Here is a 144,179-nt window from a genome sequence, read left to right as displayed (position 1 = left end):
AACTTTCTCTAGCTAATATCAACATGGGAGCAGCATAATCAATTAAGGACCTAACATAGGCTATGTACATCATTCTCACGATTCTCACATTTGCACCATAGTTGGGATTGTAGCCAGCAACAGCTTTGAGAGCATTTAGCCTAGCTTTACATTTCTTGTTTAGTTGTGGTATAGTGGATTTGTTAAAGGGTACATCTACACCAAGATATCTGTAAGTTTTAACGTAGCTAATGATTTCACCCTGCAAATAGATGGGTGGGGGATGTCGTTTGCTTGTTAATATCTTAGTTTTAGAGGAAGATATTATGAGGCCTAGTCGATTACAAATTGCTTGAACTTCATTAAGAATGGTATTCATCTTCTTATGCCCTGTTGTATGGATCATGATATCATCAGCATAGCTTATAGCTATATGTTTAGGTGAGGCAGGTAGAGCATTTAGGAGAGCATTAATCAGAATATTAAATAGCATGGGACTAAGAACTCCTCCCTGCGGTGTACCTAAAGACATTTCTTTAGAATCACTTCTGAAGCCTTGGTAAAGGACAGAGGATACTCTATTTGACAGGTATCCTATTATCCAGCAGAGTAAGCTACCACCAATATTCATTTTGGCTAGTTCATGTAGTATAACGGTTCTGTTCGCAATATCAAATGCAGATTTTAGATCAAGAAAAGTGGTAAAACTAGTAGAGGTGTGTGCAGTGAGAAAGGTGGAAATACAGTTCTGCACACTTTTACCTTTCATGAATCCATAGAGGTAGGGGGAAAGTTGATGTCTGATTCTGTAGTACAGTCTGTTAAGCATCATTCTTTCAAAAGTTTTACAAAGACAACTAGTTAAGGAGATCGGCCTAAATGTATCAGGCTGTTGGGGCTTAGGGATAGGCACAATGAGACTATTGGTTCAGGAAGTAGGAAGAACGCCCTCAATGTAACTGAGATTATACAGTGCCAACAAAGGGTTATCAGGCACGTGCCTTAGAGTTCTGAGAATATCATAGGTTATACCATCCTCTCCAGGAGCAGTTGATCGACCTTTGGTTAATGCATTATCTAATTCATATTCGGTAAAGAGGCAATCACTCTCATCAATATTTTGGCTCATAAAATTAATCAGTTTCAACATTTCTTCAGAAGTACTCTCTAAATTTTTTCTAATATGAGATGGAAGGCTTTCATGCCTGGATGTTTTGGACCAGTCATTTATGAGGTCATTTGCTTTTTCAAGAGGAAAGGGATGAGCAACATTGCCAGTCTTTTTCCTGGTTATTTTATTTATACCTTTCCAAGCCAAACTCAAAGGGGTGGACCTATTTAATCCACTAACAAACTGTTCCCATTCCTGTTGCCTAAGTTCTTCCTTTCTATTCCTTGCATTTGTTAGTGCAGCTTGGAACGTTCTGAGCAGGTCTGGGGTTCTACATTCACGGTATGCTTTACCAATCCTCCTAGCTGCATGTGTTAGATTGCGCAGCTGTGGATCATTATAGTATTTACATTGGTTTTTATTGTTATTTATAGTGGAGGGTTTTTGTTTCCTATTCCTGCCCACTTGATCTGTGAGAACACGCAAGGCAGGTGAAATTGCCGACCTAGAAAATGTACAGAGAACTTTCATGGCGCGCGTAACGGAGATAAAACACCTCAATTATTGGGAGCGCTTGAGGTTCCTAAACCTGTATTCCCTGGAACGCAGGAGGGAGAGATACATGATTATATACACCTGGAAAATCCTAGAGGGACTAGTACCGAACTTGCACACGAAAATCACTCATTACGAAAGCAAAAGACTTGGCAGACGATGCACCATCCCCCCAATGAAAAGCAGGGGTGTCACTAGCACGTTAAGAGACCATACAATAAGTGTCAGGGGCCCGAGACTGTTCAACGGCCTCTCAGCACACATAAGGGGGATTACCAACAGACCCCTGGCAGTCTTCAAGCTGGCACTGGACAAGCACCTAAAGTCAGTTCCGGATCAGCCGGGCTGTGGCTCGTATGTTGGTTTGCGTGCAGCCAGCAGCAACAGCCTGGTTGATCAGGCTCTGATCCACCAGGAGGCCTGGTCTCAGACCGGGCCGCGGGGGCGTTGACCCCCGGAACTCTCTCCATTTAATCCAGGTAATAGTGGTAATTAAATCATCATTAAATTTTTGTGTGCCAATGGGCTCATAATTCTTATACCATTGATCCAAGTGGTTAATAAAGTTGTCTCTGTGTTCTGGTTTGAGAATAAGTTTCCTCCTTCTGTATTTAGCTCCTTGATTGCTGGAGATGTGATCAAGATTGACAGTTGTTAGTCTTGGGAAGTGATCAGATAGAAGATCATCAACTATGACAGAGTCATGCATCGTATATGATGTATTAAATCCAAGACACAGATCTAGAATGCCACCATATATGTGAGTAGGCTCAGTAGTGCCCACAATTCGAACATTATCATGCTCATTTAGCAATCTCACTAGTTTAGTTCCATTGGTGTTTGTTATAGACCCACCAATATTCTTATGTCTGGCATTAAAATCTCCAAGAATGATGGTAGGTTCACTATTGATGCGATCTGGTAAAGCATCAGGTCGAAGCTGGTTCGCTGGGGCATAGAGATTAAAAATGTTTATGGAAAAATCGCCTGCATATACTTTGACACCATGATACTGCATGTTAACTCGACTCTGCAAGGAAAGGAGTGAATGTGGCAAGCTCTTTCTGACATACATCACACAACAGTTGGTTGACCTTAGGTTATAAGCTGCATATCCAGGCAAGTTTGGTGGAGGTGCTCCATCTTTCAATCTACATTCCTGCAAACAGATGATATCAATATTCTTGGTTGCACTAATATGATGTAAGTCAGGCAACCGCTTCCTGATGGAAGCAATGTTCCATGAAAAGATTTGTAATGTATCCATTGTAGTGAGTTATTACAATCTCTTGCTCATAAGATGGTAAAACTATTATGCTTTGACTACAGTGTGCAGATACTTAAGAGCAAATAGCATAGTTTGTACGTCTTTATCTTCAGGACCTTTATTTTTAAGCATTTTTCGGCATTTTGGCAGCCAGTGATAAGGCAAGTCTTGAAGGCAAGAGTTATGGGCTTCTTTCTCACAAATTGCTGGAAGCTGAACGGAGATTGCTGCACTTTGGACATCATCACCATTCTCAAGAGCATCATCCTGATTACATATATTTATAAAACTTGTCAGGATCTGTTCAAGATGCTCAATTTTTTTCTGGAAAGTTGTTATAATATGAGGAAGGTCTAACGAATCCAATGCCTCTCCGGAGGATGGCACTTCTGGGTTAGTGCTTTCTTTAACACCTATCACCTTAACAGGTACCATGGTTACATTAGTGTTCTCTGTTTCATCATTCATTGCAGGTAGGTCCTGTGCATCTAACTCATCTCCAATTTCCAGGGAGGTTACCTGTGTGGTGTCCGTCTCACTGTTGTAGTTGTGTGTATTGGGAGAAATGACAAACTCATCCCCATATTCAGGTGTAGCCATAGGTATCTGTAGTGGCAGACCAGTAGTTCCATATGTGCTAGCAGGGATGGCTAGCTCCTCCACAGCTGGTGTGTGTGATGGCATTCTGGTATCACCAGAATCCTTTGCAGTGAGGTGGGGTTCTTGCACACTTTGCAGAGGTTCAGTCTCAGATCTGGCTGTGGTAGACTGGATGGCCCCATCCTCAGTTACCATTAAAGGACTGTTATCAGGTTTACATCGAAGGTTGTTTGGGTTCTGGCTGCAGTCCTTGTGGGAGACTGTAACCCCAACTTCTTTACAGTTAATACACTTAAATTTTCGGCTGTCAGGGCCTACTGTGCATTCTCTAGTGGAATGTTTCCCAGCACACTTACCACACCAAGAATGTAGTATTCCACAGTCTACTGCAACATGGCCATAGTGCTGGCATTTGTAACACCTACGTTTAGGGGGTAGGTACACTTCGATGTTTAGGAAACGTAAACCATGCACCCAGATATTCCGGGGGAGGGGCACAGGACCTACCCAACTGGCAATAATTTGGGATTTTCCTTTAAGTCTTTTAGGCTTGATGATATGCTCACTTAGAGTCAGATGGGATGGGTCCATGCAGAGAGGGTATCCAAAGATTATGATACTGACCCATTTTTTAAAGTGGTGAGTGTCTGATGGAGGTCGGAGCAGCTTAATATCCCCATAAGGTGTACTAAGTAGATCATTAATCAGCTCTTTATTCTGTTCCACAAACACAAAGTTGTGTGTGTTTTTCCTAAATTGGATCCTTGAGTTAGGATGCTTGTTTACAGCTTCCATTAGCCATGCACACTTAGCAGGCAGCGGGGTGTTGTCAGGGAAGTTCAGCTTAACACATTCTTCCTTTGAAGAAAGACTTCTTGCAGCCTCTGTGCACCAAGGACGTTTAGTATCACATTGTGTACGAGTCAAGTGAGTCTGACTACGTCGACGCTGTAGCCCTTTCTCGCTTTTTCTCTTTTGTTTACTTTTAAAGGTCTGGAAGCTATCTTCATTTCCATCACCTGCAGAAATAGGTTCCTCTATGACAGTTGCCATGTTTGCCAGTGATGATATCTGGTGTAAGACTCACAACACAAGAATTCCTCGCTTATCTTTCCCTTATAGCTTATGCAAGAGCAAATATTCACTACAAAGTCAGAAGTCCAAAATAGATCACAAGACACAAGTGCTCAAGTTCAATGAACACCTCCAACCATACTCAACCCAGACCACCACCACTCAATACGACACACACCCCACCAAAAACACACTCAGAGACCTCTTGTATGTGTGGTAATAATATGGTACATGTAATGATATAATGGATGGTACAGGAGGCCTGGTCACAGACCGAGCCGCGGGGGCGCCGACCCCCGGAACTCTCTCCAGGTAAACTCCAGGTAAACAGGCGAGGTCTTACACCTTATCACAAATTACAAAGATGAAAAGAGAGAGAGAGAGAGAGAGAGAGAGAGAGAGAGAGACAAAGTAGGTAATATTGAGCATAAAATTAGAATTCTGACATACATCACACTAGGTAATGTTACAATGACAATGAGATAAATTACTCTGGTCGACTTCCTTCCTCCATCCTGGGTAACTCACACGTTACTATGTTATACATGTATGCAAGCATAAGTGTGCAGCTGTAGATAGATGAACCAGTACCTAAACAATCTCACTTACACACGCGTTACTATGTATGACAAGTGTTACCAAGTACACCAAGTGTATACTTTATCACTTAGAATACACTTTTGTTGATGTAAATATAGGTGAGAGTGGTACACCGCTGGTCGTAATAAACACACTGAACTTCTCAAGGTCACACACTAGGCCCAGCTTCTGGAGTTACCAGCGTTTTAATGTGTTTATTATGTGTCAGTGCGTGTCTGCAGTCATTAAATTGGTGTATCAGAAGTTAAACACTACAATCCAGTTGATCAAACAGTCTAAAACAATTTACACAATGTATAACTAGAAGTATAATGATTGCAAATTGTTACTATTACAATTTCAACTAGGCGCCAGACCCACTAGATGAGATGGCAAGGAACATAGATGTTAACAGGCTGACTCTTGCTTAACACAGTTGAAAGGTAACCGAATTACTCAAGAGAGAAAATATTCATGAAGCTGAACATTATGCAGCAGTAAGCTTGTTCACAGTAAAAATACAAAGCATAAGTTACACACTCACACCACAGATGAACACTGCAATTTGAAATATTACTGGGAATTTAGCAGTAAAGTTTCAGTCTGAACGAGAAAATGTATTAGAAAACACAACAATGACACTAGGACAAGCAACTTAACTATGTAACCGTATTTAATAGTTCAGTTACACTGAGCAGAGCATGTATTACACTGATTTATCAAATGCAAGGAGTCACTACACTGAAGTACACTCTGAGCCTTTTAAAGTCTTAATACAGGCTTACAAATGACAATTAACTGTTGGGGAAAGCAGCACTTAACACTTCTAGCACACGTATGACAGATGAATGTTCACTGTGTACAAGCCAATCACCACAAGCTTACTATGTTTATAAGTGAACCTCTGGCATGTCCCACTCAAAATGTCAGCACTGCAATGCTCGTCAAATTGTTCTCAAGCCACTACAGGAAACACTGGTATGCCAGCAGCACTGCAGAACGTATACAGACATGCTGGGCCCTAGGACAGATAACTGCAGGCTGCCTTAGCCCGTTCTGGCTAGCTTCTAGTGCCACCCTCAAGCTTGCTTGACTGTGCTCGCCAAGCCCGCGCCAACCACCCGGACACCTGCTTGCAGCAGGCAGGCAGGCACACAGGGGACACTCGCAAGATGAGCGGAGTGCGGCACAGAGGACACAGGCACTCAAGCACCCATGTGGTCTGGCTAAAACCGCCTCTAGACCACAAGCAAATAGAGGCGAACGGCTGAGTTCCAAATCGAGGAAGGAGAAGGGACAATATGGGTGTAGTGGCCTGCAGGTCGCAGTGCAATTTTCAAGGTCATTCACTGGGCCCACAGTCGTCTCGAGAGTTACCAACCCTGTACTACTTGTTAATGGTACGACCGGAACACTGTAGAACGTTCACAAAGGCATTCTGGGATTCAGAACAGATGTAGCCTTGGCCTTCACTGGCTGGCTTGGAGCGCTGTTTGGCCTGGATCAGCTAAACTCGCCCTTATCCCATATGTAGATAATGGCGACGAGTTAAGGGATACCGGTGAATAGGAAAGTCGAGGAAGGGACATTCACCTCACTAGACACACGCAGTATGGGTGTAAGTGGCATGCGGGTCTTATAGTGCCATTTTCAAGGTCACCCAGCAGGCCAGACATTCCTCACTCATTTTAAGCCTACGTAGGTACTGATGGTAGCACAATGTCCTAAGTCAGCGTAATCCACTCATGCAAATAGTTACAACAAATCTGCAGCACTTGCGGAACTCACATATTCGAGTACCAGCGGGGCAGCAAAATACACCTCTACACTGCACGTCGTTGATAGAGGCGAACGGCTGAGTTTAAAGGAGGAGAGCTGGGGACACAGGAGAACAGCAGGGGCAACTGAGCACGCACATTCGCCTCTCTTCACATAGTCAATATGGGCGAAAGTCTCAGGCAGGTGATGCAGTGCCTCGCTCAAGGTCACAGGCTGAGGCAGACTTCTCAAGAGTTACCACACACTGCAATACTCGTAGAGATTTTTACTCCAAACTTGCAGAACTTCTAGCACACGTGTCTTGGAGTGAAAGACGAATTTTCAGTGTGTGGACACCTGGGTTACCAACTCACATAGGACTGCACACTCGTCGTTATTCCTCAGGTTGGTAAAGCGATGAGTTGTGAGCATTTTGAGTGGCACGAGTAGCAGTAGACTAGCAAAATTCGCCACTACACTCCATGTTGATAGAGGCGAAAGGCTGAGGTCAAATGAAAGGCAGAGGGGAAGCAGAGGCCTGTGAGGGCCTTTGCAAAAAGGAAAACTATTTCCAGTGTTTGACCAGGTATATCCTTAGTCACAGCTCGCACATAAGAGTTCTCACAACACTGAAGCTGTCTTCCAACAGTAGGAGTTTTAATGATGACTTATCAGTTGGGAGAAATGGGTAGGCCTGTGAATTAGTAGGCCCAGATCCCCAGCACACGTCTACTCCCCTCAACCACTCAGCCGAGACTGCTCTGTCAACGACGTGCAGTGTAGAGGTGTATTTTGCTGCCCCGCTGGTACTCGAATATGTGAGTTCCGCAAGTGCTGCAGATTTGTTGTAACTATTTGCATGAGTGGATTACGCTGACTTAGGACATTGTGCTACCATCAGTACCTACGTAGGCTTAAAATGAGTGAGGAATGTCTGGCCTGCTGGGTGACCTTGAAAATGGCACTCTAAGACCCGCATGCCACTTACACCCATATTGCGTGTGTCTAGTGAGGTGAATGTCCCTTCCTTGACTTTCCTATTCACCAGTATCCCTTAACTTGTCGCCATTATCTACATATAGGATAAGGGCGAGTTTAGCTGATCCAGGCCAAACAGTGCTCAAAGCCAGCCAGTGAAGGCCAAGGCTACATCTGTTCTGAATCCCAGAATGCCTTTGTGAACGTTCTACAGTGTTCTGGCCGTACCTTCGGTGTTGTGAGAACTAGTTCTTATGTAGTGAAAATTTGTGTCATTCCAAGACACGTGTGCTAGATGTGTTAAGTGCTGCGGGTTTGGAGTTAACAAGTAGTACAGGGTTGGTAACTCTCGAGACGACTGTGGGCCCAGTGAATGACCTTGAAAATTGCACTGCGACCTACAGGCCACTACACCCATATTGCCTGTGTCTAGCGAGGTGAATATCCCTTCCTTGTCCCTTCTCCTTCCTCGATTTGGAACTCAGCCGTTCGCCTCTATTTGCTTGTGGTCTAGAGGCTATTTTTTTTTTCCAGACCACATGGGTGCTTGAGTGCCCGTGTCCTCTGTGCCGCACTCCGCTCATCTTGCGAGTGTCTCCTGTGTGCCTGCCTGCCTGCTGCAAGCAGGTGTCCGGGTGGTTGGCGCGGGCTTGGCGAGCACAGTCAAGCAAGCTTGAGGGCAGCACTAAAAGCTAGCCAGAACAAGCTAAGGCAGCCTGCAGTTATAGCTGTCCTAGGGCCCAGCATGTCTGTGTATACGTTCTGCAGTGCTGCTGGCATACCAGTGTTTCCTGTAGTGGCTTGAGAACAATTTGACGAGCATTGCAGTGCTGACATTTTGAGTGGGACATGCCAGAGGTTCACTTATAAACATAGTAAGCTTGTGGTGATTGGCTTGTACACAGTGAACATTCATCTGTCATATGTGTGCTAGAAGTGTTAAGTGCTGCTTTCCCCAACAGTTAATTGTCATTTGTAAGCCTGTATTAAGACTTTAAAAGGCTCAGAGTGTACTTGAGTGTAGTGACTCCTTACATTTGATAAATCAGTGTAATACATGCTCTGCTCAGTGTAACTGAACTATTAAATGCGGTTACATAATTAAATTGCTTGTCCTAGTGTCATTGTTGTGTTTTCTAATACATTTTCTCGTTCAGACTGAAACTTTACTGCTAAATTCCCAGTAATATTTCAAATTGCAGTGTTCATCTGTGGTTGAGAGTGTAACTTATGCTTTGTATTTTTACTGTGAACAAGCTTACTGCTGCATAATGTTCTGTTTCATGAATACTTTCTTACTTGAGTAATTCGGTTACCTTTCAACTGTGTTAAGCAAGAGTCAGCCTGTTAACGTCTATGTTCCTTGCCATCTCATCTAGTGGGTCTAGCGCCTAGTTAAAATTGTAATAGTAACAATTTGCAATCATTATACTTCTAGTTATACATTGTGTAAATTGTTTTAGACTATTTGATCAACTGGATTGTAGTGTTTAACTTCTGATACACCAATTTAATGACTGCAGACACGCACTGACACATAATAAACACATTAAAACGCTGGTACCTCTCCAGAAGCTAGGCCTAGTGTGTGACCTTGAGAAGTTGAGTGTGTTTATTACGACCAGCGGTGTACCACTCTCACCTATATTTACATCAACAAAAGTGTATTCTAAGTGATAAAGTGTACACTTGGTGTACTTGGTAACACTTGTCATACACAGTAACGCGTGTGTAAGTGAGATTGTTTAGGTACTGGTTCATCTATCTACAGCTGCACACTTATGCTTGCATACATGTATAACATAGTAATGTGTGAGTTACTCAGGATGGATCAAGGAAGTCAACCAGAGTGATTTATCTCATTGTCATTGTAACATTACCTAGTTTTTTTTTTTTTTTTTTTTTTTTTTAGTTTTTTTTTTTTTTTTTATTTTTTTTTTTTTTTTAGTAATTCTGTTTACAATCTATGGATGGGGTAAGAGGTTGTCTCCAGCGTTCATTGTGATGTCTGCTATATTATTATTTCAGTGGCGTACATTAGGTGGCAGTAGCCTGAACTATCTCAAGTGGAAGTTATCATTTGAACCTCATGTTTAATGTGATGTATGTCAGAATTCTAATTTTATGCTCAATATTACTTACTTTCTCTCTCTCTCTCTCTCTCTGTTCATCTTTGTAATTTGTGATATGGTGTAAGACCTCGCCTGTACCATCCATTATATCATTATATGTACCATATTATTAACACACATACAAGAGGTCTCTGATTGTGTTTTTGGTGGTGTGTGTGTCGTATTGAGTGGTGGTGGTCTGGGTTGAGTATGGTTGGAGGTGTTCATTGAACTTGAGCACTTGTGTCTTGTGATCTATTTTGGACTTCTGACTTTGTAGTGAATATTTGCTCTTGCATAAGCTATAAGGGAAAGATAAGCGAGGAATTCTTGTGTTGTGAGTCTTACACCAGATATCATCACTGGCAACTGTCATAGAGGAAACTATTTCTGCAGGTGATGGAAATGATGATAGCTTCCAGACCTTTAAAAGTAAACAAAAGAGAAAAAGTGAGAAAGGGCTAGAGCGTCGACGTAGTAAGACTCACTTGACTCGTACACAGTGTGATACTAAACGTCCTTGGTGCACAGAGGCTGCAAGAAGTCTTTCTTCAAAGGAAGAATGTGTTAAGCTGAACTTCCCTGACAACACCCCGCTGCCTGCTAAGTGTGCATGGCTAATGGAAGCTGTAAACAAGCATCCTAACTCAAGGATCCAATTTAGGAAAAACACACACAACTTTGTGTTTGTGGAACAGAATAAAGAGCTGATCAATGATCTACTTAGTACACCTTATGGGGATATTAAGCTGCTCCGACCTCAATCAGACACTCACCACTTTAAAAAATGGGTCAGTATCATAATCTTTGGATACCCTCTCTGCATGAACCCATCCCATCTGACTCTAAGTGAGCATATCATCAAGCCTAAACGACTTAAAGGAAAATCCCAAATTATTGCCAGTTGGGTGGGTCCTGTGCCCCTCCCCCGGAATATCTGGGTGCATGGCTTACATTTCCTAAACATCGAAGTGTACCTACCCCCTAAACGTAGGTGTTACAAATGCCAGCACTATGGCCATGTTGCAGTAGACTGTGGAATACTACATTCTTGGTGTGGTAAGTGTGCTGGGAAACATTCCACTGGAGTATGCACAGTAGGCCCTGACAGCCAAAAATTTAAGTGTATTAACTGTAAAGAAGTTGGGGTTACAGTTTCCCACAAGGACTGCAGTCAGAACCCAAACAACCTTCGAGGTAAACCTGATAACAGTCCTTTAATGGTAACTGAGGATGGGGCCATCCAGTCTACCACAGCCAGATCTGAGACTGAACCTCTGCAAAGTGTGCAAGAACCCCACCTCACTGCAAACAATTCTGGTGATACCAGAATGCCATCACACACACCAGCTGTGGAGTAGCTAGCCATCCCTGCTAGCACATATGGAACTACTGGTCTGCCACTACAGATACCTATGGCTACACCTGAATATGGGGATGAGTTTGTCATTTCTCCCAATACACACAACTACAACAGTGAGACGGACACCACACAGGTAACCTCCCTGGAAATTGGAGATGAGTCAGATGAACAGGACCTATCTGCAATGAATGATGAAACAGAGAACACTAATGTAATCATGGTACCTGTTAAGATGATAGGTGTTAAAGGAAGCACTAACCCAGAAGTTCCATCCTCCGGAGAGGCATTGGATCCGCCTGACCTTCCTCATATTATAACAAATTTCCAGAAAAAAATTGAGCATCTTGAACAGATCCTGACAAGTTTAATAAATATATGTAATCAGGATGATGCTCTTGAGCATGGTGATGATGTCAAAAGTGCAGCAATCTCCATTCAGCTTCCAGCAATTTGTGAGAAAGAAGCCCATAACTCTTGCCTTCAAAACTTGCCTCATAACTGGCTGCCAAAATGCCGAAAAATGCTTAAAAATAAAGGTTCTGAAGATAAAGATGTACAAACTATGCTATTTGCTCTTAAGTGTCTGCACACTGCAGTGAAAGCATAATAGTTTTACCATCTTATGAGCAAGAGATTGTAATAACTCACTACAATGGATACATTACAAATCTTTTCATGGAACATTGCTTCCATCAGGAAGCGGTTGCCTGACTTACATCATATTAGTGCAACCAAGAATATTGATGTCATCTGTTTGCAGGAATGTAGATTGAAAGATGGAGCACCTCCACCAAACTTGCCTGGATATGCAGCTTATAACCTAAGGCCAACCAACTGTTGTGTGATGTATGTCAGAAAGAACTTGCTACATTCACTCCTTTCCTTGCAGAGTCGAGTTAACATGCAGTATCATGGTGTCAAAGTATATGCAGGCGATTTTTCCATAAACATTTTTAATCTCTATGCCCCAGCGAACCAGCTTCGACCTGATGCTTTACCAGATCGCATCAATAGTGAACCTACCATCATTCTTGGAGATTTTAATGCCAGACATAAGAATATTGGTGGGTCTATTACAAACACCAATGGAACTAAACTAGTGAGATTGCTGAATGAGCATGATAATGCTCGAATTGTGGGCACTACTGAGCCTACTCACATATATGGTGGCATACTAGATCTGTGTCTTGGATTTAATACATCATATACGATGCATGACTCTGTCATAGTTGATGATCTTCTATCTGATCACTTCCCAAGACTAACAACTGTCTATCTTGATCACATCTCCAGCAATCAAGGAGCTAAATACAGAAGGAGGAAACTTATTCTCAAACCAGAAAACAGAGACAACTTTATTAACCACTTGGATCAATGGTATAAGAATTACGAGCCCACTGGCACACAAAAATTTACTGATGATTTAATTACCACTATTGAGAGTGTTCTCACAGATCAAGTGGGCAGGAATAGGAAACAAAGACCCTCCACTATAAATAACACTAAAAACCAATGTAAATGCTATAATGATCCACAGCTGCGCAATCTAACACATGCAGCTAGGAGGATTGGTAAAGCATACCGTGAATGTAGAACCCCAGACCTGCTCAGAACGTTCCAAGCTGCACTAACAAATGCAAGGAATAGAAAGGAAGAACTTAGGCAACAGGAATGGGAACAGTTTGTTAGTGGATTAAATAGGTCCACCCCTTTGAGTTTGGCTTGGAAAGGTATAAATAAAATAACCAGGAAAATGACTGGCAACGTTGCTCATCCCTTTCCTCTTGAAAAAGCAAATGATCTCATAAATGACTGGTCCAAAACATCCAGGCATGAAAGCCTTCCATCTCATATTAGAAAAAATTTAGAGAGTACTTCTGAAGAAATGTTGAAACTGATTAATTTTACGAGCCAAAATATTGATGAGAGTGATTGCCTCTTTACCGAGTATGAATTAGATAATGCATTAACCAAAGGTCGATCAACTGCTCCTGGAGAGGATGGTATAACCTATGATATTCTCAGAACTCTAAGGCACGTGCCTGATAACCCTTTGTTGGCACTGTATAATCTCAGTTACATTGAGGGCGTTCTTCCTACTTCCTGGACCAATAGTCTCATTGTGCCTATCCCTAAGCCCCAACAGCCTGATGCATTTAGGCCGATCTTCTTAACTAGTTGTCTTTGCAAAACTTTTGAAAGAATGATGCTTAACAGACTGTACTACAGAATCAGACATCAACTTTCCCCCTACCTCTATGGGTTCATGAAAGGTAAAAGTGTGCAGAACTGTATTTCCACCTTTCTCACTGCACACACCTCTACTAGTTTTACCACTTTTCTTGATCTAAAATCTGCATTTAATATTGCAAACAGAACCGTTATACTACATGAACTAGCCAAAATGAATATTGGTGGTAACTTACTCTGCTGGATAATAGGATACCTGTCAAATAGAGTATCCTCTGTCCTTTACCAAGGCTTCAGAAGTGATTCTAAAGAAATGTCTTTAGGTACACCGCAGGGAGGAGTTCTTAGTCCCATGCTATTTAATATTCTGATTAATGCTCTCCTAAATGCTCTACCTGCCTCACCTAAACATATAGCTATAAGCTATGCTGATGATATCATGATCCATACAACAGGGCATAAGAAGATGAATACCATTCTTAATGAAGTTTAAGCAATTTGTAATCGACTAGGCCTCATAATATCTTTCTCTAAAACAAAGATATTAACGAGCAAACGACATCCCCCACCCATCTATTTTGCAGGGTGAAATCATTAGCTACGTTAAAACTTACAGATATCTTGGTGTTGATGTACCCTTTAACAAATCCACTATACCACAACTAAACAAGAAATGTAAAGCTAGGCTAAATGCTCTCAAAGCTGTTGCTGGCTACAATCCCAACTATGGTGCTAATGTGAGAATCGTGAGAATGATGTACATAGCCTATGTTAGGTCCTTAATTGATTATGCTGCTCCCATGTTGATATTAGCTAGAGAAAGTTCCCTCCGACCCTTGGAGTTAATGCAAAATGAAGCTCTCAGGACTATTCTTGGCTGTCCCAGATCTACAAAAGTTCTTAACATGAGGAAGGAGCTTGGTATTTCTAGTATCAGTGATAGGATTGTTGAAATTAACACTGTACTCGTTATTAGAATGTTGAGAAACGAACCAGACACTGTCACAGTGAATCTTACCAAGTGTCTAGAGGTAAATACACACAGATCTAAATGGATTGTGAAAACGTGCAATTGCATTAAGTTTTATAACCTGCATGAACTGTATCACTGTAGGCAACAAGAGCATTTCACCCCTCCATGGAAGATGTGTTCATTTAATATCACATACCTACAAGTCCCTCCCAAGAAGCTCATTGCTAGTAATCCCTTCCTTAAATCTCTTGTTAGAGCAACTGCTCAAGAAGAAATTTTTCGCCTAGCTGGTAGTAATAAGTTATCACAAGTTATATACACTGATGGATCTAAACAGGAGTCTTCTGGTAGGGCTGCATCTGCTCTTGTTGCCACCTCCCTAGTTAAGAACGATAATAAATTTGTTGAGTTAGTGTAGTGATACTGGTCCTGTGGGGAGCAGCAGCAGGATAATACTGCACCACCTCTAGGGGCCCTTAACAACAACAACAGTTTGGTGTGTGTCATGGGCACCAACACATGGTGTGTGATTCTCTCCTACTTTATCCATTTATCAGCGATGCAGATTACATGGTGAGTTTAAATATGTGGACTGTAGTTATAACTTTTCTCTTGACATATGCAAGACATCACCATCCCTGTAGAAGCTATTATTAGATGTACTAGTCATTATATTTTGTTGTTGCAGAAGTGTTTTCACGGTCGCTCTTACGTGCTAGAACTTTAATTTGTGTCATCAATCCTATACGATACATCCCTCTAGCGCCTGGAACAAATCTTGGGCGGAAAACATTATATACTGAGTCAAAAAAGGAGAATTAGTGTGCACTAGCAGAGTTTACTGCCAGAGGGGAATCATAGGCCTGTCCCGTGTGGAAAAAAAAATAATAATTGAACTTTTCATGTCAGAGGAAAGAAAGTCTCCCTGATAACATTGAGTATACATAGTGTATAGTGTATACTACAGTGGCTCCCTAGTATATGGATGATAAAGGCTAAAGTGTCATTTGAAAACAGGTAAATTTGTAAATGAAGTGATAAGCCTATAGAGGCAGGTGCCAGAAGTCGCCAGAACTTACCACAGGTCAGCTGTTTTTTAATAATCTTCCTGGCTTGCCAGTGTACTCGCATATAATCTAGTGATACCAGTGATTAGCAGAATACAGTGTTGTAGTAGCAACTAACCAGTATTATAATGGTACTTAGTGGAGTGGAGTGACTTTCATTAGTTTCTTTTGAAATACGAGACGTTACTGTGAATTTCATATAACCTGTAGTTACCAGCAGTCGCAATATACACAACGAGAAGCAATTATTACTACAGAAAAAGCGTCCTTCCTCCAAAATTTGCACCAGTCAACTATAGTGATAATATAGCATTTATTGTGGTGGAGACGGAAAAAAGAAAAAAAAAAAAAAAAAAAAAAGAGAAAAGCCAGATACAGCGATTGATAAACAAGGAGGTGACCGTTCGTCATTGTAGGAGCTGCCAGATATCACCGGCTCTTCAACACGCAAGTTATACTTTTGTATCAGTCAAATCACATATTACTCGGGTAGATAATTTCCAGTAGATCCTTCATGTGTTAGCTCAAATCACCGACCAGTATGTTTTAAATAAGTGACCCACTGATCAGAGCAGATCGACTGGCCCGAACCCTTGCCTGGTCCGAACCCTTGACTGGTCCGAACCCGGGACTGGTTTCAAACAGTTTCGTTGGACAATAAAGCAGACTGTAAACGGATGGGGTTGTAGGCGCCCTATAAACACAAACATTAAAAATCAGGAACGTGACGGTAAGCTGTCCAATATACAAAAAGAGTTAGAAACAGAAATACAAATAGCTAGAGCTTCATTTAAGGTTATTAATAGAATTTTCAAGAGGTTGCTAGTAGAATTGCAGTAAATCAACCATTCAAATCATTATGAAGCCCTGTGTAGTCTGTGGTCAGTCAAACAAGCGGGCTTCCACATGGATAAATTGTCATTTTTGTGGAAATTGGTGTCACGCCCCTTGTGCAGATATCCCAGAACTAGCTACAAGCAGTATTAAAACAGAGAAGTGTTTTTGGGTATGCTCAAATGAGGAAAAACTGTGGACTAAAATCACAAGGGTATTAAAAGAGGACAACATCAAAGCTGCTTTCATAGAAAACCTGGAAGCTTTCTACAACAGATGGGAACATAAAATGTCTGGGCTGAATGGTACTGCCCTTGATACTGGCCATGTAGTCATAAACTGTAAGGCTGGAGGTGATGTCCTGGTAGTCAGTAAATGTGGGGCTGATAGTGCTGTCCTGGGAGACAGTAATGGTGAAGCTGGAGGTGCTGTCCTGGGAGACAGTAATGGTGAAGCTGGAGGTGCTGTCCTGGGAGACAGTAATGGTGAAGCTGGAGGTGTCCTGGGAGACAGTAATGGTGAAGCTGGAGGTGCTGTCCTGGGAGACAGAAATGGTGAAGCTGGAGATACTGTCCTGGGAGACAGAAATGGTGAAGCTGGAGGTGCTGTCCTGGGAGACAGAAATGGTGAAGCTGGAGATACTGTCCTGGGAGACAGTAATGGTGAAGCTGGAGGTGCTGTCCTGGGAGACAGAAATGGTGAAGCTGGAGATACTGTCCTGGGAGACAGAAATGGTGAAGCTGGAGATATTGTCCAGGGAGTCGGGAATTATACGCAGGAAGGAATACATATAAATGACCTCATAGGGGACAGGAGCCATAGTAGGGAAACAAGTGTAGTCAAAGATAAGATAAAACCAATATTGCAAACTAGAAATACCGCAGGAAATAGCAAACAAGAGGACTCCAATAGCAATAGTGAGGATAAATTACCAAAAACAACTGGTGGGAGCTCCATTGTTGGTGCTAGGGAGGATAGAAGTAAGACAGGGAAACATGCACCAACAGGGAATACAGTCACAGAAACCCAAGGCAAGCGGAAACCAAGCCTGTGCACATACTATGCACTTGGTATCTGCTGGCATGGGAAATCTGGAAAAACAGATGGGACATGCAACTATGACCACCCTAGAAAATGCCATGCCCATATGAAAACAGGAAAATGCAAACTCCCTTCCTGTAAGCTTTTTCACCCTGAAATGTGTACCTCTTCAGTACAGGAAAGACTGTGCTATAACTTAAATTGCCAGGCATACCATCTAAAGGGGACAAAAAGATACAAAACATCCAGGCCAGGGGAAAACCTGGGTAGCCACAGCCACTCAAGAGGGAGAGGTTTTTTAGTGCCAGGAAGGAAAAAAAACTGGCAGGAAATGGCAGAAATCGTACACCAAATCCAGTCATTCCTGGAGTGGAACCACAGTCGATGGCCTCCACTCCAAACCAACAGATACAGATACTAATGCCGGAAAAAAAATCCCCCCCCAGTACCAACAATACCACCAGTCCGATAACATTCTTCTTTGCAAATATACAGGGTCTAAAGCCAGCTACAAACAACAAAATACCTTTCATCCGTGGACTGCTTGCAGAGGCAAAGGCAATGTTCGCGGCTTTCACTGAGACCCACATAAAGGATCACTTGGACAACGAAGTATGGATCCCAGGTTACAACCTATACAGATGTGACAGAGTGAACAGGCAAAAGGGGGGGGTTGGCCTGTACATTGCAGAGTCACTTGTTTGCACAGAACTGCTTAATGCCTCAAATGACGTAGTGGAAGTTTTAGCAGTAAAGGTCGAGAACCAAAACCTAGTCATTGTGGTAGTCTACAAGCCTCCGGATGCAACATCCCAGCAATTCCAGGAACAGCTGTTAAAAATTGACCACTGTCTGGAAAATCTTCCAGCTCCTGCACCCAACATCTTGCTCCTGGGGGATTTCAACTTAAGGCACCTAAAATGGAGGAATATAGCAAATAATATTGTTGCAGAAATAACACCAGGAGGCAGCTCTGATGAAAACTCACACTCACACGAGCTTTTAAATCTCTGCACAAAATTCAATTTAAACCAGCAAATAATAGAGCCTACAAGACTGGAGAATACACTAGACCTCATCTTCACTAACAATGATGATCTGATAAGAAATGTCACCATATCAAAAACAATATACTCAGATCACAACATAATTGAGGTTCAGACATGTATGCATGGAGCCCCAGACCGACAAAATGAGACTAGTCATGAGGGAGCATTCACCAAATTCAACTTCAATAACAAAAACATAAAGTGGGACCAAGTAAACCAAGTCCTAACCGATATAAGCTGGGAAGATATACTAAGCAACACAGACCCAAACTTATGCCTAGAACAGATTAACTCGGTGGCACTCGATGTATGCACAAGGCTTATTCCTCTAAGAAAAAGGAGGAGTAGATGTAAAATAGAAAGAGACAGGCGCTCCCTTTACAGGCGACGGAAAAGAATAACAGAGCGGCTAAAAGAGGTCAATATATCTGAAATGCGCAGGGAGACACTGGTCAGAGAAATAGCAAGCATCGAACTTAAGCTAAAAGAATCCTTTAGGAGTCAGGAATCGCGGGAAGAACTAAAAGCCATAAATGAAATCGAAAGAAACCCAAAGTATTTCTTCTCCTATGCCAAATCAAAATCGAGAACAACGTCCAGTATTGGGCCCCTACTTAAACAAGATGGGTCCTACACAGATGACAGCAAGGAAATGAGTGAGCTACTCAAGTCCCAATATGACTCAGTTTTTAGCAAGCCGCTAACCAGACTGAGAGTCGAAGACCAAAATGAATTTTTTATGAGAGAGCCACAAAATTTGACTAACACAAGCCTATCCGATGTTATCCTGACGCCAAATGACTTCGAACAGGCGATAAATGACATGCCCATGCACTCTGCCCCAGGGCCAGACTCATGGAACTCTGTGTTCATCAAGAACTGCAAGAAGCCCCTATCACGAGCCTTTTCCATCCTATGGAGAGGGAGCATGGACACGGGGGTCGTCCCTCAGTTACTAAAAACAACAGACATAGCCCCACTCCACAAAGGGGGCAGTAAAGCAACAGCAAAGAACTACAGACCAATAGCACTAACATCCCATATCATAAAAATCTTTGAAAGGGTCCTAAGAAGCAAGATCACCACCCATCTAGAAACCCATCAGTTACACAACCCAGGGCAACATGGGTTTAGAACAGGTCGCTCCTGTCTGTCTCAACTACTGGATCACTACGACAAGGTCCTAAATGCACTAGAAGACAAAAAGAATGCAGATGTAATATATACAGACTTTGCAAAAGCCTTCGACAAGTGTGACCATGGCGTAATAGCGCACAAAATGCGCGCTAAAGGAATAACAGGAAAAGTCGGTCGATGGATCTATAATTTCCTCACTAACAGAACACAGAGAGTAGTCGTCAACAGAGTAAAGTCCGAGGCAGCTACGGTGACAAGCTCTGTCCCACAAGGCACAGTACTAGCTCCCATCTTGTTCCTCATCCTCATATCCGACATAGACAAGGATGTCAGCCACAGCACCGTGTCTTCCTTTGCAGATGACACCCGAATCTGCATGACAGTGTCTTCCATTGCAGACACTGCAAGGCTCCAGGCGGACATCAACCAAATCTTTCAGTGGGCTGCAGAAAACAATATGAAGTTCAACGATGAGAAATTTCAATTACTCAGATATGGTAAACATGAGGAAATTAAATCTTCATCAGAGTACAAAACAAATTCTGGCCACAAAATAGAGCGAAACACCAACATCAAAGACCTAGGAGTGATTATGTCGGAGGATCTCACCTTCAAGGACCATAACATTGTATCAATCGCATCTGCTAGAAAAATGACAGGATGGATAATGAGAACCTTCAAAACTAGGGAGGCCAAGCCCATGATGACACTCTTCAGGTCACTTGTTCTATCTAGGCTGGAATATTGCTGCACTCTAACAGCACCTTTCAAGGCAGGTGAAATTGCCGACCTAGAAAATGTACAGAGAACTTTCACGGCGCGCATAACGGAGATAAAACACCTCAATTACTGGGAGCGCTTGAGGTTTCTAAACCTGTATTCCCTGGAACGCAGGAGGGAGAGATACATGATTATATACACCTGGAAAATCCTAGAGGGACTAGTACCAAACTTGCACACGAAAATCACTCACTACGAAAGCAAAAGACTTGGCAGACGATGCACCATCCCCCCAATGAAAAGCAGGGGTGTCACTAGCACGTTAAGAGACCATACAATAAGTGTCAGGGGCCCGAGACTGTTCAACTGCCTCCCAGCACACATAAGGGGGATTACCAACAGACCCCTGGCAGTCTTCAAGCTGGCACTGGACAAACACCTAAAGACAGTTCCTGATCAGCCGGGCTGTGGCTCGTACGTTGGTTTGCGTGCAGCCAGCAGCAACAGCCTGGTTGATCAGGCGCTGATCCACCAGGAGGCCTGGTCACAGACCGGGCCGCGGGGGCGTTGACCCCCGAAACTCTCTCCAGGTAAACTCCAGGTACTATGAAGATTCTATGTTCAATAAAGCCTAGAGATAAGGCCTGTGTTTCTATCACAACAATTTATTGAACATAGAATCCTGGGCTACCTGGTGGTGATCCTGCGCTAGACTACATCACAACATGGAGCGTTTACTGAAACCTGAGAGGCTAGACTGTGACCCCAGCTTATCAACGGCTGCTCAGGAATGGAAGCACTGGTTTAAGACTTTCGAAAACTTCTTGGGAGCCCTTCCTAAAGAAGATCTAGATAAACTAAGTCTGCTCATCAATTTTGTGTCACCTAAGATATATGAGGCTATTTCTGAGTGTAATACCTACGAAGATGCTATCAAAACCCTCAAGTCTCAGTATATTAAACCTACAAATGAAATCTTTGCACGCTATCGCCTTGCAACTCGCCGCCAGCAGATTGATGAGTCCTTAGAGGAATACTTTCAAGCACTGAAAATTTTAGGTAAGGACTGTCACTTCCAAGCAGTGACAGCTGCTCAGTATTGTGAAGAGTCCATCAGGGATGCTTTTATCAGTGGCCTGCAATCACCAATAATAAGGCAGCGTTTATTGGAGAATAAAACTCTCGACTTAGCCGCTGCCTTTGACCAGGCAAGAGCTCTAGATTCAGCCCAGAAGAATTCTGAAGTATACAGTACCACTCAGCCTTCTCGAGTGGTAAGTGCTGCAATTCCTGACCAAGACTCTTGCAATGAAGTTACTGGGGAACCTGCCTCAGTGACAGCAGCAGCAGGTACGGTGTGTTTCTTTTGTGGTTTTTCAAGACATCCACGTCCAAAGTGTCCTGCTCGTGAAGCAATGTGCCATAAATGCCACAAGAAAGGTCACTTTGCTAAAGTATGTCGTGCTAATGCATCAACAAGAGCTAGTGCCTCCACACATTCCAGTGATCATGCGACTCTAGCAACAGTGACTTCTGCGGCTACTCCAAATTCACTGTCAAAGGCAGTTGTGAAAGTATTCATCAAAGGAACAGAAGTAGATGGTCTTATTGATAGTGGCAGCTCAGAGAGTTTCATCAACCTTGACTTAGTTAAACGGCTCTCCTTGACTGTACATCACTCATCAGGTACCGTTTCCATGGCATCAACATCTCTCTCTATTCAGACCTTAGGGTTTTGTAAGGTAAATCTCAGAGTTAATGGAAAGGATTATCAAGATGTACATTTAGCTATTCTGCCACAACTGTGCTCTGATGTTATCCTTGGTCAGGACTTTCAGAAGCTGCATGGTAGTGTCACCTTAACATATGGAGGTGAACTGCCTCCTCTTGTTGTCTGTGGACTTAGCACTTTAAGGGTAGACCCACCAAAGCTGTTTGCAAATCTTACCGCGGATTGCCATCCTATATCAGCTAAGTCACGCCGCTATTCTTATGAGGATCGGATGTTCATTGAGAAAGAAACTCAGAGGCTGCTGAAGGAGGGTATTATAGAACCGAGTGATTCCCCTTGGTGTGCACAGGTTGTTGTTGTTAAAGATGGTTATAGGAAACGGAGACTGGCTATCGATTACTCTGAGACAATCAACAAATTTACACTTCTTGATGGGTACCCTCTACCTCGAATTGACGATACAGTGAACAAAATTGCTCAGTACTACGTGTTTAGCACAATTGATCTGCAGAGTGCCTATCATCAAGTCCCTATAAGGAATGAAGATAAACCATACACAGCGTTTCAGGCTAGTGATGGCCTGTATCAGTTTACCAGAGTCCCTTTTGGATTCACCAATGGGGTAGCCTGCTTCCAACGAATTATGGATTCACTCATTCAGGAAGAGCAACTCATGGGAACCTATGCGTATTTAGATAATGTTACCATTTGTGGCAAGACCCAGGAGGAACATGATGCAAACCTTGATAAGTTTTTGGAAGCCGCCAAGAAGAAAAATATCAGTTACAATGAGGAAAAGTGCACTTTTTCAACTAAAAGGCTTAGCATCCTTGGTTATGTAGTGGAAGGAGGTTCAATATTCCCAGACCCTGAACGACTACGACCTCTACGGGAACTTCCAATGCCTCAAGACAAAAAGTCACTCCGAAGAACTCTTGGTCTCTTTGCTTATTACTCACAATGGATCTACAACTATTCAAGTAAAGTCCGCCCATTGAGTGCTACCACATTTCCTGTGACAAAGGAAGCAGAAGCCGCTTTCCATACTCTCAAACAGGACATTGAAAACTCAGTAGTTCAAGCCATTGATGAGTCCCTACCATTCGAAGTGGAAACGGATGCATCTGACATTGCCATTGCTGCAGTCTTATCTCAGGCAGGACGACCAGTAGCCTTCTTTTCGAGAACTTTTCAAGGATCAGAGAAATGTTATGCTGCTGTAGAAAAGGAAGCCCAGGCCATCATAGAAGCAGTTCGCCACTGGAGGCATTATTTAACTGGTAGACATTTCACCATAAGGACTGACCAACGGTCCGTGATGTATATGTTCGACAAGAGGCACAAAAGTAGGATAAAGAATGACAAGATATTACGCTGGAGGATGGAACTATCGTGTTATGACTTTGATATTCTGTACCGACCGGGTCAAGAGAACATCTCACCTGATGCATTCTCTAGGTCCCACTGTGGAGCAGCATGTCATGATTTGCAATCACTCTCAGCTCTCCACAAGGCTTTGTGTCACCCAGGAGTTACACGCCTGTACCATTTTGTCAAATCAAAGAACATGCCCTACTCAGTGGAAGATGTGCGACAAGTGATCAGAGCATGCAGAGTATGTGCAGAGTGCAAGCCAAACTTTCATCAGCCAGAGAAGACTCATCTCATAAAATCCACCCAGCCTTTCGAAAGATTGAATATTGATTTCAAAGGACCTCTACCAAGCACAAATCAGAATAGGTATTTCCTTAACATAGTAGATGAATATTCAAGGTTTCCCTTTGTATTCCCCTGTGCAAATATGGCTGCTTCAACTGTTATTAGTTGTCTTTCACAGTTGTTCTCTATTTTTGGTATGCCAGCTTATATCCATTCAGACAGGGGATCCTCGTTCATGAGTAACGAACTTCAGGAGTTTTTGGCTAGCAAAGGTATTGCCTGCAGCAGAACAACAAGCTACAACCCTCAAGGCAATGGTCAAGTGGAGCGGTTCAATGGTACTATATGGAAGGCAGTTACAATGACATTAAAGTCGCGCAATCTACCTGTTCAACACTGGCAAACTGTCCTACCTGATGCTCTTCACTCTATTAGATCACTGCTGTGCACAGCTACTAATGCAACCCCTCATGAAAGACTCCTCAACTATTCACGTCGTTCCTCTACGGGAGCCTCCGTGCCCACTTGGTTATGTCATCCTGGACCCGTTCTCCTGAAGAGTCACCGTAGGATGAACAAGACGGATCCTTTAGTGGAAGAGGTAGAGCTCCTGCAAGCTAATCCACATTACGCCCACATTCGCTACCAAAATGGTGAAGAGACTACAGTATCTACAAGACATTTAGCCCCAGTTGAAATCCCTATTAGTGTGGAATCTCAAGATACACCAATAGATGTGAAAGATGCTTCGTTTTCTCCTGGAAAGCCCCTTGAGACTACCCCTATGGAAATAGAGGATTCTGCTCCAGCAGTTAATCAAACCCCGCTGGAAAATATCGAACCTGGTGAAGAGGCTCAAGGGCTACGAAGGTCGGGACGTGTACGTCGCCCACCTAACAGTTTGGGAGATTACTGTCTCTGATATTTTAGAAGGGGGAGATTGTAGTGATACTGGTCCTGTGGGGAGCAGCAGCAGGATAATACTGCACCACCTCTAGGGGCCCTTAACAACAACAACAGTTTGGCGTGCGTCATGGGCACCAACATATGGTGTGTGATTCTCTCCTACTTTATCCATTTATCACCGATGCAGATTACATGGTGAGTTTAAATATGTGGCCTGTAGTTATAACTTTTCTCTTGACATATGCAAGACATCACCATCCCTGTAGAAGCCATTATTAGATGTACTAGTCATTATATTTTGTTGTTGCAGAAGTACTATGAAGATTCTATGTTCAATAAAGCCTAGAGATAAGGCCTGTGTTTCTATCACAACAATTCTATGTTCAATAAAGCCTAGAGATAAGGCCTGTGTTTCTATCACAACAGTTAGGCATAAGAATTAACAACTGGGCGTCTACACTGCAAACTGAATTGTTTGCAATCCTAATGGCGCTAAAGCTAACCTATGACACTGAGCTTGACTCTATCATCATTACTGATTCTATGTCATCATTGAAGGCTCTTGGCTCATATAATGACTCCAACAACATGCTCATTGGGGAAGCCATGTATAGATACTCAAAAATTAGTAACAAAGGAATTAATGTACAATTGCTATGGATCCCATCACACTTTGGATTACTCCTTCATGATAAAGTTGAAATGTTAGCCAAGAAGAGTATCCAGAAGGAGAACGTAGAATATAACTTTGGTATAACTGTGTCTAGCATTAGGAATAATATTAGGAGAGAAGTAAATAATGAAGATGATTGTTATAGGAATGCAGTTAGAAGCCTGAGTAGATCTAAAACCCACTATGATAACATGAACGTAGAAAAGTATGTTTATGGAGCAACTTGCAATGTGAACAGACTGACTGATGTTGTAGTGGCCAGGCTTAGGCTTGGTTACAAGTACTTCTGGCAGTTTGGGAGACACACAGATGATGATCAAACTAAATGTAAATTATGTGATCAGGCATATGGTCACTCTCTTGAACACTATGTGCTTAATTGTCCACTTATTGAGGAATACAGAGACAGTATAATAACCTATGTGACATGTCAAGATATCTTATTAATGAAAATAAGATACCAGATATACTAAGCAAATTTCCTAAATTTGCTTGTAACAGATAAGTGAACTATAGATATGTAGATATAAATCCATATGTATTCCTGTTAACCCTTTGGGGCCTAGTTCCTAGGCCTTTTGTGTATCCACATGCTCTCGCGCTACCGTCCACAGGATGGATATGGGGTGCACAATAAACTAGCCACTTCGGTGGCAAAATCTAACCTAAATCTCTGAGTAATTGAAATTTCTCATCGTTGAACTTCATATTGTTTTCTGCAGCCCACTGAAAGATTTGGTTGATGTCCGCCTGGAGCCTTGCAGTGTCTGCAATGGAAGACACTGTCATGCAGATTCGGGTGTCATCTGCAAAGGAAGACACGGTGCTGTGGCTGACATCATTGTCTATGTCAGATATGAGGATGAGGAACAAGATGGGAGCGAGTACTGTGCCTTGTGGAACAGAGCTTTTCACCGTGCCTGCCTCGGACTTTACTCTGTTGACTACTACTCTCTGTGTCCTGTTAGTGAGGAAATTATAGATCCATCGACCAACTTAATTAGTGTGTGTAGGATGCAGAGTGTATATACTATGGTATAATACAAACCAGTGGAGGTTAGTGTATGTAGGATGCATGGTGTATATACTATGGTATGATGCAAATCAGGGGAGGTTAGTGTGTGTAGGATGCATGGTGTATATACTATGATATAATACAAACCAGGGGAGGTTAGTGTGTGTAGGATGTATAGTGTATATACTATGGTATGATACAAACCAGGGAGGGTTAGTGTGTGTAGGATGCATGGTGTATATACTATGGTATGATACAAAGCAGGGGAGGTTAGAGTGTGTAGGATGCATGGTGTATATACTATGGTATGATACAAACCAGGGGAGGTTAGAGTGTGTAGGATGCATAGTGTATATACTATGGTATGATACAAACCAGGGGAGGTTAGAGTATGTAGGATGCATGGTGTATATACAATGGTATGATGCAAACCATGGTGCTAGTTACCCATGTGTTTGCCTGAGTGTTGCTTGCTAGGTTAGGTTTTGTGTTCTTATGCATGGTACACTTTCTTCATGACCTGGTGTATACCTATCCATGTATGTATATGTATGTGCAATTTTTAACAAAATTAAAAAAAAAACTATGTCTTGAGCAGCGTCACATGAGACTGTAAGATAAAATCAATTATAAGTCAGTTTGATCATAAGTAACTTCACATTGTTGCAGAAATAACACCAGGAGGCAGCTCTGATGAAAACTCACACTCACACGAGCTTTTAAATCTCCGTACAAAATTCAATTTAAATCAGCAAATAATAGAGCCTACTAGACTGGAGAATACACTAGACCTCATCTTCACTAACAATGATGATCTGATAAGAAATGTCACCATATCAAAAACAATAGACTCAGATCACAACATAATTGAGGTTCAGTCATGTATGCGTGGAGCCCCAGACCGACATAATGAGACTAGTCACGAGGGAGCATTCATCAAATTCAACTTCAATAACAAAAACATAAGGTGGGACCAAGTAAACCAAGTCCTAACCGATATAAGCTGGGAAGATATACTAAGCAACACAGACCTCAACTTATGCCTAGAACAGATTAACTCGGTGGCACTCGATGTATGCACAAGGCTTATTCCTCTAAGAAAAAGGAGGAGTAGATGTAAAATAGAAAGAGACAGGCGCTCCCTTTACAGGCGACGAAAAAAAATAACAGAGCGGCTAAAAGAGGTCAATATATCTGAAATGCGTAGGGAGACACTGGTCAGAGAAATAGCAAACATCGAACTTAAGCTAAAGGAATCTTATAGGAGTCAGGAATCGCGGGAAGAACTAAAAGCCATAAATGAAATCGAAAGAAACCCAAAGTATTTCTTCTCCTGTGCCAAATCAAAGTCGAGAACAACGTCCAGTATTGGGCCCTTACTTAAACAAGATGGGTCCTACACAGATGACAGCAAGGAAATGAGTGAGCTACTCAAGTCCCAATATGACTCAGTTTTTAGCAAGCCACTAACCAGACTGAGAGTCGAAGATCAAAATGAGTTTTTTATGAGAGAGCCACAGAATTTAGTTAACACAAGCCTATCTGATGTTATCCTGACGCCAAATGACTTCGAACAGGCGATAAATGACATGCCCATGCACTCTGCCCCAGGGCCAGACTCATGGAACTCCGTATTCATCAAGAACTGCAAGAAGCCCCTATCACGAGCCTTTACCATCCTATGGAGTGGGAGCATGGACACGGGGGTCGTCCCACAGTTACTAAAAACAACAGACATAGCCCCACTCCACAAAGGGGGCAGTAAAGCAACAGCAAAGAACTACAGACCGATAGCACTAACATCCCATATCATAAAAATCTTTGAAAGGGTCCTAAGAAGCAAGATCACCACCCATCTAGAAACACATCAGTTACACAACCCAGGGCAGCATGCGTTTAGAACAGGTCGCTCCTGTCTGTCTCAACTATTGGATCACTACGACAAGGTCCTTCATGCACTAGAAGACAAAAAGAATGCAGATGTAATATATACAGACTTTGCAAAAGCCTTCGACAAGTGTGACCATGGCGTAATAGCGCACAAAATGCGCGCTAAAGGAATAACAGGAAAAGTCGGTCGATGGATCTATAATTTCCTCACTAACAGAACACAGAGAGTAGTCGTCAACAGAGTAAAGTCCGCGGCAGCTACGGTGAAAAGCTCTGTTCCACAAGGCACAGTACTAGCTCCCATCTTGTTCCTCATCCTCATATCCGACATAGACAAGGATGTCAGCCACAGCACCGTGTCTTCCTTTGCAGATGACACCCGAATCTGCATGACAGTGTCTTCCATTGCAGACACTGCAAGGCTCCAGGCGGACATCAACCAAATCTTTCAGTGGGCTGCAGAAAACAATATGAAGTTCAATGATGAGAAATTTCAATTACTCAGATATGGTAAACATGAGGAAATTAAATCTTCATCAGAGTACAAAACAAATTCTGGCCACAAAATAGAGCGAAACACCAACGTCAAAGACCTGGGAGTGATCATGTCGGAGGATCTCACCTTCAAGGACCATAACATTGTATCAATCGCATCTGCTAGAAAAATGACAGGATGGATAATGAGAACCTTCAAAACTAGGGAGGCCAAGCCCATGATGACACTCTTCAGGTCACTTGTTCTATCTAGGCTGGAATATTGCTGCACTCTAACAGCACCTTTCAAGGCAGGTGAAATTGCCGACCTAGAAAATGTACAGAGAACTTTCACGGCGCGCATAACGGAGATAAAACACCTCAATTACTGGGAGCGCTTGAGGTTCCTAAACCTGTATTCCCTGGAACGCAGGAGGGAGAGATACATGATTATATACACCTGGAAAATCCTAGAGGGACTAGTACCGAACTTGCACACGAAAATCACTCACTACGAAAGCAAAAGACTTGGCAGACAATGCAACATCCCCCCAATGAAAAGCAGGGGTGTCACTAGCACGTTAAGAGACCATACAATAAGTGTCAGGGGCCCGAGACTGTTCAACTGCCTCCCAGCACACATAAGGGGGATTACCAACAGACCCCTGGCAGTCTTCAAGCTGGCACTGGACAAACACCTAAAGACAGTTCCTGATCAGCCGGGCTGTGGCTCGTACGTTGGTTTGCGTGCAGCCAGCAGCAACAGCCTGGTTGATCAGGCGCTGATCCACCAGGAGGCCTGGTCACAGACCGGGCCGCGGGGGCGTTGACCCCGGAAACTCTCTCCAGGTAAACATTACTTATATCTCACTTCTTTATGTTATATGCACAACTTTATTTCCAGGTTGAATTTTGTCTATAAAAAATTTACTCTAGTATTATTATTAATGTTTTTATTATATTTATTATTACTATTATTATTTTTATTAAAATTATTATTATTATTAGTTATAGTGGCAGCGGCGGCGGCAGCGGCGGCGGCAGCGGCGGCGGCAGCGGCGGCGGCAGCGGCGGCGGCAGCGGCGGCGGCAGCGGCGGCGGCAGCGGCGGCGGCAGCGGCGGCGGCAGCGGCGGGGGCAGCGGCGGCGGCAGCGGCGGCGGCAGCAGCGGTGGCAGCGGCGGTGGCAGCGGCGGTGGCAGCGGCTGTGGCAGCGGCGGTGGCAGCGGCGGTGGCAGCGGCGGTGGCAGCGGCGGTGGCAGCGGCGGAGGCAGCGGCTGTGGCAGCGGCGGCGGCAGCAGCGGTGGCAGCGGCGGTGGCAGCGGCGGTGGCAGCGGCGTTGGCAGCGGCGGCGGCAGCGGCGGTGGCAGCGGCGGCGGCAGCGGCGGTGGCAGGAGGAGGAGCAACAGTAGTTTTTTATATAAGTATACATTTTATATAAAAACTGTATATACAAAAACCATGTAGTACAATACTACCAAAATAAAACCGTGTCAACATGTGTATAACATATACACAGTACATTGTAGTAACCCAGTACATTGTAGTAACCCAGTACATTGTAGTAACCCAGTACATTGTAGTAACCCAGTACATTGTAATAACCCAGTACATTGTAGTAACCCAGTACATTGTAGTAACCCAGTACATTGTAGTAACCCAGTACATTGTAGTAACCCAGTACATTGTAGTAACCCAGTACATTGTAGTAACCCAGTACATTGTAGTAACCCAGTACATTGTAGTAACCCAGTACATTGTAGTAACCCAGTACATTGTAGTAACCCAGTACATTGTAGTAACCCAGTACATTGTAGTAACCCAGTACATTGTAGTAACCCAGTACATTGTAGTAACCCAGTACATTGTAGTAACCCAGTACATTGTAGTAACCCAGTACATTGTAATAACCCAGTACATTGTAGTAACCCAGTACATTGTAGTAACCCAGTACATTGTAGTAACCCAGTACATTGTAGTAACCCAGTACATTGTAGTAACCCAGTACATTGTAGTAACCCAGTACATTGTAGTAACCCAGTACATTGTAGTAACCCAGTACATTGTAGTAACCCAGTATATTGTAGTAACCCAGTACATTGTAGTAACACAGTACATTGTAGTAACCCAGTACATTGTAGAAACCCAGTACATTGTAGTAACCCAGTACATTGTAGTAACCCAGTACATTGTAGTAACACAGTACATTGTAGTAACCCAGTACATTGTAGTAACACAGTACATTGTAGTAACCCAGTACATTGTAGTAACCCAGTACATTGTAGTAACCCAGTACATTGTAGTAACCCAGTACATTGTAGTAACATAGTACATTGTAGTAACCCAGTACATTGTAGTAACACAGTATATTGTAGTAACCCAGTACATTGTAGTAACCCAGTACATTGTAGTAACACAGTACATTGTAGTAACCCAGTACATTGTAGTAACCCAGTACATTGTAGTAACCCAGTACATTGTAGTAACCCAGTACATTGTAGTAACCCAGTACATTGTAGTAACCCAGTACATTGTAGTAACCCAGTACATTGTAATAACCCAGTACATTGTAGTAACCCAGTACATTGTAGTAACCCAGTACATTGTAGTAACCCAGTACATTGTAGTAACCCAGTACATTGTAGTAACCCAGTACATTGTAGTAACCCAGTACATTGTACTAACCCAGTACATTGTACTAACCCAGTACATTGTAGTAACCCAGTACATTGTAGTAACCCAGTACATTGTAGTAACACAGTACATTGTAGTAACCCAGTACATTGTAGTAACCCAGTACACTGTAGTAACCCAGTACATTGTAGTAACCCAGTACACTGTAGTAACCCAGTACACTGTAGTAACCCAGTACACTGTAGTAACCCAGTATACTGTAGTAACCCAGTACATTGTAGTAACCCAGTACATTGTAGTAACCCAGTACACTGTAGTAACCCAGTACATTGTAGTAACCCAGTACACTGTAGTAACCCAGTACATTGTAGTAACCCAGTACATTGTAGTAACCCAGTACATTGTAGTAACCCAGTACCAGTACACATTGTAGTAACCAGTACAGTACATTGTAGTAACCCAGTACATTGTAGTAACACAGTAACCCAGTGCATTGTAGTAACCCAGTACATTGTAGTAACCCAGTACATTGTAGTAACCCAGTACATTGTAGTAACCCAGTACATTGTAGTAACCCAGTACATTGTAGTAACCCAGTACATTGTAGTAACCCAGTACATTGTAGTAACCCAGTACATTGTAGTAACCCAGTACATTGTAGTAACCCAGTACATTGTAGTAACCCAGTACATTGTAGTAACCCAGTACATTGTAGTAACCCAGTACATTGTAGTAACCCAGTACATTGTAGTAACCCAGTACATTGTAGTAATCTAGTACATTGAAGTAACCCAGTACATTGTAGTAACCCAGTACATTGTAGTAACCCAGTACATTGTAGTAACCCAGTACATTGTTAACCCAGTGCATTGTAGTAACCCAGTACATTGTAGTAACCCAGTACATTGTAGTAACCCAGTACATTGTAGTAACCCAGTACATTGTAGTAACCCAGTACATTGTAGTAACCCAGTACATTGTAGTAACCCAGTACATTGTAGTAACCCAGTACATTGTAGTAACCCAGTACATTGTAGTAACCCAGTACATTGTAGTAACCCAGTACATTGTAGTAACCCAGTACATTGTAGTAACCCAGTACACTGTAGTAACCCAGTACACTGTAGTAACCCAGTACATTGTAGTAACCCAGTACATTGTAGTAACCCAGTACATTGTAGTAACCCAGTACATTGTAGTAACCCAGTACATTGTAGTAACCCAGTACATTGTAGTAACCCAGTACATTGTAGTAACCCAGTACATTGTAGTAACCCAGTACATTGTAGTAACCCCAGTACATTGTAGTAACCCAGTACATTGTAGTAACCCAGTACATTGTAGTAACCCAGTACATTGTAGTAACCCAGTACATTGTAGTAACCCAGTACATTGTAGTAACCCAGTACATTGTAGTAACCCAGTACATTGTAGTAACCCAGTACATTGTAGTAACCCAGTACATTGTAGTAACCCAGTACATTGTAGTAACCCAGTACATTGTAGTAACCCAGTACATTGTAGTAACCCAGTACATTGTAGTAACCCAGTACATTGTAGTAACCCAGTACATTGTAGTAACCCAGTACATTGTAGTAACCCAGTACATTGTAGTAACCCAGTACATTGTAGTAACCCAGTACATTGTAGTAACCCAGTACATTGTAGTAACCCAGTACATTGTAGTAACCCAGTACATTGTAGTAACCCAGTACATTGTAGTAACCCAGTACATTGTAGTAACCCAGTACATTGTGTAGTAACCCAGTACCACAGTACATTGTAGTAACCCAGTACATTGTAGTAACCCAGTACATTGTAGTAACCCAGTACATTGTGTAGTACATTGTACTAACCCAGTACATTGTAGTAACCCAGTACATTGTAGTAACCCAGTACATTGTACTAACCCAGTACATTGTAGTAACCCAGTACATTGTAGTAACCCAGTACATTGTAGTAACCCAGTACATTGTAGTACCCCATTGTAGTAACCCAGTACATTGTAGTAACCCAGTACATTGTAGTAACCCAGTACATTGTAGTAACCCAGTACATTGTAGTAACCCAGTACATTGTAGTAACCCAGTACATTGTAGTAACCCAGTACATTGTAGTAACCCAGTACATTGTAGTAACCCAGTACATTGTAGTAACCCAGTACATTGTAGTAACCCAGTACATTGTAGTAACCCAGTACATTGTAGTAACCCAGTACATTGTAGTAACCCAGTACATTGTAGTAACCCAGTACATTGTAGTAGACCAGTACATTTTAGTAACCCAGTACATTGTAGTAACCCAGTACATTGCAGTAACCCAGTACATTGTAGTAACCCAGTACATTGTAGTAACCCAGTACATTGTAGTAACCCAGTACATTGTAGTAACCCAGTACATTGTAGTAACCCAGTACATTGTAGTAACCCAGTACATTGTAGTAACCCAGTACATTGTAGTAACCCAGTACATTGTAGTAACCCAGTACATTGTAGTAACCCAGTACATTGTAGTAACCCAGTACATTGTAGTAACCCAGTACATTGTAGTAACCCAGTACATTGTAGTAACCCAGTACATTGTAGTAACCCAGTACATTGTAGTAACCCAGTACATTGTAGTAACCCAGTACATTGTAGTAACCCAGTACATTGTAGTAACCCAGTACATTGTAGTAACCCAGTACATTGTAGTAACCCAGTACATTGTAGTAACCCAGTACATTGTAGTAACCCAGTACATTGTAGTAACCCAGTACATTGTAGTAACCCAGTACATTGTAGTAACCCAGTACATTGTAGTAACCCAGTACATTGTAGTAACCCAGTACACTGTAGTAACCCAGTACATTGTAGTAACCCAGTACATTGTAGTAACCCAGTACATTGTAGTAACCCAGTACATTGTAGTAACCCAGTACATTGTAGTAACCCAGTACATTGTAGTAACCCAGTACATTGTAGTAACCCAGTACATTGTAGTAACCCAGTACATTGTAGTAACCCAGTACATTGTAGTAACCCAGTACATTGTAGTAACCCAGTACATTGTAGTAACCCAGTACATTGTAGTAACACAGTACATTGTAGTAACCCAGTACATTGTAGTAACCCAGTACATTGTAGTAACCCAGTACATTGTAGTAACCCAGTACATTGTAGTAACCCAGTACATTGTAGTAACCCAGTACATTGTAGTAACCCAGTACATTGTAGTAACCCAGTACATTGTAGTAACCCAGTACATTGTAGTAACCCAGTACATTGTAGTAACCCAGTACATTGTAGTAACCCAGTACATTGTAGTAACCCAGTACACTGTAGTAACCCAGTACATTGTAGTAACACAGTACATTGTAGTAACCCAGTACATTGTAGTAACCCAGTACATTGTAGTAACCCAGTACATTGTAGTAACCCAGTACATTGTAGTAACCCAGTACATTGTAGTAACCCAGTACATTGTAGTAACCCAGTACATTGTAGTAACCCAGTACATTGTAGTAACCCAGTACATTGTAGTAACCCAGTACATTGTAGTAACCCAGTACATTGTAGTAACCCAGTACATTGTAGTAACCCAGTACATTGTAGTAACCCAGTACATTGTAGTAACCCAGTACATTGTAGTAACCCAGTACATTGTAGTAACCCAGTACATTGTAGTAACCCAGTACATTGTAGTAACCCAGTACATTGTAGTAACCCAGTACATTGTAGTAACCCAGTACATTGTAGTAACCCAGTACATTGTAGTAACCCAGTACATTGTAGTAACCCAGTACATTGTAGTAACCCAGTACATTGTAGTAACCCAGTACATTGTAGTAACCCAGTACATTGTAGCAACCCAGTACATTGTAGCAACCCAGTACATTGTAGTAACCCAGTACATTGTAGTAACCCAGTACATTGTAGTAACCCAGTACATTGTAGTAACCCAGTACATTGTAGTAACCCAGTACATTGTAGTAACCCAGTACATTGTAGTAACCCAGTACATTGTAGTAACCCAGTACATTGTAGTAACCCAGTACATTGTAGTAACCCAGTACATTGTAGTAACCCAGTATATTGTAGTAACCCAGTACATTGTAGTAACCCAGTACATTGTTTTAACCCAGTACATTGTAGTAACCCAGTACATTGTAGTAACCCAGTACATTGTAGTAACCCAGTACAATGTAGTAACCCAGTACATTGTAGTAACCCAGTACATTGTAGTAACCCAGTACATTGTAGTAACCCAGTACATTGTTGTAACCCAGTACATTGTAGTAACCCAGTACATTGTAGTAACCCAGTACATTGTAGTAACCCAGTACATTGTAGTAACCCAGTACATTGTAGTAACCCAGAACATTGTAGTAACCCAGTACATTGTAGTAACCCAGTACATTGTAGTAACCCAGTACATTGTAGTAACCCAGCACATTGTAGTAACCCAGTACATTGTAGTAACCCAGTACATTGTAGTAACCCAGTACATTGTAGTACATTGTAGTAACCCAGCACATTGTAGTAACCCAGTACATTGTAGTAACCCAGTACATTGTAGTAACCCAGTACATTGTAGTAACCCAGTACATTGTAGTAACCCAGTACATTGTAGTAACCCAGTACATTGTAGTAACCCAGTACATTGTAGTAACCCAGTACATTGTAGTAACCCAGTACATTGTAGTAACCCAGTACATTGTAGTAACCCAGTACATTGTAGTAACCCAGCACATTGTAGTAACCCAGTACATTGTAGTAACCCAGTACATTGTAGTAACCCAGTACATTGTAGTAACCCAGTACATTGTAGTAACCCAGTACATTGTAGTAACCCAGTACATTGTAGTAACCCAGTACATTGTAGTAACCCAGTACATTGTAGTAACCCAGTACATTGTAGTAACCCAGTACATTGTAGTAACCCAGTACATTGTAGTAACCCAGTACATTGTAGTAACCCAGTACATTGTAGTAACCCAGTACATTGTAGTAACCCAGTACATTGTAGTAACCCAGTACATTGTAGTAACCCAGTACATTGTAGTAACCCAGTACATTGTAGTAACCCAGTACATTGTAGTAACCCAGTATATTGTAGTAACCTTGTACATTGTAGTAACCCAGTACATTGTAGTAACCCAGTACATTGTAGTAACCCAGTACATTGTAGTAACCCAGTACATTGTAGTAACCCAGCACATTGTAGTAACCCAGTACATTGTAGTAACCCAGTACATTGTAGTAACCCAGCACATTGTAGTAACCCAGTACATTGTAGTAACCCAGTACATTGTAGTAAGCCAGCGCATTGTAGTAACCCAGTACATTGTAGTAACCCAGTACATTGTAGTAACCCAGTGCATTGTAGTAACCCAGTGCATTGTAGTAACCCAGCACATTGTAGTAACCCAGTACATTGTAGTAACCCAGTACATTGCAGTAACCCAGTACATTGTAGTAACCCAGCACATTGTAGTAACCCAGTACATTGTAGTAACCCAGTACATTGTAGTAACCCAGTACATTGTAGTAACCCAGTACATTGTAGTAACCCAGCACATTGTAGTAACCCAGTACATTGTAGTAACCCCGTACATTGTAGTAACCCAGTACATTGTAGTAACCCAGTACATTGTAGTAACCCAGTACATTGTAGTAACCCAGTACATTGTAGTAACCCAGTACATTGTAATAACCCAGTACATTGTAGTAACCCAGTACATTGTAGTAACCCAGTACATTGTAGTAACCCAGTACATTGTAGTAACCCAGTACATTGTAGTAACCCAGTACATTGTAGTAACCCAGTACATTGTAGTAACCCAGTGCATTTTAGTAAGCCAGAGCATTGTAGTAACCCAGTACATTGTAGTAACCCAGTACATTGTAGTAACCCAGCACATTGTAGTAACCCAGCACATTGTAGTAACCCAGTACATTGTAGTAACCCAGTACATTGTAGTAACCCAGGACATTGTAGTAACCCAGTACATGGTAGTAACCCAGCACATTGTAGTAACCCAGTACATTGTAGTAACCCAGTACATTGTAGTAACCCAGTACATTGTAGTAACCCAGTACATTGTAGCAACCCAGTACATTGTAGTAACCCAGTACATTGTAGTAACCCAGTACATTGTAGTAACCCAGTACATTGTAGTAACCCAGTACATTGTAGTAACCCAGTACATTGTAGTAACCCAGTACATTGTAGTAACACAGTACATTGTAGTAACCCAGTACATTGTAGTAACCCAGTACATTGTAGTAACCCAGTACATTGTAGTAACCCAGTACATTGTAGTAACCCAGCACATTGTAGTAACCCAGTACATTGTAGTAACCCAGTACATTGTAGTAACCCAGTACATTGTAGTAACCCAGTACATTGTAGTAACACAGTACATTGTAGTAACCCAGTACATCGTAGTAACCCAATACATTGTAGTAACCCAGTACATTGTAGTAACCCAGTACATTGTAGTAACACAGTACATTGTAGTAACCCAGTACATTGTAGTAACCCAGTACATTGTAGTAACCCAGTACATTGTAGCAACCCAGTACATTGTAGTAACCCAGTAAATTGTAGTAACCCAGTACATTGTAGTAACCCAGTACATTATAGTAACCCAGTACATTGTAGTAACCCAGTACATTGTAGTAACCCAGTACATTGTAGTAACCCAGTACATTGTAGTAACCCAGTACATTGTAGTAACCCAGTACATTATAGTAACCCAGTACATTGTAGTAACCCAGTACATTGTAGTAACCCAGTACATTATAGTAACCCAGTACATTGTAGTAACCCAGTACATTGTAGTAACCCAGTACATTGTAGTAACCCAGTACATTGTAGTAACCCAGTACATTGTAGTAACCCAGTACATTGTAGTAACCCAGTAGACTGAGTACTGGAACCATTATTTACAGTTCGTGTTTGGTTTCTACGTTATATGTGTTCCTGTTTATGTACAATGTCTGTATGGAAGTTTTAATAACACATTAAAAAAAGTGAAAAATTAGTGCATATTGTAGGTTTAGCGCTTCTCTGTGTTTATAATAATAATAATAATGTATATTGTAAGTATTTTGGTTGATGTATAATGTTGTATAATGTTGTATTTAACATAATATAATACATAGTGGATGAAGGACACTGTGTAAACACTAACATAAACAATGTATTTACACCATGAAAATTTATAATTATGTGGAAGAACTGATACTCTCTTCTTTTATTTATTTAATATATTGTTTTAAATGTAATATAAAAAATAACACTACTATTAGTACTTCTAGTACTAGTACTGCTACTAGTACTACTAGTACTACTGGTACTAGCAGTACTAGTAGTACTAGTACTACTGGTACTAGCAGTACTAGTAGTACTAGTACTACTGGTACTAGCAGTACTAGTAGTACTAGTACTACTGGTACTAGCAGTACTAGTACTACTAGTACTACTAGTACTACTGGTACTAGCAGTACTAGTAGTACTAGTACTACTGGTACTAGCAGTACTAGTAGTACTAGTACTACTGGTACTAGCAGTACTAGTACTACTAGTACTACTAGTACTACTGGTACTAGCAGTACTAGCAGTACTAGTAGTACTGGTACTAGCAGTACTAGTACTACTGGTACTAGCAGTACTAGTACTACTGGTACTAGCAGTACTAGTACTACTGGTACTAGCAGCACTAGTACTACTGGTACTAGCAGTACTAGTACTACTAGTACTACTGGTACTAGCAGTACTAGTACTACTAGTGCTACTGGTACTAGCAGTACTAGTAGTACTAGTACTACTAGTAGTACTAGTACTAGTACTACTAGTACTACTGGTACTACTGGTACTAGCAGTACTAGTAGTACTAGTACTACTGGTACTAGCAGTACTAGTAGTACTAGTACTACTAGTAGTACTAGTACTAGTACTACTAGTACTACTGGTACTACTGGTACTAGCAGTACTAGTAGTACTACTAGTAAACTTTATATTACTGCTCCCTGGCTGCTGGATCAGCTGTTAATAATAATAATAATAATAACACTACTAGTACTAGTACTAGCAGTATTAGTATTACTACTACTAATAGCACTAGTAAACTTTATATTACTGCTCCCTGGCTGCTGGATCAACTATTAATAATAATAATTATAATAACACTACTAGTACTAGCAGTACTAGTAGTACTAGTACTACTGGTACTAGCAGTACTAGTAGTACTAGTACTACTAGTAAACTTTATATTACTGCTCCCTGGCTGCTGGATCAACTATTATTAATAATAATAATAACACTACTAGTACTAGTACTAGCAGTACTAGTGTTGCTACTACTAATAGTACTAGTAAACTTTATATTACTGCTCCCTGACTGCTGGATCAACTATTAATAATAATAATAATAATAATAACACTACTAGTACTAGTACTAGCAGTACTAGTATTACTACTACTAATAGTACTAGTAAACTTTATATTACTGCTCCCTGGCTGCTGGATCAGCTGTGTTTTGTTTATGTTTTGTTCTTAAGGTCAGACACTCGTGTTGTTTGGCGTTATTTTCGACTTTATTGTTCTACCTGAGGTAAAGTATTATGTAATATACGCTTTATGTGGTCCTAATATGTGAGTGTTGCTAAGACCAGTGTCACAAATAACAGAAATTAGGTGTAGGTTGGGTAAATTAGGCATTAATTAGGTGACGCTGCTAGGTGCTTCCCTGGTGAAAGGCTTCTGATCCAAGGAAGTGGAGGTGGTTTAATTCATCTGATGAGGTGATTTCATGCCTATGAGGCTCTTGATCCAAGGAACTGAATTTACCCTCCAGTAAATGGCTTAATTAGGTGTCGTTCCTACGTAGGTGCTTCCGTAGCGGGGGATCTCCTGATCCGAGGAAGTGGATCTGTCTTACCCTTTCTAGGGAGGTGTCTTGAAGCCAACGAAGAGCTCTTGATCCAAGGAACCAGATTTGCCCTTCATTGTGTTAATTAGGTGACTGCTTCGTAGGTGCCTCCACTGAAGGTTAAATGGCTCCTGATCCGGGGAAGTGGAGCTGATTTACACCTAACACTGACCTCTATGCTTGTAAGGGCTCTTGATCCAAGGAACAGGATTGATCCTCCCAGGATCTTTCCATTGTAAGCTGGAGGCTTATTTTAATTATGGGGAAGCCCTAAACACGTAGGGGTAATTAGATTTGATCCAAGGAGAATCTAGTTCCTTGGTTCAAGCATAAAGGCCTTACACCTGCTGTCACTTCACCTAGCAGTAAGTAGGTACCTGGGTGTTAGTTACCTTACACATGCTGTCACTGTTTATCCAGCAGTAAGTAGGTACCTGGGGGTCAGTTACCTTACACCTCCTGTCACTGTTCACCTAGCAGTAAGTAGGTACTTGGGTGTTAGTTGCCTTACACCTGCTGTCACTGTTCATCTAGCATTAAGTAGGTACCTGGGTGTTAGTTACCTTACACCTCCTGTCACTCTTCACCTAGCAGTAAGTAGGTACCTGGGTGTTAGTTGCCTTACACCAGCTGTAACTGTTCACCCAGCAGTAAGTAGGTATCTGAGTGTTAGTTACCTTACACCTGCTGTCACTGTTCATCTAGTAGTAAGTAGGTACCTGGTTGTTAGTTACCTTACACCAGCTGTAACTGTTCATCTAGCAGTAAGTAGGTACCTGGGTGTTAGTTATCTTACACCAGCTGTAACTGTTCATCTAGCAGTAAGTAGGTACCTGGGTGTTAGTTACCTTACACCTGCTGTCACTGTTCACCTAGCAGTAAGTAGGTACCTGAATGTTAATCACCTTAATACCTGCTGTCACTTCACCTATCAGTACGTAGGTACCAGGATGTTAGTTACCTTAACACCTGCTGTCACTCTTCATCTAGCAGTAAGTAGGTACCTGGGTGTTAGTTAACTTAATACCTGCTGTCACTTCACCTAGCAGTAAGTAGGTACCTGGGTGTTAGTTACCTTAACACCTGCTGTCACTGTTCATCTAGCAGTAAGTAGGTACCTGGATGTTAGTCACCTTAATACTTGCTGTCACTTCACCTAACAGTAAGTAGATACCTGGGTGTTAGTTACCTTACACCAGCTGTCACTGTTCATCTAGCAGTAAGTAGGTACCTGGGTGTTAGTTGTATTTCACCTGCTGACACTTCATCTAGCAGTAAGTAGGTACCTGGGTGTTAGTTACCTTACACCAGCTGTAACTGTTCATCTAGCAGTAAGTAGGTACCTGGGTGTTAGTTACCTTACACCTGCTGTCACTGTTCACCTAGCAGTAAGTAGGTACCTGGATGTTAGTCACCTTAATACCTGCTGTCACTTCACCTATCAGTACTTAGGTACCAGGATGTTAGTTACCTTAACACCTGCTGTCAATCTTCATCTAGCAGTAAGTAGGTACCTGGGTGTTAGTTAACTTAATACCTGCTGTCACTTCACCTAGCAGCAAGTAGGTACCTGGGTGTTAGTTACCGTAACACCTGCTGTCACTGTTCATCTAGCAGTAAGTAGGTACCTGAATGTTAGTCACCTTAATACCTGCTGTCACTTCACCTAACAGTAAGTAGATACCTGGGTGTTAGTTACCTTACACCAGCTGTCACTGTTCATCTAGCAGTAAGTAGGTACCTGGATGTTAGTTGCCTTTCACCTGCTGACACTTCATGTAGCAGTAAGTAGGTACCTGGGTGTTAGTTACCTTCCACCTGCTGCCACTGATCACCTAGCAGTAAGTAGGTATCTGGGTGTTAGTTGCCTTACATCTACTGTCACTGTTCATCTAGCAGTAAGTAGGTACCTGGGTGTTAGTTACCTTACACCTGCTGTCACTGTTCATCAGGCAGTAAGTAGGTACCAGGGTGTTAGTTACCTTATGCCTCCTGCCACTGTTCAGCTAGCAGTAAGTAGGTATCTGGGTGTTAGTTACCTTACACCTGCTGTTGCTGTTCACCCAACAGTAAGTAGGTATCTGGGTGTTAGTTACCTTACACCTGCTGTCACTGTTTATCCAGCAGTAAGTAGGTACCTGGGGGTTAGTTACGTTACACCTCCTGTCACTGTTCACCTAGCAGTAAATAGGTACTTGGGTGTTAGTTGCCTTACACCTACTGTCACTATTCATCTGGCATTAAGTAGGTACCTGGGTGTTAGTTACCTTACACCTCCTGTCACTCTTCACCTAGCAGTAAGTAGGTACCTGGGTGTTAGTTACCTTACACCAGCTGTAACTGTTCATGCAGCAGTAAGTAGGTATCTGAGTGTTAGTTACTTTACACCTGCTGTCACTGTTCATCCAGCAGTAAGTAGTTACCTGGGTGTTAGTTACCTTGCACCTCCTGTCACTGTTCACCTAGCAGTAAGTAGGTACCTGGGTGTTAGTTGCCTTACACCTGCTGTCACTGTTCATCTAGTAGTAAGTAGGTACCTGGGTGTTAGTTACCTTACACCAGCTGTAACTGTTCATCTAGCAGTAAGTAGGTACCTGGGTGTTAGTTACCTTACACCAGCTGTAACTGTTCATCTAGCAGTAAGTAAGTACCTGGGTGTTAGTTACCTTACACTAGCTGTAACTGTTCATCTAGCAGTAAGTAGGTACCTGGGTGTTAGTTACCTTACACCTGCTGTCACTGTTCACCTAGCAGTAAGTAGGTACCTGGGTGTTAGTTACCTTACACTAGCTGTAACTGTTCATCTAGCAGTAAGTAGGTACCTGGGTGTTAGTTACCTTACACTAGCTGTAACTGTTCATCTAGCAGTAAGTAAGTACCTGGGTGTTAGTTACCTTACACTAGCTGTAACTGTTCATCTAGCAGTAAGTAGGTACCTGGGTGTTAGTTACCTTACACTAGCTGTAACTGTTCATCTAGCAGTAAGTAGGTACCTGGGTGTTAGTCACCTCACACACACATTCTTGTAGTCGGTCTTGGAAGTAAACTTTCTCAGCTCTGCTGGGAAGCTTTCTCTGCTCTGCTGGGAAGCTTTCTCAGCTCTGCTGAGAAAAGCTTACTGTGTCAACATGGTCAACCGAAAGCTTTTTTTGTACTAAATTTAACATTATAAGGTCTTTTAAAGCTGATGAACATTATGGGGTCTTTTATAGTTGATGAACATTATGGGGTCTTTTAAAGCTGATAAACATTATGGGGTCTTTTAAAGCTGATGAACATTATGGGGTCTTTTAAAGCAAAGGGGATAAAAGAGAGTGCAAAAATTATAGGGGGATAAGTCTGTTGAGTGTACCTGGTAAAGTGTATGGTAGAGTTATAATTGAAAGAATTAAGAGTAAGACGGAGAATAGGATAGCAGATGAACAAGGAGGCTTTAGGAAAGGTAGGGGGTGTGTGGACCAGGTGTTTACAGTGAAACATATAAGTGAACAGTATTTAGATAAGGCTAAAGAGGTCTTTGTGGCATTTATGGATTTGGAAAAGGCGTATGACAGGGTGGATAGGGGGGCAATGTGGCAGATGTTGCAAGTGTATGGTGTAGGAGGTAGGTTACTGAAAGCAGTGAAGAGTTTTTACGAGGATAGTGAGGCTCAAGTTAGAGTATGTAGGAAAGAGGGAAATTTTTTCCCAGTAAAAGTAGGACTTAGACAAGGATGTGTGATGTCACCGTGGTTGTTTAATATATTTATAGATGGGGTTGTAAGAGAAGTAAATGCGAGGGTCTTGGCAAGAGGCGTGGAGTTAAAAGATAAAGAATCACACACAAAGTGGGAGTTGTCACAGCTGCTCTTTGCTGATGACACTGTGCTCTTGGGAGATTCTGAAGAGAAGTTGCAGAGATTGGTGGATGAATTTGGTAGGGTGTGCAAAAGAAGAAAATTAAAGGTGAATACAGGAAAGAGTAAGGTTATGAGGATAACAAAAAGATTAGGTGATGAAAGATTGAATATCAGATTGGAGGGAGAGAGTATGGAGGAGGTGAACGTATTCAGATATTTGGGAGTGGACGTGTCAGCGGATGGGTCTATGAAAGATGAGGTGAATCATAGAATTGATGAGGGAAAAAGAGTGAGTGGTGCACTTAGGAGTCTGTGGAGACAAAGAACTTTGTCCTTGGAGGCAAAGAGGGGAATGTATGAGAGTATAGTTTTACCAACGCTCTTATATGGGTGTGAAGCGTGGGTGATGAATGTTGCAGCGAGGAGAAGGCTGGAGGCAGTGGAGATGTCATGTCTGAGGGCAATGTGTGGTGTGAATATAATGCAGAGAATTCGTAGTTTGGAAGTTAGGAGGAGGTGCGGGATTACCAAAACTGTTGTCCAGAGGGCTGAGGAAGGGTTGTTGAGGTGGTTCGGACATGTAGAGAGAATGGAGCGAAACAGAATGACTTCAAGAGTGTATCAGTCTGTAGTGGAAGGAAGGCGGGGTAGGGGTCGGCCTAGGAAGGGTTGGAGGGAGGGGGTAAAGGAGGTTTTGTGTGCGAGGGGCTTGGACTTCCAGCAGGCATGCTTGAGCGTGTTTGATAGGAGTGAATGGAGACAAATGGTTTTTAATACTTGACGTGCTGTTGGAGTGTGAGCAAAGTAACATTTATGAAGGGATTCAGGGAAACCGGCAGGCCGGACTTGAGTCCTGGAGATGGGAAGTACAGTGCCTGCACTCTGAAGGAGGGGTGTTAATGTTGCAGTTTAAAAACTGTAGTGTAAAGCACCCTTCTGGCAAGACAGTGATGGAGTGAATGATGGTGAAAGTTTTTCTTTTTCGGGCCACCCTGCCTTGGTGGGAATCGGCCGGTGTGATAAAAAAAAAAAAAAAAAAAAAACATTATGGGGTCTTTTAAAGCTGATGAACATTATGGGGTCTTTTATAGTTGATGAACATTATGGGGTCTTTTAAAGCTGATGAACATTATGGGGTCTTTTATAGTTGATGAACATTATGGGGTCTTTTAAAGCTGATAAACATTATGGGGTCTTTTAAAGCTGATGAACATTATGGGGTCTTTTAAAGCTGATAAACATTATTGGGTCTTTTAAAGCTGATGAACATTATGGGGTCTTTTAAAGCTGATGAACATTATGGGGTCTTTTAAAGCTGATGAACATTATGGGGTCTTTTAACCCTTTGTCGGGCAGAGGCAGTTTTGACTGCCTTTAAACACGTGCACCTTTACGCGTGTCATCCTACTAGTGCTGCGCATCTGGATTCCTGTTCTTTAATTCTGACCAATCACAAGCCTTCCCTGAGTCGCTTCAGCTAAGTGGTGATGGCGTTTGCCGGCTTCCCATTGGTTGAGAGAACAAAATGTAAACACTTGTGGCTTGGCGTCACCCAGAGTGGGTTTTTTCCATCTAGTGTCACTAATATACTCTTGGATTTTACCCTCTAAAATGTCGGTAAGTACTGATTGTTGTGTTTAGTGTCTACATGAATAGTTTAGGCATATTTTGATATATACATAAAGTCTGTGTGAAGCATAATGTGAGTGTAGCATGCAGTTAAAAAAAAGTGCAACAAAAGAAGGGCAGTCAGGACTGCCTCTGCCCGAGTAGGGACATAGTCCACTTTCAGTAAAATAAATATTTATAAAAAAAATTCTACTTCATATATGAATTTGGTAGGTGTCTGGATGTATACAGAACGTTTTTATTGTCCTTCCAGATCAATGAGAAATTGTTTTATGGGGAGCCCTCCAACACTAGGTCAAAATATGTCTGCATTTTGGATGACAGTGACTCAGAACCAGAGGTAGATGACCCAGAATTGTTTGATAGTGGTGATGAACACTTGCCACTGGATGCAGAGGTGTCAAGTGAGGAGGAAGAAAGGCCAGCCAAAAAGCAGAAATTAGTCAAGAAAAAGAGAGGCATTACGATCGAGGAGTACCCTGATGAGGAACATATTTATGACGATCTTGCTCTTCAAGTTGAACCTAAGTGGTCCCAGGTTGACCTCCAAAATGACCCTTTGCTTCATAGACTTCCATTCTAGCAATTAGTAATATACAATGATTGCTCTTCCTCATGAATCTCAGGAACATGGGATTTGAAAGTTTTATCCCTTTGCAATGTGTCCTTGTTGCTATTTCTTTCATTTTTATATTTTTCTAATACTTACAAAATGTTTTGATACAAGTTCCATTGATGTTTTTGATATTGTATGTTTGTATAATAAATTTTAAAAATAGTTATTGGGTGTTTTATTAAAAATTGCAAGTTTGCAACATTCAAATTTATACTCCCTATTTTGGGCATGGGCGAGTTTAACTGCCTTTTGCAGATTAGCAATTGCTCGGAAACTAACCATCAGAATTCCATTTATGTGGCCTCATTCATCTTACATTGAGTTACTCTCTCCACTCTAAAGGAGTTAAGTGTGAAATTCCATTATATCAGACATTGCACGACAAAGGGTTAAAGCTGATGAACATTATGGGGTCTTTTAAAGCTGATGAACACTATGGGGTCGGTAAGTGAATTGGTTGTTAAACGAGGAGCCGCCTCTTTCTGATATTTCTAGCATACTCTGTGTCAACAGTCTTTAAATATTGTTTTAGTGTCACCTTTGCAGCACTTAAAACATTTCTAATTCAGTATATTAAAAATAGAACTAGGCATTAAAAGGCAATAAAAAAGTAAAACACACTTAGAGTACAGCCTCTCCTCATTTACCTATGACTCAGACTTACGATGGACTCTCTGACCAGTATATATACCTAAATAATGTATATTAGAGCTGATTTCCTCAAGTCTGTTTATTACAATATAGAGTACGCTTCTATATAAACATTTAAAAATATACTAAAAATGTTATAAGTGGTGCAAAGGTTACATTAAAACAATATCAAACATTGTTGACACAAACCCACTACCATTACAGTATGCTCCTTACTTAATGATGAATTAGTTTATCGACGTGGTCTTAGGAATGAAACTCCGTCGTTAAGTGAGGAGAGACTGTACACTGGTCTGAGAGCAGGTTGTAACTCTGAGCGGTTGTTAAACAGCTAGGTCATTAAGTGAGGAGTACCTGTACACTACTTAAGTCCATGTAATGAGGGACATGTCTGTGGTGTGATTTTTTTGCAAATACAGTGGACCCCCAGTTCCCGATGCATCTGGTAGCCGATGCATTTGATCGAAAAAAATTTGCCTCGCTTCCCGATACAAAACCCAGTATGCGATACGATGCGTACGAGACATGTCCACGTGTGGCCTGAACTGCCCCATGTGTACCAGTGTTTACAAGCCAGACAGTGTGCGCGCATCTAAGGATACATTCAGTACATTCCATATTATCCATATTTTCACTGTTTTTGGTGCTTGTTTCTGCAATATAAGTCGCCATGGGCCCCAAGAAAGCTTCTGGTGCCAACCCTGTGGTAAAAAGGGTGAGAATTAGTATGGAAATTAAGAAAGATTTTGAAGGGTTTGGGGCTAACCCTGAGAAGCCTATGCCAGTTGTGGAATCCATTGTGCCTACTTCAAAAATTAAGGAAATGTGTGCAAAGTGGGTTGAACTGCAAACCTTTATGGATGAGAATCACCCTAACACAACTATTGTAAGCCGTGCTGGTGACTATTACAATGGCAGTGTTTTGGCCCATTTTAAACAAATCTTAAAGGAACGGGAGGTACAGACCTCTATGGACAGATTTGTTGTGCGACAGAGGTCCAGTGACTCTCAAGCTGGTCCTAGTGGCATTAAAAGAAGAAGGGAAGTAACCCCGGAAAAGGACTTGCTACCTCAAGTCCTAATGGAAGGGGATTCCCCTTCTAAACACTAAGACCATCCACACTCTCCCCTCCTCCCATCCCATCAATCATCACCAGATCTTCAATAAAGGTAAGTGTCATGTAACTGTGCATGTCTTCTTCCATTTGCGTGTATTAAAATTAATATTTAATGTGGTAAAAAAAAATTTTTTTTCATACTTTTGGGCATCTTGCACGGATTAATTTGATTTCCATTATTTCTTATGGGGAAAATTGATTCGCTTTCCGATACTTTTGGTTTACGATGAGCTCTCAGGAACAGATTAATATCATGAACTGGGGGTCCACTGTACGATTGGTAGAGTACATGCAGAATTGAATAGCAGGTACAGTTGTACCTCAGGATACGAATTTATTTTGTTCCAGAAGGCTGTTCAAATTTGTTCCCATAAGGAATAATGTAAATTAGATTAATCCATTTCAGACACCCAAATATACATTTACAAAAGCACTTACATAAATACACTTACATAATTGTTTGAGTTTTAAGGTGTTCGTATCATGAGGTACCACTTCATTATGATGGCATATAAATATGATATTGTAAATTGTTGTTCATTGTCATTATGTACTATGTTTTTTATATTGCTTAAGGCTATAAATGCAACAGAAATAACATTTCTTACTTTAAATTGATGTTGTTGGTGTTTGTATAGGGAGTGGAGAGGCTGTGTCCCTAATGTGCTGAAGTGGATAATAATAATAATAATAATAATAATAATAATAATAATAATAATAATAATTTATTTCAGCATGATACATGTTGTTCAAAGGAATATAATAGTTGGGTGTACATACCAAAAGCCCCTTTATATGCAAAGCATTTTGGGCAAACTTCAAACTAACTTACGATTAATAAGACAATAACAGTACATATGGTCATTAGGTGAGTTGTAGTGAATATGAGAGAATTTAATATTCTATTAAGTTGTGCTATATGGCTTTAATAAGTTTTGTTGAGAAGAATTATAATTTTGATTATTAACTTTATGTGCACACAATGGAGTGATTAACATTTGAGATGAATACAGATATTGAGAGTAAGTTTATATTGATTATAAAGTTTTACCTATGTTTGTTATATTCAGCAAATGTATGTGTAGATTTTACAAATGTATTTAAGATGAGCTGGGATAGGTTGACGAGATAAGTTGTTTTTTAACTGTTGTTTTAAAATTCCTGGCAGACCCAGTGGTTCTGTATTGTAGTCAAGTCAGTCAATAAGTGAGTCAGTCAGGTCAGTAGGTCAGTACAGTCAGTCAAGACACAAGGTCAGTCAAGTCAGTACAGTCAGTCAAGTCAGTAGGTCACTGAAGTCGGTACAGTCAGTCCAGTTATCAGTCAAGTCAGTCCAGTCAAGTCAGTAAGTCAGTAAAGTCAATCAAGTCAAATCAGTGAGTCAATCAAGTAAGTCATTCAGTAGAGTCAGTCAGTAAATCAGTCAGTCAAATTAGTCAGTCCAGTAAGTCAAGTCATGTCAGTAGATCAGTGAGTCCAGTTGGTAAATGAGTGAGTCGAGTCAGTAAGTCAAGTCAGTACAGCCAATCAGTCAATTTAGTAAGTTAATCAGTCAAATCAGTAGGTGAGTAAGTCAAGTCAGTATAGTCATTAAGTCAAGTCAGTACAGCCAGTCAGTTAGTCAGTAAGCCAAGTCAGTACAGCCAGTTAGTCAGTCAGTTTATTCATGATAACATAGACATCAATACAGTTAAATTATGGTACATAGCAGCATATGTAAACACTGCATGTATTGACTGGTCTTCAGGCATCAACTAAGTTAATCACAAACACATATTTGAGACTCTTATGATACGTGTTAGTACGGACCAAAGATTTATTTATTTATTTAGTTAATGTCTTTGCACATTATACATTGAGATTTTGTATTTACAATAGTGGATTGCAATGCAAAGAGAGCCTCTATTATGCCTAGGCATTATGGGCTGACTTTACATTATAGGCTTACAGACTAATTAATACTAAGGATTGTATCATAGTTGTACAGTAGGATAGTACTTATTTCATAGGTGTAAAGTAGATTATTAATTATAAGTGAATCTAATTTCAAAAAATGCTTTTAGTGAAACCAATGATTCAATTATATTCCTGTCAACAATGGATAAAAGGCTCAAGGTAATTATTGAAATTATGATGCGGGAGTACATGAGTGAGTAAAAGTGTACTGAGTATTTAGCATTTACTCTAGGGTGATTAAGTGGTTTTTGAGAAAAGTCTTAAATTGATTTTCAGACCGGGTTACTTTAATATCTGCTGGTAATGAATTCCATATTTTGGGGCCCTTTATGTGCACAGAGTTTTTACATAGTGTGATATGGACACGTGGTACATCAAAAAGAGAACTGTGTCTTGTGTTATGGTCATGTGTCCTGTTAAGGTTGGTGAGGAGAAGTTTAAGTGGAGGGTTTATATTTGTGTGCATTGTTCTGTGTATGTAATAGGCACATGAATAAGTATGGATGTTCTTAATGGTGAGCAGATTCAGACTTTTGAAAATTGGTGAAGTATGCTGGCGGGAGTGGGAATTTGTTATCATTCTTACTGCTGCCTTTTGCTGGGTTATTAGAGGTCTTAGGTGATTGGATGTTGTTGATCCCCATGCACAAATTCCATATGTAAAATAAGGGTATATGAGTGAGTGGTACAGTGCCAGGAGAGCTGATTGCAGAACGTAGTACCTTATCTTTGATAGTATGCCTACAGTCTTGGAGATTTTCTTGGTGATTTGTTGTATATGTGTCTAGAACTTAAGGCTACTGTGGAGGTAGATACCTAGGAATTTTCCCTCTGTAAATCTTGTGACTGATGATCCATTTAACGTTATGTTAATTGGATCATTTGCAGCTTTGTTTTCAAACTGAATGAATTAGGTTTTATCAGTGTTCAGGGTAAGTTTATTAGTCATCATCCAGGCTAATATTTTCTGCAATTCGGCATTGACTGTGTTTGCTTGTATGACTGTGTTTGGGTGGGAAAAGACATATGTAGTGTCATCTGCAAATAATATGGGTTTGAGTAGCTGTGATGTATTCGGTAGATCATTGATGTAGATGAGAAGGAGGAGTGGTCCAAGGACACTTCCTTGTGGGACTCCTACTGTGATTGGTTGGGTGGAAGAATTTGCACCATTTGCATACACATATTGAGTTCTGTTATTAAGGTATGATTTTAGGTAGTTGAGGGAGTGGCCTCTGATACCATAGTGTGTTAGTTTGGAGTACAGCAGTTCATGGTCGACTGTATCGAAAGCTTTTCGTAAATCAATGAAAATGCCGAGTGGGACTTCTTTCTTTTCGAGTGTGATAAATATTAGTTCTAGCATGTGTACGATAGCATCATTTGTGCTTTTATTATTCCTGAATCCAATTTGACAAGGGTTTAATATGTTGTGTGAGATGAGGTAGGAATAGATCCATCTATGAATTAATTTTTCAAAGATTTTAGAGAGCAGTGGTAAGTTAGATATTGGTATATAGTTTTTTTTTTTATATTTTATTTAAAACCAATACAGTTTAACATAAAAATAAAGAAACAGTATGGATCTCAATCAAATTAACTGACAAACAGATTTCACCTATATGCTTGCAAGATATTGCTGCAAAAACATACAATAATAACTTACGGCAAGAACATAGCTAAAAAAAAAAATACCATCACAGGGTCATGAATTGACATATATACACCTTCATTGATGCAAAACCTTGCATATATATAAATTGTACATATAACATGACATCTGACAAAGGCTCAATACACTTGAACATAAAATATACAAAGAAGTTATATTAGTTAAATCCCATCCTTTGCATTAATCAAAAACCCAAAACCTAACATCATAATCTTACTAGAACATCTACATACGTATTCCTAACAATACAGCTTTACATATACCAACATACGAAAAACAAACTGTCTAGATATGTCTGTATACCACACAGACTAAAACTTAACATCAAGAACTTAGCATTGACACCAAACTGGTATCAGGGTACAGACCAGAATTATAAACTTTAAAAAGAATCGAATCATACATATATAAAGTATTACATAACGTCTGACCCATGACAAAGGCTCAATACATTAGAAAGGGATATATATATACACACACACCCACACACACACACACACACACACACACACACGTACACACAAAAAGTTTCACAACATCACATGAATCAGATGCACTGTATGCACAAAGCAAAACAGTATCTAAGTATATCTCATCGTGCACAAACTCAGCACATAACATAAAGACAAACTAAAACACACTTCCTGTCACAAAGAACTTATTCCTCAAGAATTGTGTCATACAAGACTGATACACATCAAAATTATAAATAAAAAAAACCTACTATATTATACCTACATTCTGAAAAGTGTTATATCTAACATAACGAGACCTTGAGCTCTACATCCACACTTGGATGCCATAAAGTCTCAATGAAAACCAGAAAACCTTTCCAAAACCCACATTCACAACACTCGCGACCCCCCCCAAGGGAGGCGAACCCGCTGTGACCCCCTGACTCCCTCCAACCTATGAAAACCCCTTCACTCACTCATTATCAATCACAGATTTACGAGAATCCCTAACGTTAGCATTCTATACCCCTCTGAGAAAGCCTGATCCCACCTCCTCCCATACAAATCTCTGTTACGACACATCGTACGATAGAACGTTACCACAAGAACTTTCCTTCTCTCCTCACTATCCCCTCTCCCCCTCATCACCCACGACATATATATATAATCTACCATGATATAATCTAAAGCTCTTATGACACCCTCGTCTAACCCACCCATATCTAGACTTAAAGCATGCAGAACCGACACCCCACAGCCCCCCACCCTCTGTACCAACCTACTTAACCAGCACCTAACCTCCTCTAGCCCTTCACAAAAGTAAACTACATGGAACGCAGTCTCATCCCCTCTACAGATACCACACCCCCCACCCTCTACAACCTGTCTGTTTCGTAGTATGTCACCAGACGGAAGTATCCCATGCAGGAAACGAAACATCACCTCACGCACCCGAGGGTTTAACTTCATTTTACTAAATCTAAACCAAATACTCTTCCACGCATACATGGGGAACAAACCCTCAACTGGGATAATGCACCTACCTACAAGTAACCTACAAAAAACCCTTATACGAACCTTTCTCAGTTCCCTAACCAACATCACAGCCCTCTAAACGATTTTGCATTCCCTCAACTCCATTCCTCGATACCACACACCCAGCCTGTCATGTATCCTTCCCAACTGCCCCGCGTTCACACCCTCATGCAACACTTCCCATTTAATAAACACACATTTAGCCCTCCGTCTCAAATCCATCAACCCCAACCCACCCTGACTTACAGGAAACATTACAACTTCTTTCCGTAACCAATCACAACGTGAACCCCACAAAAATTTGTACACCCGGCTTAGAATTCCCGCAATCGCTGTCCCTGTAATTGGGAACACAGCTGCAACATGCCAAATCTTACTATACAATAAAATGTTTACGCCCAACCCAAGAACCCAACCCCATGCACCTTGACTTCGCACTATTTACCTGCATACCCATGGCACTTCCAAATAATTGCACAACCTCGTCCAACACTCCCATTGGCATCCCTTCACGAAAAAGAACAGTGGTGTCGTCAACATATCCAATTAAACCCGGCCAGGCCCTCCCACCCCCCACACTTCCCTCACATGGTGTACATAAGCTGCGGTCAACCATTCTATAAAAGGGGTCCTGGAAACATGCAAACAATATTTGTGACATGGGCATCCCTGTCTAAGGCCTCTACCCATTGCAATATCCCTCCCCATACACCCATTAATCTGTATCCTCATTTTCGCCCCCTTGTATAACGTATTTACCCACTCAACTATTTCCTCCCCAAAACCCTGTCTCCTAAGTATAACCTGCAAAGCTCCCCTTTCCACTCTATCATATGCTCCCTGCCAATCTAGAGCCAACAAAGCTGCCCCTTCACCCCCCACCCTTAGCTTCCACAAAACTTCTCAGTATCCAATGTCCTTCAGTCTTCGACCTTCCCGGCAACCCAAACTGAGATTTTGACACGACCCTTCCCACAACACCTTTGAACCTATTACCTAAAATTTTTGCGAACACCTTATAGTCTGCACACATCAGTGATATGGCTCGGTACTCCCGAAGGGTGGGCTGCCCCTTGACCTTCGGGACCAACACTACAACTGCTGTTACCTGCTTCTCACCCAACTTGCCCTTCTCCTTCATATGATTAAATAACCTAACTATAAATCCCCTTATTAACGTCCAATGTTGTAAATAAAATTCTACTTGTAGACCGTCAATACCCGGCGCTTTCCCCTTCCTCATTCCCCTTAACGCATTCTCTATTTCCTCTGCCATAATTGTCCTACCTAAAGCCTTTCTATCACTATTTCCTAAATTACACGTCACATACGTACACACCTTGTCCAACACCATGTCACCCACCCCCCCACTGTTCCAGTACTTCTCGTACCAAGCCTCCGCATATGCACACATCCCCTTCGTGGTTCGTATCTCCTGCCCTGCTCTATAATTCCCAACCATCTCCGTTACCTCTAAACATGGAATAGCTGTCACCGCCTGCCTTTGCTTTTGATGTTGCAAAACACAAGCTGACGGCTTGTCGCCCCAAAGCACTTCTTCCACCCCTGCCTGCACCCTTACAGCTTGAAACCTTTCATTTTGCAACACCCTCAACCTCCCCTTTATTTCAGCTATTTCATCCATAGGAAAATTATTCCCCCCCACCCCCCGCCCATAGCAACCTCTTAACCTATCCTCTAAATAGTTAGCCTGTCCATATTTTAAATTATTAATACATTTTCCTTCTCTCACATAAAACTTTCTAATCCTTTCTTTTGCAACACAATCCCACCATGTCACAATGTCATCCACTCCCTGTTCTTCCACACTAAGCTCCCTCCATAGGACTGAAAACCCCTCCAACCCCTCCTCATCACCTAACACACTTATATTTAATTTCCAATAACTTCTATATATGTCTGCAAGCGTCCCCCACCCAACCTCCACCACCACTGCCCTATGATCTGACATTGTAGCCTCCACAGTACTGAAAGATTTCACATCCACTCCCTGAGAAAGGTACACTCTATCTAGTCTCGCAGCATATCCACTCCTAACAAACGTATATTCAGTCTCCCACACCTCCCCCCCGAAGGCATCATGTAACCTAACATCCCTTAATAAATCCCTAAGAGCCACAGACATATATCCAGCCCCTCTTGGGTCCACATCAGCCACCCTGATTACACTATTCCAGTCCCCACCAACTATTGCCACCTCTGGCAGTGCACTTAAGAAAAACACAAGATCCTCACACACAAAATCATTCTTTACCTTTATGTTATTTTCTGCCGGTGCATACACACTCACAAAATCATTCTTTACCTTTATGTTATTTTCTGCCGGTGCATACACACTCACAAAAGACACACGCTTACCCATCCACCACCCATCCACACGCAACACCCTCCCTCCCCCTCCTCCCTCGCTTCTCTGCAAAACAAACGGGCTCGTCTCCCTTATTAAAATTCCCACACCACCTTTTAGACGGGGAGATGGCAGGGTAACTACTCAAAATCCTGCCACCTCCAACACCCTACCCTCTTTAAAATAGTGCTCCTGCAGGAACACAACATCCACTCTAGATTTATTCAGGAAATTAAGAAACCAATTTCTCTTCATACCACTACATAACCCATTAACATTTACAGACATACACCTAAGGCCTATTAAAGTTTCCACCCCTGCTTCCTCTCATCACTCTTTACAACTCCAGAGCTTGAATTTAAGTTTGACACCTTCAGAGTGCTCTCTTTCCCTCCCCCCTTCTTCTGGTGCCTCCTATCATGGCTACCACCACCTACACCACTACCTTCACACTTCACCTCAGTCTGTTTCCCAGGCCATTGTGCAGGCGTAAGGACATCATCAGTATCTGATGTAGCCGCCCTCTTTCTCGTGACTGTCATGTTACACATTTCTTGGTCAGATGTTGCCTCTCGATGAACCTCCACCTCCACCTGAGAATGGTTTAATGATTCAACGGACGACTCCAAACTACCATCACGTCCCAAACTATCATGTCTCCGACTTTCTGGAAGCGACGACTCTCCGATGACACCATGCTCAGATGTAACGTCCCTCTCTGGCGGTGACAAAGTCTTCAACACCTCCACCAATTCCTCCTCAATCTCAAGAACCTTCTCCTGTAATTGCTGCTCCTCCTTATCCACAGGAGACGATACCTGATCAGGCAGCTGGGGGAGGGACTCCAACTCACTGCCAGTCCTGTGTGCCCGATCCACTATCTCGCTCCACAAAACACCACGCCCTCCATCCGATGTTTGTTTCTCACCTGCCACCTTTGAAGCAGGGGCTGCGACGTCCACCGCAGGTCCAGGCACACGTCTTCGCTTGTCACAGGTTGCCGCTATGTGATCATACTCACCACATAGGCGGCATGTATGTCGTTGTCCTGGGTACATTACCATGACCTGCGTCCTGAAATCTTGGAGATACACGTAGGATGGTATTGGGTGCCTCAAAGTCATTTTGAGGTTGAAAGAACCCTCTGGAAAACCAGCATAGGCACCTGCCACCCACGTACCATGTTGAGCATAATGCACCGTCTCATACGTCTCAAAAACTTTCCTTATATCCGCCTCGTCTGCCTCAAAGGGAACGTTGCGTAACTTGATCCACGTATAATGCCGTGAAACATCTACCATTCTTACACTGACAGCTGGTGTGACGCTAAGACTTATGTCCTGAAACCTGGTGACTAACGATTCATAAACCGTAGCTGATAACAGTTTGACGAAAATTCTTTGGCCTCCGTTTAATGCTACACCATACAAGTCACTATCTTGTATGCCATATGTCTCCCGGATGATCTTTGGCAATAAGACTTGCGCAGAACTAGGCATTATCGTTCCTTTAAATAGCTCAATGCCTACAGTATTTATCCGGCGTCTCAGACTAACCGCCATCTTGACAATCACAGTGCACCTATGTTGTTAACAGAGGTGTGACAGCACCACTTCACACCACTGCAGCCAGGTAACTGACAAGGGAGCTCGCCTACAAACAGCAGAGGGGTGCAGAGCACAACCGCACTCTACTGTGGTCAGGCAGCGAATGGTCCATAGTTATTCAAGTCTGCTTAGTCACCTCCTTTGTGGATCGGAGTGACCCTCACTATTTTGAGGATTGTTGGGATGGTAGATGATTCAATAGATATGTTAAAGAGCATTGCAATAATTGGTGATAATACTTGAGAAGCTTTTTTGTACATAAAAGCAGTCAAGTTTTTTATATCTCCTGCCTTGTTTTTAAGGGTGTTTATGATGAGGATAACTTCTATTGGGTTGATTGGAGCTAGGAATAAGGTATTTGGGTAGGTACCTATGAGGTAGTCTGATGGACGGGTGTTTGCGCTTGGTATTTTGTTTGCTAGATTTTTCCCTATGCTGGAGAAGAAAACATTGAGTCTGTTTGCTGTTTCAGTTGATGTGAGTATGGGGTTATCTGATTTTGTTAGTTTAATTGTTTTGTTTTTGGACAACTTTTTAGTACGAAGAATTTCAGATAGAGTTTTCCAGGTTTTTTTTCATATCACCTTTGATGTTATGTAATCTATTTTCATAATACAATTTTTTGATCTTCTTATCAGACTGGTAAGAGCTGGCGAGTAATGTTTAGGCTGTTCTCTAGTTATCTGATCCATTCTGTACCGTTTTTCATATTTGTGCTTTGCATTAACCCTTGCAGGGTTTCAGCCATACTAGTACAGCTTATGCACCAGTGTCCATGACGTACAGTGGACCCTCGACATTCGATACTAATCCGTTCATGAGAGCTATCGAATGTCGAAAATATCGAAAGTCGAATTAATTTTCCCCATAAGAAATAATGGAAATCAAATTAATCCATGCAAGACACCCAAAAGTATGAAAAAAAATTTTTTACCACATGAAATATTAAGTTTAATGCAATAGAATAATTACAATAACAATAGATTAATAACAATAGAATAATTGACACTTACCTTTAATGAAGATCTGGTAATGATTGATGGGATGGGAGGAGGGGAGAGTGTCGAAGTTGTTACTGTTTAGAAGGGGAATCCCCTTCCATTAGGACTTGAGGTAGCAAGTCCTTTTCCAGGGTTACTTCCCTTCTTCTTTTAATGCCACTAGGACCAGCTTGAGAGTCACTGGACTTCCGTCACACAACATATCTGTCCATAGAGGCCTGTACCTCTCATTCCTTTATGACTTTCCTAAAGTGGTTCACAACATTGTCAGTGTAATAGTCACCAGCAGAGCTTGTACTAGTATGCCTAAATTCTAGCACCCTCAAATCTAGTGAGAGAAAGCTGGTAGGCCTACATATGAAAGAATGGGTCTATGTGGTCAGTGTGCACAGTATAAAAAAATCCTGCAGCACACAGTGCGTAATGAGAAAAAAAAAACTTTGACCGTGTTTTTGGATTAAAACAGCAACTTTGCACTGTATTTTTGTATGGTATTTATTGTTGTATTCTAGTTTTCCTGGTCTCATTTTATAGAATGGAAGACATATTACAGAAATTGAGATGATTTTGACTGGCTTTACAAAGTAGCAGAAATGTTCGATTTTTACCAAAGTTCAAAAGTAAACAAATCATGCTCTGCGTCCAATACACATCAACTAGAGAGTCTAATATTCTTTCACAAGTGCGCTGATATTATTTATACTGTTTCTACACTAATGCAGTAGTCTGCATAACAATAAATCTTCTATTTTTTTGTGAGAATAAAAATTCAAAGTGGAAAGCAAAAGAATGTAAGAGGGGCATGGGGGCATGTCTAATGAACAGAGGAAATATTATTTTAGTGCCAGGAATGTCTTTCTTGTTTATTCTAGCCCCAATTTGGAAATTGGCATTTTTTGAAATTTTTGTGAGATTGGCAAAATTGCTAAATTCTGACCACTGTATTGGATAGTTGAAATCGGTAAATGGCTGGTTTCTTGTACTCATTCGATAGAAAAAATGGAGTTCTAGCAAAATAGTTATGATTTTTGTCGACTAGTACACTTGAATTGGCCAAAAACAGGGCTCAAAGTGGGCAAAACTGCCGATGCGTAAACATCGTTGAGACCGCTAACTTCGCGAGAGCATAATTCTGTAAGTTTTCCATCAAATTTCATATTTTTGGTGTCATTATGATTGGGAAAAGATTCTCTAACTTTTCATAAGAAAAAATAATTTTTTTTTTTTTGAAATTTTGGGGATCCTGAGAACAAGTCTCAGAGAGGGCCTGTGGACCCTGAAAGGAGGCTTGGTGTTAGCCAGGGATTATTCAGTCTCTTTGCTGTGATCTGTTTAGTTTTGGGGGGGCAATGTTTGTTATAGAGGCTTTGGGCTTTTTTTTTAGAAAATTATTTATACATTCATTCATATCTGTATATATGTCAAGCTCATTTTGCCAATCAGTGTCATTCATAGCTGCTATAAAGTTGCTAACTGCTGTCTCGTTATGTAGTCTGAAGATTACTTTAGTAATGTCTTGTGGCAGTTTGTCCAGATTAGTTATGAGAAAGGTTGGGTAGTGGTCTGTGGTGTTGTCTGTGATTATGTCTGATTTTAAAGGGGATATGGTGTTTGTCCAGATGTGGTCTATTAAGGAGGTACTTGTTTCAGTGATTCTTGTAGGTTTAGATATTGCTGGTAGCAACAGGCAGTTGCTCATTGTGTTTGTGAATTTGGTTACTTGTGAGTCCTGGTCATGTAGTATGTTTATGTTGAAATCTCCTGTTAGTAGTAGGTGGTCTTTATTCATGTGAGCATCAGTAATCATATTTCCTAGTTTATCACTAAAGTGGTAAATGTTTGACTGTGGTACTCTGTAGTTGTTTATAACTGTGAGGGGTTTTTGCAGGTCTTTTGATTTAAATTTGGCTATGATATATTCTCTGTGTTTGTCCCTTGTGCAAGATTTATTGATACATTAGAGTTGATTTGAGTAGTATATGGTAAATTAACCAAACAGGTATTAAACATGTTGCAGAATCATCATGTCTCAACAAGTAGAAAGATACAACTGTGGTTGAAGTGTGTATTACTTGCCACAGTAATAAGTTTATTTAGGTACAGGTACACATAAATACAGTTACATAAATTATCATACATAGTAGCACATGTGTAGATTACCCAGGATAACCCATGAAAGTCAGACATAGTGACTTTATTTCCATTGGGGTCCTTGACCCCAGTGCCTTATGCCTTACGTATATTTACAAGCACTATATATAAAGCATTTTGACTTTTTTGGGTTATCCTACGTAATTTACACTATGTGTGAAAACTGTACTTATGTATATGAGTACCTAAATGAACTTAGTTCTTGATTCTGACTCATGAGCGGCACTCTGGCACAGAGGCAAACAGAGATAGAGAGAGAGACAGTGATAGAGACAACCAGCCAAACATGTTTTACACACAATGGAGAATCATAACATCTGAACAAGTGGAAATGCTATTACTTTCCACAGTCATGCTTATGACTCATCAATAAGCAGAGTATAACACTTTGTGTGGCTTTTTTTGGGTTATCATAAGTAATTTACAGTATGTATGATAACTTTACTTATGTGTTTCTGTTCCTAAATAAACATACAGTGGAACCACAACTTACAAGTGTCCTAGCATACCAGATTTTTGAGCTAGGAGACATCGCTTGGTCGATTTTTTGCTCTGAATTATGTGCCAACATCTGAGTTGTGAGCCAGCTTCACCCGCTTCCCCCTCAACCCAAAACCTTCAAACCTCACTTTTTATCTATGATTTCATGCTGTAATTCCATGGAAATCATCCTTTTTTCCTTCTCAGCACTGTCCTTTACACAAACAGTGGAATCTCCACTTGTGAGCACATCCACATGCGGGTTTTTCCAAATATGAGTAGTTGATCAGTCGTTTTTTTTGCTTCCATACACAAGCGAAATTTCCATAAGCGAGCGGGCTTCAGAGGAGGTTCCTTGATGCTGGTGAGGGGCTCTTTCTCTTTATCTAGGGAACTGGATCTCATTTAGTTGTTGTGCTATCTTATTGGAACTTAAGCAATGTGTGAAGGGAAGATGCTTCTTAACTTACACCAAAAATGAAAGAAATTGGACCATAAATAACTGAGTTCACTTCTCAGCAATTAGCCACCCTATACCGGTATTTTTGTATGGTTTTTATGGTTGTATTCTCTTTTTTTTTTTTTTTTTTTTTTTGGTCTCATTTGATAGAATGGAAGATATATTACAGAAATAGATATGATATGAATATGAATAGATTTGAATGGTTTCATTACAAGATGTACCTTGAAAATGAGCTCAAAGTAGCAGAAATGTTCTATTTTTGCCGATGTTCAAGAGTAAACAAATGACGTCACTTCCATTCCAATATGCAGTCATGAATTGATTGACATTTTTTATACAATTATTACAATAATGCAGTAGTCTGCATAACAGTAAATCTTCTATTTTTTTGGGGTGAATAAAAATTCCAAATTATTTATATTGTGATAATAATAATAATAATAATGTAAAGAGAGTAGTAAGGGAGAAAAAGTTAGCATATGAGAAGTTTTTAGAAAGTAGAAGTGATGCAAGGAGGGAAGAGTATATGGAGAAAAAGAGAGAGGTTAAGAGAGTGGTGAAGCAATGTAAAAAGAGAGCAAATGAGAGAGTGGGTGAGATGTTATCAACAAATTTTGTTGAAAATAAGAAAAAGTTTTGGAGTGAGATTAACAAGTTAAGGAAGCCTGGAGAACAAATGGATTTGTCAGTTAAAAATAGGAGAGGAGAGTTATTAAATGGAGAGTTAGAGGTATTGGGAAGATGGAGGGAATATTTTGAGGAATTGTTAAATGTTGATGAAGATAGGGAAGCTGTGATTTCGTGTATAGGGCAAGGAGGAATAACATCTTGTAGGAGTGAGGAAGAGCCAGTTGTGAGTGTGGGGGAAGTTCGTGAGGCAGTAGGTAAAATGAAAGGGGGTAAGGCAGCCGGGATTGATGGGATGAAGATAGAAATGTTAAAAGCAGGTGGGGATATAGTTTTGGAGTGGTTGGTGCAATTATTTAATAAAGGTATGGAAGAGGGTAAGGTACCTAGGGATTGGCAGAGAGCATGCATAGTTCCTTTGTATAAAGGCAAAGGGGACAAAAGAGAGTGCAAAAATTATAGGGGGATAAGTCTGTTGAGTATACCTGGTAAAGTGTATGGTAGAGTTATTATTGAAAGAATTAAAAGTAAGACTGAAAATAGGATAGCAGATGAACAAGGAGGCTTTAGGAAAGGTAGGGGGTGTGTGGACCAGGTGTTTACAGTGAAACATATAAGTGAACAGTATTTAGATAAGGCTAAAGAGGTCTTTGTGGCATTTATGGATTTGGAAAAGGCGTATGACAGGGTGGATAGGGGGGCAATGTGGCAGATGTTGCAGGTGTATGGTGTAGGAGGTAGGTTACTGAAAGCAGTGAAGAGTTTTTACGAGGATAGTGAGGCTCAAGTTAGAGTATGTAGGAAAGAGGGAAATTATTTCCCAGTAAAAGTAGGCCTTAGACAAGGATGTGTGATGTCACCGTGGTTGTTTAATATACAGTGGACCCCCGGTTAACGATATTTTTTCACTCCAGAAGTATGTTCAGGTGCCAGTACTGACCGAATTTGTTCCCATAAGGAATATTGTGAAGTAGATTAGTCCATTTCAGACCCCCAAACATACATGTACAAACGCACTTACATAAATACACTTACATAATTGGTCGCATTCGGAGGTGATCGTTATGCGGGGGTCCACTGTATTTATAGATGGGGTTGTAAGAGAAGTAAATGTGAGGGTCTTGGCAAGAGGCGTGGAGTTAAAAGATAAAGAATCACACATAAAGTGGGAGTTGTCACAGTTGCTCTTTGCTGATGACACTGTGCTCTTGGGAGATTCTGAAGAGAAGTTGCAGAGATTGGTGGATGAATTTGGTAGGGTGTGCAAAAGAAGAAAATTAAAGTTGAATACAGGAAAGAGTAAGGTTATGAGGATAACAAAAAGATTAGGTGATGAAAGATTGGATATCAGATTGGAGGGAGAGAGTATGGAGGAGGTGAATGTATTCAGATATTTGGGAGTGGACGTGTCAGCGGATGGGTCTATGAAAGATGAGGTGAATCATAGAATTGATGAGGGGAAAAGGGTGAGTGGTGCACTTAGGAGTCTGTGGAGACAAAGAACTTTGTCCTTGGAGGCAAAGAGGGGAATGTATGAGAGTATAGTTTTACCAACGCTCTTATATGGGTGTGAAGCATGGGTGATGAATGTTGCAGCGAGGAGATAGCTGGAGGCAGTGGAGATGTCATGTCTGCCCTCAATGTGTGGTGTGAACATAATGCAGAGAATTCGTAGTTTGGAAGTTAGGAGGAGGTGCGGGATTACCAAAACTGTTGTCCAGAGGGCTGAGGAAAGGTTGTTGAGGTGGTTTGGACATGTAGAGAGAATGGAGCGAAACAGAGTGACTTCAAGAGTGTATCAGTCTGTAGTGGAAGGAAGGCGGGGTAGGGGTCGGCCTAGAAAAGGTTGGAGGGAGGGGGTAAAGGAGGTTTTGTGTGCGAGGGGCTTGGACTTCCAGCAGGCATGCGTGAGCGTGTTTAATAGGAGTGAATGGAGACATATGGTTTTTAATATTTGACGTGCTGTTGGAGTGTGAGCAAAGTAACATTTATGAAGGGGTTCAGGGAAACCGGCAGGCTGGACTTGAGTCCTGGAGATGGGAAGTACAGTGCCTGCACTCTGAAGGAGGGGTGTTAATGTTGCAGTTTAAAAACTGTAGTGTAAAGCACCCTTCTGGCAAGACAGTGATTGAGTGAATGATTCAAATTCAAGTTCAAATTCGAAGTTTATTCTCTATAAAGATTACAATGTTGAATTTACAGAATTTGGTTGTTGTGTGGTTTACATGTAGTTAAATAATGATTACAGAGTTAACCACTAGAACGCCTAGCATGGCTAGGCATTTCGGGCAGACTTAGTTTAATTCTTTATTTTAAAATATTACAAATTATGAGGTAAGTTGGTATTATGGCTAAGTGACTAAATACTAGTTTGTGAGTTTAGCAATGTGAATGCTTTTGTTTTGGCACAGTACATAGTTTCAGTATTGGAGTATCATTGGATTCATTATTTTAAGATTGAGATTAATATTTCTGTTTATGGTCAAATGGGTGAGTGAGTGTTGGTGTGAACCACCAGGTGGTATTCGTGTAGTTAGTTGATGGGGTTTATCAGGGAGATAAGATGTTTTCTAATGGTAGTTTTGAAGGTGATGAATGTGTCTGCAGTTCTAGAGTTCTCAGGTAGGGTGTTCCAGATTTTAGGGCCTTTGACATACATTGAATTTTTGTAAAAGTTTAGTCGGATATGGGGAATGTCATAGAGATGTTTGTGTCTGGTGTTATGCCTGTGGGTTCTGTCACAACTATCAAGAAAGCGTTTTAAGTCAAGGTTGATATTGGAGTTTAAGGTCCTGTAGATGTAGATTGCACAGTAGTAAGTGTGGATGTACTGAACAGGGAGTAAGTTTAGATCTATGAAGAGTGGGGGGGTGTGTTGCCAGGGATGGGATTTAGTGATTATTCTTACTGCAGCTTTTTGTTGGGTTATTATTGGCTTTAGGTGTGTTGATGCAGTTGATCCCCAAGCACAAATAGCATAGGTGAGGTGTGGATAAATAAGTGAGTGGTATAGTGTGAGAAGGGCATTTTGCGGCACATAGTATCGTATCTTGGAGAGGATCCCAACTGTTTTGGATACTTTTTTGGTTATGTGTTGGATATGGGTGCTGAAATTCAGGTTGTTGTCAAGGTATAGGCCTAGGAATTTGCCCTCATTATGTCTGGTAATTAGAGTGTTGTCGATCTTAATGTTAATTTGTGCATCTCCTGCTCTGCTACCAAACATAATATAGTAGGTTTTGTCAGTGTTAAGCGTAAGTTTATTGGCTGTCATCCAAGTCGATATTTTGATCAGCTCCTCGTTAACAATGGTGTTGAGGGTGGCAAGATTAGGGTGAGAGATGACATAAGTCGTGTCGTCAGCAAAGAGAATGGGTTTCAGGTGTTGGGATACGTTTGGAAGATCATTGATGTATATGAGGAAGAGCAGGGTACCAAGGACACTTCCCTGCGGAACTCCAGTATCAAGTGGCCGTGTTGTTGATGCTGTGTCTTTAACCCTTTCAGGGTCCGTCCCGTAGATCTACGGCTGTACGTTCAGGGTCCAAACCGTAGATCTACGCCATGAGCTCAGCTCACTCTGATAAACTGTGAGTGGTACATTTGGGCCTAGATATGAGAGAATACATCTATGTGGTATGTGTGCACCACATAAAACAGATCCTGCAGCACACTGTGTATAATGAGAGTAAAAAAATGAAATCATGATTTTTCGATTAAAACAGCAACTTTGCAGTGTTTTTTCGTATGTTTTTTATAGTTGTATTTGCGATTTCTTGGTCTCATTTGATAGTATGGAAGACATATTACAGAAATAGAGATGATTTTGATTGGTTTTAGCACTGGAAATGGCTTGAAACTGAGCTCAAAGTAGCGGAAATGTTAAATTTTTGCCGATATTCAAGAGTAAACAAACGACCTCACACATCTAATACACGTCAGCTGGTGGGTCTAATATACATTCACAAATATGGTGATGATATTTATATAATTATTACAGTATTGCATAACAGTAAATCTTCTATTTTTTGGTGTGAATAAAAATTCATTATGTGAATAAAAAATCAAAATGGAATTTATTTGTAAAGCCTCAAAACATAACTAATGAACAGAGGAAATGTTAGTTTAGTGCCAGGAATGCCTACATTGTTCATTCTGGACCCTATTTTGAAATTGGAATATTTTGAACTTTGTGTTAAATTGGCCAAATTAACAATTTCTGATCACTTTATTTTGTAGTTGAAACAGTTGACTTGGCGATTTCTTGTGCTCAATCGATAGAATAGAAGTAATACTAGTGAAATAGCTAAGAATTTGGTTGATTGGAATAATGTAATTGGCCTAAAATGGGAGTCAAAGTCGGCAAAATCGCCAATTCATAAATATCGCTGACACATCAAAATTCGCGAGAGCATAATTTCGTCAATTTTCCACCAAATTTCGTACTTTTTGTTTTATTACCTTCACAAAAAGATTCTCTACGATTTCATAAGAAAAAACAACAATTTTTTTTTTTGAAAATTCTTGGACACTGGTGCGTGACTCCAGATTTGGGCCTTGGACCCTGAAAGGGTTAATGGTAACATACTGATACCTATTAGTAAGGTAAGATTTGAAATAAGCAAGCGCATGGCCTCTTATACCGTAATGGTCAAGTTTGTGGAGTAGGATGTCGTGGTCTACTGTGTCAAAAGCTTTTCTAATGATGGTGAAAGTTTTTCTTTTTCGGGCCACCCTGCCTTGGTGGGAATCGGCCAGTGTGATAAAAAAAAAAAATAATAATAATAATAATCATAATACATATAATAATAATAGTATAATAATATAATACAGTTGACCCCCGGTATTCGATATTAATCCATTCCTGAGAGCTCATCGAATACCAAAAATATAAAAAACCGAATCAATTTTCCTCATAAGAAATAATGGAAATTAAATTAATCTGTGCAAGACACCCAAAAGTATGAAAAAAAAAAAATTACTACATGAAATATTAAGTTTAATGCAATAGAATAATTACAATAACAATAAAATAATTGACACTTACCTTTAATGAAGATCTGGTGATGATTGATGGGATGGGAGGAGGGGAGAGGTGTTAGGTGTTAGGACTTGAGGTAGCAAGTCCTTTTCCGGGGTTACTTCCCTTCTTCTTTTAATGCCACTAGGACCAGCCTCACCAAGCCTTACCACACTGTGTATGCCACTACGATTCTTAAATGTTTCAAACCAACCTTTGCTGGCCTTAAATTCACTCACATCAGCACTAGTTGCAGGCAGTTTCTTTACCAAATCGTCATGCAACTGCCTAGCCTTTTCACAAATGATCGCTTGAGAGATGCTATCTCCTGCTATCTGTTTTTCATTTATCCACACCAATAACAGTCTCTCAACATTTTCTAACACTTGCGGTCACTGTTTCGTAATCACAGTTGCACCTTTTGCAAGAACAGCTTCCTTGATTGCCATTTTCCTGGTCACTATAGTAGAGATGGTTGATTGGGGTTTATTATACAACCTGACCAGCTCCGACACACGCACTCCACTTTCGTACTTTGCAATTAGCTCTTTCTTCATTTCAATAGTCATTAGCGCCTTTTTTCTCGAAGGGTTGGCACTAGAAGCTTTCTTGGGGCCCATGGTGACTTATTTTGCAGAAAGAAGCACCAAAAACAGTGATAATATGGATAATATGGAATGTACCATAATGCATCTATATGCGCGCACACTGGCTGGCTTGTAAACACTGGCACACAAGGGGCAGTTCAGGCCACACGTGGACACGTCTCGTACGAATCGTATCGAATACCGGGTTTTCAATCGGATACCGAGGCAAAATTTTTGCGATGTAATGCATCGAATACCGGATTTATCAAATACCGATGCCATCAAATACTGGGGGTCCACTGTATAATGTAATATAATATTAATAATATAATACATATAATGATAATACATGGAGCCAAGGCCAGGTTACCACTCATTGACACCATGCCTAACCCTTCTAGGGTAGGGTAGGTGCTTGAGCCAGAGCTTGCAGCTCACAAGCCTGTCATTGCCATTAGCCCCTTGGGGTGGGAATGGCAGAATAGAGAGGCCTAGCTTCTCCCTACAAGCCCCGTGAGGCGGGGACTGTGGTTAGGCCTGGAATTCCACTGGAACGAATTCCATTTCATTTCATTTAAATGAGGAAAACTGACTCTGCAAATGAGCAAAACTAGATGCGAGCAAGGTCATGGAACAGATTAAACTCATTATTGGAGGTTCTACTGTGCTTTATTAACTGGGGTGACTCCAGGGTCCTTGGAATGACATGTAGGTGATGGCCTGGGAGGTCCACCTTTTGGGGGTCTTCAGTGATGACTCCAGGGTTTTACGGCCGCAGTCCCACCAGCAAGATTTATGTGCCTATCCACCCGTTGTTTTTGGGGGCCTGATATTTTCCCCTCTCCTTTTAACCCTTTGACTGTTTTCATTGTATATGTACGTCTTACGCGCCACTGTTTCTGACCTATTTATACTCGTAAATTTTAGCGGCTTCAAATCAAGCAGGAGAAAGCTGGTAGGCCCACATGTGAGAGAATGGGTCTCCATGGTCAGTGTGCATCATATAAAAAAATTGGGGAACCAGTGGTGCATTGTGGGAATGCCATTTCAGTCATCCTTTTTCAGCATGCCTAGCGGTAAGAAATATGTGACTCCCCAGCAAATCTGGGACTCTTCTTTTCCCAAGAAGGGGAAGGAGGAGGAGGAGGGGGAGAAGGAGGAGAAGGAGAAGGAGGCAAGGAGGAAGAAGAGAAGGAGGAGGAGAAGGAGAAGGAGGAGGAGGAAGAGGAGGAGGAAGAGGAAAAGGAGGAAGAGGAGGGGGAAGAGGAAAAGGAGGAAGAGGAGGAGGAGGGGGAGAAGAAGGAGGTGGAGAAGGAGGGGAGGAGGAGAAGGAGAAAGAGGAAGAGGAGATGGAGGGGGAGGAGATGGAGGAGGAGAAGGAGGAGGAGAAGGAGGAAGAGAAGGAGGAGGGGAGGAGGAAGAGAAGGAGGAAGAAGAGGAAAGGAGGAAGAGGAGGAGGAAGAGGAAAAGGAGGAGGAGGAGGAGGGGGAGAAGAATGAGGTGGAGAAGGAGGGGAGGGGGAGGAGGAGGAGGAGAAGGAGGAGGAGAAGGAGAAGGAGGAAGAGGAGTTGGAGGAGGAGGAGATGGAGGAGGAGAAGGAGGAAGAGAAGGAGGAGGGGAAGGAGGAGGAGAAGAAGAATAGGTAATAATAATAATAATAATAGGTAATAATAAGTTGCCTTGAAGCATGAAAAACAAAGTCCACCCTTCACAGTGACATGATAAGCTGAGATAACATCTGATAAGAGCTGACGTTTGATGAGCATACATGAGTGTGGGGGAGGGTGCAACTGATAAGGTAAGATTAGATGTGACATTTAATGATCATCACCCTCACTTTGTTTTTGCTGGTACATAAACATGTCTGTCTGCCTGTTTGTCTGTCTGTCAAGCTCCCTGTCTATCTATCTGTCTAGCTCTCTGTCTCAGAGAGAGCCACAAGACTGCATTATCACCTTTACTCATATCTTCAAGCAGGGTATAGCACTTTGTCTGGATTTTTTGGGTTATCCTAGGTATTTTACACTATGTATACTTGTATTTATGTGTGCCTGTGAGATAGAGATAGACAGACAGATAGAAAGAGAGAGACAGATTGAAAGAGATAGAATAAGGGAGAAAGGTAATTAGATAGAATGGAGGGGAAGCAGCATTTGACCCCATTGTTTTGACAGGCAGTAGGGGATGTGAGTAATGAGATATTATGTCATTTTGACAGCTGCTGACCCCTGACTCAAAACAGTTATAAGCCACACACTGGCACACAAGACAAGCTTGCTGAATGAAGATAATAGCAGTTATATGAAATTATCTAGTGACTATATATGTGTATATATATTATAGAAACCAGAAGGAAGGAAGAAGGGAAGGCAGGAATGAAGGAAGGACGAGATGAGAGGAAGGAAAAAAGTAAGGAAGGAAAGATGAAGGAATGTAGGAAGGAAGGTAGGAAAGGAATGCAGGAAGGTAGGAAGGAAGGAATGATGACACACGACCATTTACCTAGGATAACTAGGTTGGTAGACAGCAACCACCCAGGGAAGTACTACCATCCTGCCAGATGACTGTGAAACAAAAACCTGCAACTGTTTTGCATGATGGTAGGATTGCTGGTTTCTTTTTCTGTCTCATAAACACGCTAGATAACAGGGATATCTTGCTACTCCTACTTACACTTTGGTCACACTTCACAGACACGCACATGCATATATATATACATACATCTAGGTTTTTCTCCTTTTTCTAAATAGCTCTTGTTCTTTTTTATTTCTTCTATTGTCCACGGGGAAGTGGAAAAGAATCTTTCCTCCGTAAGCCATGCGTGTCGTATGAGGCGACTAAAATGCCGGGAGCAATGGGCTAGTAACCCCTTCTCCTGTATACATTTACTAAAAAAGAGAAGAAGAAAAACTTTATAAAACTGGGATGCTTAAATGTGCGTGGATGTAGTGCGGATGACAAGAAACAGATGATTGCTGATGTTATGAATGAAAAGAAGTTGGATGTCCTGGCTCTAAGCGAAACAAAGCTGAAGGGGGTAGGAGAGTTTCAGTGGGGGGAAATAAATGGGATTAAATCTGGAGTATCTGAGAGAGTTAGAGCAAAGGAAGGGGTAGCAGTAATGTTAAATGATCAGTTATGGAAGGAGAAAAGAGAATATGAATGTGTAAATTCAAGAATTATGTGGATTAAAGTAAAGGTTGGATGCGAGAAGTGGGTCATAATAAGCGTGTATGCACCTGGAGAAGAGAGGAATGCAGAGGAGAGAGAGAGATTTTGGGAGATGTTAAGTGAATGTATAGGAGCCTTTGAACCAAGTGAGAGAGTAATTGTGGTAGGGGACCTGAATGCTAAAGTAGGAGAAACTTTTAGAGAGGGTGTGGTAGGTAAGTTTGGGGTGCCAGGTGTAAATGATAATGGGAGCCCTTTGATTGAACTTTGTATAGAAAGGGGTTTAGTTATAGGTAATACATATTTTAAGAAAAAGAGGATAAATAAGTATACACGATATGATGTAGGGCGAAATGACAGTAGTTTGTTGGATTATGTATTGGTAGATAAAAGACTGTTGAGTAGACTTCAGGATGTACATGTTTATAGAGGGGCCACAGATATATCAGATCACTTTCTAGTTGTAGCTACACTGAGAGTAAAAGGTAGATGGGATACAAGGAGAATAGAAGCATCAGGGAAGAGAGAGGTGAAGGTTTATAAACTAAAAGAGGAGGCAGTTAGGGTAAGATATAAACAGCTATTGGAGGATAGATGGGCTAATGAGAGCATAGGCAATGGGGTCGAAGAGGTATGGGGTGGGTTTAAAAATGTAGTGTTAGAGTGTTCAGCAGAAGTTTGTGGTTACAGGAAAGTGGGTGCAGGAGGGAAGAGGAGCGATTGGTGGAATGATGATGTAAAGAGAGTAGTAAGGGAGAAAAAGTTAGCATATGAGAAGTTTTTACAAAGTAGAAGTGATGCAAGGAGGGAAGAGTATATGGAGAAAAAGAGAGAGGTTAAGAGAGTGGTGAAGCAATGTAAAAAGAGAGCAAATGAGAGAGTGGGTGAGATGTTATCAACAAATTTTGTTGAAAATAAGAAAAAGTTTTGGAGTGAGATTAACAAGTTAAGAAAGCCTAGAGAACAAATGGATTTGTCAGTTAAAAATAGGAGAGGAGAGTTATTAAATGGAGAGTTAGAGGTATTGGGAAGATGGAGGGAATATTTTGAGGAATTGTTAAATGTTGATGAAGATAGGGAAGCTGTGATTTCGTGTATAGGGCAAGGAGGAATAACATCTTGTAGGAGTGAGGAAGAGCCAGTTGTGAGTGTGGGGGAAGTTCGTGAGGCAGTAGGTAAAATGAAAGGGGGTAAGGCAGCCGGGATTGATGGGATAAAGATAGAAATGTTAAAAGCAGGTGGGGATATAGTTTTGGAGTGGTTGGTGCAATTATTTAATAAATGTATGGAAGAGGGTAAGGTACCTAGGGATTGGCAGAGAGCATGCATAGTTCCTTTGTATAAAGGCAAAGGGGATAAAAGAGAGTGCAAAAATTATAGGGGGATAAGTCTGTTGAGTGTACCTGGTAAAGTGTATGGTAGAGTTATAATTGAAAGAAGAGTAAGACGGAGAATAGGATAGCAGATGAACAAGGAGGCTTTAGGAAAGGTAGGGGGTGTGTGGACCAGGTGTTTACAGTGAAACATATAAGTGAACAGTATTTAGATAAGGCTAAAGAGGTCTTTGTGGCATTTATGGATTTGGAAAAGGCGTATAACAGGGTGGATAGGGGGGCAATGTGGCAGATGTTGCAAGTGTATGGTGTAGGAGGTAGGTTACTGAAAGCAGTGAAGAGTTTTTACGAGGATAGTGAGGCTCAAGTTAGCGTATGTAGGAAAGAGGGAAATTTTTTCCCAGTAAAAGTAGGCCTTAGACAAGGATGTGTGATGTCACCGTGGTTGTTTAATATATTTATAGATGGGGTTGTAAGAGAAGTAAATGCGAGGGTCTTGGCAAGAGGCGTGGAGTTAAAAGATAAAGAATCACACACAAAGTGGGAGTTGTCACAGCTGCTCTTTGCTGATGACACTGTGCTCTTGGGAGATTCTGAAGAGAAGCTGCAGAGATTGGTGGATGAATTTGGTAGGGTGTGCAAAAGAAGAAAGTTAAAGGTGAATACAGGAAAGAGTAAGGTTATGAGGATAACAAAAAGATTAGGTGATGAAAGATTGAATATCAGATTGGAGGGAGAGAGTATGGAGGAGGTGAACGTATTCAGATATTTGGGAGTGGACGTGTCAGCGGATGGGTCTATGAAAGATGAGGTGAATCATAGAATTGATGAGGGAAAAAGAGTGAGTGGTGCACTTAGGAGTCTATGGAGACAAAGAACTTTGTCCTTGGAGGCAAAGAGGGGAATGTATGAGAGTATAGTTTTACCAACGCTCTTATATGGGTGTGAAGCGTGGGTGATGAATGTTGCAGCGAGGAGAAGGCTGGAGGCAGTGGAGATGTCATGTCTGAGGGCAATGTGTGGTGTGAATATAATGCAGAGAATTCGTAGTTTGGAAGTTAGGAGGAGGTGCGGGATTACCAAAACTGTTGTCCAGAGGGCTGAGGAAGGGTTGTTGAGGTGGTTCGGACATGTAGAGAGAATGGAGCGAAACAGAATGACTTCAAGAGTGTATCAGTCTGTAGTGGAAGGAAGGCGGGGTAGGGGTCGGCCTAGGAAGGGTTGGAGGGAGGGGGTAAAGGAGGTTTTGTGTGCGAGGGGCTTGGACTTCCAGCAGGCATGCGTGAGCGTGTTTGATAGGAGTGAATGGAGACAAATGGTTTTTAATACTTGACGTGCTGTTGGAGTGTGAGCAAAGTAACATTTATGAAGGGATTCAGGGAAACCGGCAGGCCGGACTTGAGTCCTGGAGATGGGAAGTACAGTGCCTGCACTCTGAAGGAGGGGTGTTAATGTTGCAGTTTAAAAACTGTAGTGTAAAGCACCCTTCTGGCAAGACAGTGATGGAGTGAATGATGGTGAAAGTTTTTCTTTTTCGGGCCACCCTGCCTTGGTGGGAATCGGCCAGTGTGATAATAAAAATAAAAAAAAAACTACATAACACAACTGCCTGCTAATACTTTGAAGAAAACTGCTCAGTCGAAGTGTTCTGTCTTTGCACGTAAAAAAAAAGTCCACAAAAATGCACACACACTGGTTTTATGTGTGAGGAGTGTAAAACACCATTGTGTATGAAAACATGTTTCAAAGAGTTACATAAGCTGCAGATCTCCTAGGAATATGTCCAGTGACTGTACATTGGTATATATATTATAGAACAATAGTAATAAACAATTTTTTGTATTGTTTGCTTTTGTAAACAAGTTTTGTAAACATAATAATTATGTTTGTGTGCTTATTGTATTGTACACAACAAGTGTATATATGTATATTTCACTTTACTTTGGTCTCACAGGCCACATAAGTTATGTGAAAAAATAAAATCTTGAAAAAAACAACAAATCTTCAAATACAAGTAAACCAAAGTTTACCGGGTGAGTGGCAGTCACCGCTGTTGCCATACACAGCTCATTTTCTGCAAACTTCACGCCTATATATCTTGGTAAGTACTGATGGCAATTTTTTTTTTTTTGGACTAAAGCAATCAGAAAAATAATCTTAACATTTTCATCAGAATTTCTTTTTTTTTTCGAATATTTTGCGACATAGAATGACAGTGTCAGAAAGGGGCCTGCGACAGTCAAAGGGTTAAGAGCCATGGTTAGAAAAAAGAAATTTTACCAAATGACTACGAAAAATGTAAGCAAAGCATGAGAGAGATGCTCCCACAGTGAGGTAAACAGTGCACTTAGTTGGCGGAATTCTGAAGCTCTCTGTGGAAAATTGCATTTACTTGGATGTATAATTACATACATAACAGTAAATGAACTATGATAACTATTATTTATCAGTTAGACAAGTAGGAATTTGGGACACTTAGGTTGCAAAAAATGTCCCCCTTCAATACCTACCACTGTCATATCCACAAGTTGCTCTGGACCTATTAATTAAATGAAATATACATACACCAGGAATACTGGTAAATATATAAATTTGTGGACTGTATATTAAAAATAATAAATGGTTATATATATACACAATTACGTAACAGAAGGAAAATATATCTTGATATCACTCACCAATTTGACTGGAGATTAAGTTGTATCATACTCAGAAAAACCTCACTAACTAAATTTATGAAAACACTGGCCAGAATTATACACAAATCTAGAGAGCTTATCTGAGGTTTCTGGAGCTGTCTTGTCCAGTCCTTTGATATCTCAAGTTATGCAGGAATGCATGTCCAACATTTTGCCTCCTATTTGAGAGGTGTCAGCCCAATTTTAACCTCTAGAGCATGAAAATTCCTTCCCATTACACTAACATTGTATCCAATTCAAAACCAAAATGGCGAGTGACCCCCCCCCTAGCCAATAACATACTTCTTTTAAAAATACAATATAGGGCATCTATTTACCTATAAATTACCGTATTTCTGGAAAATATATAAAGTATTTTCCACACTGCGGCCGGGCGGAGTTCGTTGCTAAACGACTCAAATTGCTCATTTGGCAATGGTGGAGGACCTGGGTGCGTATAGGATCTGGCATCCACACGGCGACATATTACACAAGATTTAGTCACCCTTTTTACACTTTGCCGTCCTTGTGGAATCCAGAAAGTTTCCCTAATACAATTTAAGGTATCTTGTACCCCACCATGCATTACATTTTTATGGGCATTTAGCACAATTAAATTTGTTAGATGATGAGTTTTGGGCAGCAAGATAGGGTGTTTAGCATACTCACCCAATTCAGCATTTTGTAACCTACCTCTGCACTTAATTACATTGTTCTCTGAATACAGCCCCAATTTCTCTATTATGGAACCTTTCACAATTTTTCTTTCCGTCATCAATTTAATCTCATTTCCATAGATTTCCTCCTGTACCCTCTTTATCCAATATTCAAGAGGATGTGAAAACTTAAATGAAATATTCATCTTGTTTAGAAATTTAAACACCAACTTAGTTATATTGATTAGTTTGGGTAAAGAAGAATACCTATTTATATAAATGGCTAAGGGAGGACAAACTATTGGAGCGGTGGTCACAGTAATTTCAACAGGAGCAATATACGCCTTTTGTACAGGCCAATTAGCTTTATTTACCAACCAGCTTGTTCCTTTAAACCATGATACAGCATTTACAAATTTAGCATAAGGTAAACCTCGAGACTAGAAATCAGCCGGATTCTCATCACCAGGCATATGATTAAATGTTTACATATGCTGACCCAAACTATTATACTTCTCTTGCATCTGATTAATTTCAGCGACTCTGTTTTGTACGTACACAATTTTACTGTTTCCATTATGAATCCATTGTAAGGATACCTCATTATCAGACCAAATTACAGTGTCGCTAATATTTATCTCCTGTAACTTATTTCTTATATAATTAGCTAATTTGACACCTACATAGATGGCTGTTAATTCCAACTGAGGTAAGGTACATGATTTAATTGGAGACAATTTAGCCTTAGACATAATAAGAGAGATAACACTATTACATTGAAGGTAAGCAACTGCTCCATATGCCGATTTTGAAGCATCACAAAAAAATGTGGAGTACATTTTTTCCATCTGGATTGGCCACCTGGTGTGGGAACTCCAACATTGGAATTTTGTCATAATCACCAATTAATTCATCCCACCTGTTAATGAATTCCTCAGGTAGAATTTCATCCCAAGCACATTTAAGTTTCCATGCTTCCTGAATTAATAATTTCTCTCTTATAGTAAGGGGTGACACTAAACCTAGTGGATCAAAACATTTGGAAACTTCAGCAAGCAAAACTCTCTTAGTTAATTTATTGGGCATACTGTAATTATTAGGTTTTAACATTAACAAATCTCTCTCAGTATCCCAAGTTAATCCCAATACATTACTACATTTTGGCACTTCATCTCCAGGGTAATCTTTACTTATTTTGTCCTTTAATTTGGACGAATTACTATTCCATTCCCTCAGAGGCATATTTGCACTTTGCATTATTTCATTAGCCTCTCCATAAGTCATTAACAGTTCCTCTTCAGTTGATGTCACACCCAGGAAATTGTCCACATAAATTTGTTTGTTCATTACTTTACTCAATAGACTTTCCATACATTTAAGGTGTGCATTTATCGTCACTTGAAGTAGGAACGGACTGGATGTAGCACCATATAATACGCTCCTAAAGCGAAAGGTTTTCAGAGGGCTAAGTGGGTCACTAGGATTCTCAGGCCATAAGAAGCGGGTACAATCCCGGTCAGCCTCTTGTAAACCCACTCTTAGGAAAGCTTTACTTATGTCAGCCATAAAGGCATAGTGCTTCGCTCTGAAATTTAATGAGATATCTCCTAATTTTTCCGTCAACGACGGACCTGTCATCAGTCATTTAAACTAGGTACATTTTTGTTACTCCTGGCACTACAATTAAACACAATCCTCAAAGGAGTGGTCTTAGAATCCTTCTTCACTCCGTGATGTGGCAAATAGTGACCATAAATTTTGGCTTGCTCAGGAGGTACCTCTTCTATAAATTTATTAATTAACTGCTCAGCAATTATATCATTATAGGCAGTTAACAATTCTGGTGTCTTACTCAGTTCGCGGAGCTGAGCCTTTAATTGTCCATATGCCATTCTGTAATTAGTGGGCAATTCTGGATGGTTCAGTCTCCATGGAAGTCGTACCCAGTATTGTCCAGATTCAAATTTTACATCTCTCAGGTATTGTTCTTGAGTAAAAGAATCGTCTGGACTTTCCTCATTTACATTTATTCCAATGCTGTCTAATTCCCACAATTTATGCACTGGCTCAACACCATCCTCTATGAAGGAATTATACTGGGGCACAATTTCATGAGTAAGACACACAGTTATGGTATTTGTAGTCTCCTCTAGTCATGAATTATTATTACGAGGAATCCTACCATACATTACATGGCCTCCTGCAGTCTTCAAAAGGGTGACACCACATTTCTTTACCATTCCCTTTACAAAGGAGGCATAATAGTCACTACCTATCAAAATATTTATTGAGCCTACAGAATCATCACTTACCCCAGAAGGTGCTAAATTTACATTATGTTAAAGTCTTTCTGTAGCTTTACTAAGCCCTACTGTAGATATTTTCTCTGGAAGTCTATCTACAATTACAGCATTAACACGTTTTTTCTCATTGCCCAACCTAACAGTTACATAAACAGTGTCATACAATTGAGCCCTTTTATCCGAGAGAAAACCAGATAATTTTAAAGTCGTGGGATCTCCCACCTGTACTTTCATACTATAAAGACATTTACATTTTATGAAAGTATGCTGGGATCCCTGGTCCAATAATGCATTTACATTTTCTGATTTATGCCTTTTATCATCAATTTTTACCTGTAACACAGGTAAGGCTACTTCAGCAAAACCATCATTATTAACATTAGCAGCAATTTTTACATTAGCCACTGTTATGCCAGGATTGTCAGCATTATCATTATTATCAACATTATCATATAGACCTTTACACATGACTATATGGTGTCTTCCTTTGTGACATTGATAACAGAAGTTTAATTTGGCATAACAATCCTTTACATTGTGATTACCCAAACACCTGATACATCTGTCAAGTTCCTCCAATCTTTCAACTTTATCATTTCATGAATTGTATGCATTGCAATTCTTTGAAAAATGAGTACCCTTACAGAAGAGACAATCTCTCCTTTCTTTGACTGGTTTCTTATTAACTGGGCAACTCTTAGGAGGGTACTTATTCTTCTTACCTTGTTAAGAATCATTATTTCTGATTCCTGCTACTTGATATGCAACTATGCAACTCTTTTTAGAAAATGAAATTTGATTATTAACATTGGGATAATTTTTCCCTTTGTGAAACTTGACTGATACCTCAGGGTTATTATGTGTTGCATCTTTAAAATGAGTTGGTTGGCTGGTCTGCAACTGAACAATCAATTCTTGTAGACCTAGTCTTATTTCCTCCAGACCAAAATAACCCTTGTGATATTTGTTCGAGAGTCATTCAAGTGTTTTATAGTTTAATTTATTCTGTATCATGGCACTCAATAACCAGTCTGAATCCTTCAGATTATATTTATTACTTAAAGTTTTGAGAGTGCTCTCCAGTTTAACTCTAAACTGCTGTAAACCTTTGTAAGTGTGATCTGGGGATTTTAAATTAACAATAATATTCACTAGATCCAACCTGCTTTATTCTATATTACCATAAGTGACCTTCAACAACTTAACTGCTTCCTTGTAAGAGTCATTTACATTGGGAAAGGCTTGTATGAGTATGTGAGCATCTCCTCTTACCTGTCTTTTGAGATAAAATAATTTAGTTACACAGGCTAGGTCACTCCTGTCATGCACAGCTGCTTTAAAAATTGACCAGAATTCCTCCCAATTTTCACCAGGATTAAATACAGGTAAACATAATTCTGGGAGTTTTGGCAAAGACATATTATTTGTTGGAGCAGACTGATTAACTGCCTGGTTTACACATTTTAATTTATTCAAGGCTTGACTTTTACAAGAAAGAATCTTTTCCTCTAATTCATAATACTGATTAATTATGAGATCTACTTCAGTCTCATCTACACAGTTTACTAATAAATCTCCTTCAGTTTTTAGCAAGCCGCTAACCAGACTGAGAGTCGAAGATCAAATTGAATTTTTTATGAGAGAGCAAGCCTATCCGATGTTATCCTGATGCCAAATGACTTCGAACAGGTGATAAATGACATGCCCATGCACTCTGCTCCAGGGCCAGACTCATGGAACTCCGTGTTCATCAAGAACTGCAAGAAGCCCCTATCACGAGCTTTTACCATCCTATGGAGAGGGAGCATGGACACAGGGGTCGTCCCACAGTTACTAAAAACAACAGACATAGCCCCACTCCACAAAGGGGGCAGTAAAGCAACAGCAAAGAACTACAGACCGATAGCACTAACATCCCATATCATAAAAATCTTTGAAAGGGTCCTAAGAAGCAAGATCACCACCCATCTAGAAACCCATCAGTTACACAACCCAGGGCAACATGGGTTTAGAACAGGTCGTTCCTTTCTGTCTCAACTATGGGATCACTACGACAAGGTAATAGATGCACTAGAAGACAAAAAGAATGCAGATATAATATATACAGACTTTGCAAAAGCCTTCGGCAAGTGTGACCATGGCGTAATTGCGCACAAAATGCGTGCTAAAGGAATAACAGGAAAAGTCGGTCGATGGATCTATAATTTCCTCACTAACAGAACACAGAGAGTGGTAGTCAACAGAGTAAAGTCCGAGGCAGCTACGGTGAAAAGCTCTGTTCCACAAGGCACAGTACTCGCTCCCATCTTGTTCCTCATCCTCATATCTGACATAGACAAGGATGTCAGCCACAGCACCGTGTCTTCCTTTGCAGATGACACCCGAATCTGCATGACAGTGTCTTCCATTGCAGACACTGCAAGGCTCCAGGCGGACATCAACCAAATCTTTCAGTGGGCTGCAGAAAACAATATGAAGTTCAACGATGAGAAATTTCAATTACTCAGATATGGTAAACACTAGGAAATAAAATCTTCATCAGAGTACAAAACAAATTCTGGCCACAAAATAGAGTGAAACACCAATGTCAAAGACCTGGGAGTGATCATGTCGGAGGATCTCACCTTCATGGACCATAACATTGTATCAATCGCATCTGCTAGAAAAATGACAGGATGGATAATGAGAACCTTCAAAACTAGGGAGGCCAAGCCCATGATGACACTCTTCAGGTCACTTGTTCTATCTAGGCTGGAATATTGCTGCACACTAACAGCACCTTCCAAGGCAGGTGAAATTGCTGACCTAGAAAATGTACAGAGAACCTTCACGGCGCGCATAACAGAGATAAAACACCTCAATTACTGGGAGCACTTGAGGTTCCTAAACCTGTATTCCCTGGAACGCAGGCGGGAGAGATACATGATTATATTCACCTGGAAAATCCTAGAGGGACTAGTACCGAACTTGCACACGAAAATCACTCACTACGAAAGCCATAGACTTGGCAGACGATGCAACATCCCCCCAATGAAAAGCAGGGGTGTCACTAGCATGTTAAGAGACCATACAATAAGTGTCAGGGACCCGAGACTGTTCAACTGCCTCCCAGCATACATAAGGGGGATTACCAACAGACCCCTGGCAGTCTTCAAGCTGGCACTGGACAAGCACCTAAAGTCGGTTCCTGACCAGCCGGGCTGTGGCTCGTACGTTTGTTTGCATGCAGCCAGCAGTAACAGCCTGGTTGATCAGACTCTGATCCACCAGGAGGCCTGGTCACAGACCGGGCCGCGGGGGTGTTGACCCCCGAAACTCTCTCCAGGTAAACTCATATTTGTTGTAATATAATTTGTATGAATCATATCTATTACCTAAAGCATCTAAATACAATTTTAAATCATCAGTATTCACAGTTTCTTGATTCATTAATTCCAAGCACTTATTATATGCCTTGGTTACATGACATTTTCTAGCCGGTAGTGATGCTTTCTTTGCTCTATATTCCACATGTTTGTCTTCTATATTAATTTCCCCATTTTCAGCCATGATGCAATGTATTAAATTCAACTTTATTAATAACACTGATTACAACTTACAACACTGATACAACTTACCTTTGAATAAATCCTAGCTACTTGAGCTTAGCAAGTACATGTATAATATAAATTTTAAATGTACATTAATACAAACTTGGCTCATCAAAATTAATATACAAATTTACAAATCCTTGCCAGAATTTGGCATAGCAAAATTAATATACACATTAATAATTAGCTACACATGGCTTATCAATTACACATACACTGATATAAATCTTGGCAAAAATTGGCTTATCAAATTAATATTATACAAATATAAATCCTTGACAGAATTTGGCATAGCAAAATTAATATTATACACAATATAATCTTTATCCACACTTGTCTTATCAATTACACATACACTGATATAAATCTTGGCCAGAATTGTCTTATCAAATTAGTTTTATACAAATTAATATAAACTTAGCCAGACTTGAGCTATCAAAATTAACCCTTTCAGGGTCCAAGGCCAAAATCTGAAGTCACGCACCAGTGTCCAAGGAATTTTGAAAAAAAAAAAATTATTTTTTCTTACAGAATTAAAGAGCATATTTTTGTGAAGGTAATAAAACAAAAAAAATTAGAATCTGATCAGTACTTACCGAGATACAGTGCCAAGAAGTTTGTAGAAAATGATGTGGTGGCGGCAACATCGACGAATTCCACATACGCGTATTATATTATTTTGTTGTTTTTGTTGTTTTTTCTTTTCTTTTCCAATTTTTTTTCTATTCCTACTAACATTTGGGGCCTGAGAGACCAATACTGTATATAATGTATATATATAAACTCACTGTATTGAACACAATAACCGCACTAAAGTTATTATCATATTATTGTTTACCACTGTTGTTTATTACAATAAACATGCACAAATATTGTATAATACTAATGTTCTATCATATATTTACATATTTACAATCACTGGACATGGTTTTAGAACTGGTGGAGCTTGTGGAACTCCTTGAAACAAGGCACCATGCACAGTGGCACCTTACATTCCTCACACATAAACCGAGTGTCTTTGCGTCTTTGTTGCCGTCGTTTTGTTTGTGCACAGACAATGCATCTCTTCTGAGCAAATTTCTTTTGAGTTGAAGGAAGCTGTATTATGAAATGATCACCTTCTCTCCTCAAACGCTTGGGTATATTGTGATGAATTCGAGGACCATGTTGTATTGCAGGTGTTGTTACCTGGTACTTCATTATGAGTTGTCTGACAACAGACAAACAAAATTCACCATACGGTGGTCTGTTACCAGTCTTTATTTGGTACATATTATATGCATTCAGCATTGAAATGTCCATGAGATGGAAGAAAAGTTTCATGTACCACTTGTAACTCTTACGAACACAGTCAACAAAACCAATCTGCATGTCACACTTGTCAACCAAGCGCATGTTTTGTGTATAATCAATCACTGTCACTGGTTTTCGAATACGTTCATTAGTCACTCGATCAACTTTGCCACTGTCTTGCATTTCATTACGGTGAATGGTTGTCAACAATGTGACATCTCGTTTGTCATGCCACCGTAATGCCATGATGTCATTGGCAGTAAACACCTGCACGTCATCACCACGAACACCTGCGTTGAGCCTGGGCATATGTTTACGATTAGAACGCACTGTGCCACACACATCTGTCTTGTTCACTCGCATGAAATCACTAAGTAATGGGCTTGTGTACCAGTTATCGGTATATAATGTATGGCCCTTACCAAGATAAGGTGCCATCATGTTTCTCACTACGTCACCTGATATACCCAATAACATCTTGGTATCTTTCAATGTTTTACTACCCGTGTATACAACAACATCCAACACCAGGCCACTGTCACAATCACAGAGTACAAACAATTTTATACCAAAGCGGTTCCTCTTGCTCGGTATATACTGCTTGAATGACAGTCTACCTTTGAACAAAATCAAAGACTCGTCAATTACAAGATTCTTGAATGGATAAAAGTATATCCTGAACTTTTGTTTGAGATACATGAAAACATTTCTAATCTTGTATAACCTGTCACTTCTGTCAGGCCTGGTTTTGTCAGAGAAGTGCAACATACGTAACAGTAAGATAAACCTGTTCACTGGTATTATTTCACTGAAGGATGGGGTACAAATTAGCCGATCTGTGGACCAGTATGCTTTTATATTATGCTTATAGACGTGAGGCATAAGCATTATTGTTGCAAAAAGCAAATACATTTCTGCAACAGTCGTCTCTTTCCACCTGTGTAGTCGTGACTGTGGTGATAAGATCGTATTTGCCATGGTGTACTGAAAATACTTATTACTTTCCCTGACAATAATTTCCATCAATGGCTGGTCAAAGAATAATTCAAAGAATTCCAGTTCATTGGCCGTGGTTCCAAGGGGACAGGTAGGTAGAATTCCACTTTGAGAGTCATCAAAGTGGTGAGGGCTGGGAACAAAATTGGGATTTTGCTGCCAATCCCAGATACGGTTTGCTGGTGGATACTGGACATCATAGGCTGGTTGTACGGGTGGTTGTGGCGGGCTGGTGGGTGACGCTCCGCTTTGTCCTTGAACTGACGAGTCAGCAGCGTGGGTCCCCGCGTGGCACAGTGAGTCACGCATGGCGGTGCCACTACCACCACCAGCCCCACTAACACCATCCACTGATGCCTGTGGCCCGTCCATGCCAAGTGTAGCCACATCATCCTCACTATCACTACCTAAAACGGGTGTAGGGCCACGGGATGTACTCCGGGATGTACTCCGTCCCCTGGGCGCAGCATAGGGTACACTACCCGAGCGCAAGCGGCGGTGAACATACCGACGCTTCACTGGTGAATATGTTTCCTCACTATCACTACTCGAATGATCGTCGAGCGCAATAAAATCACAATCCACGTCAGAATCATCGTCATTACTGAAGTCAGAGGCCAGGCCACGGGAAAATATTAGTTTTCTCTTACATTTAGGAACACCCGACCGTGAGTCACGAGTGCCCACACCAGAGGTAGAAGGTCGAGGATCGTCGGGGTTTTCTGCACTATTATCGATATCCTGGTCATTATTTTCGGTCACTAACTTATCAAAGCCGTAGAATTCGTCTTCATTTCCACTTCCATCAGTGTCAGAACTATCAGACAGGAAGAGGAGAGTCCCAATTTTCCGGGGAGTGAGAGCTGACTTGCGACGAGACATGGTGAACAAGGGTGACTGAGCCGGCGTTCCCACAATGCTATGCAGGCGCCTAGATTTTTTGTTTACGGCGCACACCCACAGCGCAGACCCATTCTCTCACATGTAGGCCTATGAGCGCTTTCGCGCTAAATTTGATGGCGCTAGAATTTTGGCGTAGATCTACAGTTTGGACACTCACCGACCAGCCGTAGATCTACGGGACGGACCCTGAAAGGGTTAATATTGTAATAATTATAATCCACTACACATTAAATAAATTTGTGAACTTAACATCCACCTCCTTCTGTCATTTCACATATAATTATTAAGTAATTAACTAATTAATGACTTCACTAATTACATCCAGTTCAAAGGACCAATGGGCAAATTAAATGTGGAAAATTGCATTTACTTGGATGTATAATTATGTACATAACAGTAAATTAACTATGATAACTATTATTTATCAGTTAGATAAGTAGGAATTTGGGACACTTAGGTCACAAAAAATATCCCCTTTTGATACCTACCACTGTCATATCCACAAGTTGCTCTGGACCTATTAATTAAATGAAATATACATACACCAGGAATACTGGTAAATACAGTGGACCCCCGCTTAACGATCACCTCCCGATGCGACCAATTATGTAAGTGTATTTATGTAAGTGCGTTTGTACGTGTATGTTTGGGGGTCTGAAATGGACTAATCTACTTCACAATATTCCTTATGGGAACAAATTCGGTCAGTACTGGCACCTGAACATACTTCTGGAATGAAAAAAATATCGTTAACCGGGGCTCCACTGTATATAAATTTGTGGACTGTATATTAAAAATAATAAATGGTTATATATATACACACAATTACATAACAGAAGGAAAATATATCTTAATATCACTCACCGAACCCTTGACTGGTCCAAACCCTTGACTGGTACGAACCCTGGACTGGTTTCAAACGGTTTCGTTGTGCACTACCTAGCAGGTTATTAATAGAATATTCAAGAGGTTGCTAGTAGAATTGCAGTAAATCAACCATTCAAATCATTATGAAGCTGTGTGTAGTCTGTGGTCAGTCAAACAAACGGGCTTCCACATGCATAAATTGTCATTTTTGTGGAAATTGGTGTCACGCCCCTTGTGCAGATATCCAAGAACTAGCTACAAGCAGTATTAAAACAGGGAAGTGTTTTTGGGTATGCCCAAATGAGATAAATCTGTGGACTAAAATCACAAGGGTATTAAAAGAGGTCAACATCAAAGCTGCTCTCATAGAAAACCTGGAAGCTTTCTACAACAGATGGGAACATAAAAAGTCTGGGCTGAATGGTACTGCCCTTGATACTGGCCATGTAGTCAGAAACTGTAAGGCTGGAGATGATGTCCTGGTAGTCAGTAAATGGGGGGCTGATAGTGCTGTCCTGGGAGACAGTAATGGTGAAGCTGGAGGTGCTGTCCTGGGAGACAGTAATGGTGAAGCTGGAGGTGCTGTCCTGGGAGACAGTAATGGTGAAGCTGGAGATGCTGTCCTGGGAGACAGTAATGGGGAAGCTGGAGATGCTGTCCTGGGAGACAGTAATGGTGAAGCTGGAAATTTTGTCCAGGTAGTCGGGAATTATACGCAGGAAGGAATACATATAAATGACCTCATAGGGGACAGGAGCCATAGTAGGGAAACAAGTGTAGTCAAAGATAAGATAAAACCAATATTGCAAACTAGAAATACCGCAGGAAATAGCAAACAAGAGGACTCCACTAGCAATAGTGAGGATATATTACCAAAAACAACTGGTGGGAGCTCCATTGTTGGTGCTAGGGAGGATAGAAGTAAGACAGGGAAACATGCACCAACAGGGAATAGAGTCACAGAAACCCAAGGCAAATGGAAACCAAGCCTGTGCACATACTATGCACTTGGTATCTGCTGGCATGGGAAATCTGGAAAACAGATGGAACGTGCAACTATGACCACCTTAGAAAATGCCATGCCCATATGACAACAGGAAAATGCAAACTCCCTTCCTGTAAGCTTTTTCACCCTGAACTGTGTACCTCTTCAGTACAGGAAAGACTGTGCTATAACTTAAATTGCCAGGCATACCATCTAAAGGGGACAAAAAGATACAAAACATCCAGGCCATGGGAAAACCTGGGTAGCCACAGCCACTCAAGAGGGAGAGGTTTTTTAGTGCCAGGAAGGAAAAAAAACTGGCAGGAAATGGCAGAAATCGTACACCAAATCCAGTCATTCCTGGAGTGGAACCACAGTCGATGGCCTCCACTCCAAACCAACAGATACAGATACTAATGCCAGAAAAAAAATCCCCCCCAGTACCAACAATACCACCAGTTCGATAACATTCTTCTTTGCAAATATACAGGGTTTAAAGCCAGCAACAAACAACAAAATACCTTTCATCCGTGGACTGCTTGCAGAGGCAAAGGCAATGTTCGCGGCTTTCACTGAGACCCACATAAAGGATCACTTAGACAACGAAATATGGATCCCAGGTTACAACCTATACAGATGTGACAGAGTGAACAGGCAAAAGGGGGGGGGTTGGCCTGTACATTGCAGAGTCACTTGTTTGCACAGAACTGCTAAATGCCTCAAATGATGTAGTGGAAGTTTTAGCAGTAAAGGTCGAGAACCAAAACCTAGTCATTGTGGTAGTCTACAAGCCTCCGGATGCAACATCCCAGCAATTCCAGGAACAGCTGTTAAAAATTGACCACTGTCTGGAAAACCTTCCAGCTCCTGCACCCAACATCTTGCTCCTGGGGGATTTCAACTTAAGGCACCTAAAATGGAGGAATATAGCAAATAATATTGTTGCAGTAATAACACCAGGAGGCAGCTCTGATGAAAACTCACACTCACGCGAGCTTTTAAATCTCTGCACAAAATTCAATTTAAACCAGCAAATAATAGAGCCTACTAGACTGGAGAATACACTAGACCTCATCTTCACTAACAATGATGATCTGATAAGAAATGTCACCATATCAAAAACAATATACTCAGATCATAACATAATTGAGGTTCAGTCATGTATGCGCGGAGCCCCAGACCGACATAATGAGATTAGTCACGAGGGAGCATTCACCAAATTCAACTTCAATAACAAAAACATAAAGTGGGACCAAGTAAACCAAGTCCTAACCGATATAAGCTGGGAAGATATACTAAACAACACAGACCCCAACTTATGCCTAGAACAGATTAACTCGGTGGCCCTCGATGTATGCACAAGGCTTATTCCTCTAAGAAAAAGGAGGAGTAGATGTAAAACAGAAAGAGACAGGCACTCCCTTTACAGGCGACGGAAAAGAATAACAGAGTGGCTAAACGAGGTCAGTATATCTGAAATGCGTAGGGAGACACTGGTCAGAGAAATAGCAAGCATCGAACTTAAGCTAAAAGAATCCTTTAGGAGTCAGGAATCGCGGGAAGAACTAAAGGCCATAAATGAAATCGAAAGAAACCCAAAGTATTTCTTCTCCTATGCCAAATCAAAATCGAGAACAACGTCCAGTATTGGGCCCCTACTTAAACAAGATGGGTCCTACACAGATTACAGCAAGGAAATGAGTGAGCTACTCAAGTCCCAATATGACTCAGTTTTTAGCAAGCCGCTAACCAGACTGAGAGTCGAAGATCAAAATGAATTTTTTATGAGAGAGCCACAAAATTTGATTAACACAAGCCTATCCGATGTTATCCTGACGCCAAATGACTTCGAACAGGCGATAAATGACATGCCCATGCACTCTGCCTCAGGGCCAGACTCATGGAACTCTGTGTTCATCAAGAACTGCAAGAAGCCCCTATCACGAGCCTTTTCCATCCTATGGAGAGGGAGCATGGACACGGGGGTCGTCCCACAGTTACTAAAAACAACAGACATAGCCCCACTCCACAAAGGGGGCAGTAAAGCAACAGCAAAGAACTACAGACCAATAGCATTAACATCCCATATCATAAAAATCTTTGAAAGGGTCCAAAGAAGCAAGATCACCACCAATCTAGAAACCCATCAGTTACACAACCCAGGGCAACATGGGTTTAGAACAGGTCGCTCCTATCTGTCTCAACTATTGGATCACTACGACAAGGTCCTAAATGCACTAGAAGACAAAAAGAATGCAGATGTAATATATACAGACTTTGCAAAAGCCTTCGACAAGTGTGACCATGGCGTAATAGCGCACAAAATGCGTGCTAAAGGAATAACAGGAAAAGTCGGTCGATGGATCTATAATTTCCTCACTAACAGAACACAGAGAGTAGTCGTCAACAGAGTAAAGTCCGAGGCAGCTACGGTGAAAAGCTCTGATCCACAAGGCACAGTACTCGCTCCCATCTTGTTCCTCATCCTCATATCCGACATAGACAAGGATGTCAGCCACAGCACCGTGTCTTCCTTTGCAGATGACACCTGAATCTGCATGACAGTGTCTTCCATTGCAGACACTGCAAAGCTCCAGGCGGACATCAACCAAATCTTTCAGTGGGCTGCAGAAAACAATATGAAGTTCAACGATGAGAAATTTCAATTACTCAGATATGGTAAACATGAGGAAATTAAATCTTCATCAGAGTACAAAACAAATTCTGGCCACAAAATAGAATGAAACACCAACATCAAAGACCTGGGAGTGATCATGTCGGAGGATCTCACCTTCAAGGACCATAACATTGTATCAATCGCATCTGCTAGAAAAATGACAGGATGGATAATGAGAACCTTCAAAACTAGGGAGGCCAAGCCCATGATGACACTCTTCAGGTCACTTGTTCTATCTAGGCTGGAATATTGCTGCACACTAACAGCACCTTTCAAGGCAGGTGAAATTGCCGACCTAGAAAATGTACAGAGAACTTTCACAGCGCACATAACGGAGATAAAACACCTCAATTATTGGGAGCGCTTGAGGTTCCTAAACCTGTATTCCCTGGAACGCAGGAGGGAGAGATACATGATTATATACACCTGGAAAATCCTAGAGGGACTAGTACCGAACTTGCACACGAAAATCACTCACTACGAAAGCAAAAGACTTGGCAGACGATGCACCATCCCCCAATGAAAAGCAGGGGTGTCACTAGCACGTTAAGAGACCATACAATAAGTGTCAGGGGCCCGAGACTGTTCAACTGCCTCCCAGCACACATAAGGGGGATTACCCACAGACCCCTGGCAGTCTTCAAGCTGGCACTGGACAAGCACCTAAAGTCAGTTCCGGATCAGCTGGGCTGTGGCTCATACATTGGTTTGTGTGCAGCCAGCAGCAACAGCCTGGTTGATCAGGCTCTGATCCACCAGGAGGCCTGGTCACACACCGGGCCGCGGGGGCGTTGACCCCCGGAACTCTCTCCAGGTAAACTCCAGGTAAACCAATTTCACTGGAGATTAAGTTGTATCATACTCAGAAAAACCTCACTAACTAAATTTATGCAAACACTGGCAAGAATTATACACAAATCTAGAGAGCTTATCTGGAGCTGTCTTGTCCAGTCGTCTGATATCTCAAGTTATGCAGGAATGCATGTCCAACAATTTTGCCTCCTATTTGAGAGGTGTCAGCCCAATTTTAACCTGTAGAGCATGAAAATTCCTTCCCATTACACTAACATTGTATCCAATTCAAAACCAAGATGGTGAGTGACCCATCATCCCCAGCCGCAGGTTTCCCATTTTCGATAACATACTTTTAAAAATACAATATAGGACATCTATTTACCTATAAATTACCGTATTTCCTGAAAATATATACAGTATTTTCTACACTCTCATTATCATTATTGTACTTATAATAATAATTATTATTTTTATTATCAATTTAGGGAATTGGAGCACAGATTCAATTCTTTAGATCAAGAGCCCCTCACCAACATCAAGGAACCTTGATGCTGGTGAATTGTGGTAGACAAATAAGCCATAGAGATGATATTAGCATCATAGTATTTTGTCCTGCCTCCAGAGAGCAGGAATTCCACTAGAACTGATTAATGGCATTTCAGTTAATTTAAATGAGAAAAACTGATTTGATATAAGAGCAAACTGAGGTACAAGCTAGGTCATGGAATGGATTAAACTCATTATTTGATGTTCCACTGCAGTCCTTGATTCTCTTCTGTCATTCAAGCAATTATGTTTGCTTAACCCTTTCACTGTTGAGACTTCTGATCACAAACTTCCTCTCAGTGTTGAAAAACATTAAAAAAGAAATTTTTTTCTTACGAAAATCTTAAGAATATTTTTCAGAGTGTTTTAACCTTTTGTGGGTCGGCAGGTCCTCTGAGAGACTTGTTCTCAGGGTCGGCCAAATTTAAAAAAGAAAAAAAAAATTCTTAAGAAAAGATGGAGAATCTTTTCCCGATCATAATGACACCAAAAGTATGAAATTTGATGGAAAACTTACGGAAATATGCTCTCGCAAAGTTAGCAGTCTCGACGATGTTTACGCATCTGCGATTTTGCCCACTTTGAGCCCTATTTTTGGCCAGTTCCAGTGTACTAGTCGACAAAAATCATAACTATTTTGCTAGAACTCCATTTTTTCTATCGAATGAGTACAAGAAACCACCCATTTACTGATTTCAACTATCCAATACAGTGATCAGAATTTAGCAATTTTGCCAATTTCACACAAATTTCAAAAGATGCCAATTTCCAAATAGAGACCAGAATAAACAAGAAAGACATTACTGGCACTAAAATAACATTTCCTCTGTTCATTAGTCATGTTCCCACGCCCCTCTTACATTCTTTTGCTCTCCTGTAGTTTACCTGGAGAGAGTTCCGGGGGTCAACGCCCCCGCGGCCCGGTCTGTGACCAGGCCTCCTGGTGGATCAGAGCCTGATCAACCAGGCTGTTACTCCTGGCTGCACGCAAACCAACATACGAGCCACAGCCCGGCTGGTCAGGAACCGACTTTAGGTGCTTGTCCAGTGCCAGCTTGAAGACTGCCAGGGGTCTGTTGGTAATCCCCCTTATGTATGCTGGGAGGTAGTTGAACAGTCTCAGGCCCCTGACACTTATTGTATGGTCTCTTAACGTTCTAGTGACACCCCTGCTTTTCATTGGGGGGATGTTGCATCGTCTGCCAAGTCTTTTGCTTTTGTAGTGAGTGATTTTCGTGTGCAAGTTCGGTACTATTCCCTCTAGGATTTTCCAGGTGTATATAATCATGTATCTCTCCCTCCTGCGTTCCAGGGAATACAGGTTTAGGAACCTCAAGTGCTCCCAGTAATTGAGGTGTTTTATCTCCGTTATGTGCGCCGTGAAGGTTCTCTGTACATTTTCTAGGTCAGCAATTTCACCTGCCTTGAACTTTGAATTTTTATTCTCACAAAAAAATAGATGATTTACTGTAATACAGACTACTGCATTAGTGTAGAAATGGTATAAATAATATCATCACACTTGTGAAAAAATATTAGACTCACCAGTTGATGTGTATTGGACACTGGGCATGATTTGTTTACTTTTGATCTTTGGTAAAAATCGAACATTTCTGCTACTTTGAGCTCAATTTCAAGGTACTTTTCATTGTAAAATCAGTCAGAATCATGTCAATTTCTGTAATATGTCTTCCATGCTATAAAATGAGACCAGGAAAACTGGAATACAACAATAAATACCATACGAAAATACAGTGCAAAGTTGCTGCTTTAATCCAAAAACACGGTCAAAGTTTTTTTTTTTTCTCATTACGCACTGTGTGCTGCAGGATTGTTTTTATACTGTGCACACTGACCACATAGACCCATTCTTTCATATGTAGGCCTACCAGCTTTCTCTTGCTAGATTTGAGGGCACTAGAATTTATGCGTACTAGTACGTCAAAAACCCTGGCTCTTACAAAACCTCGAAAGGGTTAAAATAAAAAAAAATGCAATCACTACATACTGAGATATAGGAGCATGAAGTTTACATTATTATAATCAAAAAGAAGCGCTAAGCCACAAGGGCTATACAGCGCTGTAGGGTAGGGAAGGAAGCAAGGGAATTGGATGGCAGAAGGGAGGGGGGATGATCAGCAGGTTACAGAAAACAGCGGGGCAGGGGATAGTACGGGGGTAGAAGGTAGCAAGAGATTGAAGTAGAAAGGGCTGAAGGTATCAGAATTTGTGAAGTAAGTCAGTCGTTGTCAAAAAGTCAATGAGAGAGTCCGGATGAAAGGTGGGTCCATCAGCGAGAAGGGAAGGTAAAGAGAGAGCAGCGGAGCGAAGACGACGACAGAGGTAAATTCTGCGTGCTCATTGATAAAGTGGGCAGTCCAACAGAATGTGGCTGACTGATAATGGAGCTTGGCAATTCTCACAGAGAGGAGCAAGACGCCTCTCCATGAGATATCCATGAGTAAGACGAGTATGGCCAATGCGAAGACGGGAGAGAGTAGTCTCCCAACCTCAACACTGGTCATAAGAAAACGGCCAGTGACCTATACTCGGTTTAATAGACTGAAGTTTGTTGCCGAGCATAGTAGACCAACGTTGTTGCCAACGGGTGTGAAGGTGGGAAGATATTGCAGCAAAATAGTCCGTAAATGGAATACCTCTATAAGAAACTGGTAGGTCATGTACTGCTGACCGCGCAGCAGTGTCTGCCTGTTCATTGCCCTGTACGTCAACATGACCAGGGACCCAACAAAAAACAATATCTTTATGCTTGGTAAAGATGCGGCGTAGCCAAAGTTGGATACGGAGGACTAAGGGGTGAGGTTTATCAAATTTTTGTATAGCCTGTAAAGCACTAAGGGAGTCTGAGACAACCACAAATGATGACACAGGCATAGATGCAATACGGATAAGTGCTGTAAGGATGGCATATAATTCAGCAGTAAAAATACTAGCCGAAGATAGTAAATGCCCTTGTACGACGCTGTCCGGAAACACTGCTGCGAATCCTACTCCATCAGAAGACTTAGAGCCATCTGTGTACACAGCAATGGCATGAGAATGAGAGTGAAAGTGGTCAAGAAAAAGAGAGCGGGAAGCGACCGTAGACAGTTGGGCTTTCGAGCAAGGGAGGGAGAAAGAACAGACTCGAACAGCTGGAACTTCCCAGGGGGGTAGGGAAAAGTGAGATGCTACATGTACATAGAAAGGTGGTAGTTGAAGAGAAGACAAGAGCGAATGAAGGCGAAGAGAGAAGGGACGGAGTAAACAGGGGCGTCGAACAAATAAAGAATGTCTACTAATATCAGTGACCATTCTATAAATGGAAGGATTGCGGAGATCATGAGAGCGTACATAGTAGCGCAGGCAATGGGCATCATGGCGATCGGATAAGGATGGAACGTTCGCTTCTGCATAGAGGCTCTCGACAGGGGAAGAGCGGAAAGCACCAAGGCATAAACGTAATCCTTGGTGATGAATGGGGTTAAGGCTAGAGAGAGTAGCAGGAGATGCCGCTGAATAGATCTGGTCACCATAATCAAGTTTCGATAAAATAAGGGTGGAATGTAGGCGAAGGAGGGTTCGACGATCAGCTCCCCACGAAAGATGAGCAAGGGTTTTAAGAAGGTTCAGCCGGCTGTGACAAGTTGCCTTCAGAGAGGTAATGTGAGGTTTCCAGGATAACCTACGATCAAAGAGGAGGCCCAGAAACTTGACTGTATCATGTTCAGGGATACGGGAGCCATAGAGGTGCAAAGGATGATCGGAGATGACAGAGCGTCTAGTGAAAGTGATTTGGTGGGTTTTAGTGCTGGAAAATTTAAACCCACGTGTGGTGGCCCAATTGGAAACACGGTCGACTGCATGTTGGAGAGAAACTGTAAGGAGGTGACAGTCAGCGCCTGCACAAGCAATAGCAAAGTCATCAACATAGAGTGATGACCAAATATTTGATGGAAGACTAGAGGCCAAATCATTAATAGCAAGGAGAAAAAGTGTTGTGCTCAGAACACATCCCTGGGGGACACCTTCAGCTTGGATAAAGTCCGGGGAGAGCACATTATTAACCCGAACACAGAAATGCCTGTCAGTTAAAAAGTTCTTAAGGAAGGATGGTAGATTGCCTCGAAGGCCTAAGGAGTGGGCTTGGGCTAAAATATTATACCTCCAAGTTGTGTCATATGCCTTCTCAAGGTCAAAAAATATGGCAATAACTGAGTGGTTATTTGCAAAGGCATTACGAACATACGTATCCAAGCGTAGTAAGGGGTCTATGGTAGAACGTCCCTTACGAAAGCCATATTGACGAGTGGAGAGACTGTTGTGTGTCTCTAAATACCACACTAAACGTCTATTTACTAGGCGTTCCATTACTTTGCAAACTGCACTGGTAAGAGCAATGGGACGATAGTGGGAGGTTTCATGTCCCGTAGTGCCTGGTTTGCGGAAAGGGAGAACAATGGCGGATTTCCACAGCTGTGGAAGAACTCCTTGTGACCAAATAAGATTGTAAAGGCGTAATAGGACTGCAAGGGCTGACTGATGTAAATGTTGTAGCATACGAATATGAATGTCGTCGGGCCCAGCTGCCGATGATCGACAAGCTGAGAGTGTTGCCTCCAGTTCTTGAAGTGTAAAAGGCACATTATACTGTTCTTCTCTGAGAGAAGAAAAGTCCAAGGGTGCTAACTCTCTGGCAGACTTTGAGGAAAGAAATGAGGGGCATAGATGGAGTCCCTGAGAAATACGGACCAGATGATTGTCAGTTTCATTGGCAACATCTAGTGGGTTTGCTATATCAACACCGGCAACCCGCAGAACAGGAGCCGGTTCAGGAGAATATTTACCACTCAGTTTTCGTACTTTTTTCCAGACTGCACTCATAGAGGAAGCAGAGGTGATGGTGGAGACATAATCTCGCCAGCAAGTGCGTTTAGCGTCACGGATGACACGGCGAGCGATCGCACGCTTCTGTTTAAAATCAAGGAGTCGCTCTGTGGTTCTATTGTACCGGTACCTGCCCCATGCAGCGCGTTTCAAACGTACTGCACGAGCACAAGCAGGAGACCACCAAGGCACGCATTTCTGAGAATGCCTGCCCGAAGTTTGGGGTATAGAATGAGAAGCTGTGGTGAAAACGGAGGACAAGAAGAGGTGTAAAAGCTCATCGATGGAGGACGAAGAAGGAACCTCTTTAAAAACAGTTAGGTGTGAGTAAAGGTTCCAATTTGCCCGATTAAATTGCCAGCGTGGGGTGCGAAGAGGTGGCGAATATGAAGGGAAATGATCACTGTCATGTAAGTCCGGGAGAACAGACCAAGTGAAGTCTAATGCGGCGGATGAAGAGCAAACTGAGAGATCGATGCAAGAGAGAGTATGAGTCCGAGGATCAAAATGGGTGTGAGTACCTGTATTTAAAACATGGAGGGGGTGGGTGGCAAGAAAAGCCTCTAACTGAATTCCACGGGAATCACAGTGAGACCCCCCCCAGAGGAAATGGTGGGCATTAAAATCACCAAGTAACAGAATCGGTGGCAGTAATGACGAAACAAGGAAGGCAAAATCCGGAATAGATAATGCCCGAGAAGGAGAGAGATATAAAGAACAGAGCGTATACCACCTATGTAAGTGGATACGGGCTGCTGTGTAATGCAGTGAAGTATGAACAAATAGCTGATGGTACGGAATATCAGTGCGGAGAAGAAGGGCACTTTCATTAAAGGTCCCATCAGGAAAAGGATCTGAAGAATACAATAAATTATAGCCTGAGATGTGAGAAATAACAGCAGAGTGTAATTTTGGTTCCTGTAAGCAAACACCAACAGGGGCAAACTGGGAGAGTAACATCTGAAGCTCACCCCGATTACCCCTGAGGCCGCGTATATTCCACTGTAAATAGGCCATGATTGGCAATGATAAAGATACTTGAAATCCGCAGGTAAGGGTTCCTACGGACTAGAAGGGTTAGAAAAGTCCACATGCGGAGGCAGTGGAAAATGTTCAAGCAGCGAAGGAACGGTGCGCTGTGAAGAAAGGAGTTGCGCAGATGGAGCAGAGGAGAGAGAAAGAGCGGAAGGTGGATCAGTGTCCATTGATGGTTTGGTCTCTGCAATATATTCAGAGATTGCTTCAAGTGTTTCGGAATTCAGAGATGTCGTATGGGAGACAATATTGGGAATGGTAGGGGGAGGATGAGTAAAGATCGGAACTGTATTGGACTGTACCAAGGTAGGGGGGGGCGAAAGGGTGGAGGGAACTGGAGAAGCGTGGCAGGGGACAGAAGAGACAGGAACCTGGGAGGTGGCAGAAGAGGAAGAAACTTGGGATGGAACAGGGGAGGAAGGTACATTACGAGGAGGAGGGTGAACCTCTGCACTTGTAAGTGAGCCAGTGAGAGGGGAAGAACTAGGGACAGAGACAGGGAGGGTAAAATGAGGAGGTGGAAGATGGGTAGGAGGTGTTACCGGACCTTTTTTTGACTTTTGAGAAGTAGAGGGATGATTGGGAGGAGGTGTCGTACAAGGTCTCGTCGATACTGAGGCTTGTAAGAGAGAACTCGAAGAAGCGAGATTAGACTGAGGCGTTGAAGTAGGGACGTCTGAGCCGAGGACAGCAAAAGGATTTGATACAGGAGTGATTATGGGAGAGGTAACCACAGAGGTGGGTGTAGAAGATGGGATACTAGAAGTGGGGGGACGTTTTGAAACACGGGAATAAGAAACACGTGGGAGTCTCCCTTGGAGGCGGAGATGAGAAACTGCCATGGCATAAGGGAGACCTTCTGTCTCTTTGAGGTAACGGATTTCCCGCTCGTTTAAATAGACCTGACAACGGCGAGAGTACGAAGGGTGAGCCTCATGACAGTTAAGGCAAGAGGGAGATCGATTGCAAGACGTATTAGAAAGGTCATCAGCACCACAGACTGGGCATTCGGCGATAGATCTGCAATATTTCGCTGGATGGCCAAATCGCCAGCAATTTCTACACTGTTGTGGTGTAGGGATCACCTTTCGAACTTGTAACCGATGTCCTGCTATATAAACTGAGGATGGGAGTTCTCGGCTGTCAAAAGTTAACCGAGCCACATTGCTAGGGTATCATCTCCGCCCACGGGCAGGAAGAACGTAAGTGTCTACCTTGAGGATTGGGAGATCTTGGAGTTCCAGCTGTTCTAGAATGTCGGTGCCACATGTCTGGAAATTTTGTTGAACTATGGTATGGGGCAGAATGACGGTACCACTACAAGAATTGAGGGAATGATGTTTTTCAAGAGTGACAGGAACAGTATCTATATGGGAAAGACGAGAGAGCTCATGAGCCTGGGTAGCATTCTGTACGGTAATGATGCGCGTACCGCTCTTAAGAGCATGAAAAGAAATATCTTTACCAACATGGCGTAGGAGTGCCTTGCCAATACTATGGTCAGAAAGATAGGCAGTAGAGGAAGTTGGTCGTAAAGTGAAGAATTTAGTCCACTGTTCAGTCTGAAACTGAGCGTGGAAAGGTAGTGAAGGACGTGTCGATCGTTTCTGAGAAGAACGAGAAGGTGGAGAAGTATCATCAGCAGGTAATTGTTGTTGACGTTTAGGCGTGGGACCAGAGTTGGTCCGACGTGGAATGGGTCGGCGATTTGAAAATTGCCGCACCGTAGAGGGAGAGGCCGGAAGCATAGTCAAAGGAGAGCGAAGGTCCGATAAATCGAAGGAGTCAGTCGAGGCCTCAGTACCTGAAGCGGGTGAGGAAACAGCACCGGCAATAGGTACAGAGGCATGAGGAATGTCTGAAGAGTGGTCCAAAGACGAGGCGGGGTCAGAACAGGGTGCGGTATCAAGAAGGGGCCCTGGGGTACCAGGTTCATGGACTAGGGCTGCCATGGTTAGGTTACTTCTTTCTTTTTGTTTTTAAGAAAAAAAAAGAAAGAAGAAAAGAAAATAAAAATAAAAAAAAGAAAAAAAAAAGGGGGGACCGGGGAGGGATAGGTCCTAGGAGGAATGAAAGGGCCAGAAATCTCCCTCCGCACCCAAGAGGACCTCAGCACCGCAAGTAGCGCAGATGCAGCATGGAACCCGTGCCATACCCTACCCATCATGCTAGTAAACTAACAATCCGGGATAGCAACCTCACATCTGCCGAGCTACCTCGGTGGACAAAAGAGAGGGCGGCCGGATATCCGCCACAAAGCATACCTCCTTCGGCCACCACCCCCGGAATCCGAAAGGTGGCTTCCAGAGATACACTCGTCGCCCGAAAGACACCCAAAGCTACTCCGGGATACCGGAGAGGGATCGGGACATCCCCAGGCGATCCAGATTCCACGGCAAACTACGCCACCGCTAAGAACCTCAACGGAATGGGATGGACCCCGGTATCCTTTCTCCTACCTAGGAACTAGCGCGCCTGTGGGAGAAATCCCAAAGGACAAAAGGGAGGAGTGGGGAGGAGGAGGAGGAAAGGAAAAAGGGGAGGATGGGATAGGGGAGGGGAGATTGGGGGGTAATTAGGTTCGGTCTGAGGAAGAAGACCGATAGGTCTAATTCCTTAGACCAAGAGCCTCTTCACCACGCCAAGGAGCCCTCCTTGAAGAGGATGAAGTTTACAGAAAGTGAACTGCTTACGGCAGCATCCGCGACTGCTGCTCACTCTGTTATACAGTAGACTATCATTTAGCACGAGTTTATTTGGCTCGATTTGGGTATAGCACGATTGAAGAATTGCAGCACAATTTTATGTAACATGTCGTATGATGAATTTAAGACGATTCAGTTTGCGGGAAGGGAAAAAAACTTCCCTTTTCCTCAAGCTGCCACCTTGTTGTGGTTCAGCGGGGGAGACCTCCCGCCATCCCTTGCCACCCCCTGACATCACCCCACTATCCCAGCATTTGTACTTCATACGTGTCCAGTCCAACTTCTCTGCTACAAGCTTGTGGTTGTGAATTGTGTTTTGATCTTTTAATTGTTATATCTTGTATCTGCCAGGCAATCATGACACCCAGTAGGCATACCAGTGTTGCTCAGAGTGGCAAAAAAAAAGGTTAAGCATTTAATGAAGCATTAATGAAGGAAGCAAAGATATTAGACAAGACATAACCTGTGGCCATAATGAAGTGTTACTTTGTAAACATAAAAAGAGGTAAATATAAGTTTGTGTGACTGACTTACTGAATGACTGACTTACTGAATGACTTGACTGACTTACTGAATGACTTGAGACTTACTGAATGACTTGAGACTTACTGAATGAATTGAGACTTACTGAATGACTTGACTGACTTACTGAATGACTTGACTGACTTATTGAACGACTTGACTGACTTACTGAGCGACTTGAGTGACTTACTGAATGACTGGACTGACTTACTGAATGACTTGACTGACTTACTGAATGACTTGACTGACTAGCTGAATGACTTGACTGACTTATTGAATGACTTGACTGACTTACTGAGCGACTTGAGTGACTTACTGAATGACTGGACTGACTTACTGAATGACTTGACTGACTTGCTGAATGACTTGACTGACTGAATGAATTAGACACTCCAGTACAACCATCAACTTCAGTACCAGAACCTCTACCATCCACCTCAGCCCATTAGGGCCACAGCATAACTCTCCACTCTTCACAATCATTCACAAACTCCAGCACCCGTAATTTAAGATAAGAAATGTTGTTTCTCTTACATTTGTAGTCTTAAGCAGTAAAAATAACATAATACATCACAACAGTGAACTACAGTTACATATTCACTTTTATTTTTGTAAGATGTGGAGGCCTAAAAAAAGGTTGTTTGGCTTTTTTTGGGCTATCAGGAACATAACCCTATTTTTCCCATAAGTTCTTCAGTTCATATAACACGGTTTTACTTAACTTGGTGTTTTTAGGAACAAAACTACCGTGTTAATCCTTACATGGTCCAAACGTATATATACGTTCACTAGCGTAGCGCCCCAAATTTTTTGAGGAAAAATAAAATCTTTTCTTTTAAAAGGAAAAAAGAGCATATGGTTCCCAGGCATCCCCAATTATTTTAATATGGCATACAGTGAGTGCACACACCCATTCTCTGATGTCTAGGTGACTCAGGCTTATTGTGGCAATGTTGACTGAATGACAAAGAAAACGTATATATATGTTTGGGGTGGTACGCGCGTGAACGTATATATACATTTGGACCGTTTAAGGGTTAAATGATGGAATACTGTACAGTGGACCCCCGCATAGCGATTTTAATCCGTGCAAGAGGGCTCATTGTTATGCGAAATGATCGGTATGCGAATGAATTTTCCCCATAAGAAATAATGGAAATCAAATTAATCCGTGCAAGACACCCAAAAGTATGAACAAAAAATTTTTACCACATGAAATATACATTTTCCTACACACAAAGAGAAGGATACATGCACAATAGTAGAGTAGTACATGCACAATATATATTGTGCATGTACTACTCTACTAAATGAAGAATAAATGACACTTACCTTTATTGAAGATGCAGCAATGACTGATGAGACACTGTGTCCTGGGAGTGCCTTTTCCTCCTGAGTACTGTAGGTCCTGTTTGGCATTTTCTTCCAGAACAGGCCTTATCACACTGTGTATGCCACTACGATTCTTAAATCTCTCAAACCAACCTTTGCTGGCTTTAAATTCACCAATATGAGCACTAGTTCCAGGCATTTTTCCCTGTTCACCTGGGTGTTAGTCGACTGGTGTGGGTTGCATCCTGGGAGACAAGATTAACCCTTTCAGGGTCCAAGGCCCAAATCTGGAGTCACGCACCAGTGTCCAAGAATTTTCAAAAAAAAAATTTGTTATTTTTTCTTATGAAATCGTAGAGAATCTTTTTGTGAAAGTAATAAAACAAAAAGTACGAAATTTGGTGGAAAATTGACGAAATTATGCTCTCGCAAATTTTGATGTGTCAGCGATATTTACGAATCGGCGATTTTGCCGACTTTGACTCCCATTTTAGGCCAATTACATTGTTCCAATCAACCAAATTCTTAGCTATTTCACTAGTATTAGTTCTATTCTATCGATTGAGCACAAGAAATCGCCAAGTCAACTGTTTCAACTACAAAATAAAGTGATCGGAAATTGTTAATTTGGCCAATTTAACACTAAGTTCAAAATATTCCAATTTCAAAATAGGGTCCAGAATAAACAATGTAGGCATTCCTGGCACTAAACTAACATTTCCTCTGTTCATTAGTTATGTTTTGAGGCTTTACAAATAAATTCCATTTTGATTTTTTATTCACATAATGAATTTTTATTCACACCAAAAAATAGAAGATTTACTGTTATGCAATACTGTAATAATTGTATAAATATCATCACCATATTTGTGAATGTATATTAGACCCACCAGCTGACGTGTATTAGACGTGTGAGGTCGTTTGTTTACTCTTGAATATCGGCAAAAATTTAACATTTCCGCTACTTTGAGCTCAGTTTCAAGCCATTTCCAGTGCTAAAACCAATCAAAATCATCTCTATTTCTGTAATATGTCTTCCATTCTATCAAATGAGACCAAGAAATTGCAAATACAACTATAAAAAACATACGAAAAAACACTGCAAAGTTGCTGTTTTAATCGAAAAATCATGATTTAAGTTTTTTTCTCTCATTATACACAGTGTGCTGCAGGATCTGTTTTATGTGGTGCACACATACCACATAGATGTATTCTCTCATATCTAGGCCCAAATGTACCACTCACAGTTTATCAGAGTGAGCTGAGCTCATGGCGTAGATCTACGGTTTGGACACTCACCGTAAAGCCATAGATCTACGGGACGGACCCTGAAAGGGTTAAGGACCCCAATGGAAATAAGTTAGACAGTCTTCGATGACACTGACTTTTTTGGGTTATCCTGGGTGGCAAATCCTCTGGGGTTAATTGTTTCTTGGTATTCTCAATAAGCCACACCAACAACGGTGCTACAGCAGCAGCAGCAGCTGACAGTGCTACAGCAGCAGCACACGATGCTATAGCAGCAGCAGACGATGCTACAGCAGCAGCAGACGGTACTACAGCAGCAGCAGCAGCTGACGGTGGTACAGCAGCAGCAGCAGCTGACAGTGCTACAGCAGCAGCAGACGATGCTACAGCAGCAGCAGACGGTACTACAGCAGCAGCAGACGGTACTACAACAGCAGCAGCAGCAGCTGACGGTGGTACAACAGCAGCAGCAGCTGACAGTGCTACAGCAGCAGCAGACGATGCTACAGCAGCAGCAGACGGTACTACAGCAGCAGCAGCAGCTGACGGTGGTACAGCAGCAGCAGCAGCTGTACCACCAATAGTAGCGATGGTTGATTGGGGTTTATTATACAACCTGGCCAGCTCGGAGACACGCACTCCACTTTCATACTTATCAATGTTCTTTTTCTTCATCTCTATAGTAATTCTCACCCTTATTGCTGTAGGGTTGGCACTAGAAGCTTTCTTGGGGCCCATGGTCACTTATTTTGCAGATAAAATCACCAAAAACACTGTAATAATACGAAATGTTCCGATTGTATGCTTGGATGTTACCGCGGAGGCTGGCTGGTAAACAATGCCACCGGCGGCACATGTGAGGCTGGCTAAGGGCGCACATTGGACGCGTCTCGGACGAACAGCGGTGAGCGGGTTTTTGAGCGGTATGCGAGGCAAAATTTTTGCGATAAAAGCGAGCGGTATGCAGATTAAACGTTATGTGATGCCGACGGTATGCGGGGGTCCACTGTATTATTTTTACTTTTATTCTATTTTTCTCTTTTCTTTTCAAATATTTTAATTTTTGCAAGTAACTTTTATGGCCTGTGAGACCAATATAATGTATATACAGTGGACCCCCAGTTACTGGCTGTAATCTGTTCCAGAAGGTCAGTCTAAATCTGAAAAGCCGAAAACCAAAATAATATTTCCCATAAGAATTAATGTAAATCCAATTACATTGGAACCTTGACTTACGAGTTTAATCCATTCCAGGAGATAGCTCGTAACTCAATTTACTCGTATATCAAATTAATTTTCCTCATTTAAATTAATTGAAAAGCCATTAATCCATTCCTAAACTCTGGAGAGCCAAGAAAAAATACTTGAATATGACGCTATTATCAACTATATAGCTTATTTGTCTATTACAGTTCATCTAATATGACATAATAAACAATGTAATTAACACAGAAACATGATATATACTCTAGAATTAATAAAATAGGCCATAATACGGTGGCAGAGGCAGCAGCGGAAGTGCCCACCATTTCTTATGTGTATAAACTGAGAGTATCTTCCCACGCTTTTATTGTAAGAGAAAACAGAGTATTTTTGAGGCTAACTGCAGTAGATCACTATTTTTCTAAGGAAAACGCTGAAAATATCGTATTTTTTTATTTATTTATTATCACACTGGCCGATTCCCACCAAGGCAGGGTGGCCCGAAAAAGAAAAATTTTCACCATCATTCACTCCATCACTGTCTTGCCAGAAGGGTGCTTTACACTACAGTTTTTAAACTGCAACATTAACACCCCTCCTTCAGAGTGCAGGCACTGTACTTCCCATCTCCAGGACTCAAGTCCGGCCTGCCAGTTTCCCTGAACCCATTCATAAATGTTACTTTGCTCACACTCCAACAGCACATCAAGTATTAAAAACCATTCGTCTCCATTCACTCCTATCAAACACGCTCGCGCACGCCTGCTGGAAATCCAAGCCCCTCGCACACAAAACCTCCTTTACCCCCTCCCTCCAACCTTTCCTAGGCCGACCCCTACCCCCCCTTCCTTCCACTACAGACTGATACACTCTTGAAGTCATTCTGTTTCGCTCCATTCTCTCTACATGTCCGAACCACCTCAACAACCCTTCCTCACCCCTCTGGACAGCAGTTTTGGTAATCCCGCACCTCCTCCTAACTTTCAAACTACGAATTCTCTGCATTATATTCACACCACACATTGCCCTCAGACATGACATCTCCACTGCCTCCAGCCTTCTCCTCGCTGCAACATTCATCACCCATGCTTCACACTCATATAAGAGTGTTGGTAAAACTATACTCTCATACATTCCCCTCTTTGCCTCCAAGGACAAAGTTCTTTGTCTCCACAGACTCCTAAGTGCACCACTCACCCTTTTCCCCTCATCAATTCTATGATTCACCTCATCCTTCATAGACCCATCCACTGACACGTCCACTCCCAAATATCTGAATACATTCACTTCCTCCATACTCTCTCCCTCCAGTCTGATATCCAATCTTTCATCACCTAATATTTTTGTTATCCTCATAACCTTACTCTTTCCTGTATTCACTTTTAATTTTCTTCTTTTGCACACCCTACCAAATTCATCCACCAATCTCTGCAACTTCTCTTCAGAATCTCCCAAGAGCACAGTGTCATCAGCAAAGAGCAACTGTGACAACTCCCACTTTATGTGTGATTCTTTATCTTTTAACTCCACGCCTCTTGTCAACACCCTCGCATTTACTTCTCTTACAACCCCATCTATAAATATATTAAACAACCACGGCGACATCACACATCCCTGTCTAAGGCCTACTTTTACTGGGAAATAATTTCCCTCTTTCCTATGTACTCTAACTTGAGCCTCACTATCCTCGTAAAAACTCTTCACTGCTTTCAGTAACCTACCTCCTACACCATACACCTGCAACATCTGCCACATTGCCCCCCTATCCACCCTGTCATACGCCTTTTCCAAATCCATAAATGCCACAAAGACCTCTTTAGCCTTATCTAAATACTGTTCACTTATATGTTTCACTGTAAACACCTGGTCAACACACACCCCCTACCTTTCCTAAAGCCTCCTTGTTCATCTGCTATCCTATTCTCAGTCTTTTAATTCTTTCAATAATAACTCTACCATACACTTTACCAGGTATACTCAACAGACTTATCCCCCTATAATTTTTGCACTCTCTTTTGTCCCCTTTGCCTTTATACAAAGGAACTATGCATGCTCTCTGCCAATCCCTAGGTACCTTACCCTCTTCTATACCTTTATTAAATAATTGCACCAACCACTCCAAAACTATATCCCCACTGCTTTTAACATTTCTATCTTCATCCCATCAATCCCGGCTGCCTTACCCCCTTTCATTTTACCTACTGCCTCACGAACTTCCCCCACACTCACAACTGGCTCTTCCTCACTCCTACAAGATGTTATTCCTCCTTGCCCTATACATGAAATCACAGCTTCCCTATCTTCATCAACATTTAACAATTCCTCAAAATATTCCTTCCATCTTCCCAATACCTCTAACTCTCCATTTAATAACTCTCCTCTCCTATTTTTAACTGACAAATCCATTTGTTCTCTAGGCTTCCTTAACTTGTTAATCTCACTCCAAAACTTTTTCTTATTTTCAACAAAAATTGTTGATAACATCTCACCCACTCTCTCGTTTGCTCTCTTTTTACATTGCTTCACCACTCTCTTAACCTCTCTCTTTTTCTCCATATACTCTTCCGTCCTTGCATCACTTCTACTTTGTAAAAACTTCTCATATGCTAACTTTTTCTCCCTTACTACTCTCTTTACATCATCATTCCACCAATCGTTCCTCTTCCCTCCCGCACCACTTAATAAATCATGATATACTACAGAATGTAAAGAAGTAATAAACTGTTTGTAAAGTGTATATGTACTTGCACATTGAACATAACTGATGCAATTTGTTTTGTCTAATCACTGAACATAACTGATAAGGTATCTCCTGTGAGCTGCTTCTCTCTCAATCACATCAGCAGTAGCTTCTCCATCTTTTCATGGACAGAGGTCCGCAGCTTAGACGTTATTGTAACGCCCTTGGCTGGCACTATAGCCTTTATCGACTCCTGCTGCTTTAGTATCATACATATAGTAGATGTACTGCGCTGATATTGTCTGGCTAAATCTACAACTCGTGCACCTTGCATATATTTATCTATGATTTCATGCATTAATTCCATGGAAATCATCATCTTTTTCTTCTCAGCATTGTCCTTTGCACTTACAGTGGACCCCCGGTATTCGATGGCATTGGTATTTGATAAATCAAGTTTTCGATGTATTATATCACAAAAAATTTTCCTCGGTATTTGATTGAAAATCTGGTATTCGATACGATTTGTACGAGACCTGTCCAAGTGTGGCCTGAACTGCCCCGTGTGTGCCAGTGTTTACAAGCCAGCCAGTGTGCGCGCATCTAAGGATACATTCGGTACATTCCATATTATCCATATTATCACTGTTTTTGGTGCTTGTTTCTGCAAAATAAGTCACCATGGGCCCCAAGAAAGCTTCTAGTGTCAACCCTGTGGTAAAAAGGGTGAGAATTAGTATGGAAATTAAGAAAGATTTTGAAGGGTTTGGGGCTAACCCTGAGAAGCCTACGCCAGTTGTGGAATCCATTGTGCCTACTTCAAAAATTAAGGAAATGTGTGCACAGCGGGTTGAAGTGCAAACCTTTATGGATGAAAATCACCCTAACACAGCTATTGCAAGCCGTGATGGTGACTATTACAATGACAATGTTGTGGCCCATTTTAGACAAATCGTAAAGGAATGGGAGGTACAGAGCTCTATGGACAGATTTGTTGTGCGACAGAAGTCCAGTGACTCTCAAGCTGGTCCTAGTGGCATTAAAAGAAGGGAAGTAACCCCGGAAAAGGACTTGCTACCTCAAGTCCTAATGGAAGGGGATTCCCCTTCTAAACACTAACACCTCTCCCCTTCTCCCATCCCATCAATCATCACCAGATCTTCATTAAAGGTAAGTGTAAATTATTTTATTGTTTTTGTAATTATTCTATTGCATTAAACTTAATATTTCATGTAGTAAATTTTTTTTTTTCATACTTTTGGGTGTCTTGCACGGATTAATTTGATTTCCATTATTTCTTATGAGGAAAATTGATTCGGTTTTCGATATTATAGGTATTTGATGAGCTCTCGGGAATGGATTAACCCTTAAACGGTCCAAACGTATATATACGTTCACGCGCGTAGCGCCCCAAACCTATATATACGCTTTCTTTGTCATTCATTCAACATTGCCACAATAAGCCTGAGTCACCTAGACATGAGAGAATGAGTGTGTGCACTCACTGTGTTCCATATTAAAATAATTGGGGATGCCTGGGTACCATATGCTCTTTTTTCCTTTTAAAAGAAAAGATTTTTTTTCCTCAAAAAATTTGGGGCGCTACGCGAGTGAACGTATATATACGTTTGGACCGTTTAAGGGTTAATATTGATTACCGGGGGTCCACTGTATTTTCTTAGAACCCATGGTTAGAAAAGCGAAATTTGGTGAAATGACTGTCAAAATTGAAAGCAAATCAGGAGAGAACTGCTCTGACAGCGATGTAAGCATCAGCTGTGCCAACTAGCAGGAGGATTCTGAATTATTATTATGTACGTAGTATGTGCATTATTATTAATTTAGGGAACTGAAGCTGGAAGGTAAGACACATAGGCAACAGTTAGGTAATTTTATTCCAAAATGTTTAGCCTACACAGTAAGCTTCTTCAATCAAATACAGAAAGTAGGCAGGAACAGTAGAGATGTGAAGATGATCATGCGACAGTGTGGAGACTTAAATACTGTCGGAAGGAGAGGTGCAGAGTAGTAGTAGTAGTGAGAATTCAGTCACTGAGAGGACACGTTTCTTTCGGATCAAAGAATTCTCACTTGAAAAAGTTGCCCAAGGTGTTTTTTGTACCAAGATGCCATTGTGTTGCAGTGTCTGACAGGGTGAATACCAAAAGGGTATACAATACCGACAAGTTGGTAGGTAAGACACATAGGCAACAGCTAGGCAACTTTATTCCGAAACGTTTCACCTACACAGTAGGCTTTTTCAGTCGAATACAGGAAGTAGGCAGGAACAGTAGAGATGTGAAGATGATGTAATCAATCCATCACCCTTGAATTTGTAGATTTGAGGTTGTCAGTCCCTCAGCCTGGAGAAGCTCAGTTCCATAGTCAAGTGAGAATTGTTTGATCTGAGAGGGACGTGTCCTCTCAGTGACTGAATTCTCACTACTACTACTCTGCACCTCTCCTTCTGACAGTATTTAAGGAACCTTCATGCTGGTGAGGGGCTTCATTTCCCTAAACTATCAATAATTATAGTTATAATAATAATTATTATTACAATAACGATAGAGCCTCAGTTCCCTAAATTAATAATAGTAGTAGGTTGGTAGACAGCAACCACCCAGGGAAGTACTACCATCCTGCCAGATGACTGTGAAACAGAAGCCTGTAACTGTTTCGTATGATGGTAGGATTGCTGGCTTCTTTTTTCTGTCTAATAAACACGCTAGATAACAGGGATATCTTGCTACTCCCACATTACACTTTGGTCACACTTCACAGACACGCACATGCATATATATATATATATATATATATATATATATATATATATATATATATATATATATATATATATATATATATATATATATATATATATATATATACATACATCTAGGTTTTTCTCCTTTTTCTAAATAGCTCTTGTTCTTCTTTATTTCTTCTATTGTCCATGGGGAAGTAGAAAAGAATCTTTCCTCCGTAAGCCATGCGTGTCGTATGAGGCGACTAAAATGCCGGGAGCGATGGGCTAGTAACCCCTTCTCCTGTAGACATTTACTAAAAAAGAGAAGAAGAAAAACTTTATAAAACTGGGATGCTTGAATGTGCGTGGATGTAGTGCGGATGACAAGAAACAGATGATTGCTGATGTTATGAATGAAAAGAAGTTGGATGTCCTGGTCCTAAGTAAAACAAAGCTGAATGGGGTAGGGGAGTTTCGGTGGGGGGAAATAAATGGGATTAAATCTGGAGTATCTGAGAAAGTTCGAGCAAAGGAAGGGGTAGCAGTAATGTTGAAGGATCAGTTATGGAAGGAGAAAAGAGAATATGAATGTGTAAATTCAAGAATTATGTGGATTAAAGTAAAGGTTGGATGCGAAAAGTGGGTTACAATAAGAGTGTGTGCACCTGGAGAAGAGAGAAATGTAGAGAGAGAGAGATTTTGGGAGATGTTAAGTGAATGTATAGGAACCTTTGAACCAAGTGAGAGAGTAATTGTAGTAGGGGACCTGAATGCTAAAGTAGGAGAAACTTTTAGAGAGGGTGTGGTAGGTAAGTTTGGGGTGCCAGGTGTAAATGATAATGGGAGCCCTTTGATTGAACTTTGTATAGAAATGGGTTTAGTTATAGGTAATACATATTTTAAGAAAAAGAGGATAAATAAGTATACAAGATATGATGTAGGGTGAAATGACAGTAGTTTGTTGGATTATGTATTGGTAGATAAAAGACTGTTGAGTAGACTTCAGGATGTACATGTTTATAGAGGGGCCACAGATATATCAGATCACTTTCTAGTTGTATCTACACTGAGAGTAAAAGGTAGATGGGATACAAGGAGAATAGAAGCATCAGGGAAGAGAGAGGTGAAGGTTTATAAACTAAAAGAGGGGGCAGTTAGGGTAAGATATAAACAGCTATTGGAGGATAGATGGGCTAATGAGAGCATAGGCAATGGAGTCAAAGAGGTATGGGGTAGGTTTAAAAATGTCGTGTTAGAGTGTTCAGCAGAAGTTTGTGGTTACAGGAAAATGGGTGCAGTAGGGAAGAGGAGCGATTGGTGGAATGATGATGTAAAGAGAGTAGTAAGGGAGAAAAAGTTAGCATATGAGAAGTTTTTACAAAGTATAAGTGATGCAAGGAGGGAAGAGTATATGGAGAAAAAGAGAGAGGTTAAGAGAGTGGTGAAGCAATGTAAAAAGAGAGCAAATGAGAAAGTGGGTGAGATGTTATCAACAAATTTTGTTGAAAATAAGAGAAAAGTTTTGGAGTGAGATTAACAAGCTAAGGAAGCCTAGAGAACAAATGGATTTGTCAGTTAAAAATAGGAGAGGAGAGTTATTAAATGGAGAGTTAGAGGTATTTGGAAGATGGAGGGAATATTTTGAGGAATTGTTAAATGTTGATGAAGATAGGGAAGCTGTGATTTCGTGTATAGGGCAAGGAGGAATAACATCTTGTAGGAGTGAGTGGGGGAAGTTCGTGAGGCAGTAGGTAAAATGAAAGGGGGTAAGGCAGCCGGGATTGATGGGATAAAGATAGAAATGTTAGAAGCAGGTGGGGATATTGTTTTGGAGTGGTTGGTGCAATTATTTAATAAATGTATGGAAGAGGGTAAGGTACCTAGGGATTGGCAGAGAGCATGCATAGTTCCTTTGTATAGGCAAAGGGGACAAAAAAGAGTGCAAAAATTATAGGGGGATAAGTCTGTTGAGTATACCTGGTAAAGTGTATGGTAGAGTTATTATTGAAAGAATTAAGAGTAAGATGGAGAATAGGATAGCAGATGAATAAGGAGGCTTTAGGAAAGGTAGGGGGTTGTGGACCAGGTGTTTACAGTGAAACATATAAGTGAACAGTATTTAGATAAGGCTAAAGAGGTCTTTCTGGCATTTATGGATTTGGAAAAGGCGTATGACAGGGTGGATAGGGGGGCAATGTGGCAGATGTTGCAGGTGTATGGTGTAGGAGGTAGGTTACTGAAAGCAGTGAAGAGTTTTTACGAGGATAGTGAGGCTCAAGTTAGAGTATGTTGGAAAGAGGGGAATTATTTCCCAGTAAAAGTAGGCCTTAGACAAGGATGTGTGATGTCACCGTGGTTGTTTAATATATTTATAGATGGGGTTGTAAGAGAAGTAAATGCGAGGGTCTTGGCAAGAGGCATTGAGTTAAAAGATAAAGAATCACACACAAAGTGGGAGTTGTCACAATTGCTCTTTGCTGATGACACTGTGCTCTTGGGAGATTCTGAAGAGAAGTTGCAGAGATTGGTGGATTAATTTTGTAGGGTATGTAAAAGAAGAAAATTAAAAGTGAATACAGGAAAGAGTAAGGTTATGAGGATAACAAAAAGATTAGGTGATGAAAGATTGGATATCAGATTGGAAGGAAAGAGTATGGAGGAGGTGAATGTATTCAGAAATTTGGGAGTGGACGTGTCAGCGGATGGGTCTGTGAAAGATGAGGTGAATCATGGAATTGATTAGGGGAAAAGGGTGAGTGGTGCACTTAGGAGTCTGTGGAGACAAAGAACTTTGTCCTTGGAGGCAAAGAGGGGAATATATGAGAGCATAGTTTTACCAACACTCTTATATGGGTGTGAAGCATGGGTGAAGAATGTTGCAGCGAGGAGAAGGCTGGAGGCAGTGGAGATGTCATGTCTGAGGGCAATGTGTGGTGTGAATATAATGCAGAGAATTCATAGTTTGGAAGTTAGGAGGAGGTGCGGGATTACCAAAACTGTTGTCCAGAGGGCTGAGGAAGGGTTGCTGAGGTGGTTCGGACATGTAGAGAGAATGGAGCGAAGCAGAATGACTTCAAGAGAGTATCAGTCTGTAGTGGAAGGAAGGCAGGGTAGGGGTCGGCCTAGGAAAGGTTGGATGGAGGGAGTGAAGGAGGTTTTGTGTGTGAGGGGCTTTGACTTCCAGCAGGCATGCGTGAGCATGTTTGATAGGAGTGAATGGAGACATATGGTTTTTAATACTTGACATGCTGTTGGAATGTGAGCAAAGTAACATTTATGAAGGGGTTCAGGGAAACCGGCAGGCCGGACTTGAGTCCTGGAGATGGGAAGTACAGTGCCTGCACTCTGAAGGAGGGGTGTTAATGTTGCAGTTTAGAAACTGTAGTGTAAAGCACCCTTCTGGCAAGACAATGATGGAGTGAATGATGGTGAAAGTTTTTCTTTTTCGGGCCACCCTGCCTTGGTGGGAATTGGCCAGTGTGATAATAATAAAAAAATACATTATTATAACAACGTGAGCTTCAGAATGAAGTCGACTCACTGCACTGTTTACCTCACTGTGGGAGCAGTTCTCTCCTGATTTCCCTACTTTTTTGACAGTCATTTGGCCAAATTTTGCTTTTCTAACCATGGGTCCTAAGAAAGTAATTGTAAAGGACAGTGCTGGTAAGAAAAGGAGGATGATTTCCATGGAATTTAAGCATGAAATCATAGATAAACGAGAGAGGTGTCCAGGTTTTGGGTTGAGGGGGAAGTTGGAGGGAGCTGGCTCGTAACCCAAATGTTGGCTTGTAACTCAGAGCAAAAAATCGACAGATTGATGGCTCGTATCTCAAAAAACTCATATGTTGGGGCACTAATAAGTCAAGGTTCCACTGTAATCCCTATCAGACACCCAATAATATTTACAAAAAATACATTTTTTGAAGATTAACTATAGTTTTACATGCAGAAAGCAATGAGAAATAAATATAAAGTGCAAATTTTAATGATAAATAAACATTAAATGCAGTCAGATTCCTCAGATGGCATTTCTCTTTATAGTGTTCTGCTAATATGGACATTTCAAATTATGACAAAAACTCACTATATGGCTACCCTGACCTGACTTTCTAATACAGTCACCACACCCCACCTGGTTTGTTTACATTCTCTGTGAGCTCCTTAAGCACCACTTCTCTCCATTATGTCCAGAAACTCCAAAATTTCAAGTGTTTTTAACCCTTAAACTGTCCACACGTAGATCTACATGCACGTGCGTAGCCCTCCAAACATATATCAATGTTTTATTTTTCATTCCTTCAAATTTGGTGCAATAGGCCTGAGTTGCCTACATATGAAAAAATGGGTCTGTGCACTCAATGTGCTCAGTATGAAAAAAATCAGGGAGCACTTAGTAATCTGTGGGAGTGCCACCTAGAGTAAATGGCACGGCAAACACCAGGGATTCACTGATGTCATGTCGTATTAACACTCCCATTTTAACCCTTTCAGGGTCCGTGCCATAGTTCTACAGCTTTGAGTTGTGGGTCCAAACCATGAAACTATGCCAAAATTCTAGTAGCCTCAAATTTAGATCAAGAAGGCTGGTATTCCTACATCTAAGAGAATGGGTCTGTGTGGTCAGTGTGCACACTATAGAAAAAATCTGGACACCCGCATGGCATTGTGGGAAGGCTGCCAAAGTAGCTTTGTTCACCATGCCTGGTGGCAAAGTAGCTGTCACTCCCTGGGCAAATTCTGACTCTCCTCTTCCCAACTTACAGTTCTAAGACTGATGGAAGTGGATCTGAAGATGATTTCTATGGTTTTGAACCATATGGTACAGTGGTATCATATGGTACAATGGTACCACATCATACAATGGTATCGTATGGTACAATGGTACCATATGGTACAGTGTTCCATATGGCATATTATACCATATGGTACATTGTACCATATGGTACAGGGACCCTAATAGAAATAAGTCTGTCTGACTCTTTTGGGTTATCCTAGGTTCTTCAAACATATGCTCCTATGTAAGATAATCTATGTAACTTTATTTCTGTATACCTAAATAAACTTACAATACCACATGTGCTTGAGTAAATTTATTAAGGTATACACAAATACAGTTACATAGATTATCATACATAGCAGCATTCAACTTGAAGGATAGAGAAATGCCTTCTGAATGCAGCATAAAGGGTTATAAACTATTCCACACTGATAGGGTCAACTGGAAGGGTGGTGGAGTGGCGATGTATGTAAGAGATAATTTAACTTGTTGTGTTAGACATGATATAAGAATAGAAACATCGGACACAGAATCTGTTTGGCCACAGTTTCTCGAGAGGTATGAAAAATTAATTTTGGGTGTTATATGTAGGCCCCCAAACCTTGATAAGGAGTGCAGTAAGCAGCTATGGGACGAAATTCATAAGGCGTCTAGATATGAAAATGTTGTGTTAATGGAGGATTTTAACTTTAGACAAATTGATTGGAATAATTTGACAGGATATCTTGAGTCTAGTGACTTTCTTGATACAGTTCAGGATTGCTTTTTAGAACAGGTTGTGACAGAATCAACTAGAGGAAACAATCTGCTTGACTTGGTTCTTGCCAACAAAAATTCACTAATTAATAATCTTGAGGTTAATGATGAGCTTGGGGAAAGTGATCACATGTCACTTAGTTTCAATATTATGGAATTACCCAGTAAACTGCAATCAAGTCTCTGTCCCAGACCTTAGATTGGCTGATTTCCCCAGACTTTAGATAGGCTGATTTCCTGGGACTGAAAAATGACCAGGGTGGGCTAAATTGGGATGATCTGACTACGAGTAGGGAAATTAGATTTAACAAAAATGATCCCAAATGGATGAACAATAAATTAAAACATCTTATATGTCAAAAGAGAGGCATATATAGGCATACCAAAAGAGGGGAAGGGCAGTAAAGAAATCAACATATTCAATTAAAGAGAGAAATAAAAAGGAATAAGAAAAGCAAAAAGGGATAATGAGGCTAAGGTCACAAGGGATTCAAAGTCTAACCCAAAATGGTTCTTTAGGGTATTCAGAAGTAAGATTAGAGACAAGATAGGTCCACTTAAGAGTAGCTAAGGTCAGATCACTGACAGTGATAGGGATATGTGTGAAATTTTCAATTCTTACTTCCTCTCAGTCTTTACTCAGGAAGATATTAGCAAAAATCCAGAAATAATAAATTATGAAGAACAGGACAATAATAAACTATGCACAATTGCAGTAACTAGTGACATGGTCCTGAGACATATAGAAAAATTAAAGCCTAACAAATCCCCAGGCCCTGATGAATTGTTTGCAAGGGTTTTTAAAGGAATGTAAAGAGGAATTTTGCAAACCTTTGGCTAATCTTTTCAACATATCACTACAACTGGCATAGTGCCTGATAAGTGGAAAAATGGCAATTGTAACACCTATTTACAAGGCAGGTGACAGGTCCTTAGCTTCGAACTATAGACCAATAAGCCTTACCTCCATAGTGAGAAAATTTATGGAGGCAATAATTGCCGAGGCAATTCGTAGCCATCTTGATAGGCATAAATTGATAAATGAATCTCAACACGGTTTTACTAAGGGGTGTTCCTGTCTTATGAATTTTCTAACTTTTTTTGCTAAGGTGTTTGAAGAGGTAGATCATCGTAATGAATGTGATATTGTGTATATGGACTTCAGTAAGGCTTTCAATAGAGTTCCACATCAGAGACTTTTGAGGAAACTTAAGGCATACGGATTAGGAGGAGGAATTTTTTCCTGGGTAGAGGCATGGTTGACAAATAGGAGTTTGCATAAATGGGGAGAAATCAGAATGGGGGCACATCACAAGTGGTGTTCCACAGGGATCAGTGTTGGGCCCCTTGTTGTTCACAATTTACATAAACGATATAGATGAGGGAATAATTAGCCACATAAAAAAATTTGCTGATGACACCAAACTAGGCTGTCCAATTCACTCTATTGAGGATATTAGTGCACTCCAGAATGATTTGAATAGACTGATGCAGTGGTCGGAGAAGTGGCAGATTTATTTTTTTTATTTTTATTATCACACTGGCCGATTCCCACCAAGGCAGGGTGGCCCAAAAAAGAAAAACTTTCACCATCATTCACTCCATCACTGTCTTGCCAGAAGGGTGCTTTACACTACAGTTTTTAAACTGCAACATTAACACCCCTCCTTCAGAGTGCAGGCACTGTACTTCCCATCTCCAGGACTCAAGTCCGGCCTTCCGGTTTCCCTGAATCCCTTCATAAATGTTACTTTGCTCACACTCCAACAGCACGTCAAGTATTAAAAATCATTTGTCTCCATTCACTCCTATCAAACACGCTTACGCATGCCTGCTGGAAGTCCAAGCCCCTCGCACACAAAACCTCCTTTACCCCCTCTCTCCAACCTTTCCTAGGCCGACCCCTACCCCGCCTTCCTTCCACTACAGACTGATACACTCTTGAAGTCATTCTGTATCGCTCCATTCTCTCTACATGTCCGAACCACCTCAACAACCCTTCCTCAGCCCTCTGGACAACAGTTTTGGTAATCCCGCACCTCCTCCTAACTTCCAAACTACGAATTCTCTGCATTATATTCACACCACACATTGCCCTCTGACATGACATCTCCACTGCCTCCAGCCTTCTCCTCGCTGCAACATTCATCACCCACGCTTCACACCCATATAAGAGCGTTGGTAAAACTATACTCTCATACATTCCCCTCTTTGCCTCCAAGGACAAAGTTCTTTGTCTCCACAGACTCCTAAGTGCACCACTCACTCTTTTTCCCTCATCAATTCTATGATTCACCTCATCTTTCATAGACCCATCCGCTGACATGTCCACTCCCAAATATCTGAATACATTCACCTCCTCCATACTCTCTCCCTCCAATCTGATATTCAATCTTTCATCACCTAATCTTTTTGTTATCCTCATAACCTTACTCTTTCCTGTATTCACCTTTAATTTTCTTCTTTTGCACACCCTACCAAATTCATCCACCAATCTCTGCAACTTCTCTTCAGAATCTCCCAAGAGCACAGTGTCATCAGCAAAGAGCAGCTGTGACAACTCCCACTTTGTGTGTGATTCTTTATCTTTTAACTCCACGCCTCTTGCCAAGACCCTCGCATTTACTTCTCTTACAACCCCATCTATAAATATATTAAACAGCCACAGTGACATCACACATCCCTGTCTAAGGCCTACTTTTACTGGGAAAAAATTTCCCTCTTTCCTACATACTCTAACTTGAGCCTCACTATCCTCGTAAAAACTCTTCACTGCTTTCAGTAACCTACCTCCTACACCATACACTTGCAACATCTGCCACATTGCCCCCCTATCCACCCTGTCATATGCCTTTTCCAAATCCATAAATGCCACAAAGACCTCTTTAGCCTTATCTAAATACTGTTCACTTATATGTTTCACTGTAAACACCTGGTCCACACACCCCCTACCTTTCCTAAAGCCTCCTTGTTCATCTGCTATCCTATTCTCCGTCTTACTCTTAATTCTTTCAATTATAACTCTACCATACACTTTACCAGGTATACTCAACAGACTTATCCCCCTATAATTTTTGCACTCTCTTGCCTTTGCCTTTATACAAAGGAACTATGCATGCTCTCTGCCAATCCCTAGGTACCTTACCCTCTTCCATACATTTATTAAATAATTGCACCAACCACTCCAAAACTATACCCCCACCTGCTTTTAACATTTCTATCTTTATCCCATCAATCCCGGCTGCCTTACCCCCTTTCATTTTACCTACTGCCTCACGAACTTCCCCCACACTCACAACTGGCTCTTCCTCACTCCTACAAGATGTTATTCCTCCTTACCCTATACACGAAATCACAGCTTCCCTATCTTCATCAACATTTAACAATTCCTCAAAATATTCCCTCCATCTTCCCAATACCTCTAACTCTCCATTTAATAACTCTCCTCTCCTATTTTTAACTGACAAATCCATTTGTTCTCTAGGCTTTCTTAACTTGTTAATCTCACTCCAAAACTTTTTCTTATTTTCAACAAAATTTGTTGATAACATCTCACCCACTCTCTCATTTGCTCTCTTTTTACATTGCTTCACCACTCTCTTAACCTCTCTCTTTTTCTCCATATTCTCTTCCCTCCTTGCATCACTTCTACTTTCTAAAAACTTCTCATATGCTAACTTTTTCTCCCTTACTACTCTCTTTACATCATCATTCCACCAATCGCTCCTCTTCCCTCCTGCACCGACTTTCCTGTAACCACAAACTTCTGCTGAACACTCTAACACTACATTTTTAAACCTACCCCATACCTCTTCGACCCCATTGCCTATGCTCTCATTAGCCCATCTATCCTCCAATAGCTGTTAATATCTTACCCTAACTGCCTCCTCTTTTAGTTTATAAACCTTCACCTCTCTCTTCCCTGATGCTTCTATTCTCCTTGTATCCCATCTACCTTTTACTCTCAGTGTAGCTACAACTAGAAAGTGATCTGATATATCTGTGGCCCCTCTATAAACATGTACATCCTGAAGTCTACTCAACAGTCTTTTATCTACCAATACATAATCCAACAAACTACTGTCATTTCGCCCTACATCATATCTTGTATACTTATTTATCCTCTTTTTCTTAAAATATGTATTACCTATAACTAAACCCCTTTCTATACAAAGTTCAATCAAAGGGCTCCCATTATCATTTACACCTGGCACCCCAAACTTACCTACCACACCCTCTCTAAAAGTTTCTCCTACTTTAGCATTCAGGTCCCCTACCACAATTACTCTCTCACTTGGTTCAAAGGCTCCTATACATTCACTTAACATCTCCCAAAATCTCTCTCTCTCCTCTGCATTCCTCTCTTCTCCAGGTGCATACACGCTTATTATGACCCACTTCTCGCATCCAACCTTTACTTTAATCCACATAATTCTTGAATTTACACATTCATATTCTCTTTTCTCCTTCCATAACTGATCATTTAACATTACTGCTACCCCTTCCTTTGCTCTAACTCTCTCAGATACTCCAGATTTAATCCCATTTATTTCCCCCCCACTGAAACTCTCCTACCCCCTTCAGCTTTGTTTCGCTTAGGGCCAGGACATCCAACTTCTTTTCATTCATAACATCAGCAATCATCTGTTTCTTGTCATCCGCACTACATCCACGCACATTTAAGCATCCCAGTTTTATAAAGTTTTTCTTCTCTTTTTTAGTAAATGTCTACAGGAGAAGGGGTTACTAGCCCATTGCTCCCGGCATTTTAGTCGCCTCATACGACACGCATGGCTTACGGAGGAAAGATTCTTTTCCACTTCCCCATGAACAATAGAAGAAATAAAGAAGAACAAGAGCTATTTAGAAAAAGGAGAAAAACCTAGATGTATGTATATATATATGCATGTGCGTGTCTGTGAAGTGTGACCAAAGTGTAAGTAGGAGTAGCAAGATATCCCTGTTATCTAGCGTTTTTATGAGACAGAAAAAGTGGCAAATGCAGTTTAATATAGACAAATGCAAAGTGCTAAATGTTGGATAGGACAATAACCATGCCACTTATAAACTGAATAGTGTAGATCTTAATACTACTGATTGCAAAAAGGATTTAGGAGTTCTGGTTAGCAGTAATCTGGAACCAAGACAACAGTGCATAAGTGTTCACAATAAATCTAACAGAATCCTTGGCTTCATATCTAGAAGTATAAATAATAGAAGTCCTCAGGTTGTTCTTCAACTCTATATATCATTGGTTAGGCCTCATTTAGTTTATGCTGCACATTTCTGGTCACCATATTACAGGATGGATATAAATGCACTGGAAAACGTACAGAGGAGGATGACAAAGTTGATCCTATGTATCAGAAATCTTCCCTATGAGGATAGACTGAGGGCCCTGAATCTGCACTCTCTAGAAAGGCATAGAATTAGGGGAAATATGATTGAGGTGTATAAATGAAAAACAGGAATAAATAAAGGGGGATGTAAATAGCGTGCTGAAAATATCCAGCCAAGACAGGACTCACAGCTATGGCTTCAAGTTGGAAAAGTTCAGATTCAGGAAGGATATAGGAAAGCATTGGTTTGGTAATAGAGTTGTGGATGAGTGGAACAAACTCCCAAGTACAGTCATAGATGCTAAGACGTTGTGTAGTTTTAAAAATAGGTTGGATAAATACATGAGTGGGACCAGACTAGCTTGGGCTAAAAGGTCTGGTGCCATGCTCCTTCCTTAAGTGGAAGTGACCTGACTAGGTGGTCATTGTTCTAGGCCGGGGGTGGCATGGACCTGCTTTGCTTGGGTCAGTAGGCCTTCTGCAGTGTTCCTTCTTTCTTATGTTCTTATGTTCTTATATGTATAAAATCCTAGGATAACCCAAAAAAAAGTCAGGGTGACTTTTTTCTATAGGGATCCCTGTATCAGTACCTTATGGTACCCTGTATCATGTGGTACCCTGCACCATATGGTACCATATGATACCCTGTACCATATGGTACCCTGTACTATATGCTACCCTGTATCATATGGTACCCTGCACCATATGGTACCCTGCACCATATGGTATCCTGCACCATGTGGTATCCTGCACCATATGGTATCCTGCACCATGTGGTATCCTACACCATATGGTATCCTGTACCATAGGGTACCCTGTAACATGATAGCCTGTACCATATGGTCAGTAGGAGGTGTAGGTGCCACGAGGCACCAGCCAGGACTGAGAGTGTGAGTGAGGGACAAGTCACTGGGTCAGCAGTTTCCAAGACACAGTGCTGCATCATTCACCCAGGACTGAGAGTGTGAGTGAGGGACAAGTCACTGACTCAGCAGTTTCTGAGACACAGTGCTGCATCATTCACCCAGGACTGAGAGTGTGAGTGAGGGACAAGTCACTGACTCAGCAGTTTCCAAGACACAGTGCTGCATCATTCACCCAGGACTGAGAGTGTGAGTGAGGGACAAATCACTGACTCAGCAGTTTCCAAGACAGAGTACTGCATCATTCATCCAGGACTGAGAGTGTGAGTGAGGGACAAGTCACTGACTCAGCAGTTTCCAAGACAAAGTGCTGCATCATTCACCCAGGACTGAGAGTGTGAGTGAGGGACAAGTCACTGACTCAGCAGTTTCCAAGACAAAGTGCTGCATCATTCACCCAGGACTGAGAGTGTGAGTGAGGGACAAGTCACTGACTCAGCAGTTTCCAAGACACAGTGCTGCATCAATCACCCAGGACTGAGAGTGTGAGTGAGGGACAAGTCACTGACTCAGCAGTTTCCAAGACAAAGTGCTGCATCATTCACCCAGGACTGAGAGTGTGAGTGAGGGACAAGTTACTGGCTCAGCAGTTTCCAAGACAAAGTGCTGCATCATTCACCCAGGACTGAGAGTGTGAGTGAGGGACAAGTCACTGACTCAGCAGTTTCCAAGACAAAGTGCTGCAACATTCACCCAGGACTGAGAGTGTGAGATAAGATAAGATAAGATTTCGTTCGGATTTTTAACCCCGGAGGGTTAGCCACCCAGGATAACCCAAGAAAGTCAGTGCGTCATCGAGGACTGTCTAACTTATTTCCATTGGGGTCCTTAATCTTGTCCCCCAGGATGCGACCCACACCAGTCGACTAACACCCAGGTACCTATTTGCTGCTAGGTGAACAGGACAACAGGTGTAAGGAAACGTGTCGAAATGTTTCCACCCGCCGGGAATCGAACCCGGGTCCTCCGTGTGTGAAGAGGGAGCTTTAGCCACCAGGCCACCGGGCCACAAGTCACTGACTCAGCAGTTTCCAAGACACAGTGCTGCATCATTCACCCAGGACTGAGAGTGTGAGTGAGGGACAAGTTACTGGCTCAGCAGTTTCCAAGACACAGTGCTGCATCATTCACCCAGGACTGAGAGTGTGAGTGAGGGACAAGTTACTGGCTCAGCAGTTTCCAAGACACAGTGCTGCATCATTCACCCAGGACTGAGAGTGTGAGTGAGGGACAAGTTACTGGCTCAGCAGTTTCCAAGACACAGTGCTGCATCATTCACCCAGGACTGAGAGTGTGAGTGAGGGACAAGTTACTGGCTCAGCAGTTTCCAAGACACAGTGCTGCATCATTCACCCAGGACTGAGAGTGTGAGTGAGGGACAAGTTACTGGCTCAGCAGTTTCCAAGACACAGTGCTGCATCATTCACCCAGGACTGAGAGTGTGAGTGAGGGACAAGTCACTGACTCAGCAGTTTCCAAGACACAGTGCTGCATCATTCACCCAGGACTGAGAGTGTGAGTGAGGGACAAGTTACTGGCTCAGCAGTTTCCAAGACACAGTGCTGCATCATTCACCCAGGACTGAGAGTGTGAGTGAGGGACAAGTTACTGACTCAGCAGTTTCCAAGACAAAGTGCTGCATCATTCACCCAGGACTGAGAGTGTGAGTGAGGGACAAGTTACTGGCTCAGCAGTTTCCAAGACACAGTGCTGCATCATTCACCCAGGACTGAGAGTGTGAGAGAGGGACAAGTTACTGACTCAGCAGTTTCCAAGATAAAGTGCTGCAACATTCACCCAGGACTGAGAGTGTGAGTTAGGGACAAGTCACTGACTCAGCAGTTTCCAAGACAAAGTGCTGCATCATTCACCCAGGACTGAGAGTGTGAGTGAGGGACAAGTTACTGGCTCAGCAGTTTCCAAGACAAAGTGCTGCAACATTCACCTCTAGCAACATATCCAGTGGCTGTACATTTGTAAATTTATAATAGAACATTACTAATACAGTGGACCCCCGGTTAACAATTTTACTCCGTGCAAGAGGGGTAATTGTTATGCGAAATAATCGTTATGTGAATGAATTTTCCCCATAAGAAATAATGGAAATAAAATTAATCCGTGCAAGACACCCAAAAGTATGAAAAAAAAAATTTTACCACATGAAATATACATTTTCCCACACACAAAGAGAAGGATACATGCACAATAGTAGAGTAGTACATGCACAGTATATATTGTGCATGTACTAGTCTACTAAATGAAGAATAAATGACACTTACCTTTATTGAAGATGCAGCAATGACTGATGAGACACTGTGTCCTGGGAGTGCCTTTTCCTCCTGAGTACTGTAGGTCCTGTTTGGCATTTTCTTCCAGAACAGGCCTTATCACACTGTGTATGTCACTACGATTCTTAAATCTCTCAAACCAACCTTTGCTGGCTTTAAATTCACCAATATGAGCACTAGTTCCAGGCATTTTTCCCTGTTGACCTGGGTGTTAGTCGACTGGTGTGGGTTGCATCCTGGGAGACAAGATTAAGGACCCCAATGGAAATAAGTTAGACAGTCTTCGATGACACTGACTTTTTTGGGTTATCCTGGGTGGCAAATCCTCTGGGGTTAATTGTTTCTTGGTATTCTCAATAACCCACACCAACAACGGTGCTACAGCAGCAGCAGCAGCTGACGGTGGTACAGCAGCAACAGACGATGCTACAGCAGCAACAGACGATGTTACAGCAGCAGCAGACGATGCTACAGCAGCAGCAGCAGCTGACAGTGCAGCAGCAGCAGCAGCTGTACCACCAATAGTAGCGATGGTTGATTGGGGTTTATTATACAACCTGGCCAGCTCGGAGACACACACTCCACTTTCATACTTATCAATGATCTTTTTCTTCATATCTATTGTAATTCTCACCCTTATTGCTGTAGGGTTGGCACTAGAAGCTTTCTTGGGGCCCATGGTCACTTATTTTCCAGAAAAAGCACCGAAAACACTGTAATAATACGAAATATTCTGATTGTATGCTTGGATGTTACCGCGGAGGCTGGCTGGTAAACAATGCCACCGGCGGAACATGTGAGCGTGGCTCAGGCCGCACATTGGACGCGTCTCGGACGAAAATCGGTAAGCGGGTTTTTAAGCGGTATGTGAGGCAAAATTTTTGCGATTAAAGCAAGCGGTATGCGGATTAATCGCTATGTGATGCCATCGTTATGCGGGGGTCCACTGTATACAACATTTTTGCATATTTTATGTTGTAAACAATTATTGTAAATGAAATAATGATGAAAATATTAGTGCAGTTATTGTGTTGAATACAACAGTACCATATGGTACCATATGGTACAATGGTACCATATGGTACACTGTACCATATGGTACCTTCGCAAACAATTATTGTAAATGAAATAATGATGAAAATGTTAGTGCAGTTATTGTGTTGAATACAACAGTACCATATGGTACAATGGTACCATATGGTACACTACCATATGGTACCTTTGCACCATATGGTACCATTGTACCATATGGTACCTGTCTGTCCCAACTACTGGATCACTATGGCAAGGTCCTAGATGCACTAGAAGACAAAAAGAATGCTGATGTAATATACACAGACTTTGCAAAAGTCTTTGACAAGTGTGACCATGGCGTAATAGCGCACAAAATGCGTGCTAAAGGAATAACAGGAAAAGTTGGTAGATGGATCTATAACTTCCTCACAAATAGAACACAAAGAGTAGTAGTCAACAGAGTCAAGTCTGAGGCTGCTATGGTAAAAAGCTCTGTTCTGCAAGGCACAGTACTCGCTCCCATCTTGTTCCTCATCCTCTTATCTGACATAGACAAGGATGTAAGCCACAGCACTGTGTCTTCCTTTGCAGATGACACCCAAATCTGCATGACAGTGTCTTCCATTGCAGACACTGCAAGGCTCCAGGCGGACATCAACCAAATCTTTCAGTGGGCTGCAGAAAACAATATGAAGTTCAACAATGAGAAATTTCAATTACTCCGAAATGGTAAACATGAGGAAATTAAAACTTCATCAGAGTATAAAACAAATTCCAGCCACACAATACAGTGGACCCCTGGGATTCGATACTAAGCTGTTCCTGAGAGGTCATCGAATACTGATAATATCAAAAACCAAATAAATTTTCCTCATAAGAAATAATGAAAATCAAATTAATCCGAGCAAGACACCCAAAAGTATTAAAAACAAAATTTTACTACATGTAATATTAAGTTTAATGCAATAGAATAATTACAATAACAATGAAATAATTGACACTTACCTTTAATGAAGATCTAGTGATGATTGATGGGATTGGAGATGGGGAGAGGTGTTAGTGTTTAGAAGGGGAATCCCCTTCCATTAGGACTTGAGGTAGCAAGTCCTTTTCCAGGGTTACTTCCCTTCTTCTTTTAATGCCACTAGGACCAGCTTGAGAGCCACTGGACCTCTGTCGCACAACAAATCTGTCCATAAAGCTCTGTACCTCCCGTTCCTTTACGATTTGTCTAAAATGGGCCACAACATTGTCATTGTAATAGCTGTGTTAGGGTGATTTTCATCCATAAAGGTTTGCACCTCAACCCACTGTGCACACATTTCCTTAATTTTTGAAGTAGGCACAATGTATTCCACAACTGGTATAGGCTTGTCAGGGTTAGCCCCAAACCCTTCAAAATCTTTCTTAATTTCCATACTAATTCTCACCCTTTTTACCACAGGGTTGGCACTAGAAGCTTTCTTGGGGCCCATGGTGACTTATTTTGCAGAAACAAGCACCAAACACAGTGATAATATGGATAATATGGAATGTACCGAATGTATCCTTAGATGCGCGCACACTGGCTGGCTTGTAAACACTGGCACACAAGGGGCAGTTCAGGCCACATGTGGACAGATCTCATACGAATCGTATCGAATACCGGGTTTTCAATCTAATACCGAGGAAAATTTTTTGTGATATAATGCATCGAATACCGGATTTATCGAATACCGATGCCATCGAATACCGGGGGTCCACTGTAGAGCAAAAATCTAACGTCAAAGACTGGGAGTGATCATGTCGGAGGATCTCACCTTCAAGGACCATAACATTGTATCAATCGCATCTGCTAGAAAAATGACAGGATGGATAATGAGAACCTTCAAAACTAGAGATGCCAAGCCCATGATGACACTCTGCAGGTTACTTGTTCTATCTTGGCTGGAATATTGCTACACACTAATAGCACCTTTCAAAGCATGAGAAATTGATGACCTAGAAAATGTACAGAGATTCTTCACAGCACGCATAACTGAGATGAAACATGTCAATTACTGTGAGTGCTTGAAGTTCCTGAACCTGTACTCCCTGGAATGCAGGTGGGAGAGATACATGATTATATACACCTGGAAAATCCTAGAGAGACTAGTACCAATTTTGCACACGAAAATCACCCTGAAAGCTAAAGACTCGGCAGATGATGCAACATCTGCCCAATGAAAAGCAGGGGTGTCACTAGCACATTAAGAGACACAATAAGTGTCAGGGGCCCGAGACTGTTCAACTGCCTCCCAGCATATGTAAGGGGGGATTACCAATAGACCCCTGGCTGTCTTCAAGCAGGCACTGGACAAGCACCTGAAGTCGGTAACTGACTAGCCAGGCTGTGGCTTGTACGTTGGATTGCGTGCAGCCAGCAGTAACAGCCTTTTTGATTAGGCCCTGATCTACCATGAGGCCTGGTCACAGACCAGGCAGTGGGGCATTGACAGCCGGAACTCTCTCCAGTTTAACTCCAGGTAAGCCTGGGGTGACATGGACCTGCCTTGCATGGGCCAGTAGGCCTGCTGCCATGTTCCTTTTTATTCTTATGTATTCAGCAGTTTGGCTAGCTGGCCGGCTGCCTGACTTTGACTGTCTCTGTATCTGTCTATATCTCTGTTTAGCATTGGTATAACTGTGCTCTCATACATTCCCTTCTGTGCTTCCATAGATGAAGTTCTTTGTCTCCACAGACTCCTCAATGCACCACTCATTTTTTTTCTCCGATCAATGTACCACTCATTTTTCATTGATCCATCTGGTGACACATCCACTCCTAAATATTTGAATACATTCACCTCTTCCATGCTCTCTTCCTGCAGTCTGACAACCAGTCTTTCAATACATAATTTTTAATGTTATTCTCATCTCCTTACTCTTTCCTACATTCACTTTTAATTTTCTTCTTTTACATACCCTACCACACTCATCCACCAACCTCTGCAACTTCTCTTCAGAATCTCCCAAAAAGCACAGTGTCATCAGGAAAGAGTAACTGTGGTAACTCCCACTTTGTCTTAGATTCTTTATCTTTTAACCCCACACCCCTTGCCAACACCTGAGCATTCACTTCTCTTATAACCCCATCTATGAATATATTGAACAACCATGATGATATCACATCCTTGTCTAAGGCCTAATTTTACTGGGAAATAATCTCCCTCTCTCCTTCATACCCTAACCTGAGCCTCACTATCCTCGTAAAAACTTTTCACTGCTTTCAATAGCCTACCTCATATTCCATACATTTGCAACATCTGGCATATTGCCCCTTCCCTATCCACTGTGTCATATGCCTTTTCCAAATCCATAAATGCCCCCAAAACCTGTTTACCTTTATCGAAGTATGTCTTCACTTATCAGACTCATATCTCTGTTATTGCCATGTTCTTCTTCTCCCTTGTTCATTATCAGTTACACTTACACAGTACTGCTGTATTCACTGGTTGTGCTGAATCCTCTGTTGGTGTGTTATATGTAGTTGTTTTTCTGAATAAAGTGTTAGACAAACACTTAAAAGATTTGGCTGTTATTTTCATGGCAGAGTTATTTGCAGTTATTGCTGTATCACATTGCTTCTCTAATTCTAAGTCAACTTTTTTCTTTCTTGCTCTCAAAACTACAATGCAGTCAAAGCTCTTAGGAGATTTAATTCATTGCATGCATTACTCCTCAGCTATCATAATGACATTGTTGCTTTCAATACTGTGACACTTCAGCAGTCATAGATATTATTTCATTCAACACTGACTGTTTCAGCTCCTCAGCAATCATAAAGACATAGGAATGTTCAACATTAACTATGTCACATCTTCAACAATAATAGGCAAGCATGAAGACCTAGTCTTTTGTGTTTTGGGTTGTTCTGGTGGCCAGGACAATAAACTTTTAAACTCTTCTGCATGTTTCACCATTCAGGACCTGTCCATTCACACTATTTTCCAGTTTTGTTTCAGAACATTCATGTTCTATGGGTTTAACATTAGTTGTGGTTAGTGAACAACAAATTGTTCAAGATCAAACCATAGTTAAGTTGTTGATCGCCTTGTTTTCATTGCTGTCACATCTATAATCTGTGGGAGCAACATTAGTCAAAGTTAGTGAACAACTGATCATCAAACCATAGTTGGGTTGTTGATAAACATAGTTGTTCTTGAGAGACAGTTCTCACACAACTGTGTATTAACCACTCGAGGTCTCATTATATCACAGGAGAGGGCACCCAGTGTCCCTCCAAGAAACTTCTAAAGTTCTATTGACATTTGAACACCTCATTATTTGTTCCACTTATAAAGAAACACAGAATTCATTTTGTGTGTGTGTGTATTTTAAGGCATGTGTGTGCTCAAACTTATCCTGCTTCACTTTTAGAAAGTGTGACTTGAACTGCAGATACTATGACTTTTTCATTGAAACTGACTTAATGGGTCAAGTCTGACTTGTTAGTATATAAGCTCAGTTATCTCATTAACCCTTCAGCTAATCAAACTAATATTGGAGAGCAGATAGCCAGTAAAGGTGATTTAGGTGGAAAGAGATGAGACTATTTTTTCATGACTGTACACAAAGAATTGTGTCATCTTGCGACCTTGTTGTGTCTAAATTTTTAAAAAAGACCCAATACCTCTACAACAAGCACTGCCCTAAAAAAACTAAACAGATGACAGCAAAGAGACTGAACAGTCCCTGGCTAACACCCAGCATTCTCAAATCCATAAATACAAAACACCAATATGAAAAACAGTACAGAATGGGTCACATGACCAGAGACCAAACAAAACGTTACTCGTCAATCCTAACCAGCCTGATAAGAAGGGCAAAAAAATTGTATTATGAGAACAGATTATCCAACTTACGAGGTGATATAAAAAAGACCTGGAAAACCCTATCAGAAATTCTGGGAACAAAAAAGATATCACGAAATAGCGAAATAAAATTAGCAAAATCAGATGAACCCCAACTCCCACCAACAGAAACAGCAAACAGACTCAATGATTTCTTCTCCACTATAGGACAAAACCTTGCCAATAAAATCCCAAGCTCAGATACCCCACCAAATGACTACCTCACCGGCAACTACCCGAACACACTGTTCCTAGCTCCGACTAACCCATACGAAGTCTCCCTTATTATCAATGCACTAAAAATCAAGGCAGGAGATTTAAGTACCTTACCACCCTTTATATACAAAAAAGTGTCACAAGTGCTATCTCCAATCATTGCAACACTCTTTAACAAATCCATTGAATCCTCCACCTTCCCTACAGTACTCAAAATAGCAAAGGTCACCCCGATCCACAAAGGAGGAGACCAAACAGAGTTGAATAACTATAGGCCAATATCCAACTTACACCCTCTCTCAAAAATCTTCGAAAAATTAATTCATAAACGAATCTACTCCTACCTTATCTCCCAAAACATACTCAACCCCTGCCAATTTGGATTCAGGCCTAATAAAAATACTAATGATGCTATTATACACATGCTAGAACATATATACACTGCAATAGAGAAAAAAGAAGTCCCACTGGGGATCTTCATTGACTTACGTAAAGCTTTTGATACAGTTGACCATGACTTGCTCCACGTAAAATTGTCACACTATGGTATAAGAGGGCACTCCCTCAACTACCTCAAGTCATACCTCAGCAACAGAAGCCAATATGTGTACGCAAATGGGGCAAACTCTTCTGCGCAACCAATTACAGTTGGTGTCCCACAGGGAAGTGTCCTTGGCCCTCTTCTCTTTCTCCTATACATAAATGACCTTCCAAATGCTTCGCAATTACTCAAACCCACACTATTTGCAGATGACACTACATACGTCTTCTCTCACCCGAGCCCAGTCACACTAGCCAATACTGTAAATACCGAATTACAGAAAATATCTACCTGGATGAGGACTAACAAACTTACACTAAACATTGACAAAACCTACTTCATTCAGTTTGGTAACAGAGCTACAGATGTCCCTCTTAACATAATGATAAACGGATCACCTATCACAAAGCTAACAGAGGGAAAATTCTTAGGAATCCACCTTGATAATAGACTCAAATTTCATACACATATACAACAAATTTCTAAGAAAATTTCCAAGACTGTAGGCATACTATCGAAGATACGGTACTATGTTCCACAGTCAGCCCTCCTGGCCCTATATCACTCTCTTATTTACCCCTATCTCACCTATGGAATTTGTGCATGGGGCTCAACAACAATTAACCATCTCAGACCACTAATTACCCAACAAAAGGCTGCAGTTAGAATGATAACAAATTCTCACTACAGGCAGCACACTCCACCAATATTCAATACACTAAACCTACTCACCATACAAAACATCCATACTTATTACTGCACCTATTACATACATAGAACACTTAACTCTGATATTAACCCTCCCCTCAAACATCTCCTTGCCAACCTCAACAGAACACATGACCATAACACAAGGCACAGATCACTCTTTGATGTTCCTCGTGTCCATCTCACACTATGCAAAAACTCAATGCACATAAAAGGCCCTAAAATCTGGAATTCATTACCTGTAAATATAAAAGAAACACTACCTGTTTATAAATTCAAGTCTCTACTTACTCACCCAAAACCAAATAAATACTGAATAACTGAACCTTATAAATGTTAAACCTAAAACCGAATCTAACTTTATTATTTTTTAAATACACTACCTAACAGAATCCTTCACATGACTGAATGCAACCATATGACCTGTCTTTGTAATACTCACTTGTGCTTTATAGTAATCTGTTTACATTAATGTTTTTCACTGATTTCATCATTGCTTAGTTAATCTTAAGTTAATTTTAAGCCAGCCCGTAATGCTATGCATATAAGTGGCTTTGGCATGCTGCTCTTATCTGTATTTTTTTGTACCTCTGTATGTGTGCTCAAATTGGTAATAAATAAATAAATAAATAAATAAATTGTCACATTAAACTCTGCCTTTACTGAACTTCCTCTTACTGATAGTTCCCTCAGTCTTGTAGTGATCTCCTCTTCAAGGGGGGCTCCTTGTCTTGGTGAAGAGGCTCTTGGTCTGAGGAATTAGACCTGTTGGTCTTCTTCCTCAGATCGAACCTAATTACCCCCCAATCCCCCCTTCCCTATCCCATCCTCCCCATCCTCCCCTTTTCCCTTTCCTCCTCCTCCTCCCCACCCCTCCCTTTTGCCCTTCCTCTTTTTGGCCTTTGGGATTTTTCCCACAGGCAAGCTAGTTCCTGGGTAGGGGAAAGGGTACCGGGGTCCATCCCATTCCGTTGAGGTTCTTGGTGGTGGCGTAGTTTGCTGTGGAATCTGGATCGCCTGGGGATGTCCCTATCCCTCTCCTGTATCCCGGAGAGTGGCTTTGGGTGTCTTTCGGGCGATGGGTGCATCTCTGGAAGCCACCTTTTGGATTCCGGGGGTGGTGGCCGAAGGAGGTATGCTTTGTGGCAGATATCCGGCTGCCCTCTCTTTTGTCCACCAAGGTAGCTCGGCACATGTGAGGTTGCTATCCCGGATTGCTGGTTTACTGGCATGAAGGGTAGGGTATGGCACGGGTTCCATGCTGCATCTGCACTACTAGCGGTGCTAAGGTCCTCTTGGGCATGGAGGGAGATTTCCAGCCCTTTCATTCCTCCTGGGAGCTATTCCTCCCCTCTCCCCCCTTTTTTTATTCTTTATTTATTTTTCTTTTCTTTTCTTCTTTTTTTTTTCTTAAAAACAAAAAGCAAAGGAGTAACCTAACCATGGAGAACCCAATCCATGAACCCACTACCCCCAGGCCTCGTCTTGATACCGCACCCCATTCTGACCCTGCCTTGTTTTTTGACCACTCTTCGGACACTCCTGATGCCCATGTACCTCTTGCTGGTGCTGTTTCCTCACCCGCTTCAGGTACTGGGGCCTCAACTTACTCCTTCGATTTGTCTGACCTCCGCTCTCCTTTGACTATGCTTCCGGCCTCTCCCTCTACGGTATGGCAATTTTCGAATCGCCAGCCCATTTCACGGACCATCTCTGGTCCTACTCCTAAATGCCAACGACAATCTCATGATGATGTTCCTTCGTTACCTTCCCATTCTACTCGGAAAAGACTGACACGTTATGCACTTCCTTTCCACGCTCAGTTTTGGACCACACAATGGACTAAATTCTTTACTTTGAGACCGACTTCTTCTTCTGCCTATCTTTCTGACCATAGTATTGGCAAAGCACTCCTGCGCCATGTTGGTAAAGATATTTCTTTTCATGCTCTCAAGAGTGGTATGTGCATCATCACTGTCCAGAATGCTACCCAAGCTCATGATCTTTCTCTCCTTTTGCATATCGATACTACTATCAGTATTGAAAAACATCTTTCTCTCAATTCTTGTAGTGGTACTGTCATTCTGCCCCATACCATAGTCCAACAGAATTTCCAGTCTTGTGGCAATGACATTCTTGAACAGCTGGAGCTCCAGGATCTCCCAATCCTCAAAGTAGACACTTAGGTCCTTCCTGCCCGCGGGCAGAGATGTTACCCTTGCAATGTGGCTCGATTAACTTTCGACATTCGTGAACTCCCGTCCTCTGTTTATGTCGCGGGACATTGGTTACAAGTTCGAAAGGTGATCACTACACCGCAACAGTGTAGAAATTGCTGGCGTTTTGGTCACCCAGCGAAATATTGCAGATCTATAGCCGAATGCCCAGTCTGTGGTGCCGACAACCATTCTAATACATCTTGCAGTCAACCTCCATCTTGCCTTAATTGTAATGAGGCTCACCCTTCATACTCTCGCCATTGCCAGGTCTACTTGAATGAGCGTGAAATCCATTGCCTCAAAGAAGCAGAAGGTCCCCCTTATGTTATGGCAGTTACTCATCTCCGCCTCCAAGGGAGACTACCCCGTGTTTCATATTCTCGTGTTTCAAAATGTCTCCCCACTTCTGGGGTCCCATCTTCTGCAGCCTCCTCTGTTGTTACCCCTCCCATAGCCACTCCGGCATCTAATCCTTTTGCTGTCCTTGGCTCTGATGTCCCGACTACAACTCGGTCTGTTCTCACATCTTTGCTTCCTTCCTCACAAGCCCTGGTATCGACAAGACCCCGTACGACACCTTATACCAATCGCCCCTCTACTTCTCAGGATTCCAAAAAATCCCCAGTGCTCAAATCTTCTTTGCCCCTTCCTTCCCTTCTTCCACCTCCACACTTTACCTTTCCAGTCTCTGTGCCTAGTTCTTCCCCTCTCTCTGGCTCTGTTACAAGTGTGGAAGTTCGCCCTCCTCCTCGTACTATGCCTTCCACCCCCGTCCCCTCCCAAGTTTCTCCCTCTTCTGCCACCTCCCAGGTTTCTGCCTTTTCTGTCCCCTCCCACACTTCTTCTCCAGCCCCCTACACTTTTTCATCCCCCCCTACTTTGGTACAGTCCATTACTGTCCCAATCTTTACTCACCCTCCTTCTCCCTCCAATATTGTCTCCCATACATCTTTGAATTCAGAAACACTTGAAGCCATTTCAGAATATATTGCAGAGACTAAACCTTCAATGGACACTGATTCACCTCCTGTTCCTTCTCTTCCCTCTCCTCCATCTCCACAACTCCATTCTTCGCAACGCTCCATTCCTTCGCTGCTTGAACGTCTTCCAATGCCACCACACATTGACTTTTCTAACCCCTCTAGTCCATAGGTGCCCTTCCCTATGGATTCCTGGTATTTTCTTCATTGCCAATCATGGCCTATTTACAGTGGAATATCCGCGGCCTCAGGGGTAATCGGGGTGAGCTTCAGATGTTGCTTTCCAGGTTTTCCCCTGTTGGTGCTTACTTACAAGAACCAAAATTACGCTCAGCTGTTTTCCAACCTATCTCAGGCTATAATTTATTGTATTCGTCAGATCGTTTCTCAGATGGGACCTTTAATGAAAGTGCCCTTCTTCTACGCAATGATATTCCGTACTGTCAACTATTTGTCCATACCTCGCTGCATTACACTGCAGCCCGTATCCACTTGAATAAGTGGTTTACAATATGTTCTTTATATCTCTATCCTTCTAGAGCATTTTCTATCTCAGATTTTGCCTTTATAGTTTCATCCTTACCACCACCACTTCTGTTACTTGGTGATTTTAACCCCCACCATTTCCTCTGGGGGGTCTCATTGTGACTCACGTGGCATCCAGTTGGAGGCTTTTCTCGCCTATCACCCCCATAATGTTTTAAATACAGGTACTCACACCCATTTTGATCTTCGTACTCATACTCTCTCTTGCATCAATCTATCAGTCTGCTCTTCCTCCACTGCACTAGACTTCATCTGGTCTGTTCTGCCGGACTTACATGACAGCAATCATTTTCCAATCATTCTTACTTCTCCTTCCTATTCACCTCCCTTCTGTAGCCCTCGCTGGCAATTTGATGGGGCAAATTGGGACCTTTACTCGCAACTCACTGCTTTTAGCGAGGTTCCTTCTTCATCCTCCATTGATGAGCTCCTACACCTCTTCTCAATGTCAGTTTATATTGCAGCTTCTCATTCTATACCCCAAACCTCAGGCAGGCATTCTCAAAAGTATGTGCCTTGGTGGTCTCCTGCTTGTGCTCATGCAGTATGTTTGAAACGTGCTGCATGGGGCAGGTACTGGTACAATAGAACCGATGAGAGACTTCTTGATTTTAAGCAGAAGAGTGCGATCGCTCGCCGTGTCATCCGTGAAGCTAAATGCACTTGCTGGCGAGACTATGTTTCCACCATCACCTCTGCTTCCTCTACGAGTGCAGTCTGGAAAAAAGTGAGGAAATTGAGTGGTAAATACTATCCTGACCCGGCTCCTGTTCTACGGGTCGCTGGTGTTGATGTAGCAAACCCTCTTGACGTTGCCATTGAAATTGGCACTCATCTGGTTCGTATTTCCCGGGGGCTCCATTTATGCCTCTCGTTTCTTTCCTCAAAGTCTTGGACTTTTCTTCTCTCAGAGAAGAACAGTATAATGTGCCTTTTACACTTCAGGAACTGGAGGCAACACTCTCAGCTTGCCGATCATCGGCAGCTGGGCCTGATGACATTCATATTTGTATGTTACAACATTTACATCAGTCAGCCCTTGTAGTCCTCTTACACCTCTTCAATCTTATTTGGGCACAAGGAGTTCTTCCCCAGCTGTGGAAATCTGCCATTGTTCTCCCTTTCCGCAAGCCATGTACTACAGGACATGATGCCTCCCACTATCTTCCCATCGCCCTTACTAGTGCAGTTTGCAAAGTGATGGAACGTCTGGTAAATCAACGTTTAATGTGGTATTTAGAGACACACAACAGTCTCTCCACTAGTCAATATGGCTTCCGTAAGGGCCGTTCTACCATAGACCCCTTACTATGCTTGGATACGTATGTTCGTAATGCCTTTGCGAATAATCACTCAGTTATTGCCATATTTTTTGACCTTGAAAAGGCATATGACACAACTTGGAGGTATAATATTTTGGCCCAGGCCCACTCCTTAGGCCTCCGAGGCAATCTCCCATCCTTCCCTAAGAACTTTTTAACTGACAGACATTTCCGTGTTTGGGTCAATAATGTGCTTTCCCCGGACTTCGTCTAAGCTGAAGGTGACCCTCAGGGATGTGTTCTGAGCAAAACACTTTTTCTCCTTGCTATAAATGATTTGGCCTGTTTTTCTACCCAATATTTGGCCATCACTCTATGTTGATGACTTCGCTATTGCTTGTGCAGGCGCTGACTGTCATCTCAATACAGTTTCTCTCCAGCATGCGGTCGACCGTGTTTCCACTTCGACCACCATGCATGGGTTTAAATTTTCCAGTACCAAAACACACCAAATTACTTTCACTAGATGCTCTGTCATCTCCGATCTTCCTTTGTATCTCTATGGCTCCCGTATCCCCGAACATGATACACTCAGGTTTCTAGGCCTTCTCTTTGACCGTAGGTTATCCTGGAAACCTCACATTACCTCTCTGAAGGCAACTTGTCACAGCCGGCTGAACCTTCTTAAAACCCTTCCTCATCTTTCCTGGGGAGCTGATCATCGAACTCTGCTTCGCCTACATTCAGCCCTCATTTTATTGAAACTCGATTATGGAGACCAGATTTATTCAGCGGCCTCTCCTGCTACACTCTCTAGCCTTAACCCTATCCATCACCAAGGATTACGTTTATGCTTTGGTGCTTTTCGCTCTTACCCTGTTGAGAGCCTCTATGCAGAAGCGAATGTTCCATCCTTGTCTGATCGCCATGATGCCCATTGCCTTCACTACTATGTATGCTCTCATGATCTCCACAATTCTTCCATTTATAGAATGGTCACTGATATTAGTAGACATTCTTTATTTGTTTGCCACCCCTGTTTGCTCCATCCCTTTTCTCTTTGCCTACATTCGCTCTTGTCTTCCCTTTAGTTACCACCTTTATAATGTTCATGTAGCATCTCACTTTTCCCTACCCCCCTGGGAAGTTCCAGCTGTTTGGGTCTGTTCTTTCTCACTCCTTTGCTCAAAAGCCCAACTGCCTACGGTGGCTTCCCGCTCTCTTTTTCTTGATCACTTCCACTCTCATTCTCATGCCATCGCTGCATACACAGATGGCTCTAAGTCTTCAGACGGCGTTGGATTTGCAGCAGTGTTTCCGGACATTGTCGTGTGGGGGCATTTACTATCTTCGGCTAGCATTTTTACTGCTGAATTGTATGATATTCTTGCAGCACTTATTCGTATCGCATCTATGCCTGTGTCATCATTTGTGATAGTCTCAGACTCCCTTAGTGTTCTTCAGGCTATGCGAAAATTTCATACATCTCACCCCCTAGTTCTCCGTATCCAACTTTGGCTACGCCGTATCTCTACCAAGCATAAAGACATTGTTTTTTGTTGGGTCCCTGGTCATGTTGATGTACAGGGCAATTAACAGGCAGACACTGCTGCGCGGTCAGCATTACATGACCTACCAATTTCATATAGAGGTGTTCCATTTCTGGACTATTTTGCTGTAATAGCTACCCACCTTCACACCCGTTGGCAACAACGTTGGTCAACTCTGCTTGGTAACAAATTTCATTCTATTAAACCGAGCATAGGTTACTGGCCGTCTTCTTGTCATCAGTGCCGAGGTTGGGAGACCACTCTCTCCCGCCTTTGCATTGGCCACACTCGTCTTACTCATGGGTATCTCATGGAGAGGCACCCTGTTCCTCTCTGTGAACAGTGTCAAGTTCCCGTATTGATTAGCCACATAATGTTAGACTGCACTCTCTATCAATGAGCACGCAGAATTTACCTCCATCATTGTCTCCGCTCTACTACTCTCTTTTTACCTTCCCTTCTTGCTGATGGACCCTCCTTTAATCCTGACTCTCTCATTGACTTCTTGACAACGACTGATTTTCTCCACAAACTCTGATGATGATACCTTTTGCACTCCCCTCAGCCCTTTCTAGCTCAGTCTCTTGTTGCCCTTTACCCTTTCACCATCCACTGCCCCGCTTTCTCTGTAACCTATTACTCATCCATCTCCCTTTTGCCACCTGATGCCCTCGCTTCCTTCCTGCCCTACAGTGCTGTATAGCCCTTGTGGCTTAGTGCTTCTTTTTGATTATAATAATAAATTGTAGTGATCCTTTACCCATACAGATGTGGCTCATTTTTTGAAAGCTGTATAATAATTTGTTGCACTTTTTGAATTGTTGTATGAGCAAGCTTCTGGGAAGATAGTGATGGAGTGATAACAAAAATGTTTCCTCTTTTTTGAGTCACCCAACCTTGGTGGGAAATGACCAACGTGATTAAAAAAAATACTGTGTTGTGTAAGAATTATACAGAGAATGAGTTTGAGATGAGAAGGAGGTGCAGAGTTAAAAAAGTATTATCCAGAGAGCTGAGAAGAGGTTGTTGAGATGCTTTGGATGTTTAGGGAGGATGGAACAAAATAGGTTGACTTGGAGGGCATGTAAATCTGTAGTGGAGGGAAGGTTGGAAGGAGGGGGTAGAGGAGGGGCTTGAATGCCAAGCAGGCATATGTGAACATATTATAAAGGAGTGTAGGCAAATGGGTTTTTGGACATGACATGCTATTGGAGTGTTAGCAAGATAACATTTGTGAAGACATTTAGAGAAACTAGTTAATCAAACTTGAGTCCTGGAGGTGGGAAGTACAGTTTCTGCACTTTGAAAACTGGGTGGTGGTAGGAAGTACAGTGTCTGAACTCAAGAGGGGTGGAGGTGGGAAGTGCAGTGCATGCACTCACTAGGAGGGGTGGAGGTGGGAAGTAAAGTGGCTGCACTCTGAAGGAGTGGAGGTAGAAGTACAGTGACTGCACTCTGAAGGAGGGGTGGTGGTAGAAAGTACAGTGGACCCTCGGGTAACGATGACATCGGATAGCAATAAAATCGGATAGCAATATGTCTTTGCGTAAAAATTTTGGCTCGACGAATGATGCAAAACTTGGTTAGGGACATTCATCCCAAATGTGTCCGCCTGTCCGTCCGGCCTAAGCGCCTCTGCTGCCCTGCCTTCAGCTAGTGTGCCATTATTTACAAGCCAGGGCTGACGGTTCCACACATTCATTCAATACATTTTGTATTATTCCATTGTTTTTAGTGCTTGTAACTGCTAAATAAGCCACCATGGGCCTAAAGAAAGCTTCTAGTGCCAACCCTGTGGTAAAAAGGGCGAGAAATACTATCAAAATGCTATCATACCACGGTCAGCTGCTGCTGCACCACCGTCAGCTGCTGCTGTACCACGATCAGCTGCTACTGCTGCACCGCCATCAGCTGTTGCTGCACCACCATCAGCTGTTGCTGCACCACCATCAGCTCTAGTATTCGAAGATGTGGAGAGACTATTGTTGGTGTGGCTTAACAAGAAACAATTGCATGTACTGAGAAACAATTAACCCCAGAGGGTTAGCTACCCAGGATAACCCAAGAAAGTCAGTGTGTCATTGAGGACTGTCTAACTTATTTCCATTGGGGTCCTTAATCTTGTCTCCCAGGATGCAACCCACACCAGTTGATTAACACCCTGGTGAACAAGAAAAATGCCTGGAACTAATGCTCATATTGATGAATTTAAGGCCAGCAAAGGTTGGTTTGAGAGATTTAAGAATCATAGTGACATACACAGTGTGATAAGGCATGGTAAAGCTGAAAAATTCCAACCCCAACAAGTGTTCAATTGTGATGAAACAGGTCTGTTCTAGAAGAAAATGCCAAACAGGGCCAGCATTACTCAGGAGGAAAAGGCACTCCCAGAACACAAGCCTATGAAAGACAAGCTAACTCTTATTTTATGTGGTAATGCTACTGGTGATTGCAAAGTGAAGCCTTCACTCATGTATCACTCTGAAAATCCCAGAGTGTTCAAGAAAAACAGTGTCTCATCACTCATCAATACTTTTCAATAAAGGTAAGTGTCATTTTAATATTTATTTATGTATTATTGTGCAGGTCTCATTGTTTTTTGTGTAATGAAATATATATTTCATGTAAAAAAAAATTATTTTTTTGAATACTTTTGCTGTATGGAATGGATTAACTGGTTTTCCATTATTTCTTATGGGGAAAATTAATTTGGCTAATGATAAAAATCGGTTAAGGACAAGCTCTCTGGAATGGATTAAAATTACCCAAGCGTTCACTGTACAGTGACTGCACTCTGAAGGATCAGTGGTGGTGTGAAGTACAGTGTTTGCACTCTGAAGGATCAGTGGTGGTGTGAAGTACAGTGTTTGCACTCTGAAGGATCAGTGGTGGTGTGAAGTACAGTGTTTGCACTCTGAAGGATCAGTGGTGGTGTGAAGTACAGTGTCTGCACTCTGAAGGATCAGTGGTGGTGTGAAGTACAGTGTCTGCACTCTGAAGGATCAGTGGTGGTGTGAAGTACAGTGTCTGCACTCTGAAGGATCAGTGGTGGTGTGAAGTACAGTGTCTGCACTCTGAAGGATCAGTGGTGGTGTGAAGTACAGTGTCTGCACTCTGAAGGATCAGTGGTGGTGTGAAGTACAGTGTCTGCACTCTGAAGGATCAGTGGTGGTGTGAAGTACAGTGTCTGCACTCTGAAGGATCAGTGGTGGTGTGAAGTACAGTGTCTGCACTCTGAAGGATCAGTGGTGGTGTGAAGTACAGTGTCTGCACTCTGAAGGATCAGTGGTGGTGTGAAGTACAGTGTCTGCACTCTGAAGGATCAGTGGTGGTGTGAAGTACAGTGTCTGCACTCTGAAGGATCAGTGGTGGTGTGAAGTACAGTGTCTGCACTCTGAAGGATCAGTGGTGGTGTGAAGTACAGTGTCTGCACTCTGAAGGATCAGTGGTGGTGTGAAGTACAGTGTCTGCACTCTGAAGGATCATTGGGAATATTTACAGTTTTGATGGACATTCAAAGTGTAACAACAGCCCTCCTCTTGCAAGACAGTGATGGGGAAAGTGTTTCTTCTTTATTGAGTCACTTTACCTCTGGTAGAGATGGCTGGTGTGTTTAAAATAATAATAATGATATTTATTACAATTAATTACAATGATTATAATAAAAGGTCATAAATTTTCAATTTTATTTTGCAGGTCATCTTGATACCAGAGGCTGGCATTTGTAGTGTCAATACTGAAGGTCATCCTGGTACAAGAAGGTGGTACTTGTAGTGTCAATACTGCAGGTCATCCAGGTACAAGAAGGTGGTACTTGTAGTGTCAAGACTGCAAGTCATCCTTGTACAAGAAGGTGGTACTTGTAGTGTCAAGACTGTAGGTCATCCTGGTACAAGGAGGTACTTGTAGTACCAACGTTAGTGTCAGAAAACTTTCGTAAGTTCTGTAAATACTGTAATGTATATATAGTGACAACACTAACCAGTGTTAATACAATGACAGTGACTAGTGTTAATACAGTGTCAGCACTAATACAGTGCTTGTACAGTGACAACACTGTAACAACAAAGCTTATACATTGACAACACTGTAACAAGTGTTAGTACTACAACACTTAGAGTACCAACAACAGTGTCATAAGGTTAATATATCATAAATATCTGCTAGTGTCATCCTTCATGTTCCTCAGACACACTTACCCCTACATGTTTAGTGCTTGCTATATTTACAATGATAGAATAATTCAGGAATATTAGTTTTTTCTGTATTAAAATACTCTCAAATATCACCTGGTTAAACAGTTTAAATTTGTGAGAACTTATTATTCACTATGTCTAAAATACCCGAAAAACAATGTGTTGAGGCAACACAATGTACAGTTGTTCATGCAGGAGACCAATTATATCAACATTCACACTCACTCAAACAATCTTCACAACAATCTCTGTGTGGATATCAGACCAGGTTTGTCACAGGCAAAAAAACACTTAAGTGTGCAGTGTGTCTAAAAGAGTTTTCTAAAAAATATAATTTAGTCATTCACATGAGAACTCATACTGGAGAGAAGCCATATCAGTGTTCAGCATGTCTGAAAGACTTTTCTCAAAAATCAAGCTTAAATAGTCACATAAGAACTCATACTGAAGAGAATCTATATCAGTGTTCAGTATGTCTGAAACACTTTTCTCAAAATTCATATTTAGTAAGACACATGAGAACTCATACTGGAGAGAAGCAATATCAATGTTCAGATTGTCTGAAAGACTTTTCTAGAAAATCATATTTAGTAAGACACATGAAAACTCATACTAGAGAGAAACCATATGAGTGTTCAGAATGTTTGAAACACTTTTCTCACAAATCAAGCTTAGTAAGTCACATGAGGACACATACTAAAGAGAATCTATATCAGTGTTCAGAATGTCTGAAACACTTTTCTCACAGATCAAGCTTAGTAAGACACATGAGGACACATACTGAAGAGAATCCATATCAGTGTTCAGAATGTCTGAAAAACTTTTCTAATAAATCACATTTAGTAAGACACATGAGAACCCATACTGGAGTAAAGCCATATCAGTGTTCAGAATGTCTGAAACACTTTTCTAGAAAATCACATATAGTAAGACACATGAGAACTCATACTGAAGAGAATCTATATCAGTGTTCAGAATGTCTGAAACACTTTTCTCACAGATCAAGCTTAGTAAGACACATGATAACTCATACTGAAGAAAATCTATATCAGTGTTCAGAATGCCTGAAACACTTTTCTCAAAAATCAAGCTTAGTAAATCACATGAGAACTCATTCTGAAGAGAATCTAACTCAATGTTCAGAATGTCTGAAAGACTTTTCTAGAAAATCACATTTAATAAGACACATGAGAACTCATACTGGAGAAAAGCCATATCAGTGTTCAGAATGTCTGAAAGACTTTTCTCACAAATCACATTTAGTAAAACACATGAGAACTCATACTAGAAAGAAACCGTACGAGTGTACAGAATGTCTGAAACACTTTACTCAAAATTCAGGATTGATAATTCATATGAGAACTCATACTGGAGAAAAGCCATAGCAGTGTTCAGAATGTTTGAAACACTTTTCTTGCAAATCACATTTAGTAAGACACATGAGAACTCTTACTAGAGAGAAACCATACGAGTGTTCAGAATGTCTGATTGGTCTGAGGAATTAGACCTGTCGGTCTACTTCCTCAGACCGAACCTAATTAACCCCCAATCCCCCGTTCCCTATCCCATCCTCCCCTTTTTCCTTTCCTCCTCTTCCTCCCCACCCCTCCCTTTTGCCCTTCCTTATTTTTTTTTTTTTTTTTTTTTCCCCACAGGCATGCTAGTTCCTAGGTAGGGGAAAGGGTACCGGGGTCCATCCCATTCCGTTGAGGTTCTTGGTGGCGGCGTAGTTTGCCGTGGAATCTGGATTGCCTGGGGATGTCCTGATCCCTCTCCGGTATCCCGGAGGGTGGCTTTGGGTGTCTCTCGGGCGACGGGTGTATCTCTGGAAGCCACCTTTCGGATTCCGGGGGTGGTGGCCGAAGGAGGTATGCTTTGTGGTGGATTTCCGGCCGCCCTCTCTTCTGTCCACCGAGGTAGCTCGGCAGATGTGAGGTTGCTATCCCGGATTGCCAGTTTACTGGCATGATGGGTAGGGTATTACCTGGAGTTTACCTGGAGAGAGTTCCGGGGGTCAACGCCCCCGCGGCCCGGTCTGTGACCAGGCCTCCTGGTGGATCAGAGCCTGATCAACCAGGCTGTTGCTGCTGGCTGCACGCAAACCAACGTACGAGCCACAGCCCGGCTGATCAGGAACTGACTTTAGGTGCTTGTCCAGTGCCAGCTTGAAGACTGCCAGGGGTCTGTTGGTAATCCCCCTTATGTGTGCTTCGAGGCAGTTGAACAGTCTCGGGCCCCTGACACTTATTGTATGGTCTCTTAACGTGCTAGTGACACCCCTGCTTTTCATTGGGGGGATGGTGCATCGTCTGCCAAGTCTTGTCTTTTGCTTTCGTAGTGAGTGATTTTTGTGTGCAAGTTCGGTACTAGTCCCTCTAGGATTTTCCAGGTGTATATAATCATGTATCTCTCCCTCCTGCATTCCAGGGAATACAGGTTTAGGAACCTCAAGCGCTCCCAGTAATTGAGATGTTTTATCTCCGTTATGCGCGCCGTGAAAGTTCTCTGTACATTTTCTAGGTCGGCAATTTCACCTGCCTTGAAAGGTGCAGTTAGTGTGCAGCAATATTCCAGCCTAGATAGAACAAGTGACCTGAAGAGTGTCATCATGGGCTTGGCCTCCCTAGTTTTGAAGGTTCTCATTATCCATCCTGTCATTTTTCTAGCAGATGCAATTGATACAATGTTATGGTCCTTGAAGGTGAGATCCTCCGACATAATCACTCCCAGGTCTTTGACATTGGTGTTTCGCTCTCTTTTGTGGCCAGAATTTGTTTTGTACTCTGATGAAGATTTAATTTCCTCATGTTTACCATATCTGAGTAATTGAAATTTCTCATCGTTGAACTTCATATTGTTTTCTGCAGCCCACTGAAAGATTTGGTTGATGTCCGCCTGGAGCCTTGCAGTGTCTGCAATGGAAGACACTGTCATGCAGATTCGGGTGTCATCTGCAAAGGAAGACACGGTGCTGTGGCTGACATCCTTGTCTATGTCGGATATGAGGATGAGGAACAAGATGGGAGCGAGTACTGTGCCTTGTGGAACAGAGTTTTTCACCGTAGCTGCCTCGGACTTTACTCTGTTGACGACTACTCTCTGTGTTCTGTTAGTGAGGAAATTATAGATCCATCGACCGACTTTTCCTGTTATTCCTTTAGCACGCATTTTGTGCGCTATTACGCCATGGTCACACTTGTCGAAGGCTTTTGCAAAGTCTGTATATATTACATCTGCATTCTTTTTGTCTTCTAGTGCATTTAGGACCTTGTTGTAGTGA

General features: G+C 41.6%; 2 protein-coding genes across 2 annotated transcripts; one reads left to right on the top strand and one right to left on the bottom strand.

Moving 5' to 3' along the window:
- Positions 1-39,898: 39,898 nt before the first annotated feature.
- LOC128697129 (zinc finger protein 84-like) lies at positions 39,899-143,258 on the top strand. The gene is made up of 2 exons (XM_070079501.1): positions 39,899-39,965; positions 140,400-143,258. Exon 2 carries the CDS (start codon positions 141,034-141,036, stop codon positions 142,282-142,284), a length of 1,251 nt encoding a protein of 416 aa, XP_069935602.1. The 5' UTR covers positions 39,899-39,965; positions 140,400-141,033; the 3' UTR covers positions 142,285-143,258.
- LOC138851080 (uncharacterized) lies at positions 54,176-57,478 on the bottom strand. Its single transcript, XM_070079500.1, has 2 exons — positions 55,581-57,478; positions 54,176-55,529 (listed from the first exon to the last, which is right to left on the bottom strand). The coding sequence occupies exon 1, from the start codon at positions 57,182-57,184 to the stop codon at positions 55,925-55,927; it is 1,260 nt and encodes a 419-aa protein (XP_069935601.1). The 5' UTR covers positions 57,185-57,478; the 3' UTR covers positions 54,176-55,529; positions 55,581-55,924.
- Positions 143,259-144,179: the final 921 nt, after the last annotated feature.

The sequence above is a fragment of the Cherax quadricarinatus genome, chromosome 99, assembly GCF_038502225.1.
Source record: "Cherax quadricarinatus isolate ZL_2023a chromosome 99, ASM3850222v1, whole genome shotgun sequence".
NCBI classification, from domain to species: domain Eukaryota; kingdom Metazoa; phylum Arthropoda; class Malacostraca; order Decapoda; family Parastacidae; genus Cherax; species Cherax quadricarinatus.
Note: the sequence above shows the minus strand (reverse complement) of the source record. Positions and strands in the feature narration are given on the sequence as shown.

What these genes read in the sequence shown, in the direction of transcription:
- LOC138851080 (XM_070079500.1), bottom strand. Translation starts at nt 57,184, where the DNA reads ATGGCGGTTAGTCTGAGACGCCGGATAAATACTGTAGGCATTGAGCTA.
- LOC128697129 (XM_070079501.1), top strand. Translation starts at nt 141,034, where the DNA reads ATGTCTAAAATACCCGAAAAACAATGTGTTGAGGCAACACAATGTACA.